At 46.4% G+C, this 144,179-nt stretch overlaps 1 protein-coding gene across 1 annotated transcript; it reads right to left on the bottom strand.

Annotated features, from left to right (window-relative positions):
- Positions 1 to 35,980: 35,980 nt before the first annotated feature.
- On the bottom strand, positions 35,981 to 131,285 carry LOC137540927 (all-trans-retinol 13,14-reductase-like). Its single transcript, XM_068262105.1, has 11 exons — positions 131,120 to 131,285; positions 126,249 to 126,431; positions 118,529 to 118,758; positions 110,601 to 110,796; positions 93,611 to 93,805; positions 92,012 to 92,131; positions 80,204 to 80,342; positions 78,711 to 78,817; positions 54,362 to 54,528; positions 44,593 to 44,752; positions 35,981 to 36,177 (listed from the first exon to the last, which is right to left on the bottom strand). Exons 1-11 carry the CDS (start codon positions 131,283 to 131,285, stop codon positions 36,032 to 36,034), a joined length of 1,809 nt encoding a protein of 602 aa, XP_068118206.1. The 3' UTR covers positions 35,981 to 36,031.
- Positions 131,286 to 144,179: the final 12,894 nt, after the last annotated feature.

The raw sequence follows: 144,179 nt of genomic DNA, 5'->3' as shown, positions 1-144,179 counted from the left end.
TGTATGCGGCGAACGTTGGGTTAACATCCCGCCTGTGCTTCCGTATGGCCGGCGGGATGTTGCGGCGGGTGAGCGGCGCCAGGCGGAGGCGGAGGATCGCGTCACGGATGACGCGATCGCTCCGCCCATGCCCATACAAGGACCGCCGCCAATTGTCAATACGGCGGTCCTTCCGGCGTCCACTTCCTGGCCGCCAATTGTGTATATACGGCGGTCGGGAAGTGGTTAATATAATACACTTTCTATTGGTTTTAGATGGGGTGTTTGTGTGTGTGTGTGTGTGTGTGTGTGTGTGTGTGTGTGTGTGTGTGTGTGTGTGTGTGTGTTTTTTATGTTTTCTTTAATGCTGCATTTCCACTTGTGCGGTGCAAAATCACCGCGGACGAAATTGCATGCGGGTGCGATTTTGCATGGGTTTTCCTGCAATTTTTGCATAGGGTAGTAGGTGTGCGATTTTTAACCATGTCACTGCCTGCGTAAATTAACATTACCTCCTATGCGAAATCATGGGGAAAAACGCATGCCAAAACCGCATGTGATTTCCCTATTAGATACATTGTATGCGATTCGCTTGGCGGGGTGCGGGAAGCGAATTCTGATGGCTCTGCCGTGCAGATTTTCCCCGCACACAAAAAAAAACGCTCCGCACAACGCACAAGTGGAAACGGGCCCATCCACTTGTATTGGCTGTGCGAATCCGCATGCAGACTCGCTATAGTGGAAACGAGCCCAAATGCATTTAAAACCCAGTGCAATGTTCTGGGCCTGAGCATGTTTATGTCCACTTTTAAGCGGACGGAAGCGCACTAGTGTATTCAGACCCTGAGGCCAGAAACCCACTAGGAGCGACTTCTAATTGCTAGTGATTTGAAAAGGCTCTTGCTAATGCAATGCTATGGGGGATTTTTATAAAACCAAATCACTCAAGTGGGATCACACCCATAGTATTACATTAGCAAGAGTTTTCAAATCGCAAATCGCTCAGAAATGGGTTTCTGGCCTCAAGCTGCATTTATATTCAAAATTTGCATAATGCTACATCAACTTGAAATTATTTGCATCCCATTGACCATCCCCACTGCAAATCATTCTGGCATCAGCAGTGTCTGATCATAAAGAGAAATATTTTTTTTCCCTTCAGTTTTAACAGCGCTTTATTTTTTTTTTTATACCCTGTATTATCTATATTTTAAACCTTTGACTTCCACCTGTAGCAATCAGTTGTTGCTAGGGGATAGTTTGGGTCCCCAGTGCTCTACAGATGCATTGCTCTGCCATTGCCTAGCACTGCATACATACAGCACTGAGGTACTTGACCTGCCCCCCCCCCAAACAGCAACCCCATCCGATCATTACTGACATGCAGGCTGGGGATAATGGTCTGCTGCATGGCCAGCTAGTAGTGAAATACGGTATCCTTTGAATCAGGAGGGGCCAAACTGTGGGACTTGTCATGCAAAAACTGATAAAAAGTTTGTATGCATTTTTCCTACTAAAAAATTCATTAACATGATTATTGGGGAAAATATAACCAGCTTGTCTTTAGTTTATTATATTTTGAATGTATGGGCCCATATGCAAGTCACTTTTTCTCCTGAGTTACCTCCTAGAAAACAATTTTTTTTTTTTTTTTTCAAATAAAGTTTTAGCATTTTACAATTGAAAAAGCGCTATCAAAATCCTTTTGAGTATTCTCTTGCTTGCTGGGGGTTTAAAATGCATTTTATAGCAATGTGTGAAAATCTCACCTAGAAGAAAGTGAATTGCATATGGGCCATGGAGTAACAGCTCAGGAATGGGAAGTGGTGAAAATCTCCTTTCCTTTGGTGTCTGATGGATTATTGCAGTGCATGGAAAATGGATGCCAGATGTGATACAGATGGCATTCATTATTATACTGACCAGTGAAGCCTGGTAAACACTTTCAAATAATTGTTTGGCCAATCGCTGACCAATTTTTCCACCTCCATGTAGTAGAAGGACCCTTTCACTCTGGGGCGGTGCATCAAATGAATGCACTGCTACCACAGTCCAGTACAAACCTATGGGGTAAATCACATTACGGCCTCTTGCACACTGCAAGTGATTCCGATTCAGATTCCGCTTTTTAATCAGTTTTTACATCAGATTCAGATTCCGATTTGCAGTGTGCAGGGAGCAAACTGCAAATCGGAATCTGAATCGGCTGTAAAAACTGATTAAAAAGCGGAATCTGAATCGGAATCACTTGCAGTGTGCAAGAGGCCTACCAGCGTTGCGGTCCCCCGGAAATCCTCCCTCTGACACTGGTCCAGAACTACGTTACAGCGCAGTGACCTGAGTCAGCCCGTTAGTTGTTAGTCTATGGCAGTGATGGCTAACCTTGGCACTCCAGCTGTGGTAGAACTACAAGTCTCATGAGGCATTGTAATAAGACAGCTCTAAGCATAACTCAGGGAGGCAGAGGCCTGATGGGATTTGTAGTTTCACCACAGCTGGAGTGTCAAGGTTAGCCATCACTGGTCTATGGCGACATGAGTATTTTTAAAAACTTTCCAGCGTAATGTAGTAGCGCAAAAGTGTGTTTTTATAATACGCTTCTGTGCACTTCCTGCTTGGCCAGATGAGGAATACTGCGTAGTAACGCGGTATTCTCCCAAAGGCCTGATCTTGGTGGCGGGGGCACCCTGCCTTTTTGCAGTGTGAAAGCGGTCTAAGGGGTCGACAGCTATGGAAAACGCATATGTGATTCTGCCTAGTGAGTTCCTACCTCCATACTACATGGAGGTGGTAAAATTGGTCAGCGATTAGCCAACTATAATTTAGTGTGTGTGTGTCCCCGGCTCATATCTAAGCAAGATAACATTTTGTATTAGCTCAGAACCATTAACGTTATATTAATCTCATAACCAATCTGATCAGATTAAATATATATATATATATTTAATTATTATTATTGTTTATTATTAATTTTTTTTTTTATTTTTTTTAAGGATTCTGCCAATCTGATAAACTGACTAGGAGATTTTTGTCTATTAGTGGTCCCAAGGTAGCATTTCCAATTGTTCATGTGAAGATTGTTTGTGAACAATAGTTTGGCAAATTGTACCATTAGTGGCCACCTTTTTTAAAGACTTCCTCATCTTCACTTAAAGGAATCTTCAGGCAAAAAAAAAAAAAATCAGCGTTACTCACCTGGGGCTTTCTCCAGCCCCTTGCAGCCGACTGCTCCGCTCTCCGCTGCTGTCCAGGGCTCTCCGCACAGTGCAGAACTACTGTGCCTGCCCAGTGCGCTGCGGACAACATGGCCATGATTGACAGCGACCCTTCACACAGGTGCAGGAAGGATGACATCGAGGTCATTCTCTGCACTCTGCGGGGAGACCGGGATGGCAGCGGAGAGAGCAGATCAGTCGGTGTGGGACAGTCGGCTGCAAGGGGCTAGAGAAAGCCCCAGGTGAGTAATGCTTTTTTTTTTTTTTGTTTTTCCCCTGATGATTCCTTTAAGTCAGATGGGGGTCAAAAACAATTTTTAATCCTTTGGGTGCCAATGTTCCTATTTCGAGTTATTTATCTTTTTTGTCTGTGTTGCACCTCCTCCAAATGGGGTTGAAATTTTTCCAGTGCACAATTTGATGTGTATTTTGGTTTGCATGTGCTTGCATGCAAGACTTTCTGCATAATCTTGTTCTCCTTATCCATCAGAAAGGCGTATGCTTGGCCTGAAAATGTAATCTAAAGCAGGAATATAACCCCAAACACACACTCAAATTGAGTAAGATGTATATTTAGCGCAATGAAGTTGTAACGGTCGGTGTCAGCACGCAGAGAGAATCTGATTATCGGTGATCTGCAGTGTCACCAAGAATACAGATATATACCTGATTATTGATGATCTGCAGAATCACCGATAATACAGATATATTGCTAACCTCTGGACACCTGGATAATGTGAGTGTTTGGTGTAACGGTAGTACTTTGAGTATAGCACAGGAAATTAGAGACAGTATGGGCAATACAACTCTAGAGAAAAGGAAACCTTCCAGTAGCCTGAGACTCCCCAAGGGGTGGAGCTCGAAGAAGGAAGGTCCAGAGAGTGAGTGACAATCAAGATAAATGTCAGAGTGATCTGGAGACTATCTCTTAACCACCCTGGCGTTCTATTAAGATCGCCAGGGCGGCTGCGGGAGGGTTTTTTTTTTAAATAAAAAAAAAAAAGTATTTCATGCAGCCAACTGAAAGTTGGCTGCATGAAAGCCCACTAGATGGCGCTCCGGAGGCGTTCTTCTGATCGCCTCCGGCAGCCAGAAGTAACACGGAAGGCCGCAATGAGCAGCCTTCCGTGTTTGGCTTCTCCTGTCGCCATGGCGACGAGCGGAGTGACGTCATGGACGTCAGCCGACGTCCTGACGTCAGACGCCTCCGATCCAGCCCTTAGCGCTGGCCGGAACTATTTGTTCCGGCTGCGCAGGGCTCAGGCGCTGGGGGGACCCTCTTTCGCCGCTGCTCGCGGCGGATCGGCGCAGAGCGGCGGCGATCGGGCAGCACACGCGGCTGGCAAAGTGCCGGCTGCGTGTGCTGCTCTTTATTTCAGCAAAATCGGCCCAGCAGGGCCTGAGCGGCAGCCATCGGCGGTGATGGACGAGCTGAGCTCGTCCATACCGCTAAGATGGTTAATAGTAGAGATAGCTCTCGAGGTCGGGCAAGCCAGGTCGGCAACACACAGTCAGATAAGGTACATAGACAGAATGCTGATTCGGTATCCAAGGATAGCAAAGTTTGGTAACAGAGTATCAGATGTGCGAGGTACCGAATCAGAGATCAGAGGAGTAGTCAGGAAAGCAATAAGTCATAACAGATATCAAACAATACCTAGTCTGGGTGTGAGGTCCTTGGTCTCTACACCCTGGAACTAGTCTGATGTATAACAGAATAACACAGGTTCCCTAGTCTGGGTGTGAGGTCCGTGGTCTCTACACCCTGGAACTGGTCTAAGCATAAACAGAATACAATACAAGTAATCTGGCTCAGTGTGAATTCCCAGGTCCACCTGGTTCAAACACACTGCAGGATCTGACTAAGGTCTGAGTGCTTTGCAACGGCAGACAACTTGTGACTGGCCAGCAGCAACTATATATAGTGTAGCGCTCTCTGGCGCCACCTCTAAGTGATGGACCAATAGAAACTTGCTCTGGCATCAGCTGAGGTCAGCTGGTCCCCTCTTGGCCATCATAAAAGTTCAGCCTCTCAGTGCGCGCACATTCCTAAACCTGTGTGAACTAACAGACTCAGCCACACCAGATGCATGCTGCTGTGTGCAAACTTCCGCGCTGGACGCGGAACCAGCCGCCTCGCTGTCAGTACATGCGGCGGCTTTTCCGCGTTCTGCCATGTTACCAGATGCACGCCTCCGCGTGCACACCGCCGCGTTGGACGCGGAATCAGCCGCCTTGCTGTCAGAACGCGCGGCGGCCTTTCCGCGTTTTCGCACAGAAGTCCTGGAAGTGATGGTATGGCCCCCACAGAGCCCTGATCTCCACAAGGAGTGTGTCTGGAATAACAAGAAGAGACAGAAGGATGTGAGGAAGCCTATAGCCACACACACCAATTTTTGATATAGATTTTTTTTCATCTGTTAATTCAATGCTTTTTTATTGTTTTGATAAAAGTAAGTGATACTTGCATTTTTGACAGCACTTTTTGTATGTATTTATGAAAATGTCTAAAATCTAGAATGATTAAGTTACAAATGCCAACATAATGTTTGTGTGTGTTTATATTATGCATGAGTACACAATGTGTATAGAATGTATAAACAATACATGTTTAATGTATGAATATAGATATACAATGTATACACAATACGTTTGTGTATATTTGTGCGTGTGTAGTATGTGTACACAATACGTTTGTAAATTCTGTGTGTATACACAATACATGTGTGTTTGTATACTTGATACATGTTAGTGTATCTTATGTGTTTATATACTATGTATACACACAAATGTTTGTACATGTATGTGTATATAGTATGAATACATAATGTTTGTATATAGTGTGTGTGTGTATACTATACATACACAATACATATTTGTATATACTATGTAGTATGTATACACAATACATGTTTATATAATTATAAAATGTATTAATATAGTGTATATACACATTACATGTTGGCGTGTATACATTTGTATATATTGTGAGTATAAACACATATTGCATGTAGTATGTATACTCAATACATGTCAGTGTATATTATGTGTGTATATACTATGTATACGCAATACGTCTTGGTGTATAGACTATGTATACGCAATACGTCTTGGTGTATAGACTATGTATTACGCAATACGTCTTGGTGTATAGACTATGTATTACGCAATACGTCTTGGTGTATAGACTATGTATTACGCAATACGTCTTGGTGTATAGACTATGTATTACGCAATACGTCTTGGTGTATAGACTATGTATTACGCAATACGTCTTGGTGTATTTTGTGTGTTTATAGACTATGTATACACACAATACCTGTTTGTACATATGTGTATATACTATGAATACGCAATGTTTGTATATATTGTGTGTATATTTTATGCATACACAATGCATGTTTGTGTAATTATATAATGTATGAATGAATATAGTGTGTGTATACTATGTATACAATCCTGGCCAAAAGTTTTGACTGTCAAATATATTTTTCAAAAAGTTTGCTGCTAAACTGCTTTTAGCTCTTTGTTTCAGTGGTTTGTGATGTACTGAAATATAATTAGAATCACTTCATACTTCAGGCTTTTATTGACAATTACATGAGATTTATGCAGAGTGTCAGTATTTGCAGTGTTGCCCCTTCTGTTTCAGGACCTCTGCAATTTGACTAGGCATGCTCTCTATCAACTTCTGGGTCAAATCTTGACAGCAACCCATTCTTTCATAATCACTTCTTTGAGTTTCTCTGAATTAGTTGGTTTTTATTTGTCCACCCGCCTCTTGAGGAATGACCACAAGTTCTCAATGGGATTAAGATCTGAGGAGTTTCCAGGCCATGAACCCAAAATTTCAATGTTTTGGTCTCCGAGCCACTTCGTTATCACTTGCCTTATGACATGGTGCTCCATCGTGCTGGAAAATGCATTGTTGTTCACCCAACTGTTGTTGGAAGAAGTTGCTGTTGGAGGGTGTTTTGGCACCATTCTTTATTCGTGGCTGTGTTTTTTGGCAAAATTGTGAGTGAGCCCACTCCCTTGGATGAGAATCAACGCCACATGAATGGTGTCAGGATGCTTTACTGTTGGCATGACACAGGACTGATGGTAGTGCTCACCTTTTTCTTCTGACAAGCCTTTTTTCAGATGCCCCGACAATTGGAAAGGGTCTTCATTGGAGAATATGACTTTGCACAAGTCATCAACAGTCCAGTCACCATACTTTCTGCAGAAGATCAATCTGTCATTGATGATTTTTTTTTATTTTTTTGGGGGGGAGAGAAGTGGCTTCTTTGCTGCCCTTCTTAACACCAGGCCATCTTCTAAAGTCTTTGCCTCACTGTGCATGCAGATACACTCACACCAGCCTGCTGCCATTCCTGAGCAACCTCTGCACTGGTTGCACTCCTATCCCACAGCTGAACCCTCTTTTGAAGACAATCCAGGACGCCCTGAAGCCTTCTTAACAATAATTGAACCTCTTTTATTGAAGTTCTAGATGATCCTATAAATTGCTGATTTAGGTGCAATCGTAGTAGCCACAATATCCTTGCCTGTGAAGCCATTTTTATGCAACGTAATGATGGCTGCATGCGTTTCTTTGGTGGTCACTATGGTTAACGATGAAAGATCAATGATTTCAAGCATCACTCCTTTTTACATGTCAAGTCTGCCATTCTAACCCAATCAGCATGACCTAATGATCTCCAGCCTTGTGCTCGTCAACATTCTCACCGGAGTTAACCAGACGATTACTGAAATGATCTCAGTAAGCAGGTCTTTTAACGACCGCAATGAAATACAGTGGAAAGGTTTATTTGAGATTCGGCTAATTTTTATGGCAAAGAAGGACTATGCAATTCATCTGACCACTCTTCATAACATTCTGGAGTATATGCAAATTGCTATTATAAAAACTTAAGCACCATCTTTTCTAATTTCCAATATTTTTGACAGTCTCAACTTTTGGCCAGGACTGTACCCAATATGTTTGTATATATTGTGCGTATGTAGTATGTATACATAATACATGTTTGTATATATTGTGCGTAAGTATACTTAATACATGTTAGTGTGTGTACTATTCATATACAAAATGTTTGTATATTGTGTGTGTGTGTACACAATGCATGATTTTATACATTGTGTATGTATACTCAATACATGTTAGTGTATACTATGTGTGTATATACTATGTATATGTCTACACAATGTTTCTATATTTTGTGTGTATATACAATACATGTTTGTATATATTTGTGAGTGTGTGTATATGTATATACTATGTAGATATGTTTGTATGCACAATGTTTGTACAGTATATAGTGTGTTTGTATACACAATATATATTGTATATCCTGAGTATACATAATACACGTTTGTATGACTCTATAATATGTATGTATATACACATTTATTTCTATATTCCGTGTGTGTACACAGTCCTGGCCAAAGGTTTTGAGACTGTCAAATATATGGGTTTTCACAAAGTTTGCTGCTAAACTGCTTTTAGATCTTTTGTTTCGGCTGTTTATGTGATGTACTGAAATATAATTATAAGCACTTAATAAGTATTTTTTTTTAAAGGCTTTTATTGACAATTACATTAGCTGTATGCAACGAGTCAGTATTTGCAGTGTTGGCCCTTCTTTTTCAGGACCTCTGCAATTCGACTGGGCATGCTCTCAATCAATTTCTGGGCTAAATCCTGACTGATGGCAACCCATTCTTTCATAATCACTTCTTTGAGTTTCTCTGAATTAGTTGGTTTTTGTTTGTCCACTGTCTTAAAGAATGACCACAAGTTCTCAATGGGATTAAGATCTGGGGATTTTCCAGGCCATGGATCCAAAATTTCAATGTTTTGGTCTCCTAGCCACTTTATCACTTGCCTTATGACATGGTGAGCCATCGTGCAGGAAAATGCATTGTTGTTCACCCAACTGTTGTTGAGTTGTTGGAAGAAGATGCTGTTGGAGGGTGTTTTGGTACAATTCTTATTTTTTTTTTTTTGTGGCTGTGTTTTTTTTGCAAAATATTGAGTGAGCCCACTCCCTTGGATGAGAAGCAACCCCACACATGAATGGTCTCAGGATGCTTTACTGTTGGCATGACACAGGACTGTTGATAGCACTCACCTTTTTTCTTCTCCTGACAAGTCTTTTTTCCAGATGCCCAAACAATTGGAAAGGGACTTCATTGGAGACGATGACTTTGCACCAGTCATCAGCAGTCCAGTCACCATACTTTCTGCAGAAGATCAATCTGTCCCTGATGTTTTTGGGAGAGAAGTGGCTTCTTTGCTGCACTTGACACCAGGCCATCTTCCAAAATTCTTCACTTCACTGTGCATGCAGATACGCTTACACCTGCCTGCTGCCATTCCTGAGCAACCTCTGCACTGGTTGCACTCCGATCCTGCAGCTGAAACCTCTTTAGGAGACAATCCTGGCACTTGCTGGACTTTCTTGGGTGCCCTGAAGCCTTCTTAACAAGAATGGAACCGATTAAAGTTGTTGATGATTCTATAAATTGTTGATTTAGGTGCAATCCTTTGACATGTCAAGCCTAATGATCTCCAGCCTTGTGATTATCAACATTCTCACCTGAGTTAATAAGACGATTACTGAAATGTTCTCAGCAGGTCCTTCAATGACAGCAATGAAATGTAGTGGAAACTAAATGTTTTTTTTTAGTTTTTTGGGGATTCAGTTAAATTTTTGTTATTGCAACGGAGGCCTATGTAATTCATCTGAGAACGGAACGGAACGGAACGGAACGGAACGGAACGGAACCTCTGGGGGTCTAGAGTCAAGACAGGAAGCAGTAATGGCCTGGAGGTGCCTCGCCGGCTCGCGGTCCGCAGCGTCGGCACCCCAGGCCTGCGGCCTGGAGGTGCCTCGCCGGCTCGCGGTCCGCAGCGTCGGCACCCCAGGCCTGCGGCCTGGAGGTGCCTCGCCGGCTCGCGGTCCGCAGCGTCGGCACCCCAGGCCTGCGGCCTGGAGGTGCCTCGCCGGCTCGCGGTCCGCAGCGTCGGCACCCCAGGCCTGCGGCCTGGAGGTGCCTCGCCGGCTCGCGGTCCGCAGCGTCGGCACCCCAGGCCTGCGGCCTGGAGGTGCCTCGCCGGCTCGCGGTCCGCAGCGTCGGCACCCCAGGCCTGCGGCCTGGAGGTGCCTCGCCGGCTCGCGGTCCGCAGCGTCGGCACCCCAGGCCTGCGGCCTGGAGGTGCCTCGCCGGCTCGCGGTCCGCAGCGTCGGCACCCCAGGCCTGCGCATTTTCAGCATTCTATAATGATGTGGAGAACAGCAGTGCATTTTTTGAACTCTTGGAGTGCTGTTGAGTAGACAGGTAGTGCATAAATAGGCTATTTTGTGCTTTCTGTTCAATTGAAACCTTTGCTTCCCAGTCTCTATTGCAGCTGCAGTAATATTAATCTGCTGCTCCTCCCTCTTGTCATGGGATATCAGCCTCCATTGCTTGTCACCTGTGGTTTTCACCTCTCAATTGTACAAATCTCCTCCAGCCATGCTCCAGCGGGCCAGAGTCCGTCATATTGTTGTGATAGTTAGTACGGCATGGTCATATTAGTAAACAGTAATTACAGCCTGACTGACTGAACCACATGGCAGCAGCAGCCAGCTCTGTAAGGGCGAGTGCACATTGGGAGCACAAATTGTGAATTGATTTTGCGGCACAATTTAACGTTTTTAACTGTGATGTTAGTCCTGCTCAATAGAATGAGAATCACAGCTCCCCCTATGCTAATGCCTATGAGATGTGGGAAAAAAAACTATGGATCGCAGCCTAGGGCCAATTTTGTGTGTGTGTGGGAGGGGGGGGGGGGAGCAATAACTATAGAAATAAAAAAAACAATCGCAGCAGCTATCACAGACCACTAAAAGAAAGGCCTATTTGTGTGAAGAAATGGAGGTAAGATTCATTTGTTTTCTAAGTTGTATTGTATGGCCCTACAGTGAGCTGTTAAAGCTGCAGAGTGCAGAAGTGTGAAAAATTGCCTGGTTGCGAGGGGGGTGTAAGCCTGTAGTCCTCAACTGGCTAAAATGTTTGCTTTTGACCCCCCCCCCTCCAGTGGACTGTATCTGGGGTTTTGGACAGCTGTTCTCGGGATTTGGGATCAGCGCTGATGTCTTTGCATTTGCATGTGGCTCAATAATCAGATAGAAACGCATGAGGTGTGAAAGGGGCCGCATACTTCCTGTTGGCGTTTGGATGTGTTTGGAACTGAATAACCCCCTCTGTATGGTGCAGCTGCTGGCATTATTCTGACATCTGTAGCAGCCAATCAGGAGCCAGATCTGCCTGGCCAGGTTAGACTTCTGCAATGTGTGATGTGGAGGAGAATATATTCCTGTGATGGTGCTGTGCTCATACAGAGGTCATTCAGCTGTAACTAGCAACATAATGGCGGCTCAGGAAAGCCTCTGTTCTGTGTGTTTAGGTGGGAGCTGTAAGCGTCTCTAGTGCAGAATCATCACGATGGTGGCAGACCGTGCTGAGCGAGAGGAAGATGGCAGCCCGGAGATTGTATCGAGTGGTAACATCTTGGGATCTTTTACGGAGAGCAGACAGACACAAGACCTGATTGTCAACCTGCAGATGTCCTGTATGGAGCCGGTGAGCAGAGAAGTGTGTGCGCAGGGATCACTAGATCCATATGTGTGTGACTGCGGGAGATGGTGAGTCCTGCTGATCCAGAATCTGTTTGGGGGTAGAGGTGGAGGGGGGATTGCTGGGGTAATAGATTGAACTCTGCACTTGGGGATTAGGCAGGGGTAGGAGACGAGAAGCCTGTATGTCCCTTGTCTGAGTCTCACCGTCCTCTCTTCTTTCATTGTAGTTATTATGGACAATTGTCAGGAGCAGCCTCACCTTCTGGATCCACATCTAGGTAAGCTATTTTCATAACCATAGACAATAGAGTCTGGGCCAGCAAGGCACCTCCAGGCCACAGAGAAATGTTGCTAATGTTAATAAGTGTGAAGCCAGTTGGGGGGCGTGACCAAGATGGCGGAGTGAACAGACGTGCCTCCCGAGTCTCCGCTGTAGAATACTGCTATATTATCCTGGATAGCTCTAACCACTCTTTACACACGACACCCTGCTCGAGTGAGACCCAGCGGACACTTCTGTATGTCACCGGGAAAGAAAAAAAAGGAGTCCGGAGACCCCGTGGCTATAACAGCAACCCCACGCCCGGCGCCTGCTACTAAGAAGCGCAGCAAAGCAATACAAACTATGGCGGCGGAGGTCGAGGATGGTTATCCCTCCCTCCTAGAGGTCCTGGCCAAGCTGGATGAGAAGCTCTCTGCCAAAATTGACCAGGTCCACTCAGATACGGGCCTAATACGGCAGGACCTGGTCCAGATCCGGGGCCGCCTGACGGAGGTGGAGGTGAGAGTCGAGGCCACGGAAACGGCCACAGCCTCAAATAAGGCCGACGTCCAATCTCTCCTGAAAAGAGTCCGTACACTGGAGACTAGAGCAGAGGACTCGGAGAACAGGTGCCGCCGCAACAATCTCCGGATCGTGGGACTGCCGGAGGGCGCTGAAGGGGAGGACACCACGACCTTCACTGAGGCCCTGCTTAGGAAACTGCTCCCAGAGGCGGATTTCTCTCGGCAGTTCGTGGTCGAGCGCGCCCATCGCATACTAGCTAAACGGCTCCCACTCGGTGCAAGGCCGAGGCCTTTCATCTTCCGCCTACTCAATTTCCGAGATCGAGATTTGGTCCTGAGAGAGGCTCGCCGGGTCGGAGACCTTGAATATGAAAATACGACCCTCCTTATCTTCCCCGACTTCACCGCCGAGACTCAACGCCTCCGAAAGTCTTTCGAAGCTGTCCGGAAAACCTTAAGGGATAAAGAAATAAAATATGCCACAATCTTCCCGGCAAAGCTGCGGGTGGAACATGGAGGGACCGTCCACCTCTTCTCTACCCCAAAAGAGGTCGCTGATTGGGTGGAAACCTTACCAGGATAGGTACTGTTTTCGTTTACCTACCTGTTATACGTTAATCCGCCGGGTTGCGGACTCTGACTAGACGGGCCTGCACCCCTTGTTTTGGCCTGAGCTGCCGCTCTGAGAGGAGGCTTAGGGAATATTTACAATATCCTGTTGGAACATTTCCTTATAGGACCCTGAGATTTTCCACCTGTTTATCTTCATCTTTTACTTCTCCTGGCCCCTCTCGTTTTCTCCTTCCCAAATAACAATTGCTGGTAGACTCTGCCTATGATCACCCTGAGGTGTTGTACCAGACACCCGCTTCTACTTCTACTAGGCCCCATTTCTAAGATGGCGGACATATCTCTATGGCGCCCTGGGCTAGCCGGGGCCTGGATCCTGCACTGCGAAAGATTAGGTAGCAGGGGTATCCGAGTCTTTTACCTGACTCGGTCAAAGCACACTGACCCCTCTGTACTGGACTGGTGTCCCACAGCGTTTCCCTATTAAGTATCGCTTATCTGCTTTGAGCTATCTGTTTTTGTTAATGCACAGGTTAATGTCTACAGTGTCGGAGACAGAAGACCAAGATTTTTGTCATGCAACTGGTTGTATGGGGTTACGGGTATAAAGTATTCTCATTGTTTGGGGGGAATACAGGGTGGGTGTTTAAGGGGTTACTTCGGTGCATTGTGTCGTTCAATTTTATTCTGCCACGGGGGTCCACCCCCTCTATGAATACATCTCTCCAAATATATATTAATGGCTGACACCCAGCGGCTTTCTATCCTTACGTGGAACGTTCGAGGCCTTAACAACAAAGTCAAACGTTCTCTTATCTTTAATTATTTGAAGCAACACAAACCTCATGTGTGCCTGCTTCAAGAGACGCATCTCCAGGGCAGTCGAGTCCTCACAGCTAAAAAGCCTTGGGTTGCAGCACATTATCATGCAACCTACTCTACATATTCTAGAGGGGTCTGCATACTAATCAACAAAAGCCTGGTATTTGAGACCCTTTCACTCAAAATTGACCCTCATGGCAGATTTGTACTCCTTCATGCAAATATACAGAGGATGGAATATGTGATTGTGAGTGTGTATCTCCCTCCCCCTGCCGACTCCACTATCCTACATGATCTCATGCCTCTAATAGCTCAATATCCGTCCGCTAGAGTAATCATAGCCGGAGATTTTAATTTAACCATGTCAGTAACTGACAGACTACCAGCGACGGGTAGATACTCACCAGAACTGTGCAACTGGGCAGATGCTTTTGCCCTCACAGATGTGTGGAGATGGAAGCACCCTTCGGCACAGGGATTCACATGTCACTCTTCTTCACATAATACTATGTCCAGGCTAGACCATTTCTTTGTTTCCCAGGACGTCCTCCGGGTGGTTGGGGACATTGATCGCCTCCCTTGGGCCATCTCTGATCACGCACCTGTCATGCTATCCCTTACCACGGGGAGTGCGCGGTCTCTGGCCGCCTGGAGGGTGTCTGCGTAATGGATCCAGGACGAGGAGGTAGGGGGGGAGATACACACTGAACTCCTTAACTACTGGAATATTAACAAGGACACCTCTTCTAAAAATATGGTCTGGGATGCTTCAAAAGCCTATATTAGAGGGATTTACAGGTCAACAATTAAAAAAACCAGGGAGGGGAGGAAACTCTCACTCACCCAGGCTGAGGAATCCGCAAAATCAGAGGAGATGAACTTTGCCCGCAGTCCCTCATCAGCTTCATTTAAGCGATGGAGATCTGCTCAGGTGAAAGTGAATCTGCTGGAGGTGGACCTCACTAAAAAATTTCTCCTTAGACAAACCCACCGCATTTTCGAGCAGGGCAATAAGTGCGGTAGCCTGCTGGCCTGGTTGGCTAGGGAGGAGACATCCAAAGTCAGCATCCCTCTCATCACTGATGATACCAGTGCAATCCATAGTCTGCCCCCGGAGATCAACATGGTCTTCCGTAACTACTATCTTAACCTCTACACCTCCAGAGCCTACTACACCCTGCCTGAGTTGCTGGAGTACCTTGGTGGGATTCCCCTCCCACAGCTGGAAGCGGAACAAAGAGAGCTCTTAGATGCTGAAATTTCAGAGGAGGAAGTAGCCATGGCCATAACCAGTATGCAATCGGGTAAAACACCCGGCCTAGATGGTATCCCCACTGAATACTATAAACTGTATAAGGAGGATCTCACCTCAACCCTGGCTGATCTATACAATTCTATGCAGTTGGAGTGTAGTCTCCCAGACTCTATGAGAACTGCCCTCATAGTGGTAATCCCGAAGAAGGACAAGGACCCAAGATACTGTGCCTCCTATCGACCGATCTCCCTCCTTAACGTCGATATTAAAATACTGGCCAAAATTCTGGCTAGAAGGCTGTCCCAAGTCATTGAAACCCTGATTCACCCAGACCAGACCGGCTTTATGCCTGGCAGAGGTACGGACACCAACTTGAGGCGACTCTTCACTAACCTTGTTACCACCCATGACAATCCGGGTTCCAGAGTCTTAGCTACTCTTGACGCTGAAAAAGCGTTTGACTCAGTTGAGTGGCCGTACCTCTGGGAGGTCCTCCAGCTGTATGGGATCGGGGACAAATTTATCGCATGGGTTAAACTGATGTATCACTCCCCAGTGGCCAGAATCAAAACTAATGACGAGGTTTCAGATCCCTTTCCCCTCCGCAGAGGCACCCGCCAGGGCTGCCCTCTCTCCCCCCTCCTGTTCGCTTTGGCGATCGAACCAGCAGCCATACAAATCAGAGCCTCGGATGAGGTTACAGGACTTCGGGTAGGGGGATTGGTCGAAAAGGTGGCACTTTACGCCGACGATATGATCCTGTTCTTGGGTGACCCAGGGCCATCTCTGAATGCAGCACTCCATATCCTTAGCTCTTTCGGCATGTTCTCAGGTATCTGTATAAATTGGGATAAGTCCCTGATATATCCAATTGATAAACAGATCACCCCTTTGGCCTCCCACTCCCAATTAAAATGGGTCCACAGTTTTAAATATCTAGGCATAGTGGTGGACGACTCCTTAGACAATTTTATCACCTTGAATTTACAACCAGTCATCGATCACTACTCCCGAAAAGCCCAGATTTGGAGGGGTCTTCCGCTTTCAGTTGTGGGACGGGTAAATCTCTTCAAGATGCTGTTTCTCCCCAGGTTCATATACGTACTCAGACAGTCCCCTGTCTGGATACCACAATCGGTTTTTAAAAAAATTGATTCCATTACATCCAGTTTTATTTGGGGCGAGGCTGCTCCACGCCTCTCACTTGCCACCCTGCAGCTCCCTATTGATGGAGGAGGTCTGGCGCTCCCGGACCTACGTAAATATTTTCTGGCCTCGATGCTTGTCACCATACGATGGTGGTTCTCCCAGGATGCGCGGAACACAGCAGTTGTACTGGAGGCCGCTATTGCTGGCTCATTTGAGTCACTGTTGAACCTCCCTTTTAGGGGGATCAACAGATACTCCTCTATTACGACTCCCATGAAAACCACTATCAAAGCTTGGGAAACTAGCAGAGCTGGCATGAGAAAACCTAATACTCTCTCCCCTTACACTCCACTTTGGGGTAATCCTAAACTTCCGCACTTCACATCCATACCGGACCCCCAGATGTGGGCATCCAGGGGAATTAAACAAGTAGCCCAACTTGCTCCCTCTGGCACGCTGCTTTCATTCTCCCAACTTAAAGATCGCTTCAGGTTACCAAACAGTATGCTCTTCCGCTATTTCCAAATCCGTCATGCCTGGCAGTGCCAGTTCCCTGGCCACTGGACCTGGGAATCAGACAGCTTGGAAGCACCGCTTATTAAGCTACAGCCGGAGAAACCTCTCTCTGAGATCTACTCCAGGCTGATCCCTTTAACTACCCCTAGATTAGACAAGGCTAGGTTGAAGTGGGAGGCAGAGATAGGTCCTTTAACAGACATTGAATGGGGAGATGTCCTGTCCAACATGGAGGGGGTTACAATTTCAGCTACCGACAAGTTCATGCACCTTAAATTAATATATAGGACATACCGCACACCAATACAGCTGAGGACCCTTTTTCCGGATAGGTCAGATATATGCCCCAAATGTCAGAGGGAAGTGGGGACCTTCTTCCATATGATCTGGTCTTGTGATATCCTTCAAACTTTTTGGAATATGATAGCTAAAACACTTACCAAGGTCATGGGGGAGAGAATTGTATTGGATCCCAAAGTCCTTCTGCTAGGTCTCTATGATGATGTTACCCTTTCCAGCCACCAGAATACTCTGCTCAAAATCTTATGTCTGTATGCCCGTAGGGAAATATTCTCTAAATGGATGTCGGATCAACCCCCCTCGAAAAGCTCCTGGGTTACGAGAATAAATAAAGTCATGACATGGTACAAGCTAACATACCTCAACAGGAAATGCCCACAGAAATTTGAAAAAATATGGTTGCAGTGGTCTGAATATATCACATCACACCCGGGCTACTAGCTATGAACACCTATCTACAACCACAGTAGCCCCATGCTACCTGTTCTCCTGAACTTATGGACCTGATAGATCTATGCCCTCTGCACCTTGCTGAGATTTGTTGTTATGCCTTTTCATGTATCTAGAACGACCGCTTAAGCTACCTGTATCTTTATAAGGGTTGGGGTGGCTCCTTACAGTATCCTGCCTTTATCCCCCTTGAATGACACGATGCACCTAGGGGGGGGGGGGGGGGGGGTTGGGGGGGGGATTACTGTATGTTTTGTATTCTGTACGAAAATTCAATAAAAATTTGACTTTTAAAAAAAAAAGTGTGAAGCCAGTTGACACTTCACTTTGTAAACCTGTCAGGGCCGCTATATCAGGATCATGGCTTCAAAGTGATAGGTTCAGATCAGGGTCATGGCTACAGAGTCATTGCTTCAGATCAGGTTCATGGTGTCAGAACAGGGTCAGGACTCCAGTCAGTGGCTCAGATCAGTCATGCCGTTGAGTCGTGGGTTCAGATCAGGGGTGTGGCTACCGAGTCATGGGTTCAGATCCTGGTCATGGCTACCGAGTCATGGGTTCAGATCAGGGTCATGGCTTCAAATCAGGGCTGTGGCATCAGTCATGGGTTCAGATCAGGGTAATGGGTTCAGATCAGGATAATGGTGTTTAAATTTCGAACCAATTTCTGACTCTGATGCCTATTATAATTTGTATGTAATCAAAAGTAAACCAATTCAGTTATAAAGTTTTTATTATTACTATTTAGTATTTATAGAGCTCCGACACCTTACGCAGAGCTGTACACAGTATATTGTCTTGTCCCTTAAAGAGGAATGTTAACCAAGGAATAAACTCCATTCCAGTCAGTAGCTGATACCTCCTTTCCCATGAGAAATCTTTACCTTTTCTCTAATAGATCATCAGGGGAGTCTGTCTGGCTGATATTGTGGTAAAACGCCTCCCACAGTGTAATGTCATGACCGTGGTCCCGACCGGTTGCTCTCTGAGAACCTCATTGCATTGTGGGAAAGAACTGCTTTCTCCAACTGTCAAGCAAGCACTATTTCACTCTGTGCATAGAACTCTCAGTAATGAACATTCCGCACAGATCACCTGGCAGAACTAAACACATCACCACCAGTGATACATTTCAGAATGTTAATCAGGGAGAGGAAAGATTTTACAATGAGCAAACACTGACTAAATAATCTGTAAATACTATTGTAAACTAATGTTTCTCAAACTTGTCCCCGTGACTCCCCAGCGGTGCATGGTTTGCAGGCAATCTCACTTATGCACAGGTGGGGTAGTTAGTGTCTCAGCTAGGTGGATTCCATGTAGCTGTGAAACTAATTACCCCACCTTTGCATAAGTGAGGTTGCCTGCAAACCATGCACTTTTGGGGAGTCACAAGGACAGGTTTGAGAAACTCACAATAAGCAATTTTATTGTGATTTTCACTACAATTCCTATTTGTCCCTCAGAGGGGCTCACAATTAAATGCCTACCATAGCCCCATGTCTATATTGTGTAGTGTATGTATCATAGTCTGTATGTTTTTGGCATGTAGGAGGAAACTGGAGTGCTCGGAGGAAACCCATATAGACACGGGGAGAACCAGAGCCGGATCTTGAACCAGGCACCTCAAGCGCCTGATTAGGGCCCCATTCAGGGTCTCAGGGCCCCTGCAGCATGTAATTTGGCATTCATATAATAGGGCGCAATGGGCTCCGGTTACCGGGTAAGGATGATGTCAAAAAAGCCCACATACTGGAAGTTCGGGCATCGCAGCATTTGCAGATTCTCAGCACTGTGGGGCTGGCTGCACTGTCTGCGAGTGTCACTGGTGCTATGACTGGCTGCGGCTGAACTCTCTCTCTGACTTAAGCTCCGCCCACCCTCTCTTTACAGTAGCGTGTGCTTCCATAGCTCCTCTTTCCTCCATGTGTGGCGGCAGACTCAAACTGTAGTTTCCCTTGCTGGCTGTCCGGGACTTCTGCACTTGCATTCCCCTCCTCACAGGGTGAACTGGGCTCTGCACAAACAGTGGGTGAGAAGCTTATCTTATGCATTCCCAGGTCGGGTTCCGGGTCGCCAGGTCGGGTTCCGGGTCGGCTTCTTCTGTGCTCCACCGCACGGGTCACATGGTCTCTCCGGCACAGGACGGCTGCCACGGGCTGGAGGAAGCCCCAGGTAAGTGGATTTTTTTTTTGTTCATGTGCTTGGATCACTTCTTTAAAGGACAACTATAGGGAGAAGTATATGGAGGATGCCATATTTATTTCCTTTTAACGTAAACGTGAAATGTGGAAGGAAATAACCGATGCATCCCTCTCTGTCCTCCGTTCTGCCTCAGTCAGCCCCGGTAAACTGGCTCAGTTGCACCAGTCAGAATTTCTGCACATGGTTGAAGGGGCCGCGCATGCACAGAAGAGCTGACTGGGGCAACTGGGCCAGATTACCGGGCTGATTGCAGCGGAACGGAGGCACTAGGGAGGACGGCGAGAGACGCATTGACGCTCATGGGGCTGTAGGAAGCCCCAGGTGAGTATAAAATCTTTTATTTACACATCTCAGGTACACTTGAAGCAATACCAGTTGCCTGGCAGCCCAGCTGATCCATTTGGCTGCAGTAGTGTCAGAACTGACAAGATTAGTTGCATGCTTGTTTCTGGTGTGATTCAGACAATAATGTCAGAAACATCTGATCTGCTGCATGCTTGTTCAGGGTCTATGGCTGAAAGTATTAAGGTGGTCACGAACGATCCAATCTTTTTTAATTCAATCTTACCAAATCTATGAAGTAGAAGAGTAAACTGAGTGAATATATTGAATGTTTACTATATGCAGTTTCTTATATTACATAGAAATGGTAAGATTGGATAAAAAAGATAGTAACGTTAGTGGCCACCATTAGAGGCAGAGGATCAGCAGGACATCCATGCAACTGGTATTGCTTAAAAGGAAATAAATATGTCAGCCTCCATATACCTCTTGCTTCAGTTGTTCTTTAAGCTCAAAAAGGGTAAAAAAAAACAAAAGTCAGACTGGTTTAGTTCCATCCACTATCTCTGCCCTTGTCTGTCTAAAATTTTGAGTGTCCAGATTTTTTGAGCCTTTTGTCCATCAACATTTTTAAATCTAGTTGGCAATAATGCCCAGCCGCCAAGAGCATGCCCGATCGATGATGCAACCAATTTGGGGTCAAATTGGTTGCATGTATCCCTCAGACATTCTGCTAGATCTCCGGCTGATGTGCTCAATCAGCCTATTCATGCCCAATGTCCGAGTGGCCATGTCCCCAAAATGTTGCCGCACTTAGCATTTAACCCCCTTAAATACCTTCCTTAAAATATATTTTTTTTTTTTGGGGGGGGGGGTCTGAAGATAATCAGCACCGGGTACCAAATACCCTAGGTACACCACTGCTGCCGCTAGGGAGCACCAGCATGTGATCATTTGGCAGCAGAGCAGCTCTTTTACCTGCCGCAGCACTGATCGGTCTCTGAATCGAACACGGTAAATCCAGCGCTGGAGACTTGGGCGCAGCAGCGCAGGAGACTTGGGCGCAGCCGGCGCCACCATAGGCCGTAATAGGAACTACCGCTATCGCAGGCAGAGGGAGTAACTTCAGCGCCGTCAGAAGACGGACCTGAAGTTGCTTTTAAAACAATAATTCGGATTCCAGCGATTGCTGGAAGCCGAATTATTTCATTCCCCCACTATCCATGTCGGCCTGGAGGGGGAATAGTAATTAACACGGCCCGGACTTGGGCGGCAGCAGGATCAGCCATATACTGGCTGTGTCCTGCGCCCAAGTCTCCGGGGCAGTTCTCTCTCGTACGCCTTTGAATGGCTGAGCGTCGTGGTTACTATGGTAACAAGACACTTTCCACTTCAGCCTGCAGACTCTGCGTGCGCCCTGCAACACGTGACTCAGGTCAGCGTGTTCACTGTAGCTGTCAGACGCTGCTGACCTCACTGGCCTACCCCCTCCCTCCACCGGAATGTGCTGCAGGCTCAATGTGACAGCGCAGTCCAGGCGCCATAATAGTGAGTGAGTAGTACAGGAGGCAGCAGTGGGTTGTATCATGAACAGCCTGGGGTATACATTACTGATGAATATGATAGAAGGAAAAAAAAAAAAAATATATATATATATATATATATATATATATATATATATATATATATATATATATATATATATATATATATATATATATATATATATATATATATATATATATATATATATATATATATATATATATATATATATATATATATATATATATATACACACACCCACACATACAAAGTAGCTTGCAGATAGTGAGCAGGCTACAAGTGGTTGCCAGCCCACCCACAGTTCATGGAGGGTGCCCGAATCTGCTACTTTGCTACTTTGCTTGTGGCCCCCTTCGGCCTTAATCCGGCTCTGCTCCCTGTCACTATCTGTCAACGCTATTTTTTTTATTAGGTCCCCCCCCCCCCCCCCCCGTGTACTGTATGCATCTATCCCCCCTGATCACCTGTCAATCGCCCATCAACACTGCACTTGGTAGGTGATCTGATGTCGGATCTGCGGGCGATCTATTGGTGTGGGTGGGTGATCAGATTGCCCGCAAGGGGCAGGCTAGGGTCTGATTGATGGGTGGCAGTGACATGGGGTGATTGATGGGTGATACCCATCAATCACCCCCTGTCACTGCCACCCATCAATCAGCCCCTAGCCTGCCCCTTGCGGGCAATCTGATCACCCACCCACACCCAATAGATCGCCCGCAGATCCGACATCAGATCACCTCCCAAGTGCAGTGTTTACATCTGTTATCTACCCTAAACACCCACTAATTACCCATCAATCACCCATCAATCACCCCCTATCACCACCTGTCACTGTTACCCATCAGATCAGACCCTAATCTGCCCCTTGCGGGCACCCAATCACCCGCCTACATGCTCAGATTGCCCTCAGACCCCCCCCCCTTATCAATTCACCAGTGCAATATTTACATCTGTGCTTCCCTGTAATAACCCACTGATCACCTGTCAATCACCTGTCAATCACCCCCTGTCACTGCCACCCATTAATCAGCCCCTAACCAGCCCCTTGTGGGCAATCTGATCACCCACCCACACCAATAGATCGCCCGCAGATCCGACGTCAGATCACCTCCCAAGTGCAGTGTTTACATCTGTTCTCTACCCTAAACACCCACTAATTACCCATCAATCACCTCCTGTCACTGCTACCCATCAGATTAGACCCCTATCTGCCCCTAGGGCACTCAATCACCCGCCCACACCCTCAGACCCCAGCCCTGATCACCTCGCCAGTGCATTGCTTGCATCTATTCCCCACTCTAATCACACCTTGAGACACCCATCAATCACCTCCTGTCACCCCCTAGCACACCTACCCATCATATCAGGCCCTAATTTGCCCCGTGTGGGCTCCTGATCACTCAGCCAAACCCTCAGATCCCCCTCAGACCCCCTTCTGATCACCTCCCCAGTGCATGAATCGCCTCCTGTCAACCCCCCCCCAGCACTCCTATCCATCAGATCAGGCCCAATACAACCTGTCATCTAAAAGGCCACCCTGCTTATGACCGGTTCCACAAAATTTGCCCCCTCATAGACCACCTGTCATCAAAATTTGCAGATGCTTATACCCCTGAACAGTCATTTTGAGACATTTGATTTCCAGACTACTCACGGTTTAGGGCCCCTAAAATGCCAGGACAGTATAGGAACCCCACAAATGACCCCATTTTAGGAAGACACCCCAATGTTTTCTGTTAGGCGTATGACGAGTTCATAGGTTTTATTTATTGTCAAAAGTTAGCGGAAATTTTTTTTTTTTTTTTAACAAACTGTCATTTTTCACTAACTTGTGACAAAAATTTAAATCTTCTATGAACTCGCCATACACCTAACGGAATACCTTGGGGTGTCTTCTTTCTAAAATGGGGTCACTTGTGGGGTTCCTATACTGCCCTGGCATTTTAGGGGCCCTAAACCGTGAGGAGTAGTCTAGAAAACAAATGCCTCAAAATTACCTGTGAATAGGACGTTGGGCCCCTTAGCACACCTAGGCTGCAAAAAAGTGTCATGTGGTACCGCCGTACTCAAGAGAAGTAGTATAATGTGTTTTGGGGTGTATTTTTACACATACCCATGCTGGGTGGGAGAAATCTCTCTGTAAATGGAAAAAAATCAAACAATTGTCCATTTACAGAGATATTTCTCCCACCCAGCATGGGTATGTGTAAAAATACACCCCAAAACACATTATACTACTTCTCTTGAGTACGGCGGTACCACATGTGTGGCACTTTTTTACACCCTAAGTGCGCTAAGGGGCCCAAAGTCCAATGAGTACCTTTAGGATTTCACGGGTCATTTTGCGACATTTGGTTTCAAGACCTCACGGTTTAGGGCCCCTAAAATGCCAGGGCAGTATAGGAACCCCACAAATGACCCCATTCTAGAAATAAGACACCCAAAGGTATTCCGTTAGTAGTATGGTGAGTTCATAGAAGATTTTATTTTTTGTCACAAGTTAGCAGAAAATGACACTTTGTGAAAAAAAACAATTAAAATCAATTTCCGCTAACTTGTGACAAAAAAATAAACTTCTATGAACTCACCATACTCCTAACGGAATACCTTGGGGTGTCTTCTTTCTAAAATGGGGTCATTTGTGGGGTTCCTATACTGTCCTGGCATTTTAGGGGCCCTAAACCGTGAGGAGTAGTCTTGAAACGAAATTTCTCAAAATGACCTGTGAAATCCTAAAGGTACTCATTGGACTTTGGGCCCCTTAGCGCAGTTAGGGTGCAAAAAAGTGCCACACGTGGTATCACCGTACTCAGGAGAAGTAGTATAATGTGTTTTGGGGTGTATTTTTACACATACCCATGCTGAGTGGGAGAAATCTCTCTGTAAATGGACTATTGTGTGTAAAAAAAAAATCAAACAATTGTCATTTACAGAGATATTTCTCCCACCCAGCATGGGTATGTGTAAAAATACACCCCAAAACACATTGTACTACTTCTCCTGAGTACGGCAATACCACATGTGTGGCACTTTTTTGCAGCCTAACTGCGCTAAGGGGCCCAAAGTCCAATGAGCACCTTTAGGCTTTACAGGGGTGCTTACAATTTAGCAGCCCCCAAAATGTCAGGACAGTAAACACACCCCACAAATGACCCCATTTTGGAAAGTAGACACTTCAAGGTATTCAGAGAGGGGCATGGTGATTCCGTGGCAGAGTTCATTTTTTTTTTTTTTTTTGTCGCAAGTTAGAAGAAATGGAAACTTTTTTTTTTTTTGTCCCAAAGTGTCATTTTCCGCTTACTTGTGACAAAAAATAATATATTCTATGAACTCGCTATGCCTCTCAGTGAATACTTTGGGATGTCTTCTTTCCAAAATGGGGTCATTTGGGGGGTATTTATACTATCCTGGAATTCTAGCCCCTCATGAAACATGACAGGGGGTCAGAAAAGTCAGAGATGCTGGAAAATGGGAAAATTCACTTTTTGCACCATAGTTTGTAAACGCTATACCTTTTACCCAAACCAATAAATATAGGCCGAATGGGTTTTTTTAATCAAAAACATGTTTGTCCACATTTTTCGCGCTGCATGTATACAGAAATTTTAACTTTATTTGAAAAATGTCAGCACAAAGTTAAAAAAATCATTTTTTTGACAAAATTTGTCTTTTTTGATGAATATAATAAAAAGTAAAAATCGCAGCAGCAATCAAATAGCACCAAAAGAAAGCTTTATTAGTGAAAAGAAAAGGAGCCAAAATTCATTTAGGTGGTAGGTTGTATGACCGAGCAATAAACCATGAAAGCTGCAGTGGTCTGAATGGAGAAAAAGGCTCTGGTCCTTAAGGGGGGTAAAGCCCACGGTCCTCAAGTGGTTAATTGAGTTGATATTTTCTTTATTCGAGCTATGAAGATTTTTCAGTTACTGTTAGCTAGTCAGTTTAGCACGTTTCGGTAGGTTGCGCTTATTGTGACCACCCATGCTTAGCTAGCACAGTTGTGTTGCTATTAGTTACATTCTTTCCTGTAGTCTTGCCTGTGTGGATGCTTGCTGGTGACTTTTGTTAGCCTGCTTGCTCTGCTTCTGTGGCCGTGACTGTGAGCTGTGGTTGCTATTAGTTACGCTCCAATCTATAGTCCTGTCTTGTTTCTGTCTGAATGTTTGCTATCGCAAGAGCAGCGCAGCATCACACTGCGCTGCCATTGCGTCTTATTTGTAGCGATATCGGAAGCCCAGAGCTGCAGTTGCTCTGGGCAGCCTGTGTAGCCTCTTCCATTATCCAGCTCTTAGCCTTGTTGTGCTGGGTGGTCAGAAAGTATGACCCCCCAGCATTACAGATACCAAGATTCTACATAATTCCTCCAAGTTTTAAAAAAGGTTGCTACACGTTTTTGTTACCTTTTTTCCAAATTCAATGTTTCAATATCACTTTTGAGTGGCCAGAAAATATAAATGTTCGAACTTAGTCATCCTGGGTGGGTTCTAGTCAGTCTGGAGGTCTGATGCATGCAACAAGCAGAATAACAGTTCAGGTACCCTTTTATATCTTGTTACCTCATTCATTACTTTTACTGAGTTTTCCCATACTGAGTGTACTTCTGGGCATTACCACATTTATTAAAAAAAAATCAAGTATTACGTTTTTTGTGCAAGTTAGCCATTTTTCAATTACCCGTCATTTATTGCCAGTATTGAGCGGATACTAATATTTGTAAAATGGCAGGCAAACCCTTTTACCCAAATGGAGTGCTTTTCTTTTTTGCCATTTTAATAGATTACACTGTAATGGAGGGTAGGAGGAAAATTTACAAACTTTGTTAGCCACTTGACTTAATTTTTTTGGTCACTTTAAAGGGACTCCGAACACCTCTCATGGGTATGCCTTTAAGACTCCGACCAGTACTGCAAGGTACTTAAAGATGCATACTTTTCTGTAGCTTGTGCTCTCCTCTTTCATTTGATGCCTGAATTGCCATTCTACACCAAATAGTTTTTGTTCGATTTAAAAATTGCGGCTGCCATCTTGGCTATGTTATAATTTCTGGGTCACCCCCGTCTTCTCAGTTAGAGAAGTGCATCACTGAATGAAGCAGGAAGAGGAAATGACACGCATGGCCATTGCAACAGGCTCCTCCAGAGGGGTCATAGCAGGACTTTGTTGGAAGTTGTCTGGCTTAAAGGCATGCCCATGAGAGGTGCTCAGTCCCTTTAAAGAGACTATGTAACAAAATGTTCAGACTTATTTCTTCTATCCTATAAGTTCCTATACCTGTTCTAATGTGCTCTGGCTCAGAGCAGGGACAAGGTCCTCCAGCACCCAAGGCTGAGACACCAAAGTGCGCCCTTCCACCCCTCTTAGGCCCGGTTCACATTAGCGGCTGCTATCCGGAATCGCCGTGCCGGAGCCGTGCCGGAGCCGGACCGCATGCGGACCGGACGAAACGGACGCACGGCATAGTAATGAAAGTCTATGCGACCGTTCACATGCGTCCGTTTCGTCCGGACCGGAGCCGGACCGGATCCGGACTCCGGCGTCCGTTCCAACATGCGCTATTTTTTGGTCCGGCTGGTCCGGCTGACGTATCCGGACCGGAGCCGGAATGTTGCATCCGGCCAATGTAAACCAATGAGAACCGGAGAGCGCACAACACACTGGCTATAAAAACCGGATGTTGTACCACACTTCCTATGCTGACTCTATGGTATGGTGGCCATTTTGGATGGGGACCACATGGCACCAGCGTTCACAGAGTGGAGCAGCAGTGACTTCATGCTGGAGCTCTTTGGCAGCAATATGGAGCAGGATCTGTCTGATAGCGAGGGGGTGAGGCCCTACACATCAGAAGACCTCATCCTACAGGTGCAGCAGGTACCAGCCCTGTGGGACAAGGGGGATGCGGACCACAGCAACATCAAAAAATGCAGAGGCCTGTGGAAAAAAATTGCCAAGCTGTATGTGGAGGACTTTGAGAACTTGAGCAAGAGACAGCAAGGCACAGAGGGTATGTTGACTAGAAGTTTTTTTGGGGGGGGCTTGTGGTTTAAGCTTGTGATGTATTCAACTTTTGCTATGGATTTGTGTCACCCACGTGTTGCCCACCCACCCGTGGCCCACCCACCTGTTCCCCACCCACCTGTACCCCACCTGTGATGTATCCCACCCACCTGTACCCCACCTGTGATGTATCCCACCTGTGATGTATCCCACCCACCTCTACCCCACCTGTGATGTATCCCACCCACCTGTACCCCACCTGTGATGTATCCCACCTGTGATGTATCCCACCCACCAGTACCCCACCTGTGATGTATCCCACCCACCTCTAACCCACCTGTGATGTATCCCACCCACCTGTACCCCACCTGTGATGTATCCCACCTGTGATGTATCCCACCCACCTGTACCCCACCTGTGCTGTATCCCACCCACCTGTGATGTATCCCACCCACCTGTACCCCACCTGTGATGTATCCCACCTGTGGTGTATCCCACCTGTGATGTATCCCACCCACCTGTGATGTATCCCACCCACCTCTACCCCACCTGTGATGTATCCCACCCACCTCTACCCCACCTGTGATGTATCCCACCTGTGATGTATCCCACCCACCTGTACCCCACCTGTGATGTATCCCACCCACCTGTACCCCACCTGTGATGTATCCCACCCACCTGTACCCCACCTGTGATGTATCCCACCCACCTCTACCCCACCTGTGATGTATCCCACCCACCTCTACCCCACCTGTGATGTATCCCACCTGTGATGTATCCCACCCACCTGTACCCCACCTGTGCTGTATCCCACCCACCTGTGCTGTATCACACCCACCTGTACCCCACCTGTGATGTATCCCACCTGTGGTGTATCCCACCTGTGATGTATCCCACCTGTGGTGTATCCCACCTGTGATGTATCCCACCCACCTGTACCCCACCTGTGATGTATCCCACCCACCTCTACCCCACCTGTGATGTATCCCACCCACCTCTACCCCACCTGTGATGTATCCCACCCACCTCTACCCCACCTGTGATGTATCCCACCCACCTCTACCCCACCTGTGATGTATCCCACCTGTGATGTATCCCACCCACCTGTACCCCACCTGTGATGTATCCCACCCACCTCTACCCCACCTGTGATGTATCCCACCCACCTCTACCCCACCTGTGATGTATCCCACTTGTGCTGTATCCCACCCACCTGTGCTGTATCCCACCCACCTGTGCTGTATCCCACCCACCTGTGATGTATCCCACCCACCTGCGATGTACCCCACCTGTGCACATAAAACATACACAATGACCAATTAGTATACATCAATTTATTGTAAAAAATTAATACATTTAAAATCACTCAAACTTGAAACTCCAAAATAAACACATTTCAACAAAACATATTAAAAACCAAACATTCACCCTCGTCCAGGTGGTGTGGTAAAATAAAGTCTCAGTTGGTCCCTGTTCCGCAGTGACACTACCCTTGGCCTGGTTGCATACCTCCGCAGGGGCATTAGTGGAAGCACATTCGGGGGTTCCGGAGTCTCTCTTTCCTCCTGCCGCACAAAGTTGTGGAGGATGCATGCTGCCTTCACCACGACAACTGCGTTGCCCGGTTTCAGCAGCATGGGCGTGTGGAACACCCTCCACTTTGACACCAGGATCCCAAATGTGCACTCCACCATTCTCCTTGCACGGCTCAACCGAGCATTGAAGTGTAGCTGGCTGGCATCAAGTCCCCTGTCTGGGTACGGACGCATTACATGGTCGGACAGGGCGAAGGCCTCGTCCCCCACAAACACATAGGGGTAGGCCGGTGCCCTTGTCCCAGGCCAGGGTCTGTCACGGGGGAGACGCAGTCTGCCTTCCTCCATCAGCCGGCAAAGGGTCGTACGCTGGAAAATTCCAGAGTCATTGGAACTACCGTACGACCCCACGTCCACGTACACAAACTTGTAGTCCGCATCTGCCACTGCCATTAGAACAATGCTGAAGTATTTTTTATAGTTGAAATAATGGCTGCCACTCCCCACGGGTTTCTGAATCCGGATGTGTTTCCCATCCAGTGCGCCAACACAATTAGGAAACTTGCACTCGGTCCAGAAGCCCTGGGCGATCTCCTCCCATTTCGTGGTGTCCGGCACAGGCATGTATCTGGCCCTCAGTCGCGTCCAAAGGATCCTCGAAGTCCTCACGACGATGCCTGCCACCGTGCTCTTCCCAATACGAAATGTGACATGTAGCGATGTATATGTTTGTCCAGTTGCGATGTACCTACAAGAGAAATAATCGAAATCAATTTTTCATGTCGTTACAGGAGAAAGGTACAAGACAAGGTGGCGCAATATACGGGATGCATATGTGAAATGGCTACGGAAGAAAAAACTTGCCGAACGAAGTGGCAGTGGCGGGGGAAGGCGACAAAAAGACTACCAATTTGCCAAGCAATTGTCTTTCATCAATGCAAGCCTGGAACCTAGACTGTAAGTACCACTACTGTGGGCAGGAACTGAGAGCTCATTTACCATGACTTCGGCCATGTATTGCTATGGCCTCAATTCCCATGGCTAGCGAACTTTTCTCACAAGCTTTATCAAATGTTGGGTAGAAACGGGTGATAAAGTGATTGCTAGTGTTTGCTAGCTCTGTGAATTGACGCCACATGCTGTTTGGCACACCAATAAATATTTTTTTTATCTACAGGACTGAAGACAATTTGGAGCAAGAGGAACCGACCCAGGAGGCACGGTTCAGCAGTGAGGAGAGCTTGGTGGATGATGACGTCGCCGATGTAACCTATTGCCCCGAGGCGAGGAGTAGGAGGAGGGAGTCCTTAATCACAACTCCGTCCTTTGATGATGACTTGGCAGAAGAGAGCTTGGATGTTGAGGTTGCAGGACCGAGTGTGGAAGAAGCTGAACCTCCACAATCGACCGCTATGGAAGCTCCAGGGGAACAAGAACAAAGTGAGGAGCACCGAGAGACTGCAGCACAACCAGCGCGCAGGGCAACCCCGACACAGGCCAGAGGACGGGAAGATGCTGCCACACCACCAGTGAGGACCACCACACCAGTGAGGCGTCGAGGTACCCTCCCCCCAACAAGGAGAGAGACAGAGTCCGAGATGTCCGGGGCTGTCTCCGGACTTCTCGGGATTCTTCAGAGCCACCAAACTCTCATAACCCGGCAGTTGCAAGATGAGGACAGGGGCCATATCATGGAGCAGTACAAGTCCCACATCACTACACTGCAATGTGAGCTCGACGCTGTACATGGGCACTACAGGGACGAGCTTAAAATGATGCATGAGATGCACAGAGGAGAAATCGACCAACTGCGTGCGCAGCATCATCAGTCGGTGGGCCAGCTGCAGAACATGATGCAGCAAATGCATCAACAAAGCAAGGAACTACTGAAATTGCAGGCACACCCGTGTTTTCACACTGTGATGTCTCTAATACCATATCTTGAAAAGGTGCCTTCACAAAACCTGATGGCGTGCCATTCCAATTTGCTGGAGGTGATTAAACAGCACATGGACACGCCATTATTGCAACCACCAATTTTTAGACCCCCACAACCAACAGCGGTGCCCACCTGGCAATCATCACAGATGTACACCGGCTACAGAGGCAGTCAATATGGGCCACCGCTGTCAGGGTCCAGCTCATCCACGACCAGCACCCAAGAGAGTCCAGATTTCCAGGCAGCAACTCCCACCTTTTCTAGTAGTGGTGCCGATACAATTTGAAAAAAAAAGTCAAATTGTTCCTGGACATGCTCCTCTGAATACCTCCAATCCTCGGAGGAAGGATACCATCACAGGGCTTTTTAACTTTTGGTTTTGCTGGACTTGAACTTTAGGGCCTGGTGTCCCCGAAAGACACTACCTGGGTCACAACCTTGTGCCTGTTGCACTGCACCTGTAGTCCTGCACCTGTGCCTTTGATTCCTCTTGTTCCTTACTTTGTTGATCCTAATCACTTGCACAAGACCCTTGGAGCCATGGGTGAAGGACACCTTCACTGGTCGGTGAGAGGCCTAGCCTTTTCACTGACCTGTGTCCTTCATCCATGGCTCAGAGGGTCCTGTGCCAGTCGTTAGGTTTTAGAAGCACTAATAATTTAGGGCCTGGTGTCCCCGAAAGACACTACCTGGGTCACAACCTTGTGCCTGTTGCACAGCACCTGTAGTCCTGCACCTGTGCCTTTGATTCCTCTTGTTCCTTACTTTGTTGATCCTAATCACTTGCACAAGACCCTTGGAGCCATGGGTGAAGGACACCTTGACTGGTCGGTGAGAGGCCTAGCCTTTTCACTGCCCTGTGTCCTTCATCCATGGCTCAGAGGGTCATGTGCCAGTGGTTAGGTTTTTGAAGCACTTCAACTTTAGGGCCTGGTGTCCCCGAAAGACACTACCTGGGTCACAACCTTGTGCCTGTTGCACTGCACCTGTAGTCATGCACCTCTGCCATCGGTTCCTCTTGCTCCTCACTTTGTTCTTGTTCCTAACCACTTGCACAAGACCCTTGGAGCCATGGATGAAGGACACCTTGACTGGTCGGTGAGAGGCCTAGCCTTTTCACTGCCCTGTGTCCTTCATCCATGGCTCAGAGGGTCATGTGCCAGTGGTTAGGTTTTTGAAGCACTTCAACTTTAGGGCCTGGTGTCCCCGAAAGACACTACCTGGGTCACAACCTTGTGCCTGTTGCACTGCACCTGTAGTCATGCACCTCTGCCATCGGTTCCTCTTGCTCCTCACTTTGTTCTTGTTCCTAACCACTTGCACAAGACCCTTGGAGCCATGGATGAAGGACACCTTGACTGGTCGGTGAGAGGCCTAGCCTTTTCACTGCCCTGTGTCCTTCATCCATGGCTCAGAGGGTCATGTGCCAGTGGTTAGGTTTTTGAAGCACTTCAATTTTAGTGCCTGGTGTCCCCGAAAGACACTTGGGCAGCTATGCCCTACAACTCTTCCAGCACAAAGTTGGTGGTTGGTGTTCCTTAAAACTGACCGGGCTATACCATAGATATGTTATTTTTTGGTCTTCCATGTTGGAAGAATGTTTCCATGTTGGAAAGTGGTTGTTTTTGCAATAAAAAAATTTGTTTTTACATACCTCAGTGTGATGAGTAGTTGTTCTTGTGGTGTGACTGCTCTCCTGAACGTGGTATCCTTCTTCCTAAGGTCATCCTTCACCATCTCCAAAAGGGTATCAAACCTGTCAGGAGATGTAAAGGAAGAAGCTGTAAAGTATGTTGTGGGACAAGGTGTTGGGTGGAGGATGGGGGAGGTGTGTTTACAGAGGTTTGGGAGTGTTGTGGAGGGTGGGGGTGTAGTGTATAGCTAGGTATACAGGGGTGTGGGGGTCAGGGTGGTGTGTTTAGCTAGGTATACAGGGATGAGGTGTTGTGGGGGTGAGGGTGGGGTGTTTAGGAATGGTGGGGGTTGGTGTATTTAGGCCTATATACTTACAGGGGAATAGACATCCGAGTGTAGCTGTAGAACTTCTGTGGGTGTCGTCTGAGGTCCCGGTAGAGGGCCTGGAACTCTCCCTTCCTCTGCCTCCTGGCTAGTAGAGGGTGCACCCACCATCTCCTGCGAGGAGCACGCCTTCTCCCCACATAGTAGTAGGTAAACAACAGGAAGGAGAGAATTCCCAGGTAATAAGCGTAAAAAATGACTGGATCCATGGTCCCAACTGCTGTCTCTGTATCCAAGGATGGTCTCCACACGTCCAGCTGTCTCCAACAATGACCCCAGAGCTTCTGCTGACCTCCCAGAACCCCAGGTATTTATACAGGTTGTTATCTCTTTAAGAATCCGGATCCGGACCGCAACCGTGTTCATACCGCACGGAAACCGTATGCAACCGGACCGGATCCGGACAGGAACCGTACGGTTCAGGTCCGATCCGGCTCCGGTGCGGTCCGGACATCCGGTGCGGTTTTTGCAAAACCGCAAGTGTGAACGGGGCCTTACCCCAGCTGTCACACACTGATTGCTGTTAGACTAAGAGGGCCACAGGGCCCACAACCTCCCCAACACCTTAATATCTAGTTATCTGGCTTGCAGTCACTGCTATGTATCCCCTTTTCTTATTTCTTTCTGCTTCATACACAATTAGGAATGACAGCTGAATGAATTGTGCGCTCCCTCCTACACTGCGCCCTGAGGCTGGAGCCTCTCCAGCCTATGCCTCGGCCCGGCCCTGCTCTGGCTTACTGCAGACTTTTCTAGTTGCACTCTCTCTGTAATATATCTAATCTTCTTTTCTTGTCAAGCCTTGTTGAGCCAAAGAGGAATGCACTGTCTCTGCTGTGATAGGGAGAAGTTATGCACGCCCCCTGCATGCCCCGTGCAGGCTCTCCTGTGTGTGTATGAGTCACAGGCAATAGTTTCTGCTCACAGCCAGCGTCTCTGCAAGGCTCCTGGAGCTGAGACATTTCAAACAGCTGTGAGTGTAGAGAGATCAGTGCACAGCTCAGACAAGCAGGTAAGGCAACACTTGGGAGTAACATTCCAGCAATCAAGTCTTCAAACGGGCACCTGCTCTGATGATGTATTTCCTGTTTGGCGGCCATCTTCATTGTTTACAAAAACAATGACTAAAACCGTGATTTTATCAACAGGAAAGCAGCGGGGAGCGCTGAAAATGTCACAGAGGGCGCTAGGAGAAGACAACAAACAGGCTGGTACGTTTATTTATGTAAGATTTTCACAGTACAGATTCTCTTTAATGCAAATCCAAGGGGCTTCTGCTCATGATTTTCATATTATCCGTTTTCTGCTTGTTCATCTTTGTTTGATTTCCATGTAGTGTGTTAGCAGTGTTTCTAAAAATTATTATAGCACATACCCCTTATGACAGGTAGGGTTTGATGAGTACTCCATATTGTTAGGTACTCCCTAAACCCAGCCCAATACCCCCAAGGCTACACCTACCACCTATTGAGTACCTAGGTGTTAGATTATATTCACTAAGGCCTGGTTTCCACTTGTGCGTTTTCTGTCAGTTGTTTTGATCAGAAAATTTGCATAGATTTTAAAACGAATGCAAGTCAATGCAGCCGTTTCCACTCCATGCGAATTTCCGTACGCGTTTGTACGCGCGAAAAAATCGGAGGTCCTGCATCATATTTTCGGACATCGCGTACGATTCGCATACAATGCTTTGTTCAGGCAATGCAAGTTTTTGCATTAAAATTCGCATTGGATCCATGGTTGCAGGAAGTTGTCAGCAGTCATGACAAAGCTGTTACTAGGCAGATTATGTATATTTAACCAATGCGATTTTCGCGTACAAAAATTTGCATAAAACGCGTACAAATTTACATGCAAATTTTCACCAAGCGGAAAAATCTTATACGATTTTTTGCAGGCAAAAATGTCACGCTACAGTGGAAACGTAGCCTAAAAGATGGTAAAGCTGCCAATTTGCGCAACTCCCTACCTAGGTGACGTGCAGGTTGCTAGGGTGAGGCGTGGTTCGCTACTTGTGTATCGCATGTTACCCTAGCAAGGCACACATCACCTGGGTAGCATGAGTTGCGGCAATTGCGCAATGCATGTAACCTCAGTGGCCTAAGAACCGATAAATTGTTATTTCTGTCTTTTAGTGAATATGCCAATATTTACTTCTTCCACTTGTCAAGCCTAGATCATTAGTGAAAATTGCATGTTCTTTCTTTTTATAGATGTGCAATATAACTTAAAGGATACATGAAGTGACATGTGACATGATGATAGACGTGTATGTACAATGCCTAGCACACAAATAACTATGCTGTGTTCCTTTTTTTCTTTCTCAGCCTGAAAGCGTTAAATATCAGGTATGTCAGTGGCTTATTCAGTCCTGACTCAGACAGGAAGTGACTACAGTGTGACCCTCACTGATACGAAATTCCAACTATAAAATACTTTCCTAGCAGAAAATGGCTTCTGAGAGCAAGAAAGAGATAAAAAGGGGAATTTCTTATCAGTGAGGGTCGCACTGTAGTCACTTCCTGTCTGAGTCAGGACTGACCTGTCTGGTCAGCCACTTACATACCTGATATTTAACTCTTTCAGGCAGAGAAAGAAAAAAAAGGAACAAAGCATATTCATTTGTGTGCTTGGCACTGTCTCTCATCATGTCACTTCACGTATCCTTTAACATAGTGTAAAAGCTGTGAGATGCTGTCTCACCTGTTAACAACCATGCAAAAACTCAACAATTACTTTTGGGTGGAATAAGCCTTACAGTGAAGACATTAATGATTGATAAAGGGGTATAATTCGGCTTGGTATTTGCGTATCAGCCTCTATGCAGACTTCTGACTCTTGCGACGTTTGATGGCCTCCTTCACCCTCTGTAATTCCACATGCAGGATACGGTTAAGCACTGCAGAGGCACAAAGCAGTCCAGCATGTACAGCGCCTGCCAATCCGCTGCTGAACACATCTTGTCCTGCAACGAGATAGAGACAAATTCTCGATTATTGAGAATGAATCTGGCCTGAATGAAGAAAAGTCACTAATATCCTCCCGTAACCCCTCATTCTCCCGTAGAGCAAGTGTGGTGTAACACTCATGCCGCTCAGCTCATCTTCCGCTCTGTAAGAACACACGCTGGGCATGGCTTGCATATTTAAAGAGACTCCGACCAGTACTGCAAAGTACTTAAAGATACTTACCTTTCTGCAGGGGTGTTGCTAGCCCCAAAGATCAGTGGCACGTGCCCCGGATCTATTCTGGGGTGCCCTCAGCCAAAGTCAGCTGTGGTGCCTCAATAGCCGGCATGCTGAGAGCTGTGGTGCATCAATCAGGGTTATGCTGGGTGCTGTAGTGCCTCTGTGGGCATACTGGATACTGTGGTGCCATGCTTGGCGCTGTGATGCCTGTATAGGGGCATGCAGGGTGCTGTGGTTCTTCTATGGGGGCAGGATGGGAGTTGGGAGCATGGTAGGGGGTCCACTAGAAGGTCATGAAATGCTATGGGGGGGACTGCCAGATAACCTGGCAGCAGGCCAGACCACCCGTCACAAAGCCAGACCAACCAGCACAGAAGCCAGGTAACTCTGCCTAGTTATGTTTAAGTGACACTGCCAATGTATGTGATATGCTACATTTTTTTTTGTATTAATGGAGAGGAGGCTTCATCCAACATTTTGCTAGGCAGGCCTACTCAGACTGCTGTTAAGTGTATGCAAATTTTGCTCCACCCGTAACCACACCCGCATTCTGGTGTGTGTGTGACCATACCTATTTTCCCACTGGGGTTGTCCAAAAATGTCCTGGATCTCTGAGAATCCTAGCAACGCCCCTGCCTTTCTGTAGCTTGTGCTCTCCTCTTTCATTTGATGCCTAAATCGCCATTCTCCACCAAATTGTTTTTGATCGATTTTTCATTTACAATTTGCGTCTGCCATCTTGGCTATGTTATAACTTCCGGGTCACCCCTGTCTTCTCTGTTAGAGAAGTGCATCACTGAATAAAGCAGGAAGAGGAAGTGACACGCGTGGCCATTGCAAGAGGCTCCTCCAGAGGGGTCATAGCGCTGGAAGTAGTCTGGCCCCATGCATTTTATAGCGGCAATACCAGGGGGAGTTTGGATAAAACAAGTGGCTGGTAAGCGTGCTGACACACTCAATTGTTCGTGGGTATGCTTAAAGGCATACCCATGAGAGGTGCTCGGAGTCCCTTTAAACACTTCCTGGTGTGTTCCACCAAACGGCAAAATATTGTATGCCCACTTGCAAACAATAGTTTGCATCCACGCATGTATGGCGCATGAGAATTCGCACTCAAACACAAGACCTCCACTACAAAAGCCAGTCAGGCCTGGTAAGAGACGCTGACAGTTCTCTTCAGCTAGGTTAGTATGCGTATCTGTATCTGGCCCAGCAACTCCTGCCTTATTTCCTGTGTTCTGACCCTTGCCTAGTTTACCATCACCTCTGATCTCTGTCTGTCTGACCCCTGGCTTGTTTTATGGTTGCGGCCTGTCCTGATGCCTGGCTTGTTCTTCGCATATGATTGTATTTCGCCTGCCATGATCCTTGGCCTGTGATCCGACTCTGACTAATTGCTGCCTGCCTTTTGACCTTTGCTTGTTACTGGATTCCTGAGCTCCACATCACAGTATCGCTTGTTCTCCAACGCAGTTGTGTGCAGTTGTGTCCGCTTTTCAGAAACACATCAATGTTACAGATGCTGAAAAGCGGACACAACTGTGTACAACTGCGTTAGTGGGCTCAGACCCTTAGGCCCCGTTCACATCACAAACGCGGATGGCCATGCGTGCGGAACGCAACGCATGCGAACGCACACCATCCGCGTTTGTGTGCGTTGCGTGGCTGATCCCATCACTAAAAAGTGAATGGGACAGCCACGCGTTTTTACAAAAAATGCGTGCGCACAGGTCCGGAACGCATGCAGTGTGAACATCACAGTGCCCTCTATGCACTGTCTGATGTCGTGCGTGTCTGCCTCCTGCACACGTTTCCAAAACGCGGCTGGAAACGCGTGCAGTGTGAACTTAAGGTGGCCGCACACCATACAATTTTTTAAATATCTGTTCAATTTAAGAATTGCAATAAATTTTTCTGACTGATTGTAACATTTCAAAAATATGACCAATGTACCACACACCTATGGTTCAATTCAGTTCAGTTCAAATCTATGTAGTATAAGGGCCAACAGATTGAAAATACCTTGAATGATTGAATGGATAAGATCTTATACTACATGAAAGTGGTAAGATTGAACAACCTAGATTGTATGGTGTGTGTTGAGCCTTATGATAAAAATGATTGGAAACCCTGACAAAATTGCTAGGGTGTGTATATTAATAAATTGACAATCTAGAACACACTATACAACCTTTAGAAAGATTGAAGAAAAATATCTGGCTATTCCGGAAAGATAAAAATCGAAGAAAACGGGAAATCGAATCGGATTTTTCAGTCGAATGAAAAAAAGGCTTTCAATTCTTTCGGGAGATCCGATCGTTTTATCGAATTGCCGTAAAATCGGATCATTTTATTGTATCATGTGTGGCCACCTTTAGAGTGTATCTGCGGTGCAACCTGGTGAGGACTAGGCAGTCTGTCCTCCCTTGCGGCTTGCTCCAGTGAAGAAGACCCATAGTCACTTGGATTCTGCACTCTGGAAAAGCCATCACTTCAGTGTGAAGGTCAACAAGACATACCCAAGCGCATAGCTTGTGACCACAATTTTTCCACCCCATTAAGAAATGTTGGCACAATTTTCCCTCTCACCCCATAACGTGTGCAGCCATCATAACCCATATCCTACCGTGATGGGTATGAGTGCCATTCCCCCCCCCCCCCTCAAATAACGGCACAGCCATCATTTTCCTCCCCCATATCAATTGCTGCCACCCAGGGGCATAGTAATAGGGGTTGCAGAGGTTGCGACCGCATCGGGGCCCTTGGGCCAGAGGGGCCCCGAAGGGCCCTGCCTCAACTACAGTATTAGCTCTCTATTGGTCCTATGCTCATAATAATCACTTCTATAGATACTTTTAATAGTGGTAATCATTAACTGCTCCCCATCCCCTTCTTGCACCACTGACACTGTATTTGCCATTGGCAGGTTTTGGTGCAATCAATTGCTATGTATAGAGTGCTTGGCGGGCCCCATTGTAAAACTTGCATCGGGGCCCACAGCTCCTTAGCTACACCACTGCTGCCACCATCTACCCCCCTCCCCCACACACATATAACAATTGTGGCTAGGGCATCCTCCCCCCATCCCCTTCCCATTACAAGTGTGCCCAACATAACTCCCCTTTTACTTATAACAAATCCACTAGGAAGTAAAAAGAGATCCGCTCAACTGATCCATTAAAGAAACTCCAACCAAGAATTGAACTTTATCCCAATCAGTAGCTGATACCCCCTTTTACATGAGAAATATATTGCTTTTAACAAACAGACCATCAGAGGGCGCTGTATGACTGATTTGCGGCTGAAATCCCTCCCACAAGAAGCTCTGGGACCGCAGTACTTTTGGCAGTTTGTTACAATGTAACAAGGTTCACAGACAGGAAATAGCGGTTTACAGCTGTCGCTAACAGCCAAAACAGCTAGCAGCAGCTATATAACCTGCCCACAGTACAAAATGTCACCATGTAATAAATGTCAGAATGTAAATCGGGGAGAGGAAAGATTTTACAATGAGCAAACACTGACTAAATCATTTATACATAATTATGGTAAAAATGAAGCACTTTTTTATTGCATTATTTTCACTGGAGTTCCTCTTTAAAAGTCCAATTTTTATTGAAAAAATGAACACACTGGAAATGGCAACTCAGCTCATGCGTATCAGAGCCTAATGCATCACTACTTAGTCATTAGCTATGACTAAGGAGTGATGCATTAGGCTCCGATGCACGTGAGCTGAGTTGCCATGTCCAATGTGTTCATTTTTCAATGAAAATTGGACTTTTAATGGACCAGTTGAATGGATCTCTCTTCACTTCCTAGTGTATGTATGGCTTGGCTGGCTGCCTGCGGTCCTGCTCCTGGTCAGTGAGGTGTTGTGGTGAGTGGTGTTTTTCCACTTGAATATACATTTTATGACAAATGTAGCCAGCACCGTTTTCTTCTTGTAGCCTGTGTGTCCAGCCTACCACTACCCCCCCAACACGCACAAGTCAGTCCAGCACAACTCCCTACACCCCATGTTTTCAACATCACTTACCTCCCTTGATAAAAAAGTGCAGCCATGATAATCTACCCTTCAACTACCAATCAAAGTACACAGATGCCCCGCCCTCCAAAAAAAGGTATAGCTGCCACCAACAGACATCCCTCTGTCCCATATGCAGAGTAGTGAATTAAAGAGGAACTGTCACGAAAATATTAAAATTTAAAACGCATACAAATAAGTACATTTCTCCTAGAGTAAAATGAGCCATACATTACTTTTCTCCTATGTTGCTGTCACTTACAGTGAGTAGTAGAAAATCTGACAGTACAGGTTTTGGGCTAGTCCATCTCTTCATGGGGGATTCTCAGCATGGCTGGCCTTTGTTCTTTATAAATACACTCCCTCAAAATCATTTATACAAAGAAGCTGACCAGCCTCTCTGCTCACTGTACACTTTTTTGGCAGTTGGACGGAGAAACTGCCATAATGCATTTTAAAAATAGAGAAATCCCTGTGAACCGAGGAGATGTGGCTAGTCCAGAATCTGTCAGTAATGTCAGATTTCTACTAGTGTTGATTGAACAGTGTTCGCCACTGTTCGGGATTCGACGAATTTTGTGGTGTTCGAGTTCGCGGCGAACACCTCAGTGTCCGTGATGGATGCTCGGCCCCGTGGCTCAAACTTGTTCTTGGACGAACTTGTCCGAACGTTCGGTCGAACGCGCATCTCGCACTGTGATTGGCCGAGCGGGTCACGTGTTCGGGTGCATAAATACCCGAAAGTGCGTGATCGGCGCCATTTGCTTAGGGGTTTAGCTTTGGGTAGGTAGGGAGTTTAGCGTAGCATACTGTCTGCCAGTGCCAGCCACAGGGCCCCAGCCTCCAGCCTCACCGCTGACAGCAGCACCCACAGAGCCTCACTGCTAGCCAGGTCAGCCACAGTGCCCCAGCCTAACCGCTGACAGCAGCACCCACAGGGCCTCACTGCCAGCCAGGCCGGCCACAGGGCCCCAGCCTCACCGCTGACAGCAGCACCCACAGGGCCTCACTGCCAGCCAGGCCAGCCACAGGGCCCCAGCTTCACCACTGACAGCAGCACCCACAGGGCCTCACTGCCAGCAAGGCCGGCCACAGGGCCCCAGCCTCACCCCTGACAGCAGCTGCAGCACCCACAGGGCTGTTAAAAATCCACACGTATTTTCAGTGACTTTTGTAGCATATTGTTTATTAAAAAAACACTTTCAGTGCCGTCAAGTGGGATCACTTGCGTAGTTGCGTACCACCAATCCACACGTATTTTCAGTGACTTGCTGCATATTTATTAAAAAAGCACCTTCAGTGCCGCCAACTGGGATCACTTGCGTACCACCAATCCACACGTATTTTCATGTGACTTTTGCTGCATATTGTTTATTAAAAAAACACCTTCAGTACCGCCAAGTGGGATCACTTGCGTACCACCAATCCACAAATATATTCTGTGACTTTTGCTGAGTATTGTTTGTTAAAAAAAACATCCAGTGCCGCCAAGTGGGATCACTTGCGTATTACCAGGTGCGCAGAGGTTGTTCTGATGAGCTGTACTCCACCGCACACATATGAGCCCACCATGAGTTCCTCACAGACCTCCGCTGTGAGCAGCACTCCCAACAACAGCAACAGCCAACGCCCCACGCAAGTTATAACATCCACTACAGCAGCCAGTGATCAGCAGCAGCCCTCCCCGGATGAGAGCGTTGTGTCCCTCGGTCTGGTGCCAGAGCGATTATTCAGGGCTGCCATTGAGGAGATGATGAGGCCTGATGTGGAGGAGGAGGTTGGGATCAGGCCAGCATCCCAAGTTAATGTTGAGGACGATGAGGGGTCTGGGGATGTTGGGGTGGCAGAGGTGGTGGGGGGGTCAGGAGAAGAGTTCTATGATGATTGGGACGATCTGTATGTGCCTCAGACCCCGGCAAACATGTTGTATTGTGTGTTTAGGTACTAAAATCTGCGTTCCCACTGCCCGGGTCCACGGATGCATATCATTTTTGGGCAGCACTATCAAACTGTAGTACTATCAGTGAGTTGCCATGGTCCTTCTGTGCTGCCGCACTGACCGTCCACTTTGTCCAGTGCCAGCATTACATGATCACTGGGTCGGCAAAATCACCCGAAGCCTGAAAAATGCTGCTGCCTTCAAGGTTCACCTCACCACTGACACCAGGATGAGTGCGTTCGGCCAGGGTCGGTACATATCCCTTACGGCGCACTGGGAGAACCTTGTGGAGCCTGGCAGCGACGCCTCACCCGCTACGGCACAGGTGTTGCCAATGCCGCAAATTGCCAGACCTGCTTCTCTGCGAGTCAATGACAATGGCGACCCCTCTGGCTCCTTCTCCTCCACCGCCTCTTCAAGCTCTACCTCATCCGGCATCGCTAACCCAGCAACAGGAGCGTGGAAGCGGTGCAGCACAGCTGTTGCCATGCGTCAGCAAGCCTAAAGCCTTACTGAAGCTGATCTGCATTGGAGATAAGCAGCAAACAGGTGCAGAAATTTGGAAGGCAATCAAGGAACAGACCCAGTTGTGGCTGGCACCGCTGCACCTGGAACCAGGCATGGTTGTGTGTGATAATGGGAGCAATCTCATTTGCGCCTTACAGTTGGCAAAGCTGAGACACATCCCTTGCCTGGCCCACGTTCTGAACCTAGTTGTTCAGCGGTTCCTGAGGACATACCCAAACATGGCGGATCTTCTGCTGAAAGTGCGGTGAGTGTCCAAACATTTCCGAAAGTCCAGTGCTGCTTCGGTTGCACTCAAAATGCAGGCATAGCTGAAGCGCTGCTGCAACTTGGTGTCACCATGCCAGGCCTGGGTTGTGTCACAAAGCGTGGCCTTGCTCTCCTGTAGTACCTCCTCTTCCATCCTGTGTGCTGGGTTAGCGTTGCCACTCTTGTTAAGGAATATCTCATTCTATTATATTTATCACTGCATGGCGACAAAATGCTTTGCTTTACGCATGCATTTTGTCGCCATGCCAGGCCTGGGTTGTGTCACAAAGCGTGGCCTTGCTCTCCTGTAGTACCTCCTCTTCCATCCTGTGTGCTGGGTTAGCGTTGCCGCTCTCTTTTTAAGGAATATCTCATTCTATTTTATTTATCACTGCATGGCGACAAAATGCTTTGCTGTATGCATGCATTTTGTCGCCATGCCAGGCCTGGGTTGTGTCACAAAGCGTGGCCTTGCTCTCCTGTACCTCCTCTTCCATCCTGTTTGCTGGCTTAGCCAGCACACAGGATGGCAGAGCGGGCACAGGAGAGTAAGGCCACGCTTTGTGACACAACCCAGGCCTTGCGTGAGGACAAATTGCATGCTTAAAGCAATGCACTTTGTCGCCATGCTTTAAAAAATATAATAAAATTGAAATATTCCTGAAAATGGCAGCCTGGCTTAGTGTTGCCGGTGCCATTTTCAGGAATATTTCAATTTTATTATTTTTCAATGCATGGCGACAAAGTGCATTGCTTTCAGTATCCAATTTGGCCTCACGCAAGGCCTGGGTTGTGCCCTTCTCCTCCTGCACCTCCTCTTCCATCCTGTGTGCTGCGGGGTTAGCGTTGCCGGTCCCATTGGTAGTACTACGACAGCTTTCCAGGATCTCAGAGGGAAACTTCTGCAAAATGGCTTGGGAATCCAAGTCATTTTGCAGAAGTTTCCCTCATTTTTTATGTTTTTTTTTCTGGCCTGCAAAGCAGAAATATTCGGGTCCCCATTGACTTGCATTGGGTTCGGAATTCGGCCCGAACATGCCGAATATCGGGCGATGTTCAACCGAACCAAACCCGAACATTTTGGTGTTCGATCAACACTAATTTCTACTACCTACTGTAAGTGACAGCAACATATGAGAAAAGTAATTTATGCCTCATTTTACTGTGGAAGAAAAGTACTTCTTAATTGTATATGTTTACATATATTTAAAATTTTAAGATTTTCGCGACAGAGGTCCTTTAAAGCAGAGTATATTACCAGGAGGCAACTAATGGGAATGTGATTTTCTCACTTATCGTAAAGCTTTCTCTTCCAACAATGACAGGTCTGACCGTCTGAGGTGGGTTTACTTTACGGTTGTTTTCTTGAAGATAGCACCTTTTGTCCCAGAGAGACCCAGGACCTTACTACAGATTCATTGTAGCATCAGGGCCTGTCTGAGCATCACTCACCTGTTAGATAGAGTCCAGGCACTGCACTCTGCACCCTCATCCTGCTCATGATCTCACAATGGTATCTCCTGCAGTTTTGATCGGCTCCATACATAGACCCCTGAGGTGCCGCTAGGTAATGCTCAAAACTCACTGGCGTGGCAGCTTCCATATATTCTATCTGGCAACAAGAAAGATAGACAGTCATGTGACCGATTATTTGTTTCTCTTATAGAAAATGCTGAAAGTGAAGATTAATTTCCTCTCTGTCTAAGTTTACAGTGGAGAGCTGCATTGCGTACCCTGTGAAAACAAAAACGCAACAGAAGATTGACACATTATGCGCCCATTGCATCAAATGCAGTGAAGCATACTGTCAATGAAAATTATGCTTCACTGCTAATATTTCCTTTTAAGCAATTCCAGTTGCCTGGCTGTCCTGCTGATCCTCTGCCTCTAATACTTTTAGCCATAGACCCTGAACAAGCATGCAGCAGATCAGGTGTTTCTGACATTATTGTCAGATCTGACAAGATTGGCTGCATGCTTGTTTCTGGTGTTTATTTATTTATTGTATTTATAAAGCGCCAACATATTACGCAGCGCTGAACATTAATTTAGGTTACAGACAATATTTAGGGGTGACATACAGCAAAATGACAACACAGGAATACAAGAAAACCAGATCACACAGCACAGTATGAGCATAATGCTTAGTCACTCACTGGATGGAGCATGGAGATTAGGCAAGTTAGGTTCATTTAAATGCATAGCATGGGTTCAAAGTAATGGAGGTGCATGATCAGGTAGGACACAAAAGGAGGAGGACCCTGCCCAAAGGCTTACAATCTAGAAGGAGAGGTAGAGACACGAAAGGTAGGGACCAGAGTTCCGTTGTGGGTTTAGAGCAATTGTGAGGGGTGCTAGGCCAGAGTAAAAAGGTCAGTTTTGAGGGCCTTCGTGAAGATGTTGAAGGAGGGGGCTGCCCTAATGGGTGGAGGTAGAGAGTTCCAAAGTGTTGGAGCAGCTCTTGAAAAGTCCTGGAGGCGTGCATGGGACTGTGTGATGCGGGGGGGGGGGGGGTTAGGCGAAGTTCATTGGAGGAACGGAGTGAGCAGCTAGGTGTGTATCTCTGAGTAAGATCAGAAATGTAGGTTGGACAGGTTTTGTGGACAGATTTGTAGGTCAGACACTATCATGAATCTGATTCTAGAATGTATAGGAAGCTAATGAAGGGATTCACGGAGGGGAACTGCCCTGGTGGAGCGATAGAAGTGGATAATTCTGGCTGCCGCATTCATGATGGACTGCAGTGGGGCTATTCGGGTCATAGGGAGACCAGACAGAAGGGCATTGCAGTAGTCGAGGCAGGAAATTATGAGGGCATGGATGAGGAGTTTGGTGGTGGCAGAGGTCAGGAAAGGGGGAATCTTACAGATGTTACAAAGGTGGAAGTTGCAGGACTTTGTGAGGTTTTGGATGTGAGGAGTGAAGGAGAGTGCAGACTCCAGGGTGACACCCAGACAGCGGGCTTGAGAGGTAGGGGAATGATAGTGTGGTTAACAGTGACATTCACATCTGGGAGGTTCAGGGATGACCAGGGTGGGAAGATCATAAATTCCGTTTTGTCTAGATTTAGTTGCAGGAACCTAGGTGACATCCAGGATGAGATGGCTGATAGGCAGGAGCAGACCTTGTCCATGGTAGTGGTCGAGATGTCAGAAGTGTGGAGGTAGATTTGGGTGTCATCTGCATACAGATGATAGTTAAAACCCATGGAGGAGATAACTTTGCCAATGGAGGATGTGTTTATGGAGAACAGTAGAGGGCCAAGGACCGAGCCTTGGGGGACTCCCACCGAGAGGTGGTTGGGGGTGGACGAGGACTCCTTAAAGGAGGTTGTGAAGGAGCGGTTAGAGAGGTAGGATGAAAGCCAGGTCAGGGCGAGATCATGAATGCCCATGGACTGGAGGGACTGGAGGAGTAGGGGATGATCTACTGTGTCAAAAGCTGCTGAAAGGTCAAAGAGGAGCACATGACGCGCTTTTCGGCGGGGAATGCGGAAGAATAGGACACGTTGCCGGAGGACGACTGGCAGTCGGCCGAAAACGAAACTAAGCCGTGGCGGGGGACCGGAGGACACTGGAGGAGCTTCGCGGGCACAGGACGGCTGCAGGAGGCTTGGGAAAGCCCCAGGTAAGTGAAACTTTTTTTTTGCTCCACGGTTAAGGTTCCCTTTAAGTCAAAATTTGCCGGGGTATGAATAAGTTTTCCACATTTTGTCATATTACTGCCACTATCATGAATCAATTTTATTGGAATTCCACGTGAAAGACCAATACAAAGTGGTGTACATGTGAGAAGTGGAACAAAAAATATACATGATTCCAAATTTTTTTTTACAGATAAATAACTGCAAAGTGGGGGTTGCATAATTATTCAGCCCCCTGAGTCAATACTTTGTAGATCCACCTTTTGCTGCAATTACAGCTGCCAGTTTTTTAGGGTATGTCTCTACCAACTTTGCACATCTAGAGACTGAAATCCTTGCCCATTCTTCTTTGCAAAACAGCTCCAGCTCAGTCAGATTAGATGGACAGCGTTTGTGAACAGCAGTTTTCAGATCTTGCCACGGATTCTTGATTGGATTTAGATCTGGACTTTGACTGGGCCATTCTAACACATGGATATGTTTTGTTTTAAACCATTCCATTGTTGCCCTGGCTTTATGTTTAGGGCCGTTGTCCTGCTGGAAGGTGAACCTCCGCCTCAGTCACAAGTCTTTTGCAGACTCCAAGAGGTTTTCTTCCAAGATTGCCCTGTATTTGGCTCCATCCATCTTCCCATCAACTCTGACCAGCTTCCCTGTCCCTGCTGAAGAGAAGCACCCCCCGAGCATGATGTTGCCACCACCAAATTTGACAGTGGGGATGGTGTGTTCAGAGTGATGAGCAGTGTTAGTTTTCTGCCACACATAGCGTTTTGCATTTTGGCCAAAAAGTTCCATTTTGGTCTCATCTGACCAAAGCATCTTCTTCCACATGTTTGCTGTGTCCCCCACATGGCTTGTGGCAAACTGCAAACGGGACTTCTTATGCTTTTCTGTTAACAATGTCTTTCTTCTTGCCACTCTTCCAAAAAGGCCAACTTCGTACAGTGCATGAGTAATAGTTGTCCTATGGACAGATTCCCCCACCTGAGCTGTAGATCTCTGCAGCTCGTCCAGAGTCGCCATGGGCCTCTTGACTGCATTTCTAATCAGCGCTCTTCTTGTTCGGCCTGTGAGTTTAGGTGGACGGCCTTGTCTTGGTAGGTTTACAGTTGTGCCATACTTCCTTCCATTTCTGAATGATCGCTTGAACAGTGCTCTGTGGGATGTTCAAGGCTTTGGAATCTTTTTCTAGCCTAAGCCTGCTTAAAATTTATCCCTGACCTGTCTGGTGTGTTCTTTGGACTTCATGGTGTTGTTGCTCACAATATTCTCTTAGACAACCTCTGAGGCCGTCACAGAGCAGCTGTATTTGTATTGACATTAGATTACACACAGGTGCACTCTATTTAGTCATTAGCACTCATCTGGCAATGTCTATGGGCAACTGACTGCACTCAGACCAAAGGGGCTGAATAATTACGCACACCCCACTTTGCAGTTATTTATTTGTAAAAAATGTTTTGAATCGTGTATGATTTTCGTTCCACTTCTCACGTGTACTCCACTTTGTATTGGTCTTTCCATGGAATTCCAATAAAATTGATTCATGTTTGTGGCAGTAATATGACAAAATGTGGAAAACTTCAAGGGGGCTGAATACTTTTGCAAACCAAGTTAATTTGGCATTAACCTTTCCATTTTATAGAGCTGGACTTTCTCAAATTTAAATATTAAATATTTAAGAGCAGTAACAGTACACTATATGGTCAATTGTAAAGTTCTGGAGTCTAGGTCATAGAGAAACATTATAAAAGAGAATGATATGTAGACCTAAAGAGAACTTAAAGCGGATCCGAGATGAAAAACTAACTATAACAAGTAACTTGTCTATATAGCTTATCTAAAGTTCACACAGCATATCTAGCTGCAAACAGCTTCAAAAGTTTGATTATGTATTACTGTGATACAATGAGGGCAGCCATGTTCTGTTTGCCACATTGTCACAGGCTGAGAGCTGGAGATGCTAGCAGCTTGCCTGTGTGTAAATTCAGTCCCCTCTTCTCCTCCCCTCTGACTCTGAAATCAATAGCTAGTGACCTCCTCCTCCTCCTGCCCAGACTGAGCTCCCATAAGCCCTTGCTATAGTGCCAAGGCACTGTGAAAAGCTGTGGGCGAGGCTTGTTTAGTTTATAGGGAATTAGAGTATTAAAACAAAACAAAAAAAGTATTTGGCTTGAGGAAGGTCCTATAAACTATATGAAAGGAACACAATTATGCAATGAGTAAAAAGTTTATCTCGGATCCACTTTCACAGCTATTGTATTGTACACAATATGGATAGAAGAGAGCAGGGGCGTAGCTAGAAATGACTGGGCCCCATAGCAAAAAAAAATTATGCCCCCCCCCCTCCCCCACGACCTTCCAACCCCACGGACCTCGGACCTCCCACCCAAACATTTTGTGGGGAAATCTGATATCCCCACAAAATGCAACCAGATTGTCGGCAGATTTCCCTACAATATGCAACCAGATTGTCGGCAGATTTCCCTACAATATGCAACCAGATTGTCGGCAGATTTCCCTACAATATGCAACCAGATTGTCGGCAGATTTCCCTACAAAATGCAACCAGATTGTCGGCAGATTTCCCAACAAAATGCAACCAGATTGTCGGCAGATTTCCCAACAAAATGCAACCAGATTGTCGGCAGATCTCCACACAATATACAACCAGATTGTCGGCAGATCTCCACACAATATGCAACCAGATTGTCGGCAGATTTCACCACAAAATGCAGTATATGTAGTTAGGTCTATAGTGGGCTAACATTAATTACCTGGAGGGAGGGTGGTTGGGCAGGCTGGCACACTATTTGCGGTGCAGGCAATGCACTGGGTAGGCAGTTAGGTAGCTGGGTGGGAGGGTAGGGAGATAGGTAGATGAGTGGGAGGGTGGGCAGTTAGGTAGACGGGTGGGCAGTTAGGTAGACGGGTGGGCAGTTAGGTAGACGGGTGGGCAGTTAGGTAGCCGGGTGGGAAGTTAGGTAGAAAGGTGGGCAGTTAGGTAGCCGGGTGGGAAGTTAGGTAGAAAGGTGGGCAGTTAGGTAGCCGGGTGGGAAGTTAGGTAGAAAGGTGGGCAGTTAGGTAGCCGGGTGGGAAGTTAGGTAGAAAGGTGGGCAGTTAGGTAGCCGGGTGGGAAGTTAGGTAGAAAGGTGGGCAGTTAGGTAGCCGGGTGGGAAGTTAGGTAGAAAGGTGGGCAGTTAGGTAGCCAGGTGGGAAGTTAGGTAGAAAGGTGGGCAGTTAGGTAGCCGGGTGGGAAGTTAGGTAGCCGGGTGGCAGGGTGGGCAGTTAGGTAGCCGGGTGGGCAGTTAGGTAGCTGGGTAGCAGGGTAGGCAGATAGGTAGCTGGGTGGCAGGGTAGGCAGTTAGGTAGCTGGGTGGGCAGTTAGGTAGCTGGGTGGCAGGGTAGGCAGATAGGTAGCCAGGTGGGCAGCTAGGTAGCTGGGTGGGCAGTTAGGTAGCCGGGTGGGCAGTTAGGTAGCCAGGTGGGAGGGTGGGCAGTTAGGTAGCCGGGTGGGCAGTTAGGTAGCCGGGTGGGCAGTTAGGTAGCCCTCAGTTAGGTAGCCGGGTGGCAGGGTGGGCAGTTAGGTAGCCAGGTGGGAGGGTGAGCAGTTAGGTAGCCGGGTGGGAGGGTGGGCAGTTAGGTAGCCGGGTGGGAGAGTGGGCAGTTAGGTAGCCTTCAGTTAGGTAGCCCTCAGTTAGGTAGCCGGGTGGGCAGTTAGGTAGTGGGCAGTTAGGTAGCCGGGTGGGTGGATGGGCAGTTAGGTAGCCGGGTGGGTGGATGGGCAGTTAGGTAGCCGGGCAGGTGGATGGGCAGTTAGGTAGCCGGGCGGGTGGATGGGCAGTTAGGTAGCCGGGCGGGTGGGTGGGCAGTTAGGTAGCCCTCAGTTAGGTAGCCGGGTGGGAGGGTGGGCAGTTAGGTAGCCGGGTGGGGTAGTGGGCAGTTAGGTAGCCAGGCGGGAGGGGAGGTAGCTGCCTCACCTGGGGTCCCCCCTCCTTTTATCAGCGGCGGGAGGTGCGTCATATACAGAAGGCTCCGTCGGAGTAATCAGCCACTAGAGGTTCAGCTGCCTCCGGGCTACGGTGTCCCCACTGTATTGCTGCTCGCAATAAAACCAGGAAGCGGTGCGAGCAGCAATACAGTGGGGACACCGTAGCCCGGAGGCAGCTGAACCTCTAGTGGCTGCTTACCCCCGCCGGAGCCTTCTGTATATGACTCACCTCCCGTCGCTGATAAAAGGAGGGGGGACCCCAGGTGAGGAGGGTGGGGGGGCACTGAGGTGAGGGAGGGGGGCCCCATACAAAAAGTAAACAAAAAAAATAATAAACAAAAAAAAAAAATTCCTCTCGGGCAGCTGCGGGCCCCCTGTGACGTAGCGCTGCCGCGGGGCCCCGTAGCGACGCTATGGCGGCTATCCCCATTGCTACGCCACTGGAAGAGAGTGAGTTATCTCATGTCCCCAGCTATGTGCAGAGTGCTGCAGGGATGGGACAGCTGGTGGCCGTGTTACCGCCCACCTCCCTTCCCTGCTCTGCCAGTCCAGATGTATGTGCAAAAAAAAGCTGAGCAGCACTAATGACCATGTGCCCCCCACCTCCTCTGCTTGCCGCTATGTGTAGAGTAATGTAGCACTGGTGGTGACTATGCTATTCCCTCTCCGCCACCTGTCGCAGGCTCATTGCCATGACGTCTGCAGTGGCGCACATGAGAGATTTCACTAGAGGGCGTCATAGAAATGAGCCTGCACCTGACGGGAAGAGGAATCCCAATGTAGCGTGGACCGGTAAGAAGCACTCACACCGCGGTGAATATCCTGACATGGACACTTGGGGGGACAAGGAGGACAATTCAAAAGGTCGGCCACACACTCCAGTCAGGTGGCATAGAGGAGCGGCACCTGGTCATTAGTGCTGCTCAGCTTTTCTTCCCCACATTGCAGTGGGGGTGCACTAGGGGGTGGGGGTTCACTAATGACTCGCAAATCTAACAGTCAGGGACATGACTATGTACTTTGTAAAGCACTGAAGAAGATGTCAGGGCTATATAAAGACACAATTATTAAAAAATTCAGAGAGAGACGTTTGGGGTATTTTTTTTTTTTTTGTCTCAAAAATTCGGCTTATATCCGAGCATATACGGTATGTCTGCCGTCAATCATAAAAACATGTTAAAATATAACCGCATTAAGTGCATCAGTACTATAGTATACACACGGAGAGTCGTCTGGCTTAAACTTATTTGCTCCCCACCAGTGATGCTCGGATACCCCCTAATCACAGATTCGACTATTTGGTCGTGGTTGAAAAAAAAAATCCGGAATGGCGTGATTAATTTCTGGATTTGAAACGGACTCACGAATTCAACCCGGATTTTTCCAGTGAATGAGGCAATCACGGAAATCCACGGCCGTGGTCACGGATAAGCGGTTTAGCTAATAGAAAAGTGCCCATACATACTACAATTACCAAAATTGCATTGATTATAAAGGTGAGATGTGGCTACAACTTAAAAAAAAATCAAAAAGAACCTTTAGTTTTGAGAAAATCAAATTTTTAAATTTCAAACAAAAAAGTATTTGTGATTAAAAAGCCGCCAAAACCTGCCGGCAGTTAATAGCTGCCCCCTTACATGTTAGGAACAAACTATTAACAGACCATTGAGGATCCTCCTGACTCCCATTGGTCTGTTAATAGACCAATAGGGAGACTTGGAGCCTAAATTCAAAGATGCTTCCTGCCCTAGCTATACAGAGTATAGCTAGAGCTGTGTCCTCTGCGGCGGTGACCGGCGCTGCGTGTCGGCGGGGCCGTGTCTTGATCTTCAATCAAGATGAAGTTTGCAAGATAGAAGAAGCGGATCAGCCTCGGAAGAAGCATCGCAGCACGAAACGGCCATTAGGCTACCGTGTTTTGCCCTGTTCCCACCACCACCACTCTGGTAGGACATCTATCTTATGCTGAAATATTGACTTTGTCATCATAACACAAGTTGTTTGCTTATGACGCATGCACCTACCTATGAACACAAGGAATTCACATATTGTGATCCATGTCACGCTTGAATCCTAAATAAATACAAATTAACTGCAGTGTCTGATGGAACTTTTTTCCTTTTTTCCATGATCCATGTTCTACATATCTGTCATCAGCATCATGAGCATGCACTTTTCATAATCAAGGTGGTGTCTGGATGTTTGATCCCTCCCACCTCCAGGAACAGGACTGTGTATCCCATAGTGCCGGTAGACTACACACTCTCCGAATTGATAGAGGATATTGGCGTGGCACCTTTCCAAGGATATTGGCGTGGGAACCTTTTCTTAAAGATGCAGGTAAGTATTCATGTTAATTAAGATTAATAAAGGAATTTTCTCGTTGTTATGTTTTTTTTTCTCTTAACCCATTGTGGAAATGGGTAAGTGGCATACTAATTTCTCCTGGGAGGGGGGTGGAAATCTGGGGTCCCCTTCTTAAAGGGGACTCACAGATGCCACCATGAACCCCCCCCCCCCAGGAGTTGTCGCCCCACCTTCTCCTGGGGCACCCGAGGGGGGGGAAGAGCCCTTTGTCCATGGATTGGACAAGGGCTCCGGGGAGAAGGGAAGGCTTGGCCGCACCGCCCCCCCAGAGCCCCCCCATACCATGGACCATGCAGGCTGGTATAGCTCAGGGTGTGAAGCCCCAGTCGTTCAGGGCTCCGCATTCTGGCTATCCCAGCCTGCATGGGGGATAAGGGGTTAAGGAGAGGCTCGAGAGGGGGGACCCCACGTCATTTTTTTTTTTTTAAATTCCCACTAGCAGCACAAAAAAAATTAAATTTAAATATATATATATATATATATATATATATATATATATATATATATATATATATATATATTATAGTTTCCCACTATCTTTTTATCTTTTTAACATATCCTGCAAATTTGGTGTTGCTAGGAGGTAAGGGGCCTTTGCTATTAAGTGCTAAAGTCGGAGGGAATTGTTTCACTAAGAACTGTCATTTGCCGCATTTAAATGTATACCTTTTTCTTTTTCCTTTGAAATTTTACAATCGATTTTCTCAAAAACTATAAGGTCTCTTTGAAAAAAAATGTTTTCCTCTTGTTCCCACTGTTCTTCTTAACATACGGTATATGGCAAATTTGGTGTTCCTACCATGTAAGGGAGCTTTGCTATTAACTGCTAAAGTCGGCGGGAGATAATCACAAATTAATTTTTACCGTGATCCCCGTGATCATGACCGCGATTGCATTCCAAATATTTGTAATCGCAGAATTTCCGGGGGCCGATTTCCGTGATCCAGAATCGATCACGGCGTTGAATACCGAAACCGAATAGTGAAAAATTGCTTGTGAATCAAGGCTATTCCGATCATGGTAAATATCTGCCCATCACTGCTCCCCACACTATTAGATGGGCTTGTGATCAGGAAAATGATCAATACCTGACTGATACCAACTTGTTTATTACATGATGCCAAATTTATGCAGAAATCTGATAAAATGCTGATGTGGCCACCACTGTATCTAGCTTTATTCAGCAGAACACCCATCCCGAGCAGTGCGGTGCCTTGTACCTTGCCCTCCAGTTGTGGGAACTCTTGTGTGGCCCGGTCCACCATGTTCTGTGCCAGCTTCATCTTCTTGTTGTGATATTCCTCACCTCGTTGCCGTGGCGTCTGCCCGCTCCACTCCGAGAACCAGCTATAAGGAGCCATCGTCAGCGCAATCATACAAGAGTGGCCTGTAGCACGCGTGGTATACAGTTAATAGTTATAAAAATATGTTATGCTAATAGGTAGTAACAAGTGTTGTAAATTATATTTAAATAACAGTTGTTTTTATCATTAATGCAATCATTTTTGACACTATAGCTGTGTTTTTTTGTGAAGCAGAAACAGCGGAAAGTTCTGAGCTGACAATTCATCTTAAAATCCTAATTGCCTTGTTCAGTCTTACCACACGTATGCAGTATGATGGCCTACTTAGTTGCCCTCCCACAAAACAGGTATCTATGTCCCTGAGAAACCTCACTTTAGCTCCCAGAAATATAAATGCTTGTCTCTGTGTGTCCACGATCGTTGTGCGCTTGCCCCGATGTCACTCAAGCGGAGCACAGATTGGTGAATGGGAACATGTGTTCCAAAAGCTAATCAAAGTATCTAATGAATGATCACTGTAGCAACCAGCAGCAGTGAGCATTCATTGTAAACAAAACAAACTATCACTTACTGCTAACTTAGAGTACTGAGATTTAGCATTCCAAGTAGACAGAGATTATTTGTCAGACATCTAGTAGAAAAAATATTACATTAAAAAATACTAGAAAATATATTTCCTATACCTATAATATGCTTATTAAGCCCTTCTTTCCCTGCCCCCATATAACACAAAAAAGCCAAAGTGATGGCAATTGTAAGACTATACATAAATTGTTAGCTTAGGTAGATTACTTTATAAATATGTATGCCATGAGGGTGTATTACGGTCATTTCATTTATAAGACAATACATAAATTGTTACCTTAGGGGTTTAGCTTTTTAACCTCCCTGGCGGTATTCCCGAGCTAGGGTCGGGGCAGAAAACTGCAGCTCAGAGCGGTAATCCCGACCTCTGCTCGGGGTAGCCTCCGGAGGCTCTATTCAGAGCAATGCGCGCAGCATTTCTATATACCTCCCAGGGATCCCGACGTCGGCCTACATTCTTCTTCCTCTCCTCCAGGGGCTCTGCTTCCTCCTGGTGAGATTGCCATCGGAATGACAACAGCCGGCAATCTCTCACTTTAGAGTTGCAGCGCCACCCAGAGGATGGAGGCATAACTGCAGTGCTGGAGCCCAGGGAGGTAAGTGATTGCTGGGGTTGTACAGATCTCCCTGGCAGCATGATTTTTTCCAGGTTTTAGAGTCTGAAAGGGTGCAAAAAAAAATTGTACCGCTTTTAGACCCAAAAATCCGGAAAGAATCATACCACCAAGGGGGTTAAACATGTATGCCATTGGGATGTACTATACTGTTATTTTCACAAATAAGAGCTTGTAATTATTGATGGAGTACAATGCAAAAGATAAAAATACAAAATGGAAAAAATAGAACTTTATTTCTAATTCTTGTCACTATTAGTGATGAGTATGAATTTCACATAATCGTAATGATGCAAAATCGTAATGGGAAAAGTCGTCATTTCATTTGTAACTGCAACCAGGAGCCGTAATTTCACAATTTGAAGTCATTTTTTGTGTAATTTCATCCCGACTTTAGAGGTTAATAGCACAGCACCATACATGCTATAATAGCCTAAATTGCCTCGTATAAGGACACCCGAGGTGAAAATAAACTCATGAAATAAACAATTGTATCTATCCTCCTTGAACTAAAAATGACTTTTTAAAATATTCCACGTTTTCATTTTATATTTAAATCTACTTTTTAAGTTTTTACTATTTTATTGTTTTTGCTCACTGACACATTCATTGATGTATGCCAGAGCTAAAATCTATGAATTATTGACCCTTTTTATCTCCTTCCTGCTCCCAGAAGCCATTTTCTACTAGGAAAGAGTTTTATAGTTGTAATTTCTTATCAGTGAAGGTCACACTGTAGTCTGACCCAGTCTTGACTCAGACGGGAACTGCCACTTACATACCTGATGATTAACATTTTCAGGCAGAGAAGGAAAAAAAGGAACACAGCCTAGTTATTTATGTGATAGGCACTATACATACACATGTCTATCTCATCATGTCACATGTCACCTCGGGTATCCTTTAAGAGGAATAGTGGGAATAAGTCAAGAAAAGTAGTTTTTTGTAGTTTTTTGGAAAATGGATTTTAAAAATGCAAAGGAAAAATGCTTTAAAGAGACTCTGTAACATCAAAAAGATCCCCTGGGGGGTACTCACCTCGGGTGGGGGAAGCCTCGGGATCCTAATGAGGCTTCCCACGCCTTCCTCTGTCCCACGGGGATCTCGCTGCAGCCCTCCGAACAGCCGGCGACAGACCCGTCTGTCAGTTCAATATTTACCTTTGCTGGCTCCAGCGGGGGCGCTGTGGCTGCTGTCTGCTCCGAACTAGAACTACACGGAAATACCCGATCTCAGTCGGGTCCGCTCTACTGCGCAGGCGCCAGAAACTTGCGCCTGCGCAGTAGAGCAGACCCGACGGTGATCGGGTATTTCCGCCTACTTCGGAGCCGACAGTCGTCAGAGCGCAGGAGCCGGGAAGGTAAATATTGACGTCCTCTTTCTCAGAGGGCTGCAGCAAGACCCCTGAGGGACGGAGGATGGCGTGGGAAGCCTCATTAGGAGCCGGAGGCTTCCCCCACCCGAGGTGAGGACCCCCCAGGGGATCTTTTGACGTTACAGATCCTCTTTAATAAATGTAGAGTAAAAATGGTTTGTTCCTCCCCCCCCCCCCCATTTCCCCTCTTCCTTTTTTTTTTTTTTCCAAACTCAGCGTACATTTTGTACTGTACCCAACCAGCTCAAATGTGCTTCATTGAAGCCCTCTTATGTTGGGTTCATTTTGCATCATTGTTTGATAATGTATTGACTTATTTGGTTATTAGAAAGAAAAAAAAAAAAAAAAGAAAAACGGTCGAAAGACCCCAACCTCTAAATCCATAATATAAATGTCAATTTATGTACGTCTAGTTTCATTCAGTCTCCTATACTTTAATCACTACCCATTCATCGCTTAAAATGGATCCAAGATAAACTTTTACTCATTGCATAATAGTGTTTCTTTCCTATAGTTTATAGGGCATTCCTCAAGACAAATACTTTTTTTTGTTTTGTTTTAATACTCTAATTCCCTATAAACTAAACAAGCCTCGCCCACAGCTTTTGCAGAGTGCCTTGGCACTGTAGCAAGGCCTTATGGGAGCTCAGTCTGGACAGGAGGAGGAGGTTACTAGCCAGAGATTTCAGAGGCAGAGGGGAGAAGGGAGGAGGAGAGGGGACTGAATTTGTCACATTACACACAGGCAAGCTGATAGCATCTCCAGCCCTCGGCCTGTGACAATTTGACAAACAGAACATGGCTGCTCTCATTGTATCACAGGAATAAATATTCATACACTATTGAAGCTGTTTGCAGCTAGATTTGCTGTGTAAACTATCTAAACTTTAGATAAGATATATCAACAAGTTACTTGTTATAGTTAGTTTTTCACCTCAGATCCGGTTTAAGATCATTACCTTCCTTTCAATACATCCGCTTACATCTGAAAATGGCGCCTAAGAATAATGGCGCACGGTGTTGCCGCTAATCCGTTTGCCGCTTATCGCTATTTAACGTTAAAGCCTTATTGTTGTTTAGCGTTAAAGCCTTATTGTTATTTAGCGTTAACACACAGAACCCTCTCTGTACCTACCCCTAACCACCCCCCTGGTGGTGCCTAACCCTAACCACCCCCCTGGTGGTGCCTAACCCTAACCACCCCCCTGGTGGTGCCTAACCCTAACCACCCCCCCTGGTGGTGCCTAACCCTAACCACCCCCCTGGTGGTGCCTAACCCTAACCACCCCCCTGGTGGTGCCTAACCCTAACCACCCCCCTGGTGGTGTATATTGTACTGTAACTATACCTAACCCTACTCTCACACAGAACCCTCCCTTTACCTATCCCTAACCCTAAGACCCCCCCTGGTGGTGCCTAACCCTAAGACCCCCCTGGTGGTGCCTAACCCTAAGACCCCCCCTGGTGGTGTCTAACCCTAAGACCCCCCCTGGTGGTGTCTAACCCTAACCACCCCCCTGATGGTGCCTAAGACACCCCCCCCCCCCCCCCCCCGGTAGTGCCTAACCCTAACCTTGACAGTGTTACATGAAATCCATTCACCATTTTGCAGTTAAATAACGTCTGCAGTTTGGCTTATGTAGGGGGCTATTGATAAATCACGTTAGTGTGTGCCACTATTGATAAATAACGTTAGTGTGTGCCACTATTGATAAATAACGTTAGTGTGTGCCACTATTGATAAATAACGTTTGTGTGTGCCGTTTTTCTGCTTTTTTCCCTGTGCGCCATTAGTATGCAGTACTAACGATAAATAGCGATAAGCGTATTTTTTTAATGCGGCGCCATTTTTATGCATAGGCGCTGTGCGCCATTATTCACTGATCCATTTCAATACATCCTGTCTCCCAATCTCCACCCAAACAAGTTGGTTCTTGCACCATATCATCCAGCCATTCAGCTAACCACCTACATACTGTATCTACACCTCACTCATCCTGACCTAATATCATGTATTTTCCGATCTCACTTTTCCACCATCATATTATTCCCTTGCTCCTTCCCATAACTCTCTAGCTATCTGAAAATGTTTACTTGGTCCGCCTTCTGGTTCCCCTTCCTCACCCGATTCCATCAACAGCAAGTGTGATGATTGTTTGTGGATTTCCAATCCCTCACTATGGGCCAGTGCACACCAAAAACCTCTAGCAGAACTGCTAACGCTAGAGGTTTTTGAAGCAGAATTCAGAGCGATTCTAGGCATGTTTAGAGAGATTTTCTAAACATGCCTAGCGTTTTTTTGAGCGTTTTTGTGTAGCAGATTACATATATTGTTACAGTAAAGCTGTTACTGAACAGCTTCTGTAACAAAAATGTCTGGCAAATAGTGTTGGGCGAACATCTAGATGTTCGGGTTCGGGCCGAACAGGCCGAACATGGCCGCGATGTTCGGGTGTTCGACCCGAACTCCGAACATAATGGAAGTCAATGGGGACCCGAACTTTTGTGGTTTGTAAAGCCTCCTTGCATGCTACATACCCCAAATTTACAGGGTATGTGCACCTTGGGAGTGGGTACAAGAGGAAAAAAAAATTAGCAAAAAGAGCTTATAGTTTTTGAGAAAATCGATTTTAAAGTTTCAAAGGGAAAACTGTCTTTTAAATGCGGGAAATGTCTGTTTTCTTTGCACAGGTAACATGTTTTTTGTCGGCATGCAGTCATAAATGTAATACATATAAGAGGTTCCAGGAAAAGGGACCGGTAACGCTAACCCAGCAGCAGCACACGTGATGGAACAGGAGGAGGGTGGCGCAGGAGGAGAAGAAGGCCACGCTTTGTGAGACACAACAACCCCGGCCTTGCATGAGGGCAAGAAGCGTGCGGATAGCAGGCTTTGTACCGCCATGCAGTCATAAATGTAATAAAGATAAGTGGTTCAATAAACAGGGACCACGCGGCAACGCTAACCCAGCAGCAGCAGACGTGATGGAACAGGAGCAGGCGCAGGAGGAGAAGGCCACGCTTTGTGAGACACAACAACCCAGGCCTTGCATGAGGGCAAGAAGCGTGCGGATAGCATGCTTTGTACCGCCATGCAGTCATAAATGTAATAAAGATAAGTGGTTCAATAAACAGGGACCACGCGGCAACGCTAACCCAGCAGCAGCAGACGTGATGGAACAGGAGGAGGCGCAGGAGGAGAAGGCCACGCTTTGTGAGACACAACAACCCAGGCCTTGCATGAGGGCAAGAAGCGTGCGGATAGCATGCTTTGTACCGCCATGCAGTCATAAATGTAATAAAGATAAGTGGTTCAATAAACAGGGACCACGCGGCAACGCTAACCCAGCAGCAGCAGACGTGATGGAACAGGAGCAGGCGCAGGAGGAGAAGGCCACGCTTTGTGAGACACAACAACCCAGGCCTTGCATGAGGGCAAGAAGCGTGCGGATAGCATGCTTTGTACCGCCATGCAGTCATAAATGTAATAAAGATAAGTGGTTCAATAAACAGGGACCACGCGGCAACGCTAACCCAGCAGCAGCAGACGTGATGGAACAGGAGGAGGCGCAGGAGGAGAAGGCCACGCTTTGTGAGACACAACAACCCAGGCCTTGCATGAGGGCAAGAAGCGTGCGGATAGCATGCTTTGTACCGCCATGCAGTCATAAATGTAATAAAGATAAGTGGTTCAATAAACAGGGACCACGCGGCAACGCTAACCCAGCAGCAGCAGACGTGATGGAACAGGAGCAGGCGCAGGAGGAGAAGGCCACGCTTTGTGAGACACAACAACCCAGGCCTTGCATGAGGGCAAGAAGCGTGCGGATAGCATGCTTTGTACCGCCATGCAGTCATAAATGTAATAAAGATAAGTGGTTCAATAAACAGGGACCACGCGGCAACGCTAACCCAGCAGCAGCAGACGTGATGGAACAGGAGGAGGCGCAGGAGGAGAAGGCCACGCTTTGTGAGACACAACAACCCAGGCCTTGCATGAGGGCAAGAAGCGTGCGGATAGCATGCTTTGTACCGCCATGCAGTCATAAATGTAATAAAGATAAGTGGTTCAATAAACAGGGACCACGCGGCAACGCTAACCCAGCAGCAGCAGACGTGATGGAACAGGAGCAGGCGCAGGAGGAGAAGGCCACGCTTTGTGAGACACAACAACCCAGGCCTTGCATGAGGGCAAGAAGCGTGCGGATAGCATGCTTTGTACCGCCATGCAGTCATAAATGTAATAAAGATAAGTGGTTCAATAAACAGGGACCACGCGGCAACGCTAACCCAGCAGCAGCAGACGTGATGGAACAGGAGCAGGCGCAGGAGGAGAAGGCCACGCTTTGTGAGACACAACAACCCAGGCCTTGCATGTGGACAAAAAGCGTGCGGATATAGCAGCAATGCTTTTTGCCGCCATGCAGTCATAAATGTAATACAGATGAGAGGTTCAATAAACAGGGCCCGGAAACGCAACACCATCCCAGATGTTCATTGGTCATGTTACTTGGTTGGGGTCCTGGAGTGTTGCGTAGTCATTTCCAATCCAGGATTGATTCATTTTAATTTGAGTCAGACGGTCTGCATTTTCTGTAGAGAGGCGGATACGCCGATCTGTGACGATGCCTCCGGCAGCACTGAAACAGCGTTCCGACATAACGCTGGCTGCCGGGCAAGCCAGCACCTCTATTGCGTACATTGCCAGTTCGTGCCAGGTGTCTAGCTTCGATACCCAATAGTTGAAGGGTGCAGATGGATGGTTCGACACAGCTACGCCATCTGACATGTAGTCCTTGACCATCTTCTCCAGGCGATCGGTGTTGGAGGTGGATCTGCACGCTTGCTGTTCAGTGGGCTGCGGCTGCATGGGTGTCAGAAAATTTTCCCACTCCAAGGACACTGCCGATACCATTCCCTTTTGGGTACTAGCTGCGGCTTGCGTTGTTTGCTGCCCTCCTGGTCGTCCTGGGTTTGCGGAAGTCAGTCTGTCTGCGTACAACTGGCTAGAGGAGGGGGAGGATGTCAATCTCCTCTCTAAAGTCTCCACAAGGGCCTGCTGGTATTCTTCCATTTTGACCTGTCTGACTCTTTCTTCAAGCAGTTTTGGAACATTGTGTTTGTACCGTGGATCCAGAAGGGTATAAACCCAGTAATTGGTGTTGTCCAGAATGCGCACAATGCGTGGGTCACGTTCAATGCAGTCTAGCATGAATTGAGCCATGTGTGCCAGAGTCCTACCAGAATCCTCATCATCCTCTTGTGAGCGTTGTGATAGTTGTTGTGATGCATCATAGTCGTCACCTTCCTCCTGGTCTGCTTCTGCTGACCATTCGCGTTGAATTGTGGAAGTCCAACGTGCACCGCTCTGGCCCTCGTCAGTGGTGGCATGAAATTCCTGCTCCAACTCCAGCTGTTCCTCCTCCTCTTCTTCGTCATAGCTGCTGGGGCCAGCGTTCCCTGAGGCGGATGGCCTGATGTTGGTACCATCACGCTGATCGTTTTCTCCTTCAGATTCCCCCAGTTGCATCATGACAGCTGTTTCCTTGATTTTTAACATCGACCTCTTCAGTAAACACAGCAGTGGTATGGTAATGCTGACTGAAGAGTTGTCACTGCTCACAAGCAACGTGGATTGCTCAAAATTTTGGAGGACTTGGCAGAGGTCCAACATGTTGGCCCAATCGGATCCACAGAAGCTTGGCAGCTGGCCGGATGCGCCTCGGTACTGCGCCGTCATGTACTGGACCACTGCACTCTTCTGCTCGCAAAAGCGGGCTAGCATGTGCAGCGTAGAATTCCAGCGCGTAGGGACATCACACAGCAAGCGATGGTGGGGGAGATTGAAGCGCTCCTGCATCTTGGCGAGTGCCCCCGAAGCAGTACTGGAATTTCTACAATGTTTGGACACTCGACGCACCTTCAACAGCAGATCGGGCACGCCTGGGTATGTCCTCAGGAACCGCTGAACTACTAGGTTCATCACGTGCGCCAGGCAAGGGATGTGTGTCAGCTTAGCCAACCTTAAAGCGCGAATGAGATTACTCCCATTATCACACACAACCATGCCCGGTTTCAGGTCCAGCGGTGCCAGCCACAAATCCGTCTGTTCCTTTATTCCCCTCCAAATTTCCTCCCCTGTGTGCTGCTTATCCCCAAGGCAGATTAGCTTCAGCAACGCTTGCTGACGCATGCCAACAGCTGTGCTGCACTGCTTCCACGATCCTACTGCTGCTGGGTTAGCGTTTCCGGATGAGGTACAGCTTTGAGATGCGTTGGAGGAGAAGGAGTCAGAGAGGTAGCTGCTGCTGTTATCCAGTGGGAGGGACGGCGGTGCAGCTGTTTGTGGCGTGGGCAACACCCGTGCCGTAGCAGGTGAGGAATCGCTGCCAGGCTCCACAAGGTTCACCCAGTGCGCGGTAAGGGAGATGTATCGACCCTGGCCGAACGCACTCGTCCAGGTGTCAGTGGTGAGGTGAACCTTGCAGGCAACGGCATTCTTCAAGCTTCGGGTTATTTTGCTGACCACGTGCTCATGCAACTCAGGCACTGCAGAGCGCGCAAAGTGGTAGCGGCTGGGAACCACGTAACGTGGGATGGCCACTGACATCATGCCCTTGAAGCTGTTTGTCTCCACCAATCGATATGGCAGCATTTCGCAGGCCAGAAGCTTGGCTATGCTGGCTGTTACTGCCACGGCCCGGGGGTCATTTGCTGGCAATTTCCTCTTGCGCTCAAACATCTCCGACACAGACAACTGAACCGTAGCGCTGCACACGGAAGGGCTGTTGGTTGTTGTGTTTGATGAACACTGGGAGACCTCAAGAGCACTACTCCGGAAAGTGACAGTGTCAGCGTCGTCTGATGTTTGTGAATGTTGTGAACCACGCAATGGCTGGGCTACTGCTGCTGCTGAGGCGGGTCTGGTGGTGAGTCTGGTGAACCCAAGGGAGGCAGTGTTGTTTCTGGTACCCTGTCCTGACGCGTTTGCCCAAAGAGTGGGATGTTTGGATAGCATGTGACGGCTCATGCTGGTGGTGGAGAGGTTGTTAATATTTTTCCCCCTGCTCAGGCGGGTCTTGCACACCTTGCAAATCGCCATGGTAACATCCTCAGTGCAGTCTTCAAAGAAAGCCCAGACTTTGGAGCACCTGCCTCCTTGCTGGCGATTTCTGTTTGCTCCTCTTTTGCCTCTCACTTGAACTTCCACGCTTGTGGTGCCTGAAATTGCGCGCCGCCTACCTTGTGGCACAAGGCGAACTCGTGCAGCAGTGTGTTCTTCAACAGACTCATCTGTGCTGCTGCTACGACGGCGATGTTCTCGTTCACAAACAAAATCTGGGTCTCTGTCCACATTGTCCATACCCTCCTCTTCCATCTCCTCAAACTCGTCATATGTCATTGTGGGCCACCGCCGTGGAGTAGAGCTCCCCACAACAACCTCTGCGCAGCACACTCCAACGTCGTCTTCCAGATCTTGTCGGCCGACCTCCTGCAATTGCAACCCCTCCTGCCCAAATTGCTCTGGGATTTGGGTTTTCGAGTCCTCCTTGGACTCGCCTTGTATTTCAGTGCGCGGTGCATTTCCCACAGTTAATGGTTGTGAATCCAGGCACAACATTTCTGGCTGTTCCTCCATTGACCTTTGAAAGGTGGAAGTTTGTTGGGCTGGGAATAGCTCCTGCGAATACCCCATTGTGTCCTGAGGTAATTCATCGGACTGGTTATCTGGCAGTTGTGTGCGTGGTGTCACTGCCGGTTGTGTCAGCTTTGTGCCCACTGGCTCCTTGTAACTGGCTGAGGACTCGGACCTCGTGCGTGATGTGCTGGTGCTGCTTAACCCACTGCTGGACGCTTGAGAGGTCATCCAAGTAATTATCTGGTCCTGTTCTTTTGGATTTGTGAGGGTTGTTGTCCTGGACAACATGGGCGGTATTGAGTGGGTTTTCTTGGGTGCTCCCCTGTGGCCTGTACGTGAACCGTCAGGGGAAACACCTCTTCCCTTGCCCCTCCCTCTTTCACCGGATTTCTTCCTCATTTCACTTATCCTTACAGTACACGCTGACTGGCAGCAGTACAGTGGCAGTACAGAAATGCTATACAGTACCACTATTCCCAGCAGCGACACAGAGCACAATGCTATACAGTGACGGGTGAGCGGTGTACCACTATTCCCAGCAGCGACACAGAGCACAATGCTATACAGTGACGGGTGAGCGGTGTACCACTATTCCCAGCAGCGACACAGAGCACAATGCTATACAGTGGCGAACGAGCGGTGTACCACTATTCCCAGCAGACACAGAACAGTACACAGAATGCTATATAGTGTGGCTGAACGAGCGGTGTACCACTATTCCCAGCAGACACAGAACAGTACACAGAATGCTATATAGTGTGGCTGAACGAGCGGTGTACTACTGTTCCCAGCAGACACAGAACAGTACACAGAATGCTATATAGTGTGGCTGAACGAGCGGTGTACTACTGTTCCCAGCAGACACAGAACAGTACACAGAATGCTATATAGTGTGGCTGAACGAGCGGTGTACTACTGTTCCCAGCAGACACAGAACAGTACACAGAATGCTATATAGTGTGGCTGAACGAGCGGTGTACCACTGTTCCCAGCAGACACAGAACAGTACACAGAATGCTATATAGTGTGGCTGAACGAGCGGTGTACCACTGTTCCCAGCAGACACAGAACAGTACACAGAATGCTATATAGTGTGGCTGAACGAGCGGTGTACCACTATTCCCAGCAGACACAGAACAGTACACAGAATGCTATATAGTGTGGCTGAACGAGCGGTGTACTACTGTTCCCAGCAGACACAGAACAGTACACAGAATGCTATATAGTGTGGCTGAACGAGCGGTGTACTACTGTTCCCAGCAGACACAGAACAGTACACAGAATGCTATATAGTGTGGCTGAACGAGCGGTGTACCACTATTCCCAGCAGACACAGAACAGTACACAGAATGCTATATAGTGTGGCTGAACGAGCGGTGTACTACTGTTCCCAGCAGACACAGAACAGTACACAGAATGCTATATAGTGTGGCTGAACGAGCGGTGTACTACTGTTCCCAGCAGACACAGAACAGTACACAGAATGCTATATAGTGTGGCTGAACGAGCGGTGTACTACTGTTCCCAGCAGACACAGAACAGTACACAGAATGCTATATAGTGTGGCTGAACGAGCGGTGTACTACTGTTCCCAGCAGACACAGAACAGTACACAGAATGCTATATAGTGTGGCTGAACGAGCGGTGTACCACTATTCCCAGCAGACACAGAACAGTACACAGAATGCTATATAGTGTGGCTGAACGAGCGGTGTACTACTGTTCCCAGCAGACACAGAACAGTACACAGAATGCTATATAGTGTGGCTGAACGAGCGGTGTACTACTGTTCCCAGCAGACACAGAACAGTACACAGAATGCTATATAGTGTGGCTGAACGAGCGGTGTACTACTGTTCCCAGCAGACACAGAACAGTACACAGAATGCTATATAGTGTGGCTGAACGAGCGGTGTACCACTGTTCCCAGCAGACACAGAACAGTACACAGAATGCTATATAGTGTGGCTGAACGAGCGGTGTACCACTGTTCCCAGCAGACACAGAACAGTACACAGAATGCTATATAGTGTGGCTGAACGAGCGGTGTACTACTGTTCCCAGCAGTGACACACAATGACTGGGGGGGACCCTGGCTAGCGTGGCTGGAGCGCGAACTACCCTGCCTGCCTACCCAAAGCTAAACCCACAGACAAATGGCGGAGATATGACGTGGTTCGGGTATTTATTTACCCGAACCACGTGACAGTTCGGCCAATCAGAGCGCGTTCGGGTCCGAACCACGTGACCCGTTCGGCCAATCACAGCGCTAGCCGAACGTTCGGGGAACGTTCGGCCATGCGCTCTTAGTTCGGCCATATGGCCGAACGGTTTGGCCGAGCACCGTCAGGTGTTCGGCCGAACTCGAACATCACCCGAACAGGGTGATGTTCTGCAGAACCCGAACAGTGGCGAACACTGTTCGCCCAACACTACTGGCAAACTGCTTTGATCTAGCATTTTTCAGAGCAATTTTCCAGTTTCCTATACTTTAACATTAAGGCAGAAACGCCTCAGAAATCTAAAAAAAAAATGCTGCAGCCCCTGAGTTTGCATTTGTGGAAAAAACGAACCGCTCTTGTGTGCACCAGCCCATTGAAATTAATTACCCAAGCAGTTTTCAAACAGCTAGTGTTTTTAAAAACGCTCCAGAACCGCTCTGGTGTGCACCGGTGTCACAAAATAGCCGTGAGAAACGCAGGTGTATCTGGAAGGTTCGCAGTCGATTTTCTGATCGCTTCCTGCTTAGAATTGTGCAGCGATCAGAAAAGGACATTCACTCTTTTAAAAACGTCAGTCCTCCCCTGTGTACCATCACCTGATCAAGCCAGCCAGAGGACCAGGGGCGTAGCAATAGGGGGTGCAGAGGTTGCGACCGCATCGGGGCCCTTCCTCAACTGCAGAATTAGCTCTCTATTGATCCTGTGTTCATAATAATAATTTCTATAGATACTTTGAATAGTAGTAATCATTACCAAACTGCTCCCCATCCCCTTCTTGCACCTTTGACATTGTAGTTGCCATTGGCAGGTTTTGGTGCACCGTATCAATTGTTATGTATAGAGTGCTTGGGGGGCCCAATGTAAAACTTGCATCGGGGCCCACAGCTCCCTAGCTACGCCGCTGCAGAGGACCATGTGGCTGGCGGCCATTTTCCTGAACTGAAACAAAGGACATTTTCCATGTGCTCAGATTTTCCCAGAAGGACATATTTCCACAAACTCTAAGTATTTTCTCCATTTTTATTTTCTATACTGTGTCATCATTTGTCTCTATAATTGTTGATTTTAACGACTTACTGTATATATTAATTATTCATATTGCATATTTAATAAATGATGCTAAAACGTCCTTTATTTATTCAGCTACCCTGCTATTCAGCCGCACAAACTGAACCCTGGTCTCTGAAGAGTCGCTACTATTGTTGCTAGCTAGACAGAGAATAGAGTGTGTTTAACAGTTTTTATTTGCAGGTCTAGACTCAGCCAGTCAGTGGGTTCCTCTGTCCCATGGTAACAGAGGTGGTGGCAGTTATACCCTGAAATAGTGTGTAATTTGTAATTACAGTAACTCGCAGACTCCCTTCGAGTCGGTCTGCTGCCAAAATTCCAGCGGTTTCTGTGCACCAATTGCGACCACAGCTTGCATGATCTGTGTGCTGAAACCGATTGGAAGGCATTTTGCGGTCCGGCCACTAGGGTTCCTGTGACAACCAGCCCTATGATAGTTTTTGCTGCTAGCTAGAGAATGTACATCAAAAGTACCACAATCTTATTTTCCCCTTTTAGGCTAAGCCCGAAGATCGCTGCCATGGCATTTATATCCCCATCTGGAGCTATGTGTTTTTTTTTTTTTGCTGAATAGCTCTATTTCTGTCCAGAAAAATTGTATTATTGGGCAGTACTATAACATATGTGATAAATTCCCAGCCTCAGCTCCACATTTCCAACAATGGTTATTATTTTTTCAGTTCATCTGTTATAATTTTTCTGGTAATAATCTTAAAGAGAATCTGTACTCTAAAATTCTTGCAATAAAAAGCATACCATTCTGTTCATTATGTTCTCCTTGGCCCCTCTGCTGCTGTTTCTGCCACTCTCTGCTGCAATCCTGGCTTGTAATTGCCAGTTTTAGGCAGTGTTTACAAACAAAAGACATGGCTGCTAACCAGAGTGTGATAGGCTGAGGGGAGCTCAGTCTGTGACTCATACAGAGCCTGCAGGCGGCCTGGAGAGGGTGTGTATAGCTTCTATCCTATCACAAGCAGTGCAGCACATTCCAGCCTGAGTGCCTGAGCCCGACAAAGCCGTCAGAGGAAAGAAAATTAGATTATATAACAGTGATAATACAGCCACTGTGCAACTAGGAAAGGCTGCAGTAAGACAGACCACATTAGAACAGGTATAGGAACTTATAGGCTAGAAGAAATAAGGCTGAAAATTGTGTTAGAGTCTCTTTTAAATTGTAGCAACTGAGTCCTAGTGTTTCTGGGTAACCAGATGTGTGAGATAAACTTATCCCATGCAAGTTCATCTAGTTTTTCTCCAAGTTCCTTTTCCCACTTATCATGGTACAGTATTGTACTATGCTCATGCCCTATTAACTCCAGACAAGCAGGCTCTCGGGGACAGCCTTCTCTATGAATTTTTCTTCTAATTTATTTAATTTACCTTTTATCGGTCCAGCATTTTTCCTTAACCTCCTTGGCGGTATGGAACGAGCTCAGCTAGTCCATGTACGCCAAGGAGGATTGCTCAGCCCCTGGGGGGTCTTTTCACTTACTTTTTTTTCTCAGAACATGTAGCTAGCACTGTCTGATCGCTGCCGCTACCTGCCGATCTTCCGAGATGCGCCGCTAAAGGGGCTGCCCCCCCTCGAAACGCCTAGGACAGCCTGGCGAATCACCGCCAGGCTGCGCAATGGGAAGGATCGGAGCTCCCCATGACCTCATGACGTCAATGACGTCATGTCCGATCATCACCATGGCGACGGGAGAAGCGACGATAGGAAGTCACGCTTCTCGCGGGATCACGGACGCGTAAGTATGTCCGGCGGGGATTGGGACGGTGGATGTGGACGCGAACGGCGTGGTGTACTGCTGTAGCTAGCAATCCGCTAGCTACAGCACGCGGACAAAAAAAATATTTAACAAAATTAATGCCAGGGAGGTTAATCTATAAAGACAACTTTGTATTTGTCTCCCAAAGTTGGTCATTGGTATTGTTCTGTGTATAATTGTCAATTGTTCTCGTGTCCTCTTCTAATTTATTCCTTTGAAACCAACCTGGTTCCCTTGCAGGGGGGGGAGGGGGGGGGTGCCTATAGCCTGGTTTTTAATGTAGTTTAGAATTGCCTTAAAGGGACACTTAAGTAAAAAAAAATGAGTTTTACTCACCTGGGGCTTCTAATAGCCACCTGCAGCTGTCCGGTGCCCTCGCCGTCTCCCTCTGATTCTCCTGGCCCCGCCGGCAGCCACTTCCTGTTTTGGTGACAGGAGCTGACAGGCTGGGGACGCGAGTGATTCTTCTCGTTCCTGGCCACAATAGCGCTATCTATGCAGCTATAGCATATATCATATACCATATAGCAGCATAGAGGGTGCTAATGTGTCTGGAAACGCGAAGAATCACTCGCGTCCCCAGCCTGTCAGCTCCTGTCACCGAAACAGGAAGTGGCTGCTGGCGGGGCCAGGAGGATCGGAGGGAGACGGCGAGGGCACTGGACAGCTGCAGGGGGCTTTTGGAAGCCCTAGGTGAGTAAAACTCATTTTTTTTTTTTTGACTTAAGTGTCTCCTTAAGGGTGGGAATAATAAAAAGGATGGTCTGATTTCCTTACCACCGGTCTAATTCGTTTCTTATCCCAGGACAATACATCTTGCATATTCATAATCTCATATTCCATCATAACCTATATTTTGCTAATGTTTCCTTGCCTTCACTCCAGCATTCTTACTAAAAGTATAGCTTGATAGTATCTTGAGAGGTCTGGAGCTGCTAGCCCCTCATATTTTTTTTTGTCCCTTGTGATTTTTTTATAAGATATTCTTGCCGCTTTATTTTTCCAAATATATTTTGAAAATAGTCTATGCAGGGCAGTAAACCAGTTTTGTGGGATTTCTACTGGGATATTTTGTAATTTGAAGGTTATTCTTGGTAATAAATTCATTTTTATTACATGTATTCTCCCGTGAGTAATAACCTCCTTGGCGGAGGATTGCTTATTTAGAAATAAAGGTGCATTTTTTCAATTTGCGTCCATCACTTTTTACAAGTTTATAATTTAAAAAAAAAAAAATTGAAATATACTCTCTTGACAAAAAGTTCAGACCCTTAGGTAACTATTTATGTTGTTTTTTTTTTACATTGTAATTTTTTTATTAATTGTTTGGGTAATTTTTGGTGTGGGAGGAAAACAGTTAATTTTAAATGTAATATAATGTGTATATTTAATAAAAAAAAATGTATGTGGGTGTAGTTTTACTATTTGGCAACAAGATGGCCACAGTCAAAAAGTCCTGGAAGTAAACGATCTCACTTCCAGGAACTACAAGAATGGGAAACTCTCTTTTTTTTTCGCAGAAAGACCGTGGCCTCTGATAAGGCCATTTTTGGACATGTTCCCACTATTACCCTTAACATTGGTAGCAATTCTGGTGATGATAGCATGTATGGGGACTATGTTATTAACCTCTAAAATCTGAACAAAATTTTGCATAATTAACCTCCTGAGCGGTATGCCCGACACTGTGTCGTGCATGCCGCTATAGAGGCTTTGGCAGCCTTAAGAGTACCCCAGGAGAAATCTATTAGAAAAATGTTAGCTATCACTAGGCTAGCTAGTATAATAGGTGGCCAGCACCCACGATCCCCCTGATCCAGCCGCTTATACATTACCCAGTGGCATTCCTACAATAAGGGTGTGTGGCGCCCAGGGTGACAGACAGCCGGGGGAGGGGGGGGTGTCGCCACGACCCCCCATAGATGCAGGAGGGGAAGAGCATATTCCCCCCTCCCTTACCTGGGTCCCCTCCTTCTGCCTCTCTTCCCCCCAGAATGCGGGCAGCAGGCCGGGGGCAGCGGGAAGCAAACAGGTAGGGCGAGCAGGCGGAGAATACTTACGTCACTTCTGCGTATCAGCCGCTGGAACGCAGAGTCTGTCACGTGCCTCTTCTGCTCCTCCAATCATTGGAGGCGCAGAAGAGGCACGTGACGGCGACGCAACCTTTCAGGCTGACACGCGGAAGTGAAGTGAGTATTCTCCGCCTGCTCGCCCTACCTGTTTGCGTCATGCTGCCCCCGGCCCGCTGCCCGCATTTTGGGGGGAAGAGAGGCAGAAGGAGGGGACCCAGGTAAGGGAGGGGGGATATGTCCCCCCTCCCCCCTGCTATCCCTGATGTCACCCCTCCTTCTAGCTATACTGGGGGGGCCACTATACTTGCTACACTGGGGGGGCCACTATACTAGCTACACTGGGGGCAACTTTACTAGCTATACTGGGGCAACTATGGGGGCCACTATACTACCTATACTGGGGGCAGCTATACGGGGGGCCACTATACTAGCTACACTGGGGGCCACTATACTAGCTATACTGTGGCAACTATATGGGCCACTATACTACCTATACTGGGGGCAGCTATACGGGGGGGGGGCACTATACTAGCTACACTGGGGCCGCTATACTACCTAAACTGTGGGCCACTATACTGCCTAAACTGGGGGCCACTATACTAGCTATACTGGGGTAACTATGGGGGTCACTATACTACCTATACTAGGAGCAGCTATAAGGGGGACCACTATACTAGCTACACTGGGGGCACCAGCACTACCTACATTGGGGGCAGCAGCTATGTTACCTATCCTGGGGGCAACTATACTAGCTATACTGGGGGAAGCTATATTGGGGCAACTATACTACCTTCACTGGGGGCAACTAGCAACCTATACTGGGGGCAACTGTGCTAGCTACCTATAGTGGGGGCAGTGGCGGCGCCGGGGGGTGTTTTAGGTGCTGAAGCACCCCCTAAAATTCTCCAAGCACCCCCCCAGCGTGAACTAACCTTTCGGCATCTAATAGACACCGTGTCAGTTCACCACAGAGGCAGAGCAGGACTACGGTAAAATGTCGTCCAAAGCCCTGCTCTGGAGACTGAGTCTGCAGTGCAGGGCTTCGGGCGCCATTTTCCCGCAGCCCTGCTCTCAGCGCAGGAGTTTCAGTTGCTGGCTGCAGAGGATCATGGGAACTGCGCACCGGACGGAGGCCGGGACAGGAGCTCTGCTTCAGGTGAGTACATTTTTTTTGTTTTATTTATATTAGCAGCCAGGTGTATTGTGTAAGTTCTGGCCAGGCCTGCTACACGGTTGAAGTGTTTTCTGGCCAGGTCTGCCACACAATTGCATGTATTTTCTGGTCAAATCTGCTACATGATTGCATGTATTTTCTGGTCAAATCTTCCACATGATTGCATGTATTTTCTGGGCAAATCTGCCACATGATTCCACGTATTTTCTGGTCAAATCTGCTACATGATTGCATGTATTTTCTGGGCAAATCTGCCGACATGAATGCACTTATTTTCTAATCAAATCTGCTGACATGATTGAACATGTTTTCTGGTCAAATTTGCCGACATGATTCAACGTATTTTCTAGGCAAATCTGCTCACATTACATGTATTTTCTTGAGAAAACATGCACAAGTATGTGAATTTTCTGGGGAAAGGGTCACCAAAACTTGGGCCCACTGTCTTTGCGTTGCACTTTTAAAGGGAACCCGAGGTGAGAATAATATTGAGGCTGCCATATTTATCTCCTTTTAAGCAATACCAGTTGCCTGGCTGCCGTGCTGGTCCTCTGCCTCTAATTCTTTCAACCATAGACCCTGAACAAGCATGCTTGTTTCTGGTGTAATTCAGTTCACTACTGCAGCCAAATAGATCAGCAGGGCTGGCAGGCAACTAGTATTGTTTAACCACTTAAGGACCACAGGAATATTCAGTGATCTGTGCTGGGTGGGCTCTTCAGCCCCCAGCACAGATCAGGTAACAGGCAGGGCGATCAGACTTCCCTCCTTTTTTCCCCACTAGAGGGATGTCCTGCTGAGGGGGGTCTGATCGCCGCCGCTCACTTGTGCCTTGCGGGGGGGGGGGGGGGGGGCTCCTCAAAACACCCTTCCGCAGCGATATCCTGCCCTCCCTCTCGTTACCTCCCTCCCCTTCTCTCTATGGGTGGTACATAGATAGTGATCCATCCTGTACAGCTTTAGATAGGCTTCAGATCAGAGGCCGGGGATCGCCAATCTCCTTTACGGTGCTGCTGTGACAGCAGCACCGTATGATGTAAACACCGGGAATTTCTTCCCCGGGTGTTTACATTTCGCCTGCGAGCTGCGATTGGAGGCTCGCAGGCTGTTCATGGAGCCTCCACATGCGACCAGCCGCCGCCTATCGGCGTTGGCTGGTCGTTAAGTGGTTAAAAGGAAATAAATATGGCTGCCTCCATATCACTCTCACCCGGGTTCACTTTAAATTACAGTTAGCTCTGCCCTCATTCGGTTATGACCATGCCCATTTTTTGCAGCATGTTATAGCTCCACCCATTTTTTGCCCCTTTACATTTTTTTTTTTGGGGGGGGGGGGGGTCTTATAATACCCAGCACCGGGTGTCAAATGCCCTAGGTACGCCACTGACATTACCCAGCCTGGTTCCAGCGGTCGGCGCAGCATCCCCAGACAAGTCAGTCTTCTCTATGGAGAGGATCGGGACTGTGCATGACGTCGATGTATGTCATGACGTCATATACGAGCCTCTCCATAGAGAAGACCGGAGCTGTGTGGGGAGGGTGCGCCGATCGCTGGAATCAGGCTGGGTAATGTAGAAGAGGCTGGATCAGGGGAATCGGGGGGGGGGGGGGGTGCTGGCCACCTATACTAGCTAGCCTAGTGCTAGCTAACATATTCGGCAGGCATTCAAGCTAATAGATTTTGCCTGGGGGATTCTGAGGCTACAAAACCTGCAGAACGTTGTTACGCCGCTCAGGAGGTTAAGCAAAATGTAAAATGGATTGTAAGTTGGGGACTACCTGTAAACGCCTTACTCATGAATGACCCGCCAATACGAACGGCCCGATGGCGGTTACATTATTACCGCGTGGGGGAAGTTTGAAGGAGCGGCTTCAAACTTCCCCCAAGTGCCGGCACGTGCAGCAGCAGCATTGGGCTCACCCCTAAACAAGTTCAAACAAAGGCACAGAGGGGGCAAAGAGCAGGGGTGCTCATCCAGATTCCGGATTTCCTGGTAACCCGGATGTCCGACCTTTTTTCAGCTATCCGACTGGATCCAGATTCCAGATACCTGGGCCCAAATCCGGATAGCTATCCCGCGGATATCCAGCAGATATCCAACCGTTAAGATACTGTATGACGTCCAGGAGCCAATCAGAGGGCTCCCAGCAGAAGCCCTTGCAACCAATCACACAAGGGAACCCTGGCCAGCCCCACCTGACCTCATTGAGCCAATCAGAGGCCTCCTAGCCTAAGCCCTGGCACCCAATCACAGAATGGAACACTGACCAGACCCCCTGTATAATAAGGAGGGCTGCCATGATGAGACATATTGTCCCTTGCTTGTAAATTCCAACTGAGAGACATGCTCCAGTGCTGGTGGCCTACAAAGGGCTGTACGCAGTGATAAACATAAAGCTGTTCAGTGATTAACTCCTTCACTATCACTACACTATTGTTAAATCGTTAATTAGCTTGATTGATGTCATTGTATGACAATCAGTGTGTGCTGCAGGGCTAGCAAGTGTGTACACTGGCTAGCCCCCCTGTATAATGAGGGCTGCCATGATGAGACATATCGTCCCTTGCTTGTAAATGCTCACTGAGAGACATGCTCCAGTGCTGCTGCCTGCAAGGGCTGTACACAGTGATAAACCTAAGCTGTTCAGTGATTAACCCCTTCACTATCACTACACTATTGTTAAATCGTTAATTAGCTTGATTTCATTGTGTGACAGACAGTCATAGTGTGTGCTGCAGGGCTGCTGCAGCTGCTATGTGTGTGTGCTGTGCACACACCAGGCCAGCTGCTGCCTGCCACATGCAAACACGTGCAAAGTGCCACGTGCAAAATGCAAACAAGTGCAAAGTGCAAACACATGCAAAGTGCCACGTGCAAAGTGGCACTTTGCATGTGCTTGCACGTGGCACTTTGCACGTGCTTGCATGTGGCACTTTGCACGTGCTTGCACGTGGCACTTTGCACGTGCTTGCACGTGGCACTTTGCACGTGCTTGCACGTGGCACTTTGCACGTGCTTGCACGTGGCACTTTGCACATGGCACTTTGCACGTAGCACTTTGCACGTGTTTGCACGTGGCACTTTGCACGTGTTTGCACTTTGCACGTAGCACTTTGCACTTGTTTGCACGTGGCACTTTGCACGTGTTTGCACGTAGCATTTTGCACGTGGCACTTTGCATGTGGTGGCACTTTGCACGTGGCACTTTGCACTTTGCACGTGGCACTTTGGAAACATTGTGGGCTGCACGAACGCTGTCTGTAACCAAGGCCTGATGTTAATTGACAGCCATTTTTTTTGGGGGGGGGGGGGATTTTAAGTCCCCACATCATCAATTAGTGTTCACCTTTACAAAATAATAATGCAATTACAATAATAATACAATTACAAAATACATGCCTCATTGACCCTAAAAAACATTTTTAAAGCAATTTAAAGGGCACGTCCGGGTTTTCTATCCGGATATCTGAATTTGCCCGGATAGTGAGGTCGGATATCCGATCCGGATCCGGATATCTGGGTATCTGGATCCGGGTCTGCCCGGATTTTGAAAAGGGGTTTCTGAGCATCCCTGGCAAAGAGGCACAGAGGGAGCAAAGAGGCACATAGGAGGCAAAGAGGCACAGAGGGAGCAAAGAGGCACAGAGGAAGCAAAGAGGCACAGAGGGGGCAAAGCAGAGGCACAGAGGGGGCAACGGGGCACAGAGGGGGTAAAGTGGGGTATAGAGGAAGTACAAACGGAGGCACAGAGTGGGAGACAAAAAGAGTCACAGAGAGGGGACATAGAGAGACACAGGGGAACAAACAGGCACAGAGGGGGACACTGGAGGCAAAGGGAGGCCACATCTGTGCCTGCCACCCCCACCTTCCCTTACCATACTGCCATAGCCTCCAGCACATACAGTGTAACTATGGATGATGCCTACCCATGATGCATGTAGGAATTCAAAGATACAATAAATCACTATCGCAACTGAGATGGATGGTGCACGTTTCTTTCTTGCTTGAGTGACTTCTAATCTCCAAATTGTTATTACATATAGATATATTTGCAAAAATTCGCACAAAATTTCCCATAATGGTAATTAGCAGATTACGATCACTAGTGAAGTCACCATACATTGCACTAGGGACACAATTTAAATGGTGTAATAACCAGGACAAATGGGCAAATAAGATGCGTCGGTTTAACCATTTCAGCCCGCTGGTATTTTTCACCTTATGGACGAGAGGAATTTTCACATTTCAGCACTCCTCCCTTTCATTCCCCAATAACTTTATTACTACTTATCACAACAAAATTACCTATACCTTGTTTTTTCCATCACCAATTAGGCTTTCTTTGGGTGGTACATTATGCTAAGAATTATTTTATTCTAAATGCATTATAATGGGAATAATAAGAAAAAATGGAAAAAATACATCATTTTTCAGTTTTCAGCCGTTATAGTGTATTACTACATTGTAACTAAGGAAGTGACGTAAGGCTTCCATCGGAAGCCTGCGATCACAGTGGCGGTGGGGAGGTTAATGAATGGGACTTTGTTCCCATTCATAAATTTAACGATCTGGTGGTGGAAACCGGCGGAAATCCTGACGGGAGATAGCGCGGCTCTATGTAAGAACAAACACTGTTTTTGAACAAAAACAGTGTTTATTCTCGGCTGTGTCCCACTTGAGCTGAGAACAGACATTTTTTGTCCATTCTCCGCTCATCGCCAAACTGATAGTAAACGGCTTGCATTTTATAAATAGGAGCCGTTCACATTTGCCACTCTGCAACGGATCCGTGAGAACCACTGTGGTAACTGCACTTTGTAACTGCACTGTGCAGCTCGTGAGAATCCCGGGCCTGACGGACATGTTACCCCACATAACCTCTGTGTGGATACGAAAGCACAAAGTCGTTATTTCTCTGTGTGAGAACTGAATGAACAGCAACCATTTCAGCACAATGTTAGGTTTTGCTGATTTTGCCGTGATTGTGCTGTGTTGACGATTCCAAAAAGACTGCATCCAAAATTTCAGGAGTGATTCTCGTTCCCTGAACAAGAATCACGATTGCAGTGAAATCTCCGCGATTTTAAGGCCCGGTTCACAATGGCAGTTAAAAAAAAAACAGTCCTTCGCAGATCGTAAAGGAACAGATCTCAACGGATGCGAAGGGTTCCAATGTTGTTAACCCATGGATCCATTCACATTGGTCTGTTCAAACGGATCCATTAAGCACGTTCCGCTGAATGGACCGCAAGTTTGGTGCTGCAGCAATTTTTCTGGACCGCTGAGCCCAGCGGAATGGAAATGGATGTTGAAGCACTAAATTGGGGGCAATGAGAAACGGATCCTTTAATCACATTGGCTAGAAAATGTACCGTTCTAGCCAGCAAAAATCTACTTTGGTGATGGAAGCCTGGGTAGTATATAGGGAAATGGAACAGAAATGGATCCATTCGAACGGAAATCTGATCTGTTTTCATGGATCCGTTACCCAGAAAGTGCCAGTATGAACTGGCCCTAAGTGTGAAACAGCTCTTATATCTGCATGAAACTTCAGACCTCAAAATGGAAATTGTCAGATATTTGAGCCAATTGGCCATGGTAACAGTATTGCATTATGGGTCAGCACAAGATTCAACCAAAATCGATTTTTTTTTCATTATTAAGAATGCTAATCAAATCGGAGTTCAGTTAATTTAGGTAAAACTTGTGCTTGACCCAAATTCGGATCTTATCACTATCCCTCACCTGGGTGTCGCTGTTGGTAAGTTGGATCCTTGGCAGAAGGAAATGTAATGAACATGATGGGCAGATTCTCACAGATCTCCTCCAGCTCTGACGAGAACTTCTGCATCCTAAGAAGAGATTAAAAAAATGCCTTGAACCTCCATAGGCTGAAACTAACACATTCAGAACTGCTTCACTGAGACTGTCTGTAAGCTTTTCCATTGGTTTGAAAAGTCTTTTGGCTTATTTGTGAAGAACGGTAGGTTATGGGCTTTTTGAGGAAAGTACATATGGACCTGTGTCTTTAAAGGATACCCGAAGTGACATGTGACGTGATGAGATAGACATGGGTATGTACAGTGCCTAGCACACAACTATGCTGTTCCCTTTTTTCTTTCTCTGCCTGGAATGAGTTGAATATTAGGTATGTAAGTGGCTTACTCAGTCCTGAATCCAGACAGGAAGTGACTACAGTGCGACCCTCACTGATAAGAAATTCCGACTATAAAATACTTTCCTAGCAGAAAATGGCTTCTGAGAGCAGGAAAGAGATAAAAAGGGTCAATAGTTCATAGATTTTAGCTCTGGCATACTTCAATGAATGTGTCATTGAGCAAAAACAATAAAACAGTTAAATCTTAAAAAGTAGATTTAAATATAAAATAAAACTGTGGAATACCTTAGAAAGTAATTTTTAGGAGAAGGAAGATAGATGCAATCTTTTATTTAATTCGTTTATTTTCGCTTCTGGTGTCCTTTAACCCATCCCACGCTCCATTACAAGCCACCTCTTGTGCCAATTGCGCTTCATCTTTCAACCCAGAAGGAGGAAGAGTTTGTAGCCACGTGACACAGCTTGGAATGCAGCATGGGATGGGTTAAAGAAGAAGGCTGCTGGGTAAGTTTAACACCCCCCCCCCCCCCCCGCACACACCCGCTGGATTCAGCGCTCCGCCCTCCATGAACCTACAAGCCCCCAACAAACTGCACCACAAGTGTGCAGGCTGTACCAGCTGTCACTTCTCCCTTACTTCTGTTGCCAGTCATGGATGACTACAGGTGCCCTTTAATGTTTAGTATTAGGTAGCCAGAAGTACCCTCAATATTAAATAAATAGAGGTAACCCTAAGTATAAGGTAGCTAGAAGAACCTCAGTCTTAAGTAGCTAGAGGTACCCCTGACTGAAAGGAGATCGATAGGGAAGGAGGGAGGGGCTTGGGGAGGGGAGTGAGCTGCTTTTCCATCATCAGGCACCTGTAGGCATGAGCCTACAGTGCCTTATGCATGCCTACAGTGCCTTATGGTAAATACGGCCCTACATATGTGCATCCGCAAAAATGTGTAATTCAGCGCCAAACTGAACCTGAACGTTCTATTTAAAGAGAACCCGAGGTGTGTTTTTCAAATCTCAATAGGACACAGAGGCATGTTCTGTGCACAATGACATGCTTCTGTGTCCTTCTATTGCTATTCCTAATTTAGATGAATTGTTGAATTCAAGAAAAACTACTTACAAGTTGTTGAGGTCACTCTCCTGGTAGAGCCAGAGATTAGTGGATTTCAGCCCAAGTTCTTCACTTGTCCCACGAAGGCCAACAAACACTAAAAAGCATCCCATTGCACACTGTAATTTAGACATGATTGAGGCCACCTCTGCAGGAGGAAAATAGAGCAGTGCTGGGTTACTATGTACAAGAAAATACAGAACAGGATCTCCTAAACCCAACATTTTTATTGTTAAATTCTGAAAGCAAAGATGTCTAGTGTGAATTCTAGTACAAAATTGACCCGGTGGCAAGTTACACGTGCTGGGTCAATGAGTAGAGGCTCCCCCATGAGGATGAACATGGGAGCTCAAGGACTGACAGAGGAACGCACCAGCCTGATAGGTGAGACGCTCTACGGCCAAAAACGCTGCAAGGGCCCTGGGAACCACAATAAAGTTGGAGTAAGCCCTTAGGTGGGCTTGGCATCCGGAACTGGAGCCCATTGAAGGGTATAGGAATTGTTACTAATGCAGCTTACGGTGGTAGGGTGTCAGGGAGGCTCCATGTTAATTTTGCCCAGTGCCCCATTAGAACCGGCCCTGTATTGCTACAGTGCTCTAGCAGGCTCATTTGACTTGCAAAGTAATGGATAAAATACCTTTTTGTATCTACAGTATACACGTTCGATGGACTTCAGAAGGTGCATGGCTATGTTGTCCATAATGACAAAAACACAACAGTCTGCAAGATGGTGTAGATTGCAGGTAATAGTATGCGACTTACCCCTTACTCTCTGCCATATGTACAGTTATACTTTAAAATGTGTAGAACCACCTAATATGTGATTGGGAATATAATATGGTAGCTTACTGAATAGAACTTAATAAAATTGCTTATTCTTTGCAGAAATAATTATTCGTTTATAAATTATTTTGTCAATGTTTGCCTATTGTATAATCTTACCTCACTCTGCTTTACATTCTTAAATTTGTTATTGGTGTTACCGGCATCTTTACTGCTGGCAACGTGAGAAGACTATATGACATTTCTTAACCACTTGAGGACCACAGTGGTAATCCCCCCCCCCCTAAAGACCAGGCACATTTTGGCTAAATGGCCACTGCAGCTTTAAGGCGCAGCTGCAGGGCTGCATAACACAGAACACGAGTGATTTCCCCCTCCCCCCCCCTTCCCTCCCTCCTTTTCCCCCCACCAACAGAGCTCTCTGTTGGTGGGGTCTGATCGCCCCCCAGTTGTTTGTTTATTTTTTTATAAATATTTGTTTGCTTTTTTTTTTTTTTTAAACCGTTTCCTCTGCCTCTTCCAGCCAGCTTCCCTCCCTCCCCCAGCCAGCCTATCACAGCGATCGGCTGTGATAGGCTTCAGCTTATCACTGCCGATCGCTCTCTTGTCCCCCAGGGGGACAGTCGTGTCACATGGCTGTCCCCAGTGCAGCGCTGCTGCTAATCGCAGAGCTGCGCTGTGTAAATAGACAGCGATCTCACCGTCTAACAGTCTCCCGAGCGGCAATAGCCACTCAGAGACTGAAGAGGGGGCGGAGCTCCGCCCCCGAGCATGAGATGCGCGCGCAGCGTGCGTGTGATCGCATGTAAATTAGAGCCCCAGGACTTGACGCCAGTTGGCGTTAGACGGTCCTGGGGCTGCTGCCGCGGCCACGCCCATTGGTGTGGGGTGGTCGTCAAGTAGTTAAAGAGAGACTGGAGTCTCTCAATATTCAGGTTTTTATTGTAAAGATCTCTTTAATATCAAAGCCCTAACTAAAACGCTGCATCCCCGCGGCTGCACACTAACTAAATCTCCCCAAACTCCCTGGGGCACATTGCGGGGAGCGTTTCCGTGTAGAGGCAGAGCTTTGGGCTGTACAGTGGGATGCAAAAGTTTGGGCAATGTTGTCATTTAGGAGACACACAGTTATATTTGAGAAGTGAATGCAGTGTATTGCATTTACAGAAAATGCACAATAATTGTTTAAATAAAATTAGGCAGGTGCATAAATGTGGGCACTGTTGTCATTTTATTGATTCCAAGACCTTTAGAACTAATTATTGGAACTCAAATTGGCTTGGTAAACTCAGTGACCCTTGACCTACATACACAGGTGAATCCAATTATAAGAACGAGTATTTAAGGGGGTCAATTGTAAGTTTCCCTACTCTTTTAAATTTCTCAGCAACATGGGGGTCTCAAAACAACTCTCAAATGACCTGAAGACAAAGATTGTTCACCATCATGGTTTAGGGGAAGGATACAGAAAGCTGTTTCAGAGATTTCAGCTGTCTGTTTCCACAGTTAGGAACATTTTAAGGAAATGGAAGACCACAGGCTCAGTTCAAGTTAAAGCTCGAAGTGGCAGACCAAGAAAAATCTTGGTTAAATAGAAGCGACGAATGGTGAGAACAGTCAGTCAACCCACAGACCCATCAAAGACCTACAACATCATCTTGCTGCAGATGGAGTTACTGTGCATCACTCAACCATTTGGCGTACTTTTCACAAGAAGATGCTGTATGCAGAGGAAGCCTTTTTTCTGCCCACAACACAAACAGAGCCGCTTGTGGTATGCTAAATCCGATTTGGACAAGCCAGCTTCCTTTTGGAATAAGATGCTGTGGACTGCTGAAACTAAAATTGAGTTATTTGGGAATAACAAGGGGCGTTATGCATGGAGGAAAAACAACACAGCATTTCAAGAATAACACCTGCTACCTACAGTAAAATATGGTGGTGGTCCCTTCATGCTGTGGGGCTGTGTGGCCAGTGCAGGGACAGGGAATCTTGTCAGAGTTGAGGGACGCATGGATTCCACTCAGTATAAGCAGATTCTGGAGACCAATGTCCAGGAATCAGTGGCAAAGCTGAAGCTGCGCCGGGGCTGGATCTTTCAACAAGACAACGACCCTAAACACTGCTCAAAATTCACTAAGGCAGTCATGCAGAGGAACAAGTACAACGTTCTGGAATGGCCATCTCAGTCCCCAGGCCTGAATATAATTGAAAATCTGTGGTGTGAGTTAAATAGAGCTGTCCATGCTAGGAAGCCATCAAACCTGAATGAACTAAAGATGTTTTGTAAAGAGGGATGGTCCAAAATACCTTCAACCAGAATCCAGACTCTCTTTGGAACCTACAGAAAGTGTTTAGAGTAGGGATGGGACGACGAATCCGGCGAATCCACGAATCCCTCGAATATTAGGAAATATTCGAGATTCGTGGACTCGAATCCCGACGCCATTTTCCGTTCGCCGAATCCGCCGAATCCCGACGCTGCATCACCGCGCATCCGCCGCTTCCCCCGCTCGCAATTGTCCTCCTCCCGCTCCCCGCAGCCTCCTCCGCTCGCCCGCCGTATAAATAAGAAGCAGCAGCCTCTCACCTCCAGCGTGGAGCCCCGAGCGGCAGACCTCCTGCACACTTCCTTATTCCCCCTAGTGACCGGCTCTTACTATGCGTCATCAGTAAGAGCCGGTCCAGTGGCCACTAGGGGGAACTAGGAAGTGAAGGGAGAAGTCTGCCGCTCCGGGCTCCACGCTGATGCTGGAGGTGAGAGGCTGCTTCTCCTTATGTATGCAGGGGGACGAGCGGAGGAGGCTGCGGGGGGTGGGAGAAGGATATGTGCCACCCATAAGAAGCCCCCATAGCCTGCTATCTATACTGAAGCCCCCATACGAAGCCCCCCATAGCCTGCTATCTATACTGAAGCCCACCATAGCCTGCTACCTATACTAAAGCCCCCATAGCCTGCTATCTATACTGAAGCCCCCCATACTGAAGCCCCCCATAGCCTGCTACCTATACTAAAGCCCCCCCATAGCCTGCTAACTATGCTGAAGCCCCCAATAGCCTGCTACCTATACTGAAGCCCCCATAGCCTGTTACCTATACTAAAGCCCCCATAGCCTGTTAACTATACTGAAGCCCCCCACACTGAAGCCCCCCATAGCCTGTTACCTATACTGAAGCCCCCCCATAGCTTGCTACCTATACTGAAGGCCCCTATACCCTGCTACCTATACTGAAGGCCCCTCTACCCTGCTACCAATACTGAAGCCCCCTATACTCTGCTACCTATACTGAAGGCCCCTATACCCTGCTGCCTATACTGAAGGCCCCTATACTCTGCTACCTATACTGAAGCCCCCTATACTCTGCTACCTATACTGAAGGCCCCTATACCCTGCTGCCTATACTGAAGACCCCTATACCCTGCTGCCTATACTGAAGCACCCTATACTCTGCTGCCTATACTGAAGGCCCCTATACCCTGCTGCCTATACTGAAGGCCCCTATACCCTGCTGCCTATACTAAAGACCCCTATACCCGGCTGCCTATACTGAAGCACCCTATACTCTGCTGCCTATACTGAAGGCCCCTATACCCTGCTGCCTATACTGAAGGCCCCTATACCCTGCTGCCTATACTGAAGACCCCTATACCCGGCTGCCTATACTGAAGACCCCTATACCCTGCTGCCTATACTGAAGCCCCCTATACTCTGCTACCTATACTGAAGCCCCCCATACCCTGCTGCCTATACTGAAGGCCCCTATACCCTGCTGCCTATACTGAAGGCCCCTATACCCTGCTACCTATACTGAAGCCCCCTATACTCTGCTGCCTATACTGAAGGCCACTATATCCTGCAACCTATACTGAAGGCCCCTATACCTTGCTACCTATAGTGAAGGCCCCTATACCTTGCTTGCTATACTGAAGACACCTTTACCTAGCTACCTATAGTGCGGGCAACTATTCCATGGATCGCACAATTCTTATGTGCAGGATTCGTTAGATTCGGGATTCGAAAGGTTCGAGATATTCGAGAACCTTTTTAGATTCGGATCCGGATTCGGATTCTAAGAAATTGTGGATTCGTCCCATCCCTAGTTTAGAGGCTGTAATTTCTGCAAAAGGAGGATCCACTAAATATTGATTTCATTTCTTTTTTGTGGTGCCCAAATTTATGCACTTGCCTAGTTTTGTTTAAACAATTATTGCACACTTTCTGTAAGTCCAATAAACTTCATTTCACTTTTCAAATATCACTGTGTGTGTCTCCTATATGATATATTCAACTGACATTTTTATCGTAACAACCAACGGTTTATACAGGAAAATCATGACTATTAACAATGTTGCCCAAACTTTCGCATCCCACTGTAGCTCTGACTCTACACGCCTCCATCAGCGTGGATCGCCGCGTATTCCCGCCCCTCTGTCTTCTTTCACTGAGGGGGGTGGGGGAGAGGCGGAGATGCTCGCGGATTGATGCGCATGGAGGCAGAGCTGCAGCCCAAAGCTCTGCCTCCCTGGGCAGCAAACTCCATGGGCAAGAAAGTCGTGGATTTTTGCTGGGGAGTTTAGGGTGATTTTGTTAGTGTGCAGCCGCGGGGATGCAGTGTTTCAGTTAGGGCATTGATGTTAAAGAGATTTTTAAAATAAAAACCTGAATTTTCTAAGACTTCAGAGTCTCTTTAAGTGGTCTATGAGAATTGTAAGGAAACTTCGAGTGAAGTATGATCTGATGTTAGTGGTGGAGCAGAAATGCAGAAATCAAACCCACAAACCTTGATTCAGGTAATACCTTTAATGACTGTCAGGGGCGCTCCTAGGGTCCTTGGAGATCGGGGGCACCTGTGGGCACTAGGTGGGAGGCGTATGTGGTGTGCGCATCGCTCCGTGGCAAAAAATGGGTGTGGCTGTACAGTGAGTGGGTGTGGCCATGGGTGGGGCCAAATATACATTAACTTAGCAGCGGTGTAAGCTACAGATAACGGGCCTGCCCATCAAAATATTGGATGGAGCCCCCTGTCCTTTATTTAGATAATTTACAATCAGTATAGGCATAGATCAAAGATGTATACGCACGTACAATTTTGATTGGTCAATCACTGAACAATTTTACCACCCCCATGCAGTAAGTGGGCCAACAGACAATGCTTTTGATGAGGAGAGCTAAAATTGGCTAATCAAAATTGTATGTGTGTACCAGGCTTTACAGCTAATACTGTACATACTGAACGAGTATGAGTAGCAGGGATCAGCATACAATACAGCTGGTTTAAAATCAGTAAAGGCACAGAGTAACACCTTATACTGTACATACTGGAGGTAGATCAGCACACAGTGCAGGCACTAGAGAACAGCTTATACTGTACATACTGTAGGCAGCAGAGATCAGCACACTGCAGCTAGCGTGCCGAAAAATATGAGGGTTACATTGCCGAAAAATGAGTGTGGCCATGGACCAGAATGTGGGTGTGGTCACTGGTGGAGACAAATTTACATGAACCTAGCAATGGTGGGACATTAGATTATGACAGTGGTGGCGAACCTGTTGGCGGTCGAGTGCCCAAACTGCAACCCAAAAGTCACTTATCTATCGCAAAGTGGCAACAGCAATTAAAACTAAATACTGTACAAACGTTTTAACTCATACATGAACATTATGGAAAATCCAAGTTGAAAATAAACTGTGAAGCTAAACAATTTCATCCATCCTGCTCCTGAAAAAATGTATTCATTTTTTTTAGAACCTCCCAGTTTTATTTTCTGTTTTAAAAAGCTAAATAAAAGTAGGTTTAATGCTCTTGTCCCATATGATGATGATTCAGCTTTTCCCATAGTCTCACAGTTAGCAATCATGTGACCCCCAACAAGACAAATTCAGCAATCATGAGGCCCCTAATAAGACAAATTCAGCAATCATGAGGCCCCCAACAAATCATGAGGCACCCAACAAGACAAATTCAGCAATCATGAGGCACATAAATAGACAGCATTTCACATAAATAGGCAGAATGCCCCCTTAATATGGTAGACACCTCTCACCTGGCTTCTGCATTCTCCTCTACTAGCTGCTGTGCCTGGCAATACTGTTTTTGGCTGGATTGGGGATGGTGTGTGGGCTGAAAGGCCTGGCAGTTATGCTGTGGCCTGGCTGGCTGTGATGCTGTGGCTGGGTTGGCTAGCGGTGATGCTGTGACCTGGCTGGCGGTAATGCTGGGCTGTGCTTGGCTGGTAAATGCTGGCATGACTGGTGGTGATGCTGTGGCCTTTTTCACAGTGATTCTGGGCTGGTTGGCTGGTGGTGATGCTGAGCTGGCTGGCCTGGATAGTTAAGGTAGCGCCAGGAGTCCCCCAGTTTAGGTAGTGACAGGAGCCCCCCAGCTCATTTAGATACAGGAGCCCCCCAGTGTAAGTAGTAACAGGTGCCCCCCAGTTCAGGTAGTGACAAGGACCCCCCAGTGTATGTAGTGACAGGAGCCCCCAGTTTAGGTAGAGACAGGAGCCCCCCCCAGTTTAGGTAGTGAGTGACAGGGACCCCCAGGTTAGATAGTGAGTGACAGGCGCTCCCCAGGTTAGGTAGTGAGTGACAGGGACCCCCAGTTAGGTAGTGACAGGCGCCCCCCTTACCTTGACAGCCAACATGCCCCCCACGGCCGCTTAGTGCTGTTTTTGGGGGCTGGAGGGGTCGCAGTATGAGGGGAGAGCTTGGTAGCACATCGGCGGGGAGGGTAGACTGTCCCCCTCCCTCACCTCGGGCTCTCCCCTCTGCACTCCCCTCCAGCACTGAATAGTCCATATTCAGATGTTGGGCAGCGGCAGATACATACCTTCCTTGTGCTTCACAGATATTCCTCTCTCTAGCTTTTGACGTGACTTCCTGTTTATACAGGAAGTAGCGTCAGACACTAGAGGGAGAAACATCCACGCTGGAGCGCAAGGAAGGTATGTATCTGCTGCTGCCCAACACCTGAATATGGACTATTCAGTGCTGGAGGGGAGCGCAGAGGGGAGAGCCCGAGGTGAGGGAGGGGGGACTGTATGCTGCGACCCCTCCAGGTCCTAGCGGGGCACTCCTGTAAATAGATTGGTTGGTAGACGGCTCCCCCCCCCCCCCCCCTAAAATAGGGCTAGTGACGCCCCTGCTAACTGTACATGGTTTATTGCAAACTTTTTTAAAAACTATATTGCAATCTTTCGAAAGCTTGCAATAAACCACGTACAGTTAGTCATGAACCTTTCTGGCGATAAACCCAAGTCAGGCTCGGGGTGCAAAAAAAAAGCTGCCAGGAGCGGTAATCCCAAGCCTGACTTGGGGTAGCCGCCAGGAACTATAGGAAGAAAGCGGCAGCGTGGCTGCGTTTCAACTCGCCTCCTTGACAGTAGTGCTGCTCATCAGGATTCCGGATATCCGGGTAGACCCGGATATCCGAACTTTTTAGGCCTATTCGACCGGATTAAGGAAAGCTGTTCCAGTATCTGGATAGCTATCTGCGGATAGTTGGCTGGGCTATGCGGATATCCGCGTAAAACGCAGATATCCACGGATATCTGGACCATTGAAATACTGTATGAGGTTCAGGACATCATGGGAGCCAATCAGAGGGCTCCCAGCAGAAGCACCAGCAACCAATCACAGAGGGGAACCCTGGCCAGCCCCACCTGACCTCATTGAGCCAATCAGAGGCCTCCCAGCCTAAGCCCTGGCACCCAATCATAGAAAGAAACACTGGCCAGCCCCCCTATATAATGAGGGCTGCCATGATGAGACAGATCATCGTGGCTTGCTGAATGCTCACTGAGAGACATGCTCCTGCTCCAGTGCTGGTGCCCTACAAAGGGATGTACACCATTATAAACCTAAGCTGTTCAGTGATTAACCCCTTCACTATCACTACAGTATTCCTAGATCATTCATTTGCTTGATTGATGTCATAAATATGACATTTTGAGTGTGTGCTGCAGTGCTGCTGCAGCTGCTATGTGCAAAGTGCCACGTGCAAATGGCAAACAAGTGCAAACACGTGCAAATATATGCAAACACGTGCAAACTGCAAAGACGTGCAAAGACGTGCAAACATTCGCAAAGTGCAAACACGTGCAAATTGCAAACACGTGCAAACACTTGCAAAGTGCAAACACGTGCAAAGTGCCACTTTGCACTTGGCACTTTGCACGCGTTTGCACCTGTTTGCACCTGTTTGCAATTTGCACGTGTTTGCACGTGTTGGCACTTTGCACGTCTTTGCTCATGGCACTTGGCCCTTTGCATTTGGCACTTGGCCCTTTGCACTTGGCCCTTTGTACTTGTCCCTTTGCACTTGGCACTTGGCACTTGGCCCTTTGCACTTGGCACTTTGCATTTGGCACTTGGCCCTTTGCATTTGGCACTTGGCCCTTTGCACTTGGCACTTGACCTTTTGCATTTTTCACTTGGCCCTTTGCACTTGGCCTTTTGCATTTGGCACTTGGCCTTTTGCATTTGGCATTTGGCCCTTTGCACTTGGCACTTGGCCCTTTGCACTTTGCATTTGGCACTTGGCCCTTTGAACTTTGCATTTAGCACTTGGCCCTTTGCACTTGGCCCTTTGCATTTGGCACTTTGCCCTTTGCATTTGGCACTTGGCCCTTTGCACTTGGCCCTTGCATTTGGCACTTGGCCCTTTGCACTTTGCATTTGGCACTTGGCCCTTTGCACTTGGCATTTGGCACTTGGCCCTTTGCATTTGGCACTTGGCCCTTTGCACTTGGCATTTGGCACTTTGCCCTTTGCTCTTGGCATTTGGTACTTTGCCCTTTGCATTTGGCACTTGGCCCTTTGCACTTTGCATTTGGCACTTGGCCCTTTGCACTTGGCATTTGGCATTTGGCCCTTTGCACTTGGCATTTGGCCCTTTGCATTTGGCACTTGGCCCTTTGCACTTGGCATTTGGCACTTTGCCCTTTGCTCTTGGCAGTTGGCACTTGGCCCTTTGCATTTGGCACTTGGCCCTTTGCACTTGGCCCTTTGTACTTGGCCCTTTGCACTTGGCACTTGGCCCTTTGCATTTGGCACTTTGCCCTTTGCACTTGGCCCTTTGAATTTGGCACTTGGCCCTTTGCACTTGGCCCTTTGAATTTGGCACTTGGCCCTTTGCACTTGACCCTTTGCACTTGGCCCTTTGCACTTGGCCCTTTGCACTTGGCCCTTTGCACTTGGCCCTTTGCACTTGGCCCTTTGCACTTGGCCCTTTGCACTTGGCACTTGGCCCTTTGCACTTGGCACTTGGCCCTTTGCATTTGGCACTTTGCCCTTTGTACTTGGCCCTTTGCACTTGGCCCTTTGCATTTGGCACTAGGCCCTTTGCACTTGGCACTTGGCCCCTTGCATTTGGCACTTGGCCCTTTGCACTTGGCCCCTTGCATTTGGCACTTGGCACTTGGCCCTTTGCACTTGGCACCTTGCACTTGGCACTTGGCCCTTTGCACTTTGACAGCCATTTTTTTTTGGGAGGGGGGGATTTTAAGTCCCCACATCATCAATTAGTGTTCCCCTTTCAAAAATAATGATGCTACATATCTAATTGACCATTAAAAACATTTTTAAAGCAATTTAAAGGGCACTTCCGGTTTTTTGATCCAGATATCCGAATCCGGCAGATATCCCGGATAGTGGGGTTGGATATCCGACCCGGATTCGGATTGGAAATTTTTTGATCCGGACATCCGGCCCGGATTGGATAGAGGGGTATCCGGATCCGAATTGGTTCCAGATAGTGAAAAGTGGTATCCGAGCAGCACTGCTCGACAGGCACTCTTCTTCCGGTCCATGGAGGCTCTGGATCCCTCAGGTAAGATCATAGTTTGTCGTCATGATGACAGACGGCGATCTCACTCTAGGGGTACAGCACCACCCGGAGGATGGAGGTAGAATTGCAGCGCTGGATCTCAGGGAGGTGAGTAAGTGATGGGGCTGCTGCAGATCTCTCTAGCGGTATGATTTTTGCTTCTGCTTTTAGGGTTAGAAAGCATGTGAAAAAATTGCATCACTTGTAGACCCTAAAATCTGGAAATAATTATACCGCCAGGGAGGTTAAAGGTATTACCTGAAACTTGCAGTGAAATTGAAAGGGAAATTATATAAACCCTTTATTTTCTTTCAAAAAGTGCCGCTTACCCAGCTGTCATGCTGATCCTTAGCCTCATCTTTGCTCTGAGACATGGACTGATTAGATCTGGTGTTCAGATGCTACTGGTGGGCATTGCTATTTCCACATGTGAAAATCAGACTTCACTGAGGCCAAAACTACTGTATGATGATCTTCAAAAGATAATAAAGATAACTCCATGCAGGGCCAGGCCGAGGCAGAGGCTGGAGAGGCTCCAGCCTCAGGGCGCAGTGTAGGATGGGGCGCACAATTCATTCAGCTGTCATTCCCAATTGTGTTTGAAGCAGAAATAAATAAGAAAAGGGGATACATGGCAGTGACTGCAAGCCAGATAACTAGAGATTAAGGTGTTGGAGAGGTTGGGGCCCTGGGGCACCTATTAGTCTAATAGCAATCAGTGTGTGACAGCTGGGGTGGGAGGGATGGAGGGGCGCACTTTGCTGTCTCAGCCTTGGGTGCTGGAGGACCTTGTCCCGACTCTGACTCCATGTTTCTCTCACTTCAGGTTCCTCTTAAGGGACCCATACACTGGTCGATTTCAGCCGTCGATCGACCGATCGATTCGATCAAATCAATTGGAAATCGATTTGTGGCCCATTTCGATCGATTTGATTGATCTGACAGGATGGAAAATCTAGGTCTATCTGCTGCTGCCAGCAGATCGATGGTCCATGCAGTTGCATTGGATCTAATGCCCAATAAAGCATTAAGATCGATTTCCAATACATTTAATTCTGAAATCTGTTGGAAATCTGTTCCTAGTGTGTGGCACACATCAGATTCCTGTCAGATTCCGACTTGACAAGCAAATGACAGAAATCCATCTAATGGTCGAATCTGCTGCAAATCTATAAGTGTACGGCCACCTTTACCCTTCCTTACCTGGAGCAGCTTTGACCTCTGGAGGCAGGAGTCGCTCATAGGTGTTGAAGAGGCCGGCATCAGATATGATGATGGGCGCATGGATAAGTACTTCCCCCTCCTTTCTCTGTACAGCTACTCCTAATGAGGAAACATGAAATACATGAAATACAAAGTAACTTCTGCTTATACTATTACATGTATAGATTTTCTAGTGCATTTTTTTTAGTTGTTAAAGAGAATCTGTAACGTCAAAACGTCCCCTGGGGGGTACTCACCTCGGGTGGGGGAAGCCTCCGGATCCTAATGAGGCTTCCCACGCCGTCCTCCGTTCCTCAGGGGTCTCGCTGCAGCCCTCCGTACAACGGTGACGTCAATATTTACCTTCCCGGCTCCTACGCAGGCGCTCTGACGGCTGTCGGCTCCAAAGTAGGCGGAAATACCCGATCGCCGTCGGGTCTGCTCTACTGCGCAGGCGCAAGTCTCCGGCACCTGCGCAGTAGAGCGGACCCGACTGAGATCGGGTATTTCCGTCTACTTCGGAGCTGAAAGTAGCCACAGCGCCCCCGCTGGAGCCAGCAAAGGTAAATATTGAATTGACAGTCGGGTCTGTCACCGGACTGTTCGGAGGGCTGCAGCGAGACCCCCGTGGGACAGAGGATGGCGTGGGAAGCCTCATTAGGATCCTGAGGCTTCCCCCACCTGAGGGGAGTAGCCCCCAGGGGATATTTTTGATGTTACAGTGTCTCTTTAATGCTTTTTTACTTGTATTAGACTATATAATGTTGAATCTTTACTTGTTGCCAAACCTAAATGTCCCTCCTGCCTGCCTGGTGCCTACACTTACCTCCTTCAATACACCATTCCCCCATAATACACTCCTGTCCTACTAATAACCCATCCTCTATAATAAAACCCCTGTGTCCCTGCGTCCTCCTCTGTCCCTGTGTCCTCCTCTGTCCCTGTGTCCGTGCTTCCAGACCTGACAGCCTGCTGTCTGTGAACCTTATTGCATTGTGGGAAATAACAGCTTTTTCCAACTGCTAAGCAAGCAACATCTCCCGGTGCGCATATACTGCAGATAGCGGTGGAGGATGGGCGAGCGGGACACATATGTGCTCGCAATGCTGGGCGGGAGCCGTAGCCTAGCGCCCATTTTTTAATGGGTGGGCTTTTTTTACTAGTATAGATATAATAACCTTCACCAGATTCCTCTCATCTCTTATTCACCATCATCCACCCTTGATTTTGGTTACCAACCCATAGTGACACGTTGGGCCCGATCCAATTCACTTATTCTCCTAAGTTTTCTCCTAGGAGATAAAAATCCATCTTGGGTTTAAAATATCTTTTCAGCATTCTGCAATTGACAAAGTACCAAAGAGTAGGAGACAAAGTATTTCTTGTTGGCTGGTGGCTCAAAAGGAGAAAACTTAGGAGAAAAAAAGAATTGAATCGGGCTCATTGTGCTGTTGCTGAAGTATTACTATTTGCACTAGTGATATAGGGCAGTACTCTGTATGCATTTGTTTTAGTTGCAAGTGTCGACAGACTATAAGTAAAATACGTTTCTGCCATTTTCCTTCCCCAAACCCCTATCTGGCTTCCCCCTGAGATCACCTGTGGCTCTGCCATTGGTCAGCAGGACCCGCGACACTGGGGCTCGTACGAGTACTCTCCCTCCAGCACGCTCGATGATGGGAATCATATGGAAGGCAATTTCACTGCTTCCTCCTCGCGGGTACCAGGCTCCTCTTTTGTAGTGTTGCAGAAGGATGGCATTGATCATAAAACTGGAATCATTTGGAGGGACGCCTGTAACAAACAGAGATCAATATAAAGCAGGACTCTTTGGCCAAATGCAGTAATCATTTAGACATTTCAGAGAGCTGTGAAGTCACGCTTACTGTCTTAAAGAGAGGAACTCCAGTGAAAATAATGTAATATAAAAGTGCTTCATTTTTACAATAATTATGTGTAAATGATTTAGCCAGTGTTTGCTCATTGTAAAATCTTTTAAATCCCTGATTTACATTCTGACATTTATCACATGGTGACATGGCAGGTGATGTAGCTGCTGCTTGCTTTTTTGGCAGTTGGAAACAGCTGGAAACGGCTATTTCCCACAATGCAACAAGGTTCACAGACAGGAAACTGCCAGGACCATGATCCTCAGAGTTTCCTGTGGGAGGGGTTTCACCACAACATCAGCCATACAGAGCCCCCTGATGATCCATTTGTGAAAAGGAATAGATGTCTCATGCAAATGGGGTATCAGCTACTGATTGTGATGAAGTTCAGTTCTTGGTCATGGTTTCTTTTTAAGCCTGGTACACATGCTAGAGTGTTTTTGGCAGAGGCAGCTGACCAGGGCGGAGCCTGCGAGAATCTAATGTACAACTGCATGTACAATGGGACCTTCGGGCAAAATTAACCTATAGCTCCCCTGACAGACACCCCCCCCCCCCCCCCAAGCATTATTGGGGCTGACAAATTCGCCCACCAGGGGTCCCCAGCTCTCCCTGTGTGTACGAACATTGTCAGTCAACAGGATTAAAGTCTGAAGAAGGATTATTAGCCTAAAGCATACTCTTTTTCTTTTAAGTTCGCCAATAAATGGTATAATCCTGATTCAAAACATATTGCATTTACTAATGGCCAACATGGTACAATATTCTACTGCAACTACTAGTCCAAATAGTTCATAGAATACTCCAGCTGTGAAAGACCATCGAGGCTAAGGCCTTTAGGAAGGGTCATCAGTTCTTTGTTCTGTTGGAGCAGAGCTACCAATAAAACACTAGTTTTCACAGTCTTGAGAAAATTTGCCCAAATATGTTAAAGGATATCAGTGCCTTTGTCTGGTAGGTCTACTGCCAGTCTTTTTGCTGGTAGTTGCAAAGAACATCTGGAGTGGGAATTACGTAAGCACCTGTCCGCTGTTTCTCTTAGGTGTTATCTAACGTGTTCACGGAACTAAAATTGTTCATATTTATTTCCACTTCGGTCTATAAACTGGGTAGAACAGACATGTCCAAAGTCTAGCCTGGGGGGGGCAAATGCAGCCTGCCAAGCCCTTTCTGGTGGTCCTCAAAGCTCTCTACAGTTGTTAATTTGTAGCCTGCAGGCCGTAGCTGTGGTGCTGAATGCAAGGGCCACCATGTATCCCCACTCTGCCTCCCCCTTTGCTCGCCTGTAGGTTATCATCCACCACTTTAGTAGTAACAGCCACTGATTAGCAGCTGACACTATGCCAGCAGCAGTAGCCGCCACTGATAAGCAGCTGCCACTATGCCAGCAGCAGTAGCAGCCACTGATTAGCACCTGCCACTATGCCAGCAGCAGTAACAGCCACTGATTAGCAGCTGCCACTGTGCCAGCAGCAGTAACAGCCACTGATTAGTACCTGCCACTATGCCAGCAGCAGTAACAGCCACTGATTAGCACCTGCCACTATGTCAGCAGCAGTAGCAGCCACTGATTAGTACCTGCCACTATGCCAGCAGCAGTAACAACCACTGATTAGCACCTGCCACTATGTCAGCAGCAGTAGCAACCACTGATTAGCAGCTGCCACTGTGCCAGCAGCAGTAACAGCCACTGATTAGCAGCTGCCACTGTGCAAGTAGCACTATGCCTGCATACTGAAAGGGCCTTTCAAAAGGTCCGTACACATGTCGGACTGGAGGCAACGACGGGTCCGTCGTAGCCTCCCACTGGGTGGGCGTTCCAAAGACAGGCCGGTGTGTGTACGCACTGTCGGCGGACTGATACGGCTGTTTCTGAGCGATCCGCCCGGCGGATCGCTCAGAAACAGCCGTATCAGTCCGCCGACAGTGCGTACACACACCGGACTGTCTTTGGAACGCCCACCCAGCGGGACCTGCAGTGTGGACCTGCGGCTTGTGTACGGACCTTTAGGCATTGTTCTAATCAGCAGGAGATGACCAGAAGACAATGCACCAGAGATAATGACCATTCACTACAGAAAATAATCTAATTATGCATTCTAACAGAAGAATCTAACAGAAAATTGTATGGTGTATTCCCAGCATAACATAAAATCTAAAGCCCCATCTACACGATACGATTCTTTGTACAATTCTATTACATTCTATTTACGATCTGATTAAATCCGACATGTCCGATCGGGATTTGATTCAATTAAATTTAATTAAAATCGAATCAAATCGAATCCCGATCGGACATGTCGGATTTAATCGGATCGTAAATAGAATCGTAATCGAATCATACAAAGAATCGTATTGTGTAGATTGGGCTTAATGTAAAAATCTTAAAATGGCCATACACTGGTCGATTTGCCATCAGATTCGACCAGCAGATAGATCCCTCTCTGATCCAATCTGATCAGAGAGGGATCGTATGGCTGCCTTTACTGCAAACAGATTGTGAATCGATTTCAGCATGAAACCGATCACAATCTGTGGTGGTGCTGCACCCCCCCCCCCTCCCCCGCATACATTACCTGCTCCAGCCGGCGCAAGTCCCTGCTGTCACCGCTGTCTTTTTCTCCGCTGGGTTCCAGACCGGCTGGCTTCACTTCTTTCTGTCCGGGGAAGTTTAAACAGTAGAGGGCACTCTACTGTTTAAACTTCCTGCCGGGGCAGGAAGTAGCCATCTGGTCCGGAATCCGGAACCCAGCGCGGAGAAGACAGCGGGACACGCGCCTAGTGGAACAGGCAATGTATTGCCACTGTATTGCGTCGGTCGTCGGGCATTCAGAACGCCACTATCGATGCACTCGCGACTAGAGATGGCCCGAACGGTTCGCCCGCGAACGGTTTCAGGTGAAATTTAGGTGGTTCGCGTTTGCCGAAGGCGAAATTTTGCGGAAGTTCGATTCGCCCCCATAATGCTCCATTGAGCACAACTTTGACCCTCTACATCGCAGTCAGCAGGCACATTGTCGCCAATCAGACTACACTCACTCCTGGAGCCCAACCCCCCTTATAAAAGGCAAGGTTCTCCTGTCATTTTACTCACTTGTCTGCCTACAGTAATTACTTAAGGGACAGCTACTGACAGACTCTGCTAGGGAAAGCTTAGTTAGGCTCTTGTAGACTTGTTCCTAGCTGATCGTTATTACTCCCTCCTCCCAGAGGGAGGAGGGTCTTGTCTTCCAGGGAATTGTATGATTTCAAAAGCCAGCTTACATACCTGGCCAGGAATTAAACCCAGTTCTGAGTGGTTGGTAGGCTGCTATCCTAACCATTATACCACCACCAACACTACATGCTGAAGCCTTTCTAGCATGTACCATTATGATATAGCCAAGAGAAAAAATGAGCTTGCTTATGGATTTGTAGTATGTCAAAAGCCAACTCGCATTGTCCAGGAATAGAACCCAGGCCTACCACTCTGTAGGCTGCTATCCTAACCATTATACCACCAACACAACACACTACAATGCTACATGCTGAAGCCAGCCTAGCATGTACCATCAGTGGCGTAGCTATGGAGCTCAGGGCCCCGGTGCGAGTTTTACATTGGGCCCCCCCCCCCCCAAGCACTCTATACGTAACACTTGATACATTGCAAAAATACCTGCCAAGGTCATCTACAGTATTAGAGGTGCAAGAAGGGGATGGGGAACAGTGTGTTAACGATTACTACCATTCAAAGCATCTATAGAAGTGATTATTACTACCATAGGACCAATAAACAGCTTATACTTTGGTTTAGAAAGGGCCCCATGGGGCCCCTCTGGCCCAAGGGCCCCGATGCGTTCGCTACCCCTGCAACCCCTATTGCTACGCCCCTGTGTACCATTGTGATATATCCAAGAGAAAAATGAGCTTGCTTAGTGAAATGTAGGATTCCAAAAGCCAGCTTACATACATTTGCTGGGAATCAAACCCAGGTCTAGTGCTCGGTAGGCTGCTATCCTAACCATTATACCACCAACACAACACACTACAATGCTACATGCTGAAGCCAGCCTAGCATGTACCATTATGATATATCCAAGAGAAAAATTAGCTTGCTTAAGGATTTGTAGTATGTCAAAAGCCAACTCACATTGGCCAGGAATAGAACCCAGGCCTACCGCTCTGTATGGTGTAATCCCAGCATAACAAGTTCTCAATGAGGCAGCGACAGTCACAAATCAATTACCCGCTCTGCTGTGTTGTAAAAGTAATTAGACACCATAAGGTCATTAGGCTGTGTGTGATAAAAATCTAGGGATCTCTTGCTGAATAGGGACAGTCTACAACTTCTTTTTAATCTGTGACTACTTTGTTTGTAAAGTTGTACATGAAGTCATCAGAACTTTTCTGTAGCCTGAGACAGATGTTTTTTTACGAACCCTAGGGAGCAGGGACAGTGTACAAACACCAAAGTGTGTATGATTCCTTATCTGTGTGGTGGACACATGCAGTCAATATAACAATGGTGCGAGAGCAGAATACGTTTTTTCTCTCCATGCCCTTAGTTTGTCAGTCTATCACACTTTTCCCCCCATGGGCCCCCTGTGGCTTCTGGGCCCCCCTGTGGAGGCATCCCTTGCGGGGTCTATTGTTGCACCCCTGCAGATATAGCCATCAAAAGAGCCACATCTGGCTCCAGAGCCATAGGTTCCCTACCTCTGGTATAGTCCATTTCACTCCTTAACTAATACTGAGCAACATGTACAAAGCAGTAGGAGCAGGAAACCAGCACTGCAATGATAGGTCGCTGGCAGGGCCGGATTACCCACCAGGTAACACAAGCACTTGATTGGTGCCCCAGGCTAAGAGGCCCCACCAGCATGGTAAGCTCTTAACCTCCCTGGCGGTCTATTAAAAACCGCCAGAGGGCAGCAGAGCAGTTTTTTTTTATTGTTTTTTTTTAAATCATGTAGCGAGCCCAGCGGCATCCCCCCACCCTCTTCGATCGCCTCCGGCGATCTCCGATCAGGAAATCCCGTTCAAAGAACGGGATTTCCTGGAGGGCCTCCCCCGTCGCCATGGAGACGGGCGGCATGACGTCATCGACGTTGTGACGTCATTGGGAGTCCCGAGCTACCCCTCAGCGCTGCCTGGCACTGATTGGCCAGGCAGCGCACGGGGTCTGGGGGGGGGGGGCGGCGCGCCGAGCGGCGGACAATCGGTGGGTAGCGGCGGCGATCGGAGTGCACACACAGCTAGCAAAGTGCTAGCTGCGTGTTGCAAAAAAAAAAAATTAGGCAAATCGGCCCTGCAGGGCCTGGGAAATTTTCCTGCGCGACATAGCCCGAGCTCAGCTCGGGCTTACCGCCAGGGAGGTTAATCTATTTAAATAAGGACTTCTTATGTGTGTATGGGGAGTTGTGCAGAGTCTTACCGCATCTCCCATGCCCTGGTGTCCCCCCTCTGTTCTTCTCCAATTCACCTCATTCTGTCCCCCCTGGTTGGTGCGGTCGGTGACCTCCGACCCAGACATACCAGCTGCGCATGTGCAGTATGTCCGCTGGAGAAACCTCTACGCATCAAGAGAAGGGAGGAGTTCCATAAGAAACAATAACTGTGGGCATAGAAAAAGACATACAATGTAAAAGTTTTATCACACTGCCTCTGCTGATGACAGTACTCGTGCGTCTGTATGAGGCGTTAATCTTCACTCCACACTGTTTGGAACAAAGTATCATTCCTTATCTTCACTAATTGGTTTATCAGTTCTGTTATCTGCACATCGATAATCTATAGTAAGTTTATCACACAGCACCTTTCTCCCCCGGCCTAAGAAGCTCATTATCTGTTTTTGGACTATGAACTATGTGAGAGGGTCCGGATTTCCTAACCCCAGCAGAACTCACACACACAGACACTCCGGCACATAATCCTGATGTGCTGCATCACTTCAGAAGGCATTGTCAAGGTTTATGAGGGTAGAGGGCAAACTGAATGTATATCGATATACAGAACACAGAGTAGAAACATCAAGAGCCAAATATAGTGTAGTATGTACTGGTAGTTGAAATGAAGTATGATAGAGTAATAAGCTACTGTATACTCACAAAGCAGGGTTACCTCCAAGGCAACCACCATATAGGCATAGTTTAAAACATGAGGAGGCAGTGGTGGACTTACCTCCTCCAAGCAGACAAAAAATTGCCAATGTGTTTGTAAAAATATAACACGTTTATTTGCATACTCCGAAGGACAATGCAACTCGTTTCGTAGGTTTGATCCTGCTTCATCAGGCAATAACAATGGAGCAATAGCATATGTGGTCAGTGGAAGAGCCAGGCACCCTGTCTTTTATCCTTTTGGGGCCTCTGTATCCATACTACGCTGTATCAGGGATCTTGGAGAAAAATCTGATTCAGCCAGCAAGAAGGGTTTTTTTTTTTTTACATTGTGGAAGTAGATATTTCTTCTAGCAGACAATGATCCCATTGCTTAAAGAGACTCTGTACTGAAAAAACTTCCCCTGGGGGTTACTTACCTGCGTACGTACAAAAAGGGCGCCTGGACAAAAAGGGCGCGGGGTGTAAACTCTAAATAATAATTAATCATTAATAGGGTTTATAAAAATAGTGTGCTATATTTCGTTTACAAATAAAGTTTAACAAAACTATAAATCATTAAATAATGTTTATAAAATCGGAAATTGTGAAAACGTTAATCTTCCCTATTTCTAAAGTTAAACTTATAATTACGTTTATTAAAAAAACAATAATATATGTTTAATTGTTATAATTGTATATTATTGTGAATAACCTTCATTTATGGTTTGTTCTTATAATAAAATCTGAAAATATTCTTTATAACGATGATATAAATATAAGTACGTTCGTAATAAGTGTTGTAAAACATTAGTAATTATTACTAAAATTTGACTAAAACTATACCTAAGCCTACTCTTACACAGAACCCTCCCTGTACCTATCCCTAACCCCTAGACCCCCCTGTTGGTGCCTAAACCTAAGACCCCCCTGTTGGTGCCTAAACCTAAGACCCCCCCTGTTGGTGCCTAAGTAACCCTCCCTGTACCTACCCCTAACCCCTAGACCCCCCTGTTGGTGCCTAAACCTAAGACCCCCCTGTTGGTGCCTAAACCTAAGACCCCCCTGTTGGTGCCTAAACCTAAGACCCCCCTGTTGGTGCCTAAACCTAAGACCCCCCTGTTGGTGCCTAAACCTAAGACCCCCCCTGTTGGTGCCTAAGTAACCCTCCCTGTACCTACTCCTAACCCCTAGACCCCCCTGTTGGTGCCTAAACCTAAGACCCCCCTGTTGGTGCCTAAACCTAAGACCCCCCTGTTGGTGCCTAAACCTAAGACCCCCCTGTTGGTGCCTAAACCTAAGACCCCCCTGTTGGTGCCTAAACCTAAGACCCTCCTGTTGGTGCCTAAACCTAAGACCCCCCTGGTGGTGCCTAAACCTAAGACCCCCCTTTATTATGTGGATAATAATGTTTTACAAATTGTGACTCCAAAAAATATATTCCAATTTACATTACGTACTGATCGCTTTATTTTGTGAATAATGTTTTAAAAACAGTAAGGGATAAAACTTTAAATAAAAAAATATATTGCAATTTACATTACGTACTGATCGCTTTATTTTGTGAATAATGTTTTAAAAACAGTAAGGGATAAAACTTTAAATAATGTTTTAATTATTTAAATTAGATGAATATATTTAGTATTTTCATAAATGTTATTCGGCACGGGTGCATTTTATAAACGTAAATCAACACAAGCTCCGGGAGCCGTTTGTAAACTTTATTTAGCTCCGGGCGCCGTTTGTAAACTTTATTTAGCTCCGGCGCCCTTTTTTCCTGCTCGGCGCCCATTAAACGTTATTTATTATGGGAGTGAATGGCGGCGCCCTTTTTGTCCACTAGCGGCCTGCGCCCTTTTTTCCCAGCTCCTACTTACCTTGGGAGGGGGAAGCCTCAGGGTCCCAATGAGGCTTCCCCCTCCCCTGTAGCTGCAGGGAATCCAGCGCTGGCTCCCCCAAAGTCTCCCGCAATCCTGGCTTGACAAGCCTGACAAGGCTTGAAATATTTACCTTCCCTGGCTCCAGCGGGGGCGCTGTTGCGACTTTCAGTACGGAGATAGGCGGAAATAGCCTATCTCTGTCCTGTCAGCTCTACTACGCAGGAGGTATATAGTTCTGGTTCGGAAGTGGCACACCTTACCCAAGGTGTGGGTGCTATGGCCTGTAGATGCTGAGCCCCAGCGTCCAAGTATTCAACAGCAAGGTAAAAAGTCCAGGTCAGCACACCTTTTCAAAATACAGATTATCTCAATTTATTGCTTCATGAGCACGTGAAACATGACAATTGTTTCGGGGCCACGGTGGGTCCCCTTCTTCAGATAGTGCAAAGCCCCGAAACTACTACGCAGGAGGAGGATGAGTGGTCGATGTCACAAAAACACCCTGTAACGATTGGTGTCAGCACGCAGAGAGAATCTGATTATTGGTGATCTGCAGTATCACCAAGAATGCAGATATATACCTGATTACTGATGATCTGCAGAATCACCGATAATACAGATATATTACTAACCTCTGGACACCTATGGGTATGTAAGTGTTTGGTGTAACAGTAGTACTTTGAGCAATGCACCTGCTGGGCAGGTGATATTAGGCAGTAAAGGAACACTGCTCTGAGAGCACAGGAACCTTCCAGCAGCCTGAGACTCTCCAAGGGGTGGAGTCAGGATGGAGACAGGAAGGGCCAGAGAGTGAGTGACACCAGAAGGTGGATGTCACTATCTGATCTGGAGACTATCTCTTAAGGGGAGAGATAGCTCTCAAGGTCGGATACGCCTGGTCGGTAACACACGGACAGATAAAGTACAAAGACAGAAGGCTGATTCGGTATCCAAGGCAAGCAGGATCTGGCAACGGAATATCAGATATGCGAGGTACTGAATCAGAGGACAGAAGAATAGTCAAGAAAGCAATAAGTCATAACAGATATCAAACAATGCCTAGTCTGGGTGTGAGGTCCGTGGTTTCTCCACCATGGAACTAATCTAATGTATAACAAAATGATCGCACAAGTTCCCTAGTTTTGGGTGCGAGGTCTGTGGTTTCAGCACCCTGGAACTAGTCTGGAGTATAGCACAAATGATAATACAGTTCCCTAGTCTGGGTGTGAGGTCCTTGGTCTCTACACCCTGGAACTAGCTTAAGCATAAACAGAATAACAGTTCAAGTAATCTGGCTCAGTGTGAATTCCCAGGTCCTCCTGGTTCAAACACACTGTTGGATCTGACTAAGGTCTGAGTGCTTCCACGTAGTGTTCGCAACGGCAGACAATTTGTAACTGGCCAGCAGTAACTATATATGGAGTAGTGCTCTCCAGCACCACCCCTAATTGATCAACCAATAGTATCCTGCTCTGGAGTCAGCTGATCGGCGTGATCAGCTGACTCTCTCTGCCCAGTATAAGAATTCTGCCTCTCAGCGCGCGCATATTCCTAAGCCTGTGTGCACTAACAGACTCAGCCACACCAGACACACGCTGCCGCGTGCAAACCGCCGCGCTGGACGCGGATCCAGCCGCCTCACTGTTGTTGCATGCGGCGGCTTTTCCGTGTTCTGCCCTGCTACCAGACACATGCTTCCGCGTGCAAACCACCGCATTGGACGCGGAATCAGCCGCCTCCTCAGTAGCACACGCGGCGGCTTTTCCGCGTTCTCTCACACACCCAGAGAGGTTTTTGTAAAAAAAAAATTCCCTTGCAGCGATAGCAATGACATGGCAGCAGAGTTGTCCGTGGCCACTGGCGGCGGGGACGCAGACTTTAGTAGTGAAATAGAACATCAGCTGTAGCAGGATGAGGACTAAAGCGGTTAGTGCGACAGCATCGAACGACCATGGCACCTCACTGGTGGTACCACAGCATGATAATGCTGCCCAAAAAATTACATGCGTCAGTGGCTCCCATCCATGGGTGGATGTCACAGCAGGCATGGGGCTGACTTAAAGAGAAACTCCAACCTAGAATTGAACTTTATCCCAATCAGTAGCTGATACCCCCTTTTACATGAGAAATACAATGCTTTTCACAAACAGACCATCAGGGGGCGCTGTATGACTGATTTTGTGCTGAAACCCCTCCCACAAGAAGCTCTGAGTACCGCGGTACTCTGGGCAAACTGCCACAATGTAACAATTTTCACAGACAGGAATTAGCTGTTTACAGCTGTCTCTAACAGCCAAAACAGCTAGGAGCAGCTACATAACCTGCCCACAGTAAAAATGTCACCATGTAATAAATGTCAGAATGTAAATCGAGGAAAGGAAAGATTTTACAATGGGGAAACACTGACTAAATCATTTATACATAATTATGGTAAAAATGAAGCACTTTTTTTTTACTACATTATTTTTACTGGAGTTCCTCTTTAAGTAATCACTCACTGGCTAGCTAACTAAATACAAGTATCAGATACAGTATAAGGGCAATGTAAGGACTGAAAACGCTCTTGCTGATTTACAATATGGCCTGGAGATGATCCTCTCAGTGCCACAGAGTCTAGCAAGGACAGAGCTCTGGAAATGACCCCCACTTTATATACAGGAGGCAAGGGCAGAGCCTCCCCTCCTATGATTGGTTGCTAGGGCCTGGCTGGGGGCCTCTGATTGGCCCAGGGATGACAATTCTGCCCAATCACGACCTAATCGCGGATTTCCAACGCGATCACAGCCGTAACCGAATTCTGAATATTTGCAATCACTGAATTTCTGTGGCCGGTTTCCGTGATCCAGAATCGATCATGGATTCGGCAGTCGAATAGGGAAAAAATGCTAGTGAATCATGGCTATTCTGTGATCACGGAAATTATCCGAGCACCACTACTTCATATAGGTACTAGTTATATTCATACTGAAGCCCACACTAATCAATTCCAAAGGATCTTTTTACTCTAAACACGCTGTGTTGCGATAAGCTATGCATACAGTGAAGCATACAGTTCATTGAAAGTGCGCTTTACTCTCACTGTAAACACACATGTTGCCTAGTAAGTGCACTGCCTGTTGTCCGTTACTACGACTGAACCCATCGCACCTGTTGTGAACGTACCATAGAAATATAATTGCATTGCGTTAGGATACAATCATATTGTATTTTGTGACGTAATGCAATGGCTGCAGTGTAAAAGGAGCCTCACCTTTGTCATTTATAAGTGGAGATTGTACTGACAACTTTATTTTGATAATTGTACTTTTATTTGCTTTATGCAGTCAGGTATTTTGTGTTTTTTGTCCATAGTGGATTTACATCACAGCAATCTGTTTCATTCTCACACAAGAGTCTCCTTCTGCTGCTCAGGGTAAAAATAGGTTCATTGTCTTTCCTACTAGCTATAGTTATACAAATACATTTATACACATATATAAACCTGTATAAGTGCGCTGTACAGTATATTTAGGTGTAAAAATCATTAGCAGTGGAGGAATTTACTCCCCCTTGCAGGACAAACACCTCAGGTCTAAACTCTAAGTGGTTTCTTGGAACAAAGTATCATTTCTTATCCTTCCTAATTGATTTATCAGTCCTGTTATCTGTACATGATAAACATATTATTATGTTAAGTTGACACATATGATAGACCTTCCTCCTCCTCCTTTGTTTTGAACTAGCATTATGTTGTTTCTCCATGGATTATTCAATAGTGTTGAGAGCAAAGCCATGTACTAATGTATGAGGACAGTCGCCAGAGAGGGATTTGGACTCGATCCCTTGGGTGACACGGCAGGGCTGAGTTCCATTGCTATTCTCACTCAAGCATAGCTCCCAACTGTCCCTTTTTCGGAGGGACAGTCCCTTTTTGGGAGCCCTGTCCCTCTGTCCCTTTTTCACCCTCATTTGTCCCTCTTTCAGGACTTTGTCCCTCTTTCTATATAAATATGTATATAATTATGCTAAAAATGTGTTTAATTGACTCAAACTTTATTTCCATCCTTTAAATTGATATATTACTTATTTTAAAATGTTACTATGAAGGAAAATTAACCAAAATAGAAAGGACCAGTGTGGTTTGAATGATAAAACAACATATTTTTCTTATGAAATTTTTATGGTATGCGTGACTAGGGGCGTGGTGGGGTGTGACAGGGGCATGGCTTAAGTGTCCCTTTTTCTCATCTCAAAAAGTTGGGAGGTATGCTCAAGACACAACTAAAATGTTAATTCATACTCTTATAATATCTCGTCTGGACTACTGCAACATACTACTATGTGGACTACCTTCTAACAGACTGGCCTCGCTCCAGTCGGTACTGAACTCAGCTGCTCGTCGCATTCATCTTTCTTCTCGATCTTCCTCTGCCGACCCTCTCTGTCAAGCTTTTTACTGGCTGCCAATTACCCAGAGGATCCAGTTCAAACTCCCAACCCTAACCTACAAAGCTCTCCACAATCTCTCTCCCCGGTACATATCCTCACTAGTTTCCAGATACCAACCCAATCGCAAGCTCAGATCTGCACATGATCTTCAGTTGTCCTCCTCTAGAATTACCTCCTCACAATCACATTTACAAGATTTTGCATGTGCTTCACCCCTCCTCTGGAAAGCCCTTCCCAACACATCCATCACTCACCAACCTTTGTTACCGTTAAACGCTCTCTAAAAATGAATTTGTTCCGACAAGCATATGTGCTACCTTTGTCCTAAAACCAAATTTCACTCCTACTAGGTATCCTAAAGCACACTGCCTTTATATATTGGTTGTATACAACCCCTCTTCTTGTTTCCCCCTATTCCCTTTAGATTGTAAGCTCGCAAGGGCAGGGCTCTCTCCCCCTTTTGGGTCTTGGAAATCATTATACATTTTATTTATCATGTTACTTTTATCACAATCATTACCAATTCTGTATTTTGTATCATTTTTGTATTTTGTCACTAATTATGTGTCTTGTATATTAGTGTACACCATCGTCTGTATTATGATGTACCCCATGTTTGTTTCTTACTTTGTACAGCGCCACGGAATATGTTGGCGCTTTATAAATCAATAATAATAATAAAAAATAATAATCATGTCAAGGGGGGAGAGCTGATGGAGTGGCACACGAGGGGTGTAACCGAGTTAGTGGGATGAGTGAGGAGAACAATGCCTTTAGGCAGTGCTGAAGGCCGGATTTATGCTTTTTGTGCTCCTAGGCCAAGTAGGCTGATAGATATAATGATCAGAGAGGGATCTATCTACTGGCCATATCAACCAGTGTATGGCCACTAATAAATAGAGAAACCAAGAGCCCGATATGGTGTAGTATGTATTGGAACAAGAGAGATTAGTGTTAACCACTTGCCGACCAAGTGGTTTCCTATTGATCTGTGCTGGGTGGGCTCTTCAGCCCCCAGCACAGATCGTATTGCAGGCAGGGCGATCAGACTTCCCCCTTTTTTCCCCACTAGGGGGATGTCCTGCTGGGGGGGTCTGATCGCCGCCGCTCTGCTGTGCCTTGCGGGGGGGCTCCTCAAAGCCCCCCTCCGCAACGCTATTCCCCCCTCCCTCTCTTTCCCTCCCTCTCCCTGGCTCTGTAGGCGGTACAGGACTGCGATACGTCCTGTACCACCTCTGATAGGCTTCAGCCTATCAGACGGCGGCGATCCCCGGCCTATCAGAGGCCGGGGATCGCCGATCTCCTTTACGGCGCTGCTGCAACTGCAGCGCCGTGCAGTGTAAACACCGGGGATTTCTTCCCTGCGTGTTTACATTTCGCCTGCGAGCCGCGATCAGAGGCTCGCAGGCAGTTCACGGAGACACCCTCCGTGAACTGACATGGAACGCTTTCCATGGAAACCCACAGACAACCAGTTTATGCCAATCGGCGTTAACTGGTCGTCAAGAGGTTAAGTAAGTAAGTATTATACTCACAAACATGGGTTACCACTCAGGCAACCACTGTATAAGCAGGTGGGGAGATTAGACCTGTCCCCACTCAGGAATAAGATGTCGCTCTCTGAAGAAGGAAAAGAGGGTGTGTCACCCTTCCACCAAGGGTGGATATCTTGACAATTAGATGTACAGAGGCGCCAACAGGATAAAAGATGCTAAAATGTTTAAAATATACAGGTGGCGGTGGTGGGCCGACCACTCCCAAATAGACACAATGCTGTCGTTTGAAATAAAGACAATTTATTCACATACTCCAAGAACAAAGTCGCAACGCGTTTCACGGGCACAATCCCGCTTCATCAGGCATTAAACAAACGGAGTATCACACAGCTAGTGGTCCAATATACGCTTTAAACACGTTGTGTTGCGATAAGATATGCATACAGTGAAGCATACAGTTCATTGAAAGCGCGCTTTACTGTCACTGTAAACACACATGTTGCCTAGTAAGTGCACTGCCTGTTGTGCGTTACTTCGACTGAACCCATCGCACCTGTTGTGAACGTACCATAGAAATACAATTGCATTGCGTTAGGATACAATCATATTGTATTTTGTGACGTAATGCAATGGCTGCAGTGTAAAAGGAGCCTCACATTTGTCATTTATAAGTTGAGATTGTACTGACAACTTTATTTTGAGAGTTATACTTTTATTTGCTTTCTGCCAGATGGATCAAACATAATTGTTAAGTTTGCAGATGATACGACTGTCATTGGGCTTATATCAGACAATGAGGAAGCTGCATACAGAGAAGAAGTTAGGAACCTGACGGAATGGTGCGACTTTAACAACCTGTTATTAAATACAAAGAAGACCAAAGAAATTATTCTGGACTTTAGGACCACCAAAAAGTCCACTCACCTACCGCTAATGATCAATGCAGAGGCTGTGGAGAGAGTTTCCAGCTTCACATTTTTGGGAGTCACCATCGCAGAGAACCTGTCCTGGGCTGACAATGCTTTAGCTCTAACTGGCAAAGCACAACAACGCCTCTACTTTCTGAGAAAACTAAGGAGCACTAACCTCCCACAGAAGCTGCTGGTTAATTTCTACAGATGCACTATAGAAAGTGTTCTGACCAATTGCATGACGGTCTGATACAACAGCTGCACGATGGCTACTAGAGAAGCCCTGCAGCGAGTTGTTAAAACAGCAGAAGCCATTATTGGCACTGAACTACCATCACTGGAACTTTTGTATAATACTCGCAGCGTGAGAAGGGCCAAAAACATTATCAAGGACAACACTCACCCTGGAAATGCCTTGTTTGAGCTCCTTCCATCAGGTAAACATTTTAGATCAATCCGCACACACACAAACAGACTGAAAGACAGCTTTTTCCCATCTGCCATAAACTTGATGAACTTTGAATCCTCTCTGAAATAATTAACACTGTGTACAAATTGTTGAAATATCTGTAATACCTGGCATATGTGTATAATTTCTTCTCTTACTTGTTACTATCACTATGTTCCCTATATGCACCGTGGGGTTGTCATGAAAAGTAATTTCGTTGTGTTACACAATGACAATAAAGTGAATTGAATTGAATTGATGGCTCTTTATGCAGTCAAGTATTTTGTGTTTTGTGTCCATAATGGTTAAATCACAGCAATCAGTTTCATTCTCACACAAGAGTCTCCTTCTGCTGCTCAGGATAAAAATACACATATATAAACCTGTATAAGTGCGCTGTATATTTAGGTATAAAAATCATTAGCGGTGGAGGAATGTACTCCCCCTTGCACGAGAAACACCTCAGGTCTAAACTCTAAGTGGTTTCTTGGAACAAAGTATCATTTCTTATCCTTCCTAATTGATTTATCAGTCCTGTTATCTGTACATGATAAACATATTATTATGTTAAGTTGACACATATGATAGACCTTCCTCCTCCTCCTCTGTTTTGAACTAGCATTATGTTGTTTCTCCATGGATTATTCATGTGGGAAAAAATTCATTATTTTTCAGTTTTCGGCCATTATAGTTTTTAAATAATGCATGCTAATGTAATTAAAACCCATGAAATGTATTTGCCCATTTGTCCCGGTTATAAAACAGTTTAAATTATGTCCTTATCACAATGTTTGGCGCCAATATTTTATTTGGAAATAAAGGTGCATTTTTTTTCAGTTTTGCGTCCATCCCTAATTACAAGCCCATAGTTTATAAAGTAACAGTGTTATACCCTCTTGACATAAATATTTAAAAAGTTCAGTCCCTAAGGTAACCATTTATGTATTTTTTAATTGTAATTATTTTTTTTTATTAAAAAAATAAATAAATTGGGGAGTGTGGGAGGTAATAAGTTAATTTTTTTGTGTAAAACTATGTATTCGAATATGAAAAATCTTTAGGGTGTAGTTATACTATTTGGCCACAAGATGGCCACAGTAACTTTTTGTTTATGCAACCTGCAAGCGTCGGAAGGATGCTTGCAGGAAGTGCTATGAGGCTGGGAAACTTTTTTTTTTTTTCTTCACAATGATCGCTGCTTCTCATAGAAGCAGCGGATCATTGCCGGGCTTAGTTCAACGAACGGGAACTGTTTTTCCCGTTCATTGATCTCCGGGCAGCGGCATGCACGAGAGCGGGAGCGCGCGCACGAGCGAGCAGCGTCGGCAGCGTGGGAGGTGCGGATATCTCCATGTCTGGGGGTGAAAGGATGGAAAAAGGGACGGAGATATCCTTATGGATATCTCAGTGTCATTTACTGCCCATTTTACTGCCCATGTGGACTAGTTCCTATCACTCACCGTAGAAAGGATAGCTGAAGATAGTCTGCAAGTCTTTGTTACTGGTCAGCTCGCTGATCACCTGTGTGTGACTCGACTCTGACAGGCGGAATACTGGAGACAGCCAATAGAGAAGACCCGAACGCACCATAAGCAAGGACAGCCACTGAGGCATTATCTTCAGCATTGCCACATACCCCACATGACGAGACACTTTCTGTCAATAGAAACATGGCATAGAATTGTTACAGCATCAGCTCATCTTCACTGTTAGAATGACAGTAATCACTATTACGGACAGCATTTATCAAAGTCTGTGAAATAAAGACTGTTGGCTTTGTCCACCGTCAGTGACTGGAGCGGCAAACGTTTGTTTGTCTGGTGCCGGTGGAAATGGTGAAAGTGCCAAAGCAATGCTTTTACTGATACGACTTTGGATTTGTGATGCTTTAGTTGTTGTTGTTTCACTGCACCTGATCAGTTCCTTTAACCACTTCAGGACCACAGTGCTAAACCCCCCCTAAAGACCGGGATATCTTTTTCAAAATAGGCCACTGCAGCTTTTTTCCTATGTTGCTGTCACATACAGTAGGTAGTACAAATCTGACAGATTTCGGACTAGCCCATCTTCTCATAGGTGGTTCACAGGGTTTTTATTTATTTTTAAAAGCACTTAGTGAATGGCAGTTGCTCCGGCCAACTGCCAAAATAGTGTATAGCGAGCAGAGAGGCTGGCCAGTATCATTGTATAAATCTTTTTCAGAGAATGTCTTTATAAAGAATAAAGGCCATGCAGAGAATCCCCTATGGAGTGATGGACTAGTCGAAAATATGTCAGTAATGTTAGATTTCTACTACTTACTGTAAGTTAAGTGACAGCAACATAGGAGAAAAGTAATTTATGGCTCATTTTACGGTGGGAGAAATGTACTTCTTATTTGTATGTGTTTTAAATTTTAAGATTTTCGCGACAGTTCCTTTTTAAATACTATGAACAGATTGTTTAGGTAAAATGTCATATAACATGGAGGTAGTAAAATTGATGAGATATTGGACCATCTTACTCAGATCAGACTTCCTCTCCACATCGTCTGTGGGGGTACCTCAAGGCTCTGTCCTCTACCCTCTCCTCTTTTCCATCTACATACATGGCCTTGGTAACTTAATCAACTAATTTGGCTTTTAATACCACCTATATGCAGATGATACACAACTGTACCTCTCGGCCCCCGAACTTAACTCCCTCCTCACAGGAGTTCCCGACTGTCTGTCTGCTATATTCTCTTTCTTGTCCTCTCGCTTCTTAAAACTTAACATGAATGAAACAGAACTAATCATCTTTCCACCATCTCTGCCCACCTATCTGCCTGATATAACAATAAATATTAACACCCCTATAACTTCAGTTCCCAAAGCACGGTGCTCAAGGGTAATATTTCATTCGTCTCTCTCCTTTATTCCTCACATTCACTCCTACCCTAACCAACTCCTGTCATCTCCAACTCACAAAACATATCCCGCAGCCGACCTTTTCGTACTCAGGACATGCTCTTATTATTAGTACATGCTCTTATTATATCTCGCTTGGACTATTGTAATATATATTGCTTGGTGGACTACCAACTAACCAACTGGCTGCCCTCCAATAGTTACTAAACTTCTCGTCTCATTCATCTCTCTTCTCGGTCTTCTCTGCTGCTCCTCTCTGCCAAGCTCTTCATTGGCTGCCAATTACCAAGAGGATCCATTTTAAACTCTTAACCCTAACGTACAGGGCTGCCCATGATTATTTATACCCCTGGCAAACTGACTTAAAGTTACTTTTATTCAACCAGCAAGTAATTTTTTGATAGGAAATGACATACTGTAGGTGTCTCCCAAAAGATAATAAGACGATGTACAAGAGGATTTATTGTGGGAAAAAAAAACATTTCTCAGATTTTATTTACATTTCAGCAAAAAGTTTCCAGTCCAAAATTATTCATACCCTTTTTAATAATCAATAGAAAAGCCTTTATTGGCTATTTCAGCAATCTAACGCCTCCTATAATTGCAGACCAGCTTTTTGCATGTCTCCACAGGTATTTCTGCCCATTCATCTTTAGCAATGAGCTCCAAATCTTTCAGGTTGGAGGGTCTTCTTGCCATCGCTCTTATCTTTAGCTCCCTCCACAGATTCTGAATTGGATTCAAGTCAGGACTCTGGCTGGGCCACTTCAAAACGTTAATGTTGTTGTCTGCTAACCATTTCTTCACCACTTTTGCTGTGTGTTTTGGATCATACTATAGTCATGCTGAAATGTCCATTAGAGGCCAAGGCCAAGTTTCTTTGCGGTCTACCTGATGTTGTCGTTAAGAATCCTCATCTATTACTCTTTTTTTCATGGTGCCATTTACTGTGATTACGTTCCCTGGTCCATTAGCTGAAAAAACAACCCCAAAGCATTAGGTTCCCACCACCATGTTTGACAGTGGGGATGGTGTTCTTTGGGTTGATGGCTTCTCCTTTTTTACGCCAAATGAAGAAAACATCATTGTGACCAAACAACTCAATTTTTGTTCCACAGAAGACCAGAAGTCTTCTTCTTTGTCCAGATGAGCATTTGCAAAGGCCAAGCGAGCTTTTGTGTGCCTTATCTGGAGAAGTGGTGTCGTCCTTGTTCTACATCAGTGGAACCTAGCAGTGTGCAGTGTCCGATGGATTGTCTGCCTTCAGACATTGCCACCAGCAGAGCCCAGATTCACCAGGATGGCCTTGGTGGTGATCCTTGGATTCTTTTTCACATCTCTCACTATCCTCCTGGCCAGCACAGGTATCACTTTTGGAATCCGACCACATCCTCTGAGATTTTCCACAGTGCAGATCATCTTGTATTTTTTTAATAATACTTTGCACTTTAGCTACAGGAACTGGAAAACATTTAGAAATGGCCTTGTAGCCATTTCCTGACTTGTGAGTAGCCACAATGCGCAGCCTAAGGTCCTTCTCACTGAGCTCCTTAGTCTCAGCCATGACTGTCCACAAACCAACAGAGCTGCTGTTTTTCACCTGTTGAGTTGATTAAAACATCTGTTCCCAAATCAGGGTAATTAGGATGCTTTAGAACAGCTTGGACTATTTGGAATGGTATAGAACTTTAGATTTTCCTACAGACTGACAGTTTGTGAAGGGTATGAATAGTTTTGGGCTAAACACTTTATGTTTAAATTTAAATAAAAACTGAGAAATGTTTTTTTTCCCATAATAATGCCTTTTGTACATCGGCTTATTATCTTTTCGGAGACACCTATGTAATTTCCCATAAAAAAATTACTTTAAGTCAAAATTTGCCAGGGGTATGAATTATGGACAGCACTGTACAAAACTCTCCACAATCTCTCTCTCCTTTACATCTGCTCACTAGTTCCCAGATACCAACTCAACCACAATATCATATCTGCACATGAGTTTCTTTTGTCCTCCTCTAGAATTACCTCCTCGCATTTGCGTATACAAGACTTCTCATGTGCCTCATTCCTCCTCTGGACAGCCCTTCCACAGCACCTCCGTCACTCTCCAACCTTTGAAATCTTTAAACGCTCCCTCAAAACTCAATTTTTCTGACAAGCATATGCTCTAACTTAGTCTGCGACCTCTCGTTTAAAGAGACTCTGTAACAAAAAAAAAAGTTCCCCTGGGGGGTACTCACCTCTGTAGGGGGAACCCTCAGGGTCCCGATGAGGCTTCCCTCTCTGCTGTAGCTGCAGGCAGTCCAGTGCTGGCTCCCCCGAAGTGTCCTGAAATCCTCCCTCGACAAGGCTGACAAGCACTGATATGCGCTGATTTATTTACATTTCCTGGCTCCAGCAGGGGCGCTGTTGCGGCAAACCTTACGGAGATAGGTGAAAATACTCGATCTCTGTCGGGTCTGCTCTGCTCTACTACGCAGGCGCAGGAGACTTGCGCCTGCGCAGTAGAGCGGGCCAACAGCGATCGGGTATTTCCGCCTATCTCCGAGCGGAGAGCGGATACTGCCAGGGAGATAAATATTTACATGCCCACTGTTCAAAAGGGGCACAGCGAGACCGCCGTGGGACACAGGAGGACGGGGGAAGCCTAGATAGGATTTGGAGGCTTCCCCCTACCGAGGTGAGCACCCCCAGGGAAACTTTTTGTAGTTACACGTTTTAAGTTTTAATCCTTACTAGATAACCTAAAGATGCACAGCCTGTATGTATATACAGTGGGTTGCAAAAGTATTTGGCCCCCTTGAAGTTTTCCACATTTTGTCACATTACTGCCACAAACATGAATCAATTTTATTGGAATTCCACATGAAAGACCAACACAAAGTGGTGTACACATGAGAAGTGGAACGAAAATCATACATGATTCCAAACATTTTTGCAAACAAATAACTGCAAAGTGGTGTGTGCATAATTATTCGGCCCCCTTTGATCTGAGTGCAGTCAGTTGCCCATAGACATTGCCTGATGAGTGCTAATGACTAAATAGAGTGCACCTGTGTGTAATCTGTCAGTACAAATACAGCTTCTCTGTGAGGGCCTCAGAGGTTGTCTAAGAGAATATTGGGAGCAACAACACCGTGAAGTCCAAAGAACACACAAGACAGGTCAGGGATCAAGTTATTGAGAAATTTAAAGCAGGCTTAGGCTACAAAAAGATTTCCAAAGCCTTGAACATCCCACGGAGCACTGTTCAAGCGATCATTCAGAAATGGAAGGAGTATGGCACAACTGTACACCTACCAAGACAAGGCCATCCACCTAAACTCACAAGCCGAACAAGGAGAGCACTGATCAGAAATGCAGTCAAGAGGCCCATGGTGACTCTGGACAAGCTGCAGAGATCTACAGCTCAGGTGGGGGAATCTGTCCATAGGACAACTATTAGTCATGCACTGTACAAAGTTGGCCTTTATGGAAGAGTAGCAAGAAGAAAGGCATTGTTAACAGAAAGCATAAGAAGTCCCGTTTGCAGTTTGCCACAAGCCATGTGGGGGACACAGCAACCATGTGGAAGAAGGTGCTCTGGTCAGATGAGACCAAAATGGAACTTTTAGGCCAAAATGCAAAACGCTATGTGTGGCGGAAAACTAACACTGCACATCACTCTGAACACACCATCCTCGCTGTCAAACATGGTGGTGGCAGCATCATGCTCGGGGGTGCATCTCTTCAGCAGGGACAGGGAAGCTGGTCAGAGTTAATGGGAAGATGGATGGAGCCAAATACAGGGCAAACTTGGAAGAAAATCTATTGGAGACTGCAAAAGACTTGAGATTGGGGTGGAGGTTCACCTACCAGCAGGACAATGACCCTAAACATAAAGCCAGGGCAACAATGGAAAGGTTTAAAACAAAACATATCCATGTGTTAGAATGGCCCAGTCAAAGTCCAGAGCTAAATCCAATCGAGAATCTGTGGCAAGATCTGAAAACTGCTGTTTACAAACGCTGTCCATCTAATCTGACTGAGCTGGAGCTGTTTTGCAAAGAAGAATGGGCAAGGATTTCAGTCTCTAGATGTGCAAAGCTGGTAGAGACATACCCTAAAAGACTGGCAGCTGTAATTGCAGCAAAAGGTGGTTCTACAAAGTATTGACTCAGGGGGCTGAATAATTACACAACCCCCACGTTGCAGTTATTTATTTGTAAAAAATGTTTGGAATCATGTATGATTTTCGTTCCACTTCTCCTGTGTACACCACTTTGTATTGGTCTTTCACGTGGAATTCCAATAAAATTGATGCAAGTTTGTGGCAGTAATGTGACAAAATGTGGAAAACTTCAAGGGGGCCGAATACTTTTGCAACCCACTGTATGTATGTGTACTGCATGCTTCCCCACCTCTTGTTTCCCCCCCATTCCTTTGGATTGTAAGCTCGCAAGGTCAGGGCTTTTTCATACCCTTTTGTGTTTTGGAATTTGTTTTTCATTTCTTAACTTGCATTCACCAGTTCTGTATTTTGTACCAGTGTCCATATTTGATGTAGATCATTGTCTGTATCATAATACCCTTTGTTGTTTTCCTACTATGTACAGCGCCATGGAATATGTTGACGCTTTAAAAATTAATAGTATTAATATACCCACCTCATACTTGTATTATGTATTACTTGTATTATTAACAATGGTTAATTTGCATATATTCAGCAGTGTTGCTCTGGGAGACATCTCAAGCTCACTCCAACCTGAATTATTGCAAATTCTTTCTGTTTTAGGAAAGCAAACTTTTGTTATACTTGTATTACTGGGCTTACCTAACCAGCCCAAAATCCCATGATCGTGTATTTTGTACCCTGTTTGCCTTGTATAACTTTGTCCTAAGTTTTATAACCTTGTTACATCTGTCATCCTTTGTATCATTGTATGTATTTATTGTCCAGCGCTACATAATAGACAGGCTCGGATTTACCTTGCGGTAGCCTATAGGCCAGTCTTTCTCAACCTTCTTACCCTGGAGGAACCCTGCAAAACACTTTTGGATCTCAAGGAACCCCTGCAAACAATTTTTTGATCTTGAGGAACCCCTGCATTTATCTTGCTCGTTAAAAGCAGGTGCGGCTGTTTATTTCACGACCCTCTATCACACTGCCACTCAACAGGGATGAGCAGAAACTATGCCAGTGCGTATTTACGCATTGTAGCTCGCATCTACGTATCGAAGTTCGTAGGTGGTTTCAAAACTACGCTTACGAATTCACGCGTAGTGAAGTACCGATACGCGTAGCTTATGCCCACTATGCATAGTTAATATTTGTATTGCTTAGTGAACTACGAATGCGTTACTTGCGTCTAATTTTCCGCGTACGATTGTATGCTTACAAATTTATGCATTGGAAAGGGGAATGTACGCATAGAAGAGCTCCCGTTGAAAGCATTCAAAGAGGAAGTAATGCGTAAAATTTTCTGCATACGGGCATAAGCATCCGCATACAGTACGCTTCGCACTACGCGTAATTGTGTACTTTAACGTGTAGTCTACCAAATGCATACGAATCCAATATTTTATTTCGAAGCTGTAGTTTGGCGAAGCGTAATTGCGTAAAACTACGCGTAGTTCCAGCGTAGCGAAGTTGGCTGACTACGACCATCCCTGATTATGATTATTATTTATTTATATAGCGCCAACATATTCCGCATCGCTTTACAAAACACAGTAAGACAACACGGGGAACATAGTCTCAAGCAGCACAAATATTGCAACAAAAACAGTAAACATTAGAAGTATGACCCTGCCCTTGCGAGACTCGGTAGCGAGACTTATTATAGTGTCTCCTTACCCTATGCTTTTTGTTAATGTGCTCATTATTCTGACCCCCAATCAAGTGTTTCTTTTTACAGAAACCCATATTAAATATGCTCTATTCTTTCTATACTTTCTCCATGATGGGGGAAGTATAGTAAAGTAAATCCGGCCCTGATAATATTAGCGCCTTATATATATATATATATATATATATATACAATAAATAATAATAATCCCTTGGTTAGTCCTTCCTCCTACTGAGTTTTCTCCTCCTGAAGCTGAATGGTTTTATGAGATGTAGTGTGTTTGAATTATCAGAAAAGACAGAGCTTGTCTGTTAATCTCCTTCCAAGGTTGAACTACGTAGGGTAGCTTTGGAGACTATTAAGAATTTAGGGAGGATCAACATTGTCTATTCAGCATGTGGGGAAATGTGGCTGCCAAAGTTATAAACCCCATAAATGTGTATGATGGATGGAGTTTAAATTGCCACTATGTTTTGAAGGGCAGAAGGAGCTAATACGAATTTTTGGAATTTAACTATAAATTGGGTCTTGTCCCACCATGTTTAATAGATTTCAAGAATGTTAGTAAACTATACTCAAATTATTATTGCCAGAGAATCATTTTGTCGTAAAAATAGCAAGTCAACAACACAAGATGGGGGCAATCATTTACAAGACTAGTCAGTATCTCACCTTCATCAGCACTGAGAACTTCTCTATGGCTTCCTCTTCTCCTGGGAACTGTTTCTTCAACGTGTCAGAGAATTCCTTTTTTCCTGCACAGATGCGGTACACCTTGTTGCCTATCTTAACAGTGTCATAATGAGGATCCAAGAGGTTCCACTGAAGCTGTCCTTCTGTTAACTGGTCCATGATTACACGTAGCAATCCCCCTTCATGCAATTGCCCCACATAGTGTAGACCTGGACAATAAGAGAGACCAATTCATCCTTGTTAGGACAATTTCTCAGTACATCTGAATACTTTCTTAACCCTCCTGGCGGTATGAAAAAATCCGCTAGGAGGCAGCGCGGCAGTTTTTTTTTTTAGTTTTTTTTTTTTAAAATCATGTAGCGAGCCCAGGGCTCGCTACATGATAGCCGCTGCTCAGCAGCATCCCCCCGCCCGATTCGATCGCCTTCGGCGATCTCCGATCAGGAAACGTATAGCGGCGATCGGGCGCGGGGCGGCGGTGATCAGTGTGCTAGCGCAGCTAGCAAAGTGCTAGCTGCGTCTAGCAAAAAAAAAATTAACAAAATCGGCGGAGCAGGGCCGGAGAAAACCTCCTGCGCGGCTTACCTTGAACTACGTTCTGGGTTATTGCCAGGAAGGTTGAAGAGACACTGAAGCGAAAAAAAATTATGATATAATGAATTGGTTGTGTACTATAAATAATTACTAGAAGAAATATTCTGATATTTTTATTTTCAGGTATGTAATGTTTTTCTAACATTGCATCATTCTATAATATGTGCAGATTACACAACACTCAGCATTCAAAATGATTCTTTCACAGCAGTCTGTGAACTAATGACCTCTCCTCTGGCAGAGAAAAAGTAAATAGTTAAATAACAGTTGAGATAATAAAAGTCAGAAAACAGCCCGCTCCACGACTTTGAACGTCGTAGAGCTTAATGGCTTTTTTTGTATAGAGATAACAACTGGAGTTTCTGAACTCTTCCTGTACTGGAAACAATTAGACTGATGTAACTGATCTTAATGTTTTATTTCTTAGCTGTACTACACATACAAATCATAATATCATAATTTTTTTTTGCTTCAGTGTCTCTTTAATAAGGAGCTACAGACTCCTTAAAATCAATATTATACTGACTCCTAAAGCTAGGTTACATGCAGCTAACCAGTAAGTTAGCCGAAGAGGAAACTGTTCCCTCATGGGTGTAGATTAAACATCCCAAGAAGAGTCAAATTGTTGTTGCATTCTTTAAAGAGACTCTGTAACAAAATTTTAAACCTTATTTCTTCTATGCTATAAGTTCCTATACCTGTTCTAATGTGGCCTGTCTTACTGCAGCCTTTTCTACTTACACTGTCTCTGTAATAAATCTTATCTCCTTTCCTCTGTTGTGTCTGTTGGGCTGAGGCTGGAAAGTGTGGAATGTGCAGCACTGCTTGTCATTGGCAGAAGCTTTACACACCCCCTCCAAGCTCTGCATGAGTCACACAGTAAGCTAGTTCTCAGCCTATGATACTGTGGTTAGAAGCCAGTCTTTTGTTTATAAACTCTGCCTAAAGCTCAACACACACCATACAATCTTGGCTGTACAATCTTACCACTTTCATGTAGTATAAGAGTTTATCCAATCAATCATTCCAGGTATTTTCAATCTGTTGGCCCTTATACTACATAGATTTGGTAAATCTGTACAACCAAGATTGTATGGTGTGTGATGAGCTTAAAACTGTTCATTACAAACCAGGATTGCAGCAGGGAGTGGCAGTAACAGCACAGATGGGGCAAAGGAGAAAATAAGGAATAGAATGGTATGCTTTTTATTGTAAGAATATTAGAGTACAGATTCTCTTTGTCAAAATCCGCCAGGGGGCAGCAAATACGTTTTTAAAAAAAAAAAAAAATTTTTTTTCATGTAGCGAGACGAGGTCTTGCTACATGATAGCCGCTGCTCAGCGGCATCCCCCCAGCCCCTCCGATCGCCGCCGGCGATCGGAGATCAGGAGATCCCGTTCAAAGAACGGGATCTCCTGGAGGGCTTCCCCCGTCGCCATGGCAACGGGGCGGGATGATGTCACCAACGTCATAGACGTCGTGACGTCAAAGGGGACTCCGATCCACCCCACAGCGCTGCCTGGCACTGATTGGCCAGGCAGCGCACGGGGTCTGGGGGGGGGGGGCGGCTGCGGTGACACGTATAGCGGCGGATCGGCGGCATGCGGCGGCGATCGGGCACTGCACGCAGCTAGCAAAGTGCTAGCTGCGTGCAGCAAAAAAAAAAATATGCAAATCGGCCCAGCGGGGCCTGAGCAGTGCCTCCCGGCGGCATAGCCCGTGCTCAGCACGGGCTTACCGCCAGGGAGGTTAAAGAGAATCTGTACTCTAATATTCTTACAATAAAAAGCATACCATTCTATTCATTATTTTCTCCTGTGCCCCTTTGTGCTGTTGCTGCCACTCTCTGCTGCAATCCTGGCTTGTAATTAACAGTTTTAGGCAGTGTTTACAAACAAACTAACCAGCTTCTAATAGGCTCAGCTAAGCATAGTGTGTGAGTCATTCACAGTGTGCAGGGGGCCTGCAGAGGGTGTGTATCGCTTCTACCAATCACAAGCAGCCCTGCACATTCCACACAATCAATCCTTAGCCCGACAAACAGGACAGAGGAAAGATACATTGATTTATTACAGAGACAGTGCAGTTAGGAAAGACTGCAGTAAGCCAGAGCAGATTAGAACAGGCATAGGAACTTATAGGATAGAAGAACTAAGGCTGAAAAATTTGTTACAGAGTCTCTTTAAAGAGGAACTCTAGTGAATATAATGTAATTAAAAAAGTGCTTCATTTTTACAATAATTATGTATAAATGATTTAGTCAGTATTTTCCCATTGTAAAATATTTCTTCTCCCTGATTTACATTCTGACATTTACCACATAGTGACATTTTTACTGCTGGCAGGTGATGTCAGTGGAAGGAGATGCTGCTTGCTTTTTTGGCAGTTGGAGACACGTGTAAACAGCTGTTATTTCCCACAATGCAATGAGGTTCACAGACAGGAAACTGTCAGGACCATGGTCCTGACATCTTACTGTGGGAGGGGTTTCAGCACAATATCAGCCATACAGAGCCCGATCAGGGGCGGACTGACCATTAGGGCACTCGGGCACGGACCGAGGGCCCGTGGTCAGGGGGGGCCCGCCACCCGCAAGAGAACCCTGAGCAGGAGGGGAGACAGCCAGTGAAGGAGGGCGATGGGCATAGCAGCGGAGAAGGGGGGAAGTTTCCCCCCCCTTCTCTCACCTTGGGGCCCCCCTTCCTGGCTCTCCCCTCCGTAATCTGCATAGTGCAAAGTAAACAGCTGGAAGCGGCTGACAGCGGGTGGAGATTTACCGCTGTTCAGCCATTGGAGGGATCGCTGATCTGTGTGCAGCTAGTGTGGGCTTGAGAAGCCCAGACTAGCGGCTCACAGATCAGCGCTCCCTCCGGTGGCTGAACAGCGGTAAGTTTCCGCCCGCTGTCAGCCGCTTCCAGCTGTTTGCACTTTGCAGATTACGGAGGGGAGAGCCAGGAAGGGGGGGCCCAAGGTGAGAGGGGGGGGGGAGAAACTTCCCCCCTTCTCCGCTGCTATGCAAATCGCCCTCCTTCACTGGCTGTCTCCCCTCCTGAAGACACTACAAGCCTGGCTGCATATACTGGGGGCACTTACAGACCTGGCTATACTGGGGGCACCTATACACCTGGCTGCATATACTGGGGGCACTTATAGACCTAGCTACATATACTGGGGGCACCTATACACCTGGCTGCATATACTGGGGGCACCTATACACCTGGCTGCATATACTGGGGAGACCTATACACCTGGCTACATATACTGGCGGCACCTATACACCTGGTTGCATATACTGGGGAGACCTATATACCTGGCTATACTGGGGGCACCTATATACCTGACTGCATATACTGGGGAGACCTATACACCTGGCTACATATACTGGGGGCACCTATACACCTGGCTGCATATACTGGGGGCACCTATATACCTGGCTATACTGGGGGCACCTATATACCTGGCTGCATATACTGGGGAGACCTATACACCTGGCTATACTGGGGAGACCTATACACCTGGCTGCATATACTGGGGAGACCTATACACCTGACTACATATACTGGGGGCACTTATAGACCTAGCTACATATACTGGGGGCACCTATACACCTGGCTGCATATACTGGGGGCACCTATACACCTGACTGCATATACTGGGGAGACCTATACACCTGGCTACATATACTGGGGGCACCTATACACCTGGCTGCATATACTGGGGGCACCTATATACCTGGCTGCATATACTGGGGGCACCTATATACCTGGCTGCATATACTGGGGGCACCTATACACCTGGCTGCATATACTGGGGAGACCTATACACCTGGCTGCATATACTGGGGCACCTATACACCTGGCTGCATATACTGGGGGCACTTATACACCTGACTACATATACTGGGGGCTCTTATAGACCTAGCTACATATACTGGGGGCACCTATAGACCTGGCTGTATATACTGGGGGCACCTATAGACCTGACTGTATATACTGGGGACACCTATAGACCTGGCTATACTGGGGACACCTATAGACCTGGCTATACTGGGGACACCTATACACCTGGCTACATATACTGGGGACACCTAAAGACCTGGCTATCTATACAGGAGACACCTATAGACCTGGCTATCTGTACTGGGGACACCTATAGGCCTGGCTACCTATTCTGGAGACACCTGTAGACCTGGCTACCTATACTGGGGAAACTTATAGACCTGGCTATCTTAACTGGGGACATCTATAGACCTGGCTATCTTAAATGGGGACATCTATAGACCTGGTTATCTATTCTGGGGACACCTGTAGATTAGGCTACTTATACTGGGGACACCTATAGACCTGGATACCTGCACTGGGAAAACCTATAGACCTGGATACTTCCACTGGGGATACCTTTTGACCTGGTTACCTATACTGGGGGCACCTATTTTGGGGGAACTGCTGCCAGATTAACTATTTTTGGGAAACTGCTGCTGCCAGATTAAGTGTACTTTGAGAAACAGCTGCCAGATTATGTGTATTTTTGGGGAACCGCTGCCAGATTGTGTATAATGGGGGAACTGCTGCTTCCAGATTCTGTGTATTTTGGGGGAACCACTGCTGCTACATGTATTTTTGGTGATCCGCTGCCAAATTATGTGTATTTGGGGGAACCGCTGCTGCCAGATAACGTCTATTTTGGGGGAACGACTGCCATATTATCTGTATTTTGGAGGAACCTCTGCCAAATTGCATGGATTTTTGGTGAAATGCTGTCAGATTACATGTATTTTGGGGGGAAACACTATGGCAGAGTTCAAACTTCCCCGGCAGACCTTTTACACCACTGCTAAGGTCATGTATATTTTGCCCCACCCATGACCACGCCTACATTCTGTTGCGTGACCACACCCATTTTTTGGCGCGCCACGCTACGCGCGGCGCAGGGGTTTTTGTCAGTGTACAATATAACATATTTACTGTTGTCAATAAATTATTATATCTTAGTCTGTAAAAATATAACGTGAAAGGTGGGAAACACTGGTATGGGGGCCCCATAATCTCCTATTGCCCGGGGGCCCCATGAGTTGTCAGTCCGCCCCTGAGCCCGATGATCCGTTTGTGAAAAGGAAAAGATTTCTCGTGGGAAAGGGGGTATCAGCTACTGATTGGGATGAAGTTTAATTCTTGGTCACGGTTTCTCTTTAAACAGGAAGTATTTATAAACTTAGTCTATAAGTACCCTGATCCTATATGAGGAGACACAATGCTCTACAAACGTGATGCAGTCAGTATGTATATTGCGTACAGTATTACCAAAGTAGTAATAATAAGTATTTAATATCTCTAAATGATGAACAAAGGATGACCTCAAGCCTCCCTGTCATGCACCTTAACCTAATCTTAAAGCAGTATGATTAGACATGCAATGCTAGGGAAAAAACACATATATAAGTAGATAAATACTTGTATTTATGTATTGTATTGTATTGCTCATGTATTGTACTGTCCATGTTTTGATTTCAGTGAATGTTATATAGTAAATGTAGAGAATTCTGTTGCTGGTGAGAACCATGTCTTTTGCCCACAGTTTAGGCTAAAGCCTGATGTAATTTCTGCCCTTTACTTTTTTTTCTTTTCTCCTCCAATCGCTGAATCACCTCAGCCTTGCTTGTAAACACAAGTGAGCAGGGGATCGTGTTTCAGCTAGGCAGCTAGGCAGGGAAATAAAGAGAAGAGGAGGAATATATTATAGATAAAAAGAACCCCCAGCTTGCAACTGTTTAGCACTGACTACTAAAGGGCCAGTGCTCCTTAAAGAAAACCTGAACTGAACATAAAAAGTCAAAATAAACATACACAAGTCATACTTACCTTCTGTGTAGTCTACTCCTCAATCTATTTTTCATCTCCTGCATCCTGTTTGTTCACTGTGATCAAGGGAATTCTCCGTCCTCCATTTTGAAAATGGCCATTACTCCATAACAGCTTTCTGGTCAGCACACAGTTAAACTGTAACATTGCTCACTTGAGCCATAGGGAAACATGGACACATCAGTTCTCCTCTCAGCTGTAACTGACAGCAACTGATATTTTACTGACAGCAACTGATATATTTCAGATCTGACAAAATATTGTCAGAACTGGAAGGGATTATTGTCAGAAGAAAATGATGAGCTTCTGAGAGGAACTGATGGCAAGGTAACTATGTAATGTTCATTTGAAGTTACCTCATGTGTTTATTTTAAATAATTTTACTCAGTACAGGTTCTCTTTAAGTATGTAATAACTCCAAATCATAACAGCAGAAAAAGTTTTGAATGCAGGATTAGCATCTTTATCACTTAAAGAGACACTGAAGCGAAAAAAAAATGATAATATTATGATTTGTATGTGTAGCACAGCTAAGAAATAAAACATTAAGATCAGATACATCAGTGTAATTGTTACAGAAAGAGTTGAGAAACTCCAGTTGTTATCTCTATGCAAACAAGCCAAGGGCTGTTATCTGACTTTTATTATCTCAACTGTTCCTGGACTATTTACTTTTCCTCTGCTAGAGGAGAGGTCATTACTTCACACACTGCTCTGAAAGACTCATTTTGAATGCTGAGTGTTGTGTAATCTGCACATATTATACAATGATGCAATGTTAGAAAAAACACTATATACCTGAAAATAAAAGTATGAGAATATTTTCTTTGCTGCTAATCTTCTAGTAATTATTCATAGTACACAACCAATTCACTATATCATATTTTTTTTTTTCGCTTTAGTGTCTCTTTAATACACTCAGACCAGTTGCTGTTGAAATTAGATTTTTATGGTGACCATTCCGCTTTAAAAGCAAACCTGAAGTTGAAGAAATATGGGTAGAACCTCCCTTTAGAAAGAGTTCCTTGTCTCGCTGCTCTGTACACTTTCTGCCTTTCCTACCTTCCAAATCGTAGATTAGGAAACTCAGAAGTATGTAGATTAGGCGTTCCTTCTCCGTTACAACTCCATTCACTGCATGCTAATTGCAGGTGATTGCCTTCAACCACTGCAGCCAAACGATCAGCATAAGATCAGGCTACTGACATATTTAAAAAGGAAAATAGGATCACAGCCACCTACTCACCAACATCAAACTCAAATCCATGTTCATGGAAGGTGTGACAGGTTCCTCCAGCTTGGTCATGCTGCTCCAACACAAGGACCTTCTTACCAGCCTTGGCAAGAGTGACAGCTGCTGTCAACCCACCGGCACCACTGCCAATAACCAAGGCATCCAGGTTGGCAGGGATCTTATCCTGGGAGAAGCCTGCAGAAGGCAAAGAGAAACAGCCATACATGGCAAAAGCTGAGCCTAATTAAGTAGATTAAATAATAAATTGTAACCCAGTCTATATAAGTGCAATATTGTAGGATAATACTGAGAAAATTAAATTTAAAGAGAACCTGTAACAAAAAAAGTTCCCCTGGGGGGTACTCACCTCAGGGTCCCAATGAGGCTTCCCCCACGCCTATAGCTGCAGGCAGTCCTGCGCTGGCTCCCCCGAAGAGTCCCGCAATCCTCCCTCGACAATCCTGACAAGTGCTGATAAATTTACCTTTCTTGGCTCCAGCGGGGCCACTGTTGTGGCTCTCCGCATGGAGATAGGCGAAAATAGCTGATTTCCGTCGGGTCCGCTCTACTGCGCAGGCACAGGAGACTTGCACCTGCACAGTAGAGCGGCCCAACGGAGATCGGCTATTTTTGCTTATTTCTGTGCGGAGAGCCGATACTGCGCCTGCGCTGGAGTCGGGGAGGTAAATATTTACATCGCTGTCGTTCCGGGAGGATTTTCGCTGCCGCCGTTTGACCGATGAGGACAGGGGAAACCTCAGTAGGATCCGAAGGCTTCCCTCACCTGAGGTGAGTACCGCACAGGGGAGGTTTTTTCGTTACAGGTTTTCTCTAAAAACATACTTACAAATGTGGACAATTGTTCTGGTAACCCTACAGCTCATTTAAAGCAAACCTGAACGGAAAATTGAAAAGTCAGAATAAACATGCACAAGTCATACTTACCTCTCGTCATCAAGCCGCGACCCGGAATTTAACAGCCGTGCGAGTGAGGATGCCGGCCAGAGAGGAGCGGGCTAGATCTGCTCATCCCTGGAGCCTGGGAGGTGAGTAAAGGCTGCTTCTAATACAGGGGACAACGGGCTACACAGGGGACACCATGGCTAGCTAGCTATACTGGGGATCCAGCTGCCTGACCCCCCCGCCCCCCAAATGTCCCCCCCCCCCGCATGTAAAATGGCCTGGTAATTAAGGGGGCTTAGGCAGCCAGTCCCCAAAGGGTTAAGCTGCGCTGCTAAGCAGTGCCTGGGTCTGACTTCAGAGAGACTCAAAGGAGGTTACTTGGGATGTGTGAGTTTGATGACAAGGAAACGCATATTATATATTTGTGTTTCCCTGCAGAACTCATTTTCAAGGATACCTTCTGTAGTTCCTCCTGAAGTGACCTTAACCAGCCTAGCGTTACGGACGAGCTCAGCTCATCCAGTACCGCCAGGCTGGATATCTCAGCCCCTGGTCAGTCGTCTTTTTAAAAAAAATTTAAAAAAACACAGAGCTAGCACTTTACTAGCTACATGTTTTATTTGTTCGCCATCGCTACGCGCCGCAAAAGAGCCCCCCCCTTCCCCCCCCATACCCATAGAACAGCCTGGCCAATCACCACCAGGCTGCGGCTAAGGGGTGGATGGGGACTCCCACTGACGTCATGACGTGGATGACGTGCTTCTGAGCGCCTTCTCACCGGAAGTGACGTAACGGCGCCATGGCAACCATGCCATGTGATGCCGATTACGTCTAGGGGCCGGCCGCCGGTGTCCAGAGCGAGAGTTTAGATTGTTTGGTGGCGTATAAAAGCCACGCTTTGCACAGCAGCACTTTACAACAGCCTAAAAAGGATCCTCCAGTTCCCTTTGATAAAGGTATACGAAACAGCACTGTCAGGGACTCTGGTTATGCCTGCTTAAAGAGACTCCGTAACAAAAATTGCATCCTGTTTTTTATCATCCTACAAGTTCCAAAAGCTATTCTAATGTGTTCTGGCTTACTGCAGCACGTTCTACTATCACCATCTCTGTAATAAATCAACTTATCTCTCTCTTGTCAGACTTGTCAGCCTTTGTCTGGAAGGCTGCCAAGTTCTTCAGTGTTGTGGTTCTGTAATGCATCTCCCCCTTCCAGGCCCCTCTCTGCACACTGCCTGTGTATTATTTAGGATTAGAGCAGCTTCTCTCTTCTCTCTTATCTTTTACAAGCTGGATAAATCCTCCTCTGAGCTGGCTGGGCTTTCACATACTGATGAATTACATATGGGCAGAGCTGTCTGCACTCTGCAGTAAGAAACAGCCTGACACTTCAGTGGAAGATAGCTGCAGGGGGAAAGAAACACACAAATGATCTCTTGAGATTCAAAAGGAAGGGTGTATACAGCCTGCTTGTGTATGGATGTATTTTCTATGTGTGGACATACTGTACATCAACCTACTTCCTGTTTTGGTGGCCATTTTGTTTGTTTATAAACAAACTTTTTAAAACTGTTTTTAACCACTTTTAATGCAGCGAGGAGCGGCGAAATTGTGACAGAGGGTAATAGGAGATGTCCCCTAACGCACTGGTATGTTTACTTTTGTGCGATTTTAACAGTACAGATTCTCTTTAAGGTTTACTTGTTTACATTTTTGCCGATCTGTCATTTCTTCAAGCTGCCTCAGTGCTTGGATGCACGGACTTTTTACACAGACTCTCCTTGCTTGATTATTTGTTTTGTGTATCAGATGCAGATCTATTGTCCATTTTTTGTGTAAACCTGTTTTGGCTATAAATCGTGTATTTGCCATTAGTGTATATGCAGTTTATTATGTAATATGATCATATACTGTATGCTGTTAGACATTTGTATCAATTCCATATTTTTTACACTTTTTCAATACAAATTTGCAATTTTGAAGCTTGGTGTGCGGGTTATTGATTGTATTATACATGTATATCTAGGACTGATGTCCTATTGACCAACCCAGCACCCACGTAGATCACGCTGCATTTTTTCTATTATGCATAGAGTTGCATCAGGTGTGCAGGCCTTTTCCTAATTTACTAATTCCGATCGTCGCCATGGCGACGAGGGAAGCCCTAACAGGAGATCCCATTCAGAGTGGGATTTCCTGTTAGGTATGATCGCCGGCAGCGATCTGAGGGGTGGGAGGGATAGCGCAGTGATGGGGGATTCATGTAGCTAGCTACATGAAAAAAAAAAAAAAAAAAAAAGGTGAAAAAAAAAACCATCCGTGGCCGAGCGCCGCACAGAATCAAAACGCCAGGGTGGTTAAACTTAGTCTATCATTTGTCACAAAATCTCCCAGGGTGAGTAAACAGCATACGTCCACCACTTAAAGGAATCGTCAGGCAAAAAAAAAAAAAATTTGTTTCACTTACCTGGAGCTTCTACCAGCCCCATGCAGCCATCCTGTGCCCTTGTAGTCACTCACTGCTGCTCCAGTCCCCTGCCGCCAGCTAGTTTCGTTTTTGCCGACCTCGGGGTCAGAGGGCCGCATTGCATACATTTTTATGCATTCCCGCTGGTGCAGGAACATTAACACATACATTTTTTTTCCCTGTTGCACCACTAACACATAAAAATGTATGTGTTAATGTTCCTGCACGGGAATGCGTAAAAATGTATGCAATGAAGCCCACCAACCCCGAGATCGTCAAAAAACAAAACTAGCTGGCGGCAGGGGATTGGAGCAGCAGTGAGTGACTACGAGGGCACAGGATGGCTGCATGGGGCCCCAGGTAAGTGAAACTCTCTTTTTTTTTTGCCTGACAATTCCTTTAAAAGAACAAAGTCTTAGATTTTCGTATGTTTGGTGAATTTTAATGCAAAAAAATAAACGTTTTTGTGAATTTTCACACAAAAAAAAGTTTTTGTGGTTAAAAATTATGTTTTATTTGCAAATTATCACCATATTGCTAAAATACAACATATTCTCATGAAAATTTTTCTCAAAATCGAAAATATTTTCTATGCGCAAATGACTTTGGTGAAAATTTGCAAACAACACTGGGTATAAGCTTAGTATTGTGTCAGACACTGCTTAGGAATAACCTCTTTATTTTGTATTGTGATACCTTTTATAAGACTCGAATGGCCTCAATTCTGGTAGGGTTATCAAACAAATTACCTCATGTGAGGTAATTTATCTCATGAGGTAATGACACTTAGCAATCCTGGTAGGTTTTAGTCATGTTTTACCTCATGAGGTAAATTATGAGGTAATCCATGAGGTAATTTACCAAAAATAGCTATTCTCATGGAAATTATGGGGCATGTTAGCACATCATTTACTGATCAGTTTAAGACCTGCCTGTACCTGGAGGTAAAGTCAATTTGCATGCATTTTGCAGTTTTTAGTGGAGTTCCTACTGCTGTTTTAGTGTCGTTCCTATTCAGGTTGTGTAATAGAAAAGAATCGTGGAAATAAAACTCCAAATATTTACTGATTTTTTATTTATTTATTTTTTTTTTTAAAATAAGAGATGTCGATAATTATACTTTTCATAGGTTGCTACATAATCAAATACACCTTCCTCCCTCAAAAAAAAAAAAAAAAAAAAAAAATCCTCCAAACTTATGGAAGACAAATCCAAATCCTAACTTATGGAAGACAATTAAAGACTACTATTATTTATTTACTGCATGCTTACCACTGAAATACCTCATGTTTGACCTCACTTTATGCATTTACCTCATGTTTTACCTCATGTTTTACCTCATGTTCGGAAATGGAGAAAAATCTTTCAGAATTGCCATATAAAGAGGAAAATACCTCATGAGGTATTTTACCTACAAAAAATATTTTCCTCACATAGCTGCCAGAATTGAGGTCAATTTGATTGGGAACTCCGATAATTGCTCTCAGGGAATGAGAAGGTAATCCTGTACGCACCTTGTTTAAGCACTCTGTCTCTCGTCCTCTTGTCGGTGACCAGCGGCTTTGGTGGCTTCACGCAATCCTCCCGGAACAGAGCGCCCCATCCGCAATAAAACCGCAGGTAGAGATACAGCAGCAGCACAGCTCCGGCCAGGAGGGCACACGCTGTCCATAGTGTCATTACTGGGTGCACCTAACAAACAGCTATGTCCACACTGCACACTACAGCAGCACAGGCAGCAAATGCGGAGTGTTCAGATGCATACAGCACACACCACACATACAACACAAGCCTATTTATATATAGAGATTTATAAGGACAAAGGTTCTTTCTTATCACAGCAAATCCACTTGAAATGATTGGAATCACCTTCTGTAGGAACAAAGAACATCATCAAGGACCTGGTGTCCAGACAGAGCATTTCTCTACACAAAACCAGATATATATTTATTGCCCCCAACTGTCTGGGGGGGGGGGGGGGGGGAGGAGGGCAACCTAGTTCATATCACACAAGGAAGCTCCTCTGTTCAGATGGATGTGACTTTATCTACAGGCTTAAAGTGGACCCAAATTAAAAATACAAGATTTCATTTCAGAAATAAAATCTATTTTCTAAATTATAATAATAAATAGCAGTCTTTTTTCAGCTGCATGATGACAAATATAAAATATTTTACATTTATTTATTATTCATTTCATATTGCTGGGACAGAATCCATCAGACTGGTGGAGGAGATAAAAAATCAAAACACAGGCTGCTACTAATGATGTCACAGGGGAGGTGATCTCAGCTTGTGTGAGATTTCACATAGACAATGCCCCTGTGAGGGAGGGTAGCTGATGACAAACACACCCATGATCTAAAACCTCCTACTAAGCTCTGAAGTGATGGCTGCCAGCTGTGTAACCCTAGTTATGAAAAGAGAAGGGTGAAAAGCATGCACTGAAATGCTCATAGGCTTGAAGGAGTGTTTATTTATCTTTGTATGTGTCAGAGTGGTGCAACTAAATATTTTGAATTAAAAAAATGTTTGGTTTGGGTCCAATTTAACCTCCTTGGCGGTAAGCCCGTGCTGAGCACGGGCTATGCCGCGCAGGGGGATTTCTCAGGCCCTGCTGGGCCGATTTTTATACTTACACTTTGCTAGCTGCGTGTGCCCTCTGATCGCCGCCACTCCGCACCGATTACGCGGCGCTCCCCGCGCCGTGAAGGCCCCCCCCCCAGACCCCGTGCGCTGCCTGGCCAATCAGTGCCAGGCAGCGCTGAGGGGTAGATAGGGTCTCCCAATGACGTCACGACATCGATGAACTTTGAACGGGATCTCCTGATCTCCGATCGCCGGAGGCGATCAGAGGGGCTGGGGGGATGCCGCTGAGCAGCGGCTATCATGTACTATCATGACTTTGTCTCGCTACATGAAAAAAAAAAATTAAAAAAAAAAAGACTTTGCTGCCCCCTGGCGGATTTTTAATAAACCGCCAGGAGGGTTAAGCAAGATCTCCACGCTATTGCCGAACTCCAACCTCGCCCTCAAAAAATCCATACAAATATCTATTACCCCACCAGGGCCGGATTTACAAATTTTACCGCCCAAGGCCACTGTTAGCTGTTGCCCCCTTCAGTATACGTAACCAGATGTCCCCTCCCCTCCTCCATTTTAGGTAGCCAGATGACCCTTCCCCCTCCCTCCAGTATAAGTAGCCTGCTGACCCTTCCCGCTATTATAGACAATCAGATGATCCTTACCCCCCCCCACACCTCCAGTATAGGTCGCCAGATAACCCTTCCCCCTTCCTACAGTTTAGATAGCCAGATGACCCTCCCCCCTTCCATATAGCCAGCTTCACACCCGCCCCTTAATCCTGTGGTGCCCTACGCCATGGCTTTAATCCAGCCCTGTACACCACCGCACGCTATCCCTGATGCTGGCACTCGTAAAAATTGCACCACAAAATGATGGTGCACAGAGTAATGTGGGAGGAGGAAAACATCAGCTGCATTTGCTGTGGGATTGGTGAAAGGAAGGTGGGCCCATCCAATGACATTTTCACTGGGACTTTCATGGTTTATAGATACACCGCTGGTCTCTAGGTAAGTGTCCACTTGCGTTTGTCCCCCACAAGTGCTCCCTTTTGTGTCCACCCAGCATTCCCTTTCCCGGTACCAGTGATGGGCAGATATTTTCCGTGATCACGGATTAGCCGGGATTCACAAGCATTTTTTCACTATTCGGCTTTGGTATTCGACGCCGTGATCGATATTGGATCACGGAAATGGGCCACAAAAATTCCATGATTACAAATATTCGGAATGCAATCACGGTCGTGAACGCGGGGATCACAGTAAAAATTAATTTGTGATTATCTCCGACCGACTTTAGCAGTTAATAGCAAAGCCCCCTTGCATGGTAGGAACATTAAATTTCCCCTCTTACATGGTAGGAACGCCAAATCTTAACATTTTGGCTCCAATGCTCCCAATTGGTTCCTTATTGACCAATGGGGATCCTTCTGATCCCCATTGGTCTGTTAAAGAGAATCTGTATTGTTAAAATCGCACAAAAGTAAACATACCAGTGCGTTAGGGGACATCTCCTATTCCCCTCTTTCACAATTTCGCCGCTTCCTGCCGCATTAAAAGTAGTCAAAAACAGTTGTTAAAAGTCTGTTTATAAACAAACAAAATGGCCACCAAAACCGGAAGTAGGTTGATGTTCAGTATGTCCACACATAGAAAATACATCTATACACAAGCAGGCTGTATACAGCCTTCCTTTTGAATCTCAAGAGATCATTTGTGTGTTTACCTTTTGTCCCCTGCAGCTCTCATGCACTGAATAGTGACAGGCTGTTAGGCTGATTGTTTCTTCCTGCAGACAGCTCTGCCCGTGTCTAATTCCTCAGTATGTGACAGCCAGCTCCTTTCACAGCCTAACAGAGGAGGATTTTTATTCAGCTCTCTTTCACTGATAAGAGAGCAGAGATGTTTCTGGCTTATGTAAATAACACACACACTGGAGTTTGCATAGAGGGGCCTGGAGAGGGGTGTGCATAACAGATCAGCACGGAAGAGTTGGCAGCCTTCCAGACACAGGGCGACAAGTGATTGATTTATTACAGAGACTGTGATAGTAGAAAGTGCTGCAGTAAGCCAGAGCACATTAGAATAGGTTTAGGAACTTGTAGAATGGTAGAAAAAAGGATGAAATTTTTGTTACAGAGTCTCTTTAAGGAACCGATGTGGAGCCTGGGAGCCAAATTTAAAGAGGCTTTTCTCTCAGCGATACTTAGTATAGCTGAGAGAGTGTCCTATGCGGATGCATTGCCGTCGGCTCCCGCTGTCCTCCCCACCTGCCGAAACCTGTCACCCTTACCCATGCTGGCACCCAGTGAACCCATGGGTGCACTGGGTGCCAGCATGGGTGAGGGTGACAGGGAGGACAGCGGGAGCTGGTGGCAATGCATTTGCATAGGCGGATGTGCTCTCTGCTATACTTAGTATAGCTGAGAGCTGCGGGGTGTGAGGCGGCGGGTCGGCGTTGATCTTCAATCCAGGTGAAGATTGCAAGATAGAGCATATTGGCGTGGAACCTTTTCCAAGGATATTAGTGTGGGAAAATTTTTTTTAAAGGTACAGGTAAGTATTTCTGGTTAATTAAGAATAATAAAATACTTTTTTTTCGTTGTGTTTTTATTTCACTTAACCCTTTATGGAAATGTGTAAAAGTACCCCTATACTCATTTCTCCTGGGAGGGGGCGGGCATCTGGGGTCCTCTTCTTAAAGGGGACTCCCAGATGCCACCATGAACCCCCCCCCAGGGAGTCATCGCCCCCACCTCCTCCTGGGGCACCGGAGGAGGGAGGAGCCCCTTGTCCATGGATTGTAAAAGGGTTCTGGGGGAGAGGGGAAGGCTTGGCCGCCCCTCTCCCCCAGAGCCCCCCCATACCATTGACCATGTGGGCTGGTATAGCTCAGGGTGCGAAGCCCCAGTCGGCCGGGGCTCCGTATTCTGGCTATCCCAGCCTGCATGGGGGGCAAGGGGTTAAAGAGGCTCGGAAGGGGGGACCCGTGTCATTTTTTTTTTTTAATTTCCCACTATCAGCACACACTTTTTTTTTATATTTTTTTCCCGCTATCTTTTTAACATATCCTGCACATTTGGTGTTGCTAGGATGTAAGGGGCCTTTGTTTCACTAAGAACTGTCATTTACCGGCTTACCGCATTTAAATGTATACTTTTTTCCTTTGAAATTTTAATATCAATTTTCTCAAAAACTATAAGGTCTTTTTGAAAAATGTTTTTCCTCTTGTTCCCACTGTTCTTCTAGATATCTGGCAAATTTGGTGTTTCTACCATGTAAGGGAGGGGGCTTTCTATTAACTGCTAAAGTCGGCTGGTTTTGGTGGCTTTTTAATCACGAATACTTTGTTTGAAATTCTAAAATCGATTTTCTCAAAAACTAAAAGTTCTTTTTGATTTTTTTTTAATTGTAGCCACATCTCACTTTTATAATCATATTTTTTTAAATCACGGCCGAATAGGTCGAATCCGTGATTGGATGGTATCCAAGCATCACTGCCCACTTGCTCAACAAGTGGCTTCTCTTGCTTGAATAACTACCTATATAAAAATACAAGGTCACATGGGGCTTAAAGTAAACTTGAGACATTTGAAACAAAAGTATTCTACTTACCTGGGGCTTCCTCCAGCCTCCTGTAGTCCGATCTAGCCGGGTTGTGGGTCAATGCTTGTATGAGCCCCCGATTGCATTCCCATTACATGGAGCAACATGTGCAGGCACAGTTCCGGGTTTAACTAACTGCACTAGGGCAGAACTCTCCTGGCTAAGAGTATTTTTGGGGATTGTTTGCAGTCGGAACTGCTCTGCGCAGTAGAAAGTAAACCTCAACTGGCTCAGTAGTGCAACGGAGAGGACGAGGAGGAAGCAGATGGGACAAGGGGGCTGGAGGAAGCACCAAGTATAAATCAGTCTGTTGTAAATGTATCGGATGCACTTTAATCTGCCTCTGTCTCGTAACTTGTACTGAAGTTTAGACGGAACTTCTGCTTATTCTGCATAGCTAGCTGATTGTCACTTGCCAGCTGTTTATCTTGAGTACACAAGGTCAGTTATTGTAGCTGGTAGTTGCAATAGGGTCACCCTAACCTTTCATTTAAAAATGTTAATTTAGCAATGTCATATCTAAACTGGTTTGTAAACCGATGGCTAAATGAGGGAAGCACAGATTATAACTTGCAACTTGAATCTCTTTCAGCTTGTTGTAGTCTCTTAACCCTTTATCAGCCAATTTAGAGGCTTGCAAGTACTCCAAGCCAATTTATTTTAGCTCTTTTTTTTTTTTTTTAATTCATTGCTACATTTTCTTGCTTCTCATTAGTACTGCCGTAACCCACACCATAGGCAATATTTGGATATTGCAGTAATGGTAAATCACTGATGCATCCTGCCATAATGCAACAAAGAAGTATCCCTGGGAACAATACTGGTACCTAATTACATGTGCTGTGCTGATGCTGAATGGGCAGTTAAATAATAAAATCGAGCAAAATGGGGAACAGGAGGGACCTTAATGGCAACAAGCAAGGTAAGATGGTTACCAAGAAGTTATTTTATTTATCCTACAAACTACGTATTTATTTTTAATAATTAAATTTACTTTAGGTGTTCTTTAAAGAGAGTCTGAAGCGAGAATAAATCTCGTTTCAGACCTCATAGTTAGCAGGGGCATGTGTGCCCCTGCTAAACCGCCGCTATCCCGCGGCTTAACGGGGGTCCCTGATCCCCCAAATCCCCTTGTTTCAGCAGGGGAGCGCTTCCTGGTTGGGGCAGGGCTAACCGCCGCAGCCCTGCCCCACGCGCGTCTGTCAGCGCGTATCTCCGCCTCTCCCCCGCCCCTCTCAGTCTTCCTTCACTGAGAGGGGCGGGGGAGAGGCGGCGATGCGCGGCTGATAGACGCGAATGGAGGCAGGGCTGCAGCCGTTAGCCCTGCCTCCAGAAGCGACCAAGTCTGCGACCAAGTGTCGCAGTGGGGGGTTTGGGGGTGAAGGGACCCCCGTTTAGCGGCGCGATAGCGGCGGTTTAGCAGGGGCACACATGCCCCTGCTAACTATGAGCTGTGAAGCGAGATTTATTCTCGCTTCACACTCTCTTTAAAGAGGAACTGTAGTGAAAATAACATAATTAATAAAAATGCTTATTGTTTACCATACAGTATTATTATTATTTATTGTATTTATAAAGCACCAAAATATTAGGCAGCGCTGTCCTCATTTATAGATTGTTTACTCAGTGTTTACCCATTGTAAAATTTATAGATTGTTTACTCATTTTCATTGTTTCATTTTTTTTGCCCATTGTGAAATCTTTCCTCTCCCTGATTTACATCCTGAAATGTATCACTGGGGGCGACATCTTTAGTTCTGCCAAGTGATCTGTACGGAATGTTCGCTACTGACAGTTCTATGCACAGAGGGAGATGCTGCTTGCTTGGCAGTTGGAAAAAGCCATTATTTTCCACAATGCAATGAAGTTCACAGACAGCAAACTGTCAGGCCCAGGGTCATGACATCACATCATGGGAGGGGTTTCACCACAATATCAGCCATACTGATCTCCCCCCCCCCCCCCCCCCCCCCGATGACCTAGTTGAGAAAAGGTAAAGATTTCTCATGGGAAAGGGGGTATCAGCTACTAACTGGGATGAAGTTTAATCCTGGGTTACAGGTCCTCTTTAACATTGGTATACAGAAATCAGAAATGAGAAAAGAGATTACAAACTATTTATTTTTACATATAGAAGTTTTATTTAAAATCAGTAAAATCAGAAATATACATCACAAAACACAAGGAAGTCACACAGAATATATGTCAGATCTACATGTATTGGCAGTGTTATGCTGTAGAGATAATAGGCGAAAACAGTTCCAGCTACAAAGGCCTCACAGGTCTTCAGCATATTGTCTATGGTTATACACCAGATCTTATTTAATAACATCGCACAGAGGAAAACAGAATGCTGGGACACTTGAAGCCGGAAAAGGATAAGGAAGAAAAGGGGCCCAGGGCAAGATAGCCATTTATGGCCTACGGCTGATGATCACCTGGCTTTTTTTAGTAAGATTTGGGGGGGGGGGGGGAGATTTGGGGTTAGCACCCATCAGGCCCCTAGGCTCTCTCCAGGCCCTAGGCAACTGCTAGTTTTTTTGTTTTTTTTTATTAATGTAGAGGGGAGCTTCATCCAACATTTTGCTGGGCAGGCCTATTTAGATGGCTGTTAAGTTCAGGTAAATTTGGCTCCACTCATGACCACACCCACATCCCTGTGCATGGTCACACCCCCTTTTTATCTGCAGTGCCTAAAAGTGACCTGGATCTCTTAGGAGCCTAGCAACGCCCCTGATTACTACCACTTTGCCCCAAAGATCTCACGGATGAAAGTGAGATAAATTGTGTATCGGCTACTGCAACTAATCACGTTTTTTTCTTTTTGTAATCTGAACTGATTGGAGCTTCTTCCAGTCCACTGTAGCCTTACAGGTCCCTCGGATTTCCTCCTGGTCCGCTCCGTTGTGTCGCTGTGCCCCTCCGAAAACTCACCATCTGAACCCGTCATGGGGTATCGCTCTCCCGTGGTGGGGAGTGTAATCGAGGAGGCGCGCATCCTGGGCCTTACATTGGCAGTAGCCCACAACAGGTGATCTTTTGGAGTGAGACAGTGGCACCGAGGAATGGACTGGGAGGAAACTGAGGGACCACCAGGGCTAGAAGTAAAAGTAATGTGGTCCACCACAGACATATTGACAAACTCCATTTAATCCTGCTCCATAGGAGTGACTGGCAATTCTTGAGCTTAAAATTTTAACTACATATAAACATATACAAAGAAGAAGTATGTTTCTTCCAGAGTAAAATGAGCCATACATTACTTTTCTCCTATGTTGCTGTCACTTACAGTAGGTAGTAGAAATCTGACATTACCGACAGATTTTGGACTAGCACATCTTCTCATAGGGGGGTTCTCAGGGTTTTCTTTATTTTTAAAAGCCCTTAGTGAATGGCAGTTGCTCTGTCCAACTGCCAAAAAAAGTGTGCAGCAAGCAGGGAGACTGGCCAGCAGCTTTGTATAAATCTTTTTCAGGGAATGTCTTTATAAAGAATAAAGGCCATGCTGAGAATCCCCTATGGAGAGATGGACTAAACCAAAACCTGTCGGTAATGTCAGATTTCTACTACGTACTGTGAGTGACAGCAACATAGGAGAAAAGTAATCTATGGCTCATTTTACTCTGGGAGAAATGTACTTCTTATTTGTATGTGTTTTAAATGATAAACACTCCCCACACACTAGAGGTCAGAATTCTTTATAGAAGTGACAGACTTCATATTGTTATTATAACAGAGTCTCCCCTCCATACACTAAAACTGGACCCCTAGTGGTCGGAGAGTGAAGCAGCTGCTTATCTCTGTACTCAAAGAACTATTACATACACAAGGCGGGGCTGAATAGGAAGATTAAATGGAGCAAGTTACTTTATCAGTGCCTTTACCCTATAAATAATAATGACTGTTGAATCCACTGTAAGAATTGTCACTGTACAGTAGAGCCACAGGTCATACATTTTTTTTTTTTTTATAAATGCCCTCACTTTGCTCTGTTGTGGAGAGTCACAGACAAACATAGAAAAAAAAGGGGGAAAAATAAAATTAAAAAAATTGGAAAAAGTGATAATACCACATTGATCAGTGGAAGTCACTATCTCAGTTAGCATTATAATTGGAATGTAGGCTTAAAGCACACGAGGCAGATGGTGTCCACCACTAAGTTTTGACAGTGAAAAGAAACGTATGAGATAAGTGATTGTATCTGTAGACCTGGACCTAAATAGAACTTTCCTGGAGTCCCATATCTTATTTTGGGTTTAAGGAAAATCTCAGTTTGAGGTCAGTTTAAAGTGTACCTGAGACGTCGGATTAAAAAGCTTTGTTGCTTACCTGGGGCTTCCTCCAGCCGCATGAGGATGGATGCGTCCCACGCCATCCTCCCTCGGTCTGCCGTTCAGCCGCAATCACTCCCGGCATCTGGCTCGGTCGCGACAGTCGGGTCGGCTCCACATGCGCAGCAGAGCCATATGGTGTTACTGACCCAGATGTCGGGAGTGATTGCGGCTGAACGGAGGCACTCGGGAGGACAGTGTGGGACAGTGTGGGACATATAGGTGCTTATGGGGCTGGGTAAGTAACAAATCATTTTAATCTGACCTCTCGGGTTTTCTTTAATGTTACACTAACATGGCTGCTGCTCATTCAGCTTCCACACAGAGAAATGATGACCCATGTAACTTTTCATCACTACCCTTGTCCTGCTATCAGGAGTGTTTTATAGCCACACAGAAGTTTTATGGCATCTCATTAGTTTTCAGGAGAGCTGCCGATTGCAGTCTCACTGCTCCGAGGGCACAGATTAAGCAACTGTTTATTACGCCTTAGGGGCCTTTTACACTTAATGCATTGGTGTGTGTTAGTATGCTTTTTTTTCCATAGCAGTACATTGTGAAAAAAAAACCTTTTAGTTAAAATGCCTATAGTTTGAACTGTGCCATAGGAAAACATAGCATTACTTTGAAAATCAGTTTTCTTTCAGTTATATAACTGAGAGCAACTGATTAAAGAGGAACTGTTGTGAAAATCTTAAAATTTAAAACACATACAAATAAGAAGTTCATTTCTTCCAGAGTAAAATGAGCCATAAATGACCTTTCTCCTATGTTGCTGTCACTTACAGTAGGTATTAGAATTCTGACATTACCGACAGATTTTGGGCTAGTCCATCTCTCCATATATAATAAAACCCCTATGTCCCTGCATACACCTGTCTCTGTGTAGCGTTGTCCGGGCTTTTTGCTACTGCGCATGTGCACAGCACGGACCCAGCCTCACAGAAACAGGATGACAAGAACAGGGAGCCGAGCGGGCGGCCGGGTGTGCGGCGTTTGAGCGGGTGGCCCGGGAGCGCGTGCGCGGGTCGCAAATGGCGGTGGCTGGCTGGCGGATGGCCGAATGCGCACGCGGGCAGGGCCGAGCCTGGGCGGGTGCTGCGGGTGCAAGGCACCCAGGCGCCTGCCTCTGAGAGGCGCCGCCCGGCCGCCGCTCTCCCCCTGTGGCCGCCGCTCGCTCGCTCCCTCCCTCCCTCTAGCCGCCGGCGCCGCGTCAGACCTCGATCAGGCGGGCGGGCGCTAGGACCTAGCACGCCGCACTGATATGCGGAAGTGACATCACTTCCGCATATAGAGCGGGTGCGCCTGGCGCCTTCTTACTGGTCGGGTCGCCCGCTGATTGAGGTCTGAAGCTGCTGCAAGGTGAGGAGGGAGCGGCGGCGGCAGAGGCAGCAGCGGCGGGAGGGAAGGATTGGGTGCGCTCCTGTCACTACCTAAACGGGGACCCTATACCCCCTGGCTACCTATCCTGGGCACATATTACCCCCTGGCTACCTATCCTGGGCACATATTACCCCCTGGCTACCTATCCTGGGCACATATTACCCCCTGGCTACCTATCCTGGGCACATATACCCCCTGGCTACCTATCCTGGGCACATATACCCCCTGGCTACCTATCCTGGGCACATATACCCCCTGGCTACCTATCCTGGGCACATATTACCCCCTGGCTACCTATCCTGGGCACATAATACCCCCTGGCTACCTATCCTGGGCACATAATACCCCCTGGCTACCTATCCTGGGCACATAATACCCCCTGGCTACCTATCCTGGGCACATATACCCCCTGGCTACCTATCCTGGGCACATATACCCCCTGGCTACCTATCCTGGGCACATATACCCCCTGGCTACCTATCCTGGGCACATATACCCCCTGGCTACCTATCCTGGGCACATATACCCCCTGGCTACCTATCCTGGGCACATATACCCCCTGGCTACCTATCCTGGGCACATATTACCCCCTGGCTACCTATCCTGGGCACATATTACCCCCTGGCTACCTATCCTGGGCACATATTACCCCCTGGCTACCTATCCTGGGCACATATTACCCCCTGGCTACCTATCCTGGGCACATAATACCCCCTGGCTACCTATCCTGGGCACATAATACCCCCTGGCTACCTATCCCGGGCACATAATACCCCCTGGCTACCTATCCCGGGCACATATACCCCCTGGCTACCTATCCCGGGCACATATACCCCCTGGCTACCTATCCCGGGCACATATACCCCCTGGCTACCTATCCCGGGCACATATACCCCCTGGCTACCTATCCCGGGCACATATACCCCCTGGCTACCTATCCCGGGCACATATACCCCCTGGCTACCTATCCCGGGCACATATACCCCCTGGCTACCTATCCCGGGCACATATACCCCCTGGCTACCTATCCCGGGCACATATACCCCCTGGCTACCTATCCCGGGCACATATACCCCCTGGCTACCTATCCCGGGCACATATACCCCCTGGCTACCTATCCCGGGCACATATACCCCCTGGCTACCTATCCCGGGCACATATACCCCCTGGCTACCTATCCCGGGCACATATACCCCCTGGCTACCTATCCCGGGCACATATACCCCCTGGCTACCTATCCCGGGCACATATACCCCCTGGCTACATATCCTGGGGACACTGGCTGTTTGTCATTATGTGCATTTGCTGGTGAAAAGCAGTCTCTTGTTATGTGCATTTGCTGGTGAAAAGCAGTCTCTTGTTATGTGAATTTGCTGGTGAAAAGCAGTCTCTTGTTATGTGCATTTGCTGGTGAAAAGCAGTCTCTTGTTATGTGCATTTGCTGGTGAAAAGCAGTCTCTTGTTTTGTGCATTTGCTGGTGAAAAGCAGTCTCTTGTTATGTGCATTTGCTGGTGAAAAGCAGTCTCTTGTTATGTGCATTTGCTGGTGAAAAGCAGTCTCTTGTTATGTGCATTTGCTGGTGAAAAACAGTCTCTTGTTATGTGCATTTGCTGGTGAAAAGCAGTCTCTTGTTATGTGCATTTGCTGGTGAAAAGCAGTCTCTTGTTATGTGCATTTGCTGGTGAAAAGCAGTCTCTCGTTATGTGCATTTACATGGGGAAAAGCAGTCTCTCGTTATGTGCATTTACATGGGGAAAAGCAGTCTCTCGTTATGTGCATTTACATGGGGAAAAGCAGTCTCTCGTTATGTGCATTTACATGGGGAAAAGCAGTCTCTCGTTATGTGCATTTACATGGGGAAAAGCTGTCTCTTATGTGCATTTAGTGGGGAATTTTTGTCAGTAAAAATAATCTTTTGTCAGTAAATTTTTAGGTATTTGTCAGTAAAAAATAACGTGAAAGGTTGGCAACACTGGCAGGCTGTGTGGCGCAACGGGAAAGATACAGGCAGCCCACCTTGGGCTTGGCAGGGGGGAGGAGCCGATGTCAGCGAGCGAGAGTAGGGTGGCCGCAGGCAGCCATAAATACGCAGTGTGTGACTGCGTCGCACTCGCAGAGCCTCTCAGCCTGAGTCAGTCCAGAGACTAGCAGACTGTCACTCGCAGGAAGCCAAAGCCAGCCAGGAGCAAGCCCATGGAAGAGGGGTAGGAATGGGGTATCACATGCATGCGTAAAGAGGTGGAAGGTGTGGGTGTGATTAGGAAGGACATGGGTGTGGTTATGTGGTTGGGCGTGGTTAATTTAACCACTCCCATAGGCGCCAGAGAAAATCTTGCACCCAGGTGCCAGGCACCCCAGGCTCACCCCTGCACGCGGGCGCCCAGAAACACAGACCTAGAGCCTGTTTTTAAACAGGCTTAGGTCTACTAGTTCTTTATAAAGACATTCCCTGAAAAAAGGTTTATGCAAACATGCTGGCCAGCCTCCCTGGTCGCTGCACAATATTTTGGCAGTTGGACGGAGCAACTGCCATAACTAAGGGCTTTTAAAAATAAAGAAAACCCTGAGAACCCCCACATTTGAAGATGGGCTAGTCCAAAATCTGTCGGTGATGTCAGATTTCTACTACTTACTGTAAGTGACTGCACTTCCTCCATTGTCAAGGTTATCTC

Source organism: Hyperolius riggenbachi, chromosome 12 (assembly GCF_040937935.1).
Source record: "Hyperolius riggenbachi isolate aHypRig1 chromosome 12, aHypRig1.pri, whole genome shotgun sequence".
In the NCBI taxonomy this organism is placed as follows: Eukaryota; Metazoa; Chordata; class Amphibia; order Anura; family Hyperoliidae; genus Hyperolius; species Hyperolius riggenbachi.
The sequence above is the reverse complement of the archived record's forward strand: the minus strand, read 5'-3'. Positions and strand labels throughout refer to the sequence as shown.

Bases quoted from the DNA above. Each gene is read 5' to 3' on its own strand.
- LOC137540927 (XM_068262105.1), bottom strand. From the start codon at position 131,285: ATGACACTATGGACAGCGTGTGCCCTCCTGGCCGGAGCTGTGCTGCTG. The intron at 78,818-80,203 runs GTAAGTAGTTTT...ATCTCTTCTTAG, and splicing joins GAGAGTGACCTCAACAACTT to GATGCAGAAGTTCTCGTCAG. The intron at 44,753-54,361 runs GTACAAGGCACC...TCTTGTTGCCAG, and splicing joins TCCCACAACTGGAGGGCAAG to ATAGAATATATGGAAGCTGC.